The sequence below is a fragment of the Sorex araneus genome, chromosome 7, assembly GCF_027595985.1.
Source record: "Sorex araneus isolate mSorAra2 chromosome 7, mSorAra2.pri, whole genome shotgun sequence".
In the NCBI taxonomy this organism is placed as follows: domain Eukaryota; kingdom Metazoa; phylum Chordata; class Mammalia; order Eulipotyphla; family Soricidae; genus Sorex; species Sorex araneus.
In genome coordinates this window covers 66,507,576-66,650,454 of record NC_073308.1, presented here as the reverse complement: position 1 = coordinate 66,650,454, position 142,879 = coordinate 66,507,576, and the positions used below count along the sequence as shown (strand labels likewise).

Sequence of the window (142,879 nt, the reverse complement as noted above, 5' to 3'; positions counted from 1 at the left end):
TGCTGCCCCCTTTAAAAAAAAAAAAAAGCAAGAAGTGCCTTCTCCTTTATCCTTTCTACACCCGTGTAGGATGCTGTTGTAAATAAAGCTTCCCAGCACGCGTTTCTAAAAGTGAATGTTTCCCATAATACACGGTAGCGCTCCTGCCTATGCCATTAACAGCAGCATGTTAAATATTTGATAATAATGCAATATTCCATCTTGTCTTTTTTCATTATTATTTTAACCATGCAGAATTGCTTGTGAGTTCCTGTTGTCTCCTGTATTTATGTATAATGTATGTGTTCTGTTCCCAGACAGAGGGGAGGGTCATGTTCGTGGATTAATTGTTTTATCCTGTTATGTAGAATTTGGCAACTAACTGCTCTTAGGCTTTGGGGTCGAGAAAGGCCAAAGAGTTCAAGAACTACTTGGTCAGCAGAATATTCTGCGGCAGGTCCATTCTTAAGTGTATAGTTGGGCAGAAGTGTTTTCACTGGAACTAAAATAAATCAATATAGTCTTTAAAAAATCAGGTTTTTAAAAATCAGAGCCGGCAAAAATAGTTACAAGCCTCAGTGCATATACTTAGTCCTTTTAAATGACCACCTTTTTTATAGTTTGCAGGTAATTTTGTTCTAGTTGGTTACAATTAATGTACATGTGGACATTGAACAGAAAAACTTGGGAAGTTGAATATTTTTTTAGAGTAAATGAAATAGAATTGAAATATGTATCTACTATGTTTCTTTAGTCTTAAATATAATTAATATTAACTAATGTTATTATTGTTTTACTTTATTTGCTCATTTTATGAATTTCTGGGGGGCGCAGAGGGAGTTTGTTTTGACTTTTAAGAAAAGAACTGAGAATTCTGATATGTATCAGCACACTGCAAACCCATAAAAGATCACTTGAGGCTAAAAAAAAGCAAACCTTAACTACTTATATTTTATTTATGTTTGTGATGCTGGGGATCTAACCTAGAGCCTCATACATGAAAGATAAGTGCTATGCCCCGGAGTCATGCCCCCTGCCTGAAAAAGCATTTTAATACTTAACTTTAATTTGGTAAAGGATATTTTTGGTCGAATCAAGCCAAACAGTTAAATATTTGTATTAATTGTGGCCTTTCTCAAAGCAAAGTTTGAGTCTTAAGATAAAATTATAGTTTGGCTTTGTACTGTGCATGAGTTAATTTAAAATATTTTTTCTTTTTGCTTTGGGTTTTAGCAAACTTATGTATTTGAAACTTTTATGCATCATTTTTCATGTGCCATTATTTAAGTGATTTAGTGTTGAAGAATAATATATTTTCCCACAGATTAAATCTCCCTATTTAAGGACAAAATTAGTGAAACTGTAATAGTGAAAAGTAGACATCAATTCTATGGGAATTGGCTGGCATTATTTACTTAGGTACACCATAAAATATCTGCTTCAATTAAGTTGCATGTTGTAATAGGAGCTTTTTAGACTTGGACTCCATGATCTTGAAATGTCTGATGTAACTTTTGCCACTAATTATTTTAGTTGCGTAATTTTGGGCAGATCCCATAAGAGCCACGAAGCTGATTTTATGTGTGAAACTAGATGCTCTTAGGTGCAGTCTGGTCGTGAGAGGAGAGAGGAGGGGAGGGGAGGGCATGAATCTTGTTGTTTTTCAAATTTCTTTACACTAAATTATCCTTTTCTCTCTTTTTCAGCCAAGCCAGCACCCTTAGAAATAAAACCTTTTTCAGAGTGGGAGGAATTACAAGCTCCAGTCCGATCTCCCATCACGAGGAGTTTTGCTCGAGAGTAAGTTTGAGATTAGTGTATGTCTTTATTACTCATTATGACGGAAAAGACCTAGAACAGTGGCTGCACGCGGGGATGCCTGGGGGTTCACGTGATGCCAGGGAGTGAACCCATTCAAGTGCATGCGTGTGACCCTGTATTAGCTCCCCGGATCCTCCAGCCATTTCTTTTTTTTTTTTTTAATTTTTGTCTGTCTTTGTGTGATTGGGCCATACTTGGGGTTACTCCTGGATCTGCTTTTGGGGATCACTCCTAGCAGTGTTCTGGGGACCTTAAGGGATCAAGCCTGGGTCAGCTATTGCTCTGGCCCTCTTGATTTCTTTCCTAAATACAGGATTTCTCAACAAGCAGCCGGCCGGCCTGCCTGCCTGCCTGCCTGCCTGCCTGCCTGCCTGCCTGCCTGCCTGCCTGCCTCCCTCCCTCCCTCCCTCCCTCCCTCCCTTTTTTCCTTCCTTTTGGGGTCACACCTGGCGATGCGCAGGGGTTACGCCTGGCTCAGCACTCAGGAATTACTCCTGGTGGTGCTCGGGGCGGCCATATGGGATGCTGGGAAAGGAACCCGGGTCGGCCTCACGTAAGGCCAACGCCCTCCCCGCTGTCCTATGGCTCCGACCCAGTCTTTCGTTCTAAGTCAGTCTTTGCTCTTAATCCACTCCGTCCCCGGCAGCATTTTCTCGTTCTTTTCCACAAGATGATTCGTTCGCCCCACCTGACCTTGCCCAGACGGCTGGCTGGCCCCGGCCGGCCCCGGCACGTGCTCCCGGATGGCAGCTGTCACCCCAACCCCGCGTGCCGGAGCGTGTCAGCCCCAGGGGTCGTGCCGGTGGCCGTCCGTGACGCCGCTCCCTCTGCTCAGCTCCTCCAGGTTCCCCCTGTCCCCCCGGCCGGACTCCGTGCACAGCACCACCTCCAGCAGCGACTCGCACGACAGCGAGGAGAACTACGTCCCCATGAACCCGAACCTGTCCGGCGAGGACTCGGTAGGTGAAGCCTTGTGTCTCCGCCCCGCTGCCCTCGGTCGGCACCCGGCCCCACCCGTTACCCCCGGCCAGCCCCTCTCTGTGTGCTTAAGGGACAAGGGCAGAAAATACTCTCGCAGTTCTTTTATTCATTTAGTTTAGTGTATTTTATTTAATTTTGGTGGGGTGGGGGGGGACATACCAGGTGGTGCGCAGGGCTCGTTCCTGGCTCTGTGCTCAGGAATCACTCCTGGCAGTGCTCAGAGACCACATGGGATGCTGGGGCACAAACTCCGATGGGCTGCGTGCCAGGCACGCGCCCTCCCCACTGTACTGTCTGTTGCTCCGGCCCTCAGTCGCTCTTTAGAAGTAAGATCCTGGGCTGGAGCGATAGCACAGCGGGTAGGGCGTTTGCCTTGCACGCGGCCGACCCGGGTTCGATTCCCAGCATCCCATGTAGTCCCCTGAGCACCGCCAGGAGTAATTCCTGAGTGCAGAGCCAGGCGTAACCCCTGTGCAATGTCAGGTGTGACCCCAAAAAAGAAAAAAAAAAGCGAAAAAAAAAAAGAAGATCCTAAGGCCTAAGGTCGATAGAACGTCACAGTGTTCTATCAAGGTCTGTAAAATGCACATAATGTCGTTGGTTCCAAATAGGAGCGTTTTCCCACGGACAGCACGATTCTCTTGTTTGGACAGACCCCGAGTCAGGCCTTCAGTGCTCAGGGGCTGCTCCTGGCTCTCTGCTCAGGGGTGACCCCTGGCGGTTCCCAGGGACCATACCCAGTGTCCGAGATGGAACCAGGGCTGGCTTCCCTCCGAGTAAGCGCCCTGCCCCCCACCTGCTAACCCCCACTTAGACACACACCCTATCTCTCAGACCCCACGTGACATTGTTTCTTAATTGACACTTATTTTTAAGGTCTTTACCTTTGGTTTTTGAAACTCTTCAAGAAAATTCCGTCTACTGAGAGTGTTTTGTTTGTTGGTGATTCTGCAGGGGGTTTTGGGGGGATCTAGGACTTCCTGCGTGCAAGGCCCTTGCTGGGGCCACACTTTTAGCCAACAGGGAACATTCACTGTGCAGTTCCCCCGACCACGCTCTTCCGTCTTTGGGGCGGACGGATCTGGAGGGAAGGTGACAGACACACCGTTCAGTAACACGCCCTTGGACACGGCTTCCAGGCCAACCTGTTTATTTATTTTTTTCAAATTAGCGAGATCACCACATGGCACAAAAAGCTTCAAAAAAAAAAAAAACAAAAAACATTTCCGATGTTGAAGAATGCAAAGCAATTTAAGTTAATTTGCCCTCTCTCCGGTCTGCTTTCATTCTTACACAGTGATGGGTTGTTGGTTGTGTCCTAGAGAAAAGTATCGGTCAGGATTCGGCCCACCTTGGAGTACCAGAGATCACTGGCAGTGCTTGGAGACAGGCGTTTCTTTCTCACGGGAAAGCACAGAGCTGATCCAGAGTCACTCGGGGACTCCCCACCCCCCACCCCCCCGGCTCCCCCTTCGGCCCTCTCCTGGGCAGCTGACTCCACCAACAGGCCACATTCCGCTCTACAGTACTGCCCTGGAGAAGGTTCCAGAAGCTGAACCTTCACCAGAACTTAGAATGTGGCCAGTTCTAACTTAGCACTTAGAACACAGACCCCCCCAGGCCTAGCGAGCGTGTCTGTGTTCTGAGGGACAGGAGGGTGGGCCGAGTGCCCCACCGGTGTGGAGAGGCCAGCGGGGAGCGGGGGACACCATACAGAGTCGTGCAGGAGAGACACGTGTCAAACCCCAGCCCAGACTTTGACCTTCTCATCTGGGGGCCTCCCACCATCTCTCTCCCCCTGTCCCTGGTCAGTGTGTCCCACCATCACCTCCTCCAGTGATTTTCGTTCCCTCCCCAGTTGTTCACGGCTTTGTCTTACCTGCTTCTATATCTTCCTTCATCTTTGTCTTAACTCTTATTTTGTTCACCAATATTTTTTTTTGATTCACCATGAGATACAGTTACAAGCTTTCACGTTTGAGTTTCTGTCGTACAATGATCAAATCCCATCCCTCCACCAGTGCACATTCCCCACCACCAATGTCCGCAGTATACCCCCCCCCCATTCCAACCCTCACCCAGCCTCCATGGCAGACAATCTCCCCCATACTCTCTCTCTACTTTTGGGCATTATGGTTTGCAATACAGATACTGAGAGGCTATCACGTTTGGTCCTTTATCTACTTTCAGCACAGATCTCCCATCCCGAGGGATCCCTCCAGTGATCACTGACTTAGTGATCCCCTCTCTATCCCAGCTGCCTTCTTTCTCCCCCAGCTCATGAGACAGGCTTCCAACTATGGGGCAGTATTCCTGGCCCTGTGTCTACTGCCCTTGGGTATTAGTTTCATATGATTTTATATTCCACAAATGTGTTCACTGATTTCTATCCTTCTGTTGGATGCCTGAGTTGGGGGCCCTGGGCAGTGACGGGGATGGAACCTGGGTCTGGGTCGGCCTCATGCAAGGCAAGGATGTTCCTTCTGCATTATCTCTCCAGCCTGATTTTCATTAACTTAAAATTTCCCCACCTGGGGGCGGGGCTGGAGCTATAGCACAGCGGGTAGGGCGTTTGCCTTGCATGCGGCCGACCCGGGTTCAATTCCCAGCATCCCATGTGGTCCCCTGAGCACTGCCAGGGGTAATTCCTGAGTGCAGAGCCAGGAGTAAACCCTGTGCATTGCCAGGTGTAACCCAAGAAGCAAAAAAAAAAAAAAAAAAGTTTCCACACCTGGGATGCTTAGATCATCCTTGACCTCAGTGTTTAGAGAGGAGATGGGGAAGGAAAGAAATCAAGTAGGGAAGAAGAGAACAAGAAGTAATGGGTGAACAGGGAGTCTGGGAACACGGGTGGAGGGATTGCTATTGAATTATTGTGTCAAAAACCCAGCTATCAGTAACTCTGTAGATCATGGCTCTTTAAAAAAGTTTCAAGAATTTCCGCTCATTATAGTAGGCCGACTCACGGGAGAGCCTTTAGGGGATGCTTCGCGGCGCACAGGGTCTGTGAGGTCATCAGTAGGTGTCCACCTCTGGGTACCGGAAGGCTCTTTGGAAAGCGTTAGCCTGTCTTCCCCCATCTCGAACGGCCGCCCTGGCCCCCTCAGTGTGGACATCAGCCTTTTGGGTGACGCAGGAGTGTGTGACGGCCACTTCTCTCCTCCTCCTCCCTCCAGAATCTCTTCGGCAGCAATGGCCTTGACGGAGGCAGCAGCCCGATGATCAAGCCCAAAGGAGACAAGCAAGTGGAGTACCTGGACCTTGACCTGGACTCGGGGAAGTCCACACCGCCACGAAAGGTGGGTGAAACTGCCGCCACCAGCAGCGGAGTCGCGCGTGCTCCAGGTCCGAATCGTCACGTCTCCTTCTGGGGGCGTCGGGGAGGGGCGGGTTATTAATGTGTCCAGTTTCAAGGAGGTCGAGTCTGATCCTTAGTTGCCCGCTGCTGAATCACAAAGTTCACGGAGACTCAGAAGTCTCCATTCTCCTTGCTGATGACTTGGAAGTTGACGCGCCCCGTGAGCTACTCGCAAGCTGTTCTCTCTCTCTCTCTCCCCTTCTGATTTATGTGCTATTGGGCGGGGGGTGAGGAAGACTCTCCCAACAGTGCTCGTGGAGCCAGGGGTCACTTTGGCAGCACTTGGCTAAGCACTGGTTGGTGGTTCTGGGGGACGATGCAGTGCCGGTGGTCCAAGGGGGTACTGGGATGGGCGTGCAATGCTGGGCGACAGACTTGGGAACTAGGCGTGACCTTCTACTCATGCAGTCACCTCAGCCCTTTGGTACCATTTCTGTCCCAAATTCCTGATTTTCCTTTTGTTGAACTCCAAAATCAAGTCACTATGATTTTGAGCAGAGACCAGGTCAGTTTCACTGACCTTTTGTTTTCATTCCTTCATGAACTCACTACTTTTCTTATGTCATTGTTTTTCCCTTCCTCCTGAAATGCATTTTGCCCTTCTCCTTGGGGGGAAAAAAAAAGTTCCTGGTGCATTTTTGTGTGTCTCATGTGGCAGTGCTCAGGGGTTACTCTCAGCTCTGTGGATGTGCGTCCAGCCCTGTGAGCTGCCGCCCCAGCTCACAGCTGATGGTGCTTTTCTCTCAACACAGAAAATACTGTCTTGCTCTCTGCTGGCTCTGTGGCTCCCGTGCGGAAGTCTGCTCTCAGCCGGGCATCACTCCCCTTGTAGGGGATCTGGCTTTTCTCTCTTGAATAACCTCCCTTGTATCTTTGTAGTTTATTTGCAAGTTCGCTACAATATGTGCCTAGACCTCTGGGCAGTTTTCTCCTTATTTGTCCTGTTTAGTGAAAGTGGTACTGCCTTTATTTCTGGATGTGGGGCGGTCCTGGGATGGGCATGCACTTTAAGGGAAGTGGGTCACACCCGGCGATACTCGGGGGTTACTCCTGGCTCTGCTACTCAGGAGTCACTCCTGGGGATGCTCGGAGGACCATGTGGGATTCTGGGAATGGTACCCGGGTCAGCCCCGTGCAAGGCGGTATTGCTCTGGCCCTTCTGTTTTTTTTTGTTTTTTTTTTTGCTTTTTGGGTCACACCTGGCGATGCTGGTAACCTGGGGTTACTCCTGGCTCTTCACTCAGGAATTGCTCCTGGCAGTGCTTGGGGACCATATGGGATGCTGGGATTTGAACCTGGGTCAGCCTCGTGCAAGGCAAACGCCCTACCTGCTGTGCTATCGCTCCAGCCCCTGCTCTGGCCCTTCTGGATGCATATTTTTAAAATCAGTTCTGGAGAGGCGTCTATCCTACTCTCCCTGCATCTTCTAGGCCTTGTATTCTCTCCTGTAAGGTTTCTGATGAGCAGCTGTTAGAACTTCTCACCCTGCCTTTCTGTGTCTTAGCACTCTCCCATTTTCCCTCCTCTTTGGGCTGCTCTCTTGAATGAAATTCAGGAGGGTTTCGCATGTCCTTGAATGACCTTCAGAGCCCGCACCCAGGTCACTGCTTCCCAGACCTTCCAAGCCCGTTTGTCTTACTTTCTGTTGCTGTTGCCTTTTGTTTTTATTTAGTCTTTTATTTTATTATTTTAATTTTTTTTATTTTATAAAGTAGTTCACAATATTATTTAGTCTTTTAAAACTCTGGAATCTTCATCATCATTATCCTGTTGAACGTCAGAATTTTCGTCTTAGTAACGTTCCCATTTGTCCAAGCCCTGAGATTTTAGAAGCCCCTCTCTACTCGTCCTTCCCAACAATGCCGTATTGGAGGCTCTTTCAGAGTCAGGGGAATGAGACCCAGCTTGTTACTGGTTTTGGCATATTAATACACCATGGGGACCTTTCGAGGCTCTCCCATGTGGGCAGGAAACTCCCCATAGTTTGCCAAGTTCTCCCAGAGGGTGAAGTAGGCTCTAAGATATCATCAAGCTTCCGGGAGCTTGCTTTTAAGTCTCTGGATGCTGGCCATTGACGGGATTACACAGCGCCAGGGTCAGTCCCTGGGTGTGACTGCCTAGCTACTGGGAAATGGGAAATCTGGGCGGAGGAGGAAATCTGGAATAATTGACAAAATGTCTTTACACCAAATTCAGGATCAGACGTCCTTGCAGGCCTGGTGTCGCTCATTTCTGCCAGCGCCCCACTCTGTGGCTTGCTTCCTCGTGTGCTTCTTACCTTTTTAGGGCACAGTTTTTTTTTTTTGGTACTGAATCCAGCAGAACCTCGGCCGTGCCTGTACCTTGTCCCGGCTTCTGTCGCAGCTCCTCAGGGAAAGGCGGGTCCCGAGTCTCCCGACTCGAAAGGGCTGGAGAGGGGGTCCAGCAGTGGGACTTGAGGTGCAGAGGCGCCTTCTCTTCTGATTTGAGGCACGTCTCCTCCACAGCTGAAGCCTCCACTTGCATGCTCATCATGTTTTAAGTTACAGGGAAAGGCAGTGGAAAGTTACGCCAAGACCTCGCTCCTCGAAAGGGGTTGTCTTGTGACCCCCGTTAGATTCCAGGATGTGTGTGTGTGTGTGTGTCTGTGTCTCAGACCTATTTTTCTAGGCTGAATGTTACCAGGCAGCACGACTTACTGTGCATTTACCACCCCCCTCCCCCCCTCCTTTGCTTTTTTAGCAAAAGAGCAGCGGCTCCGGCAGCAGCGTGGCCGATGAGAGGGTGGATTATGTCGTGGTGGATCAGCAGAAGACGCTGGCCCTGAAGAACACCCGGGAAGCCTGGACTGATGGACGGCAGTCCACGGAATCAGAAACGCCCACCAAAAGCGTGAAGTGAGAAGGACCCGGTTCCGTCTGAGCGTGAGCGAGCCCCGGGGTAGGAGACCACCTGGTGTGACGGCAGATAGGTCCGAGGGGGGCCACCGCCAACTGCAGCCGACCCCCCGCGGGACCTGTCCGGCATCCTCCAACAACTGAGACTATCCATGGTGCTTGGTGGTATCTGAACAGTTCGTCGCGTGTAAATAACGGGGGGGTGGGGGGGGGTGGGCCGCATCGTGGTGCGCCCAGAGCAGCCTTTGTTCCATAGCTAACACACTTTGTAGTATTACTGTATTCATGCACTTTTTGTTTGTTTCCACTTAAAACTTCGGTGTATTCCCAAGTGTCCCTTAACAGCATTCCTGGGGGGAGTTCTCTCTCCTCACTCTACTCTCTGTAACAACACAAGGTAACTAAGCTACTTTCAGACCGAGAATGTGTTCCTTAAACTACAGTCTAACAGCATGGGGAAGGAGAAGGGCGGACGCCCTGGGCGGCAGGCCGGCCGTCATCCTTAGCTGGACGGAAGGACTGCACCAGAGCCCCGGGGCTCGACCGTCTGTCTGTCCTGGTGTCAGGACCGCCTTCCCTGGTTCCCGTGCGTTTACTTTTACATGGTAGATCTTTGTTAGAGTTTTTATAAGTGACAGTGTTTTTCATTCATCAATGAGTCTGCCAGGTGGGATTTTTTTTTCTTTTTTTGCATTTTGAAAAAAAAAAAAACCAGAATCATCACACTTACCAGGTAGGACTCCAAATCACTGGTGGCACGTGGCGATGTGCTTTTGTAATTAACATGTTTTAAACTTTTGCAAAATGTAGATTAGAGAACTAATCAGGTACGTTCCGGGCACGGGGCGGGGGGAGGGGGGGTGTGGACACACTGAGAGAGAAGGCGCTTGAGTTTGTTCCTATTAGTCCTAACATTGCTGTCCAGTTTGGAATTAATGCAGCAGTGGACACTCACTGTGTGTTAGAGCATCATACTGTGATTTTTGATGAGACAGTAACTCGGATGTTTTTTTTTTCCTAAGAATGAGATTCTATCTCGACACCATAGAGTGCCCTCTCTGATTTTTTTCAACTTGACTTGATACTCTTCTTGGCCTTCTATTTAAATCCCTATGCAATTAATATTTTATACCTGCATTTAAAAGAAAATAGTTGTTATATAAGTGATTCTCGTGTAGCATCTGTTGCTTTTCCAGTAAAAAAAAAAAAAAAAAAAATTAAGGATTTTGTACTGTGATTTGGACACACTGCCCCAATCTGAGAATTCTCGGAGCCTTGCTAATAATGTGAAACCTCAGAGTCACAGATTTCTTCCTACCAGATTTCTGAAACCATCAGAAGAATCATTTAACTGGGTCTGTCCTATAACATGACCCTATGACACGGATATCAGGACCACAAATTATATTTAGTGAGGCTACAGTTCTCTGCCTTGGCTTTGCAGCATCATTTAGAAAGCAGGTCTGATTTTTTTTTTTTTAACTCGGTGAAAAACAATCTCTTATGTATTGATTTGAGACTTACAGGCTTTGGAAGGGAGGAATGCCTGCAACGAGAAGTGGACCTTTCCTGTCAGAGCCATAAGTGGTCTGAGTGGCTGATGTGTCCGGACACATGGCCCGTGGCCATAATTCTGTGCCTAATCAATGTCCAGGGTTTATTTCCCCAAACCGTGAACAACAGCAAAAGATATTCCTAATAAGACAAATTGTAGATTAGACCTATTTGATGCTTTCAGATGTTTGGTTCTTTTTAAACAAAAACTAAAATCTCAAAATTGGATATCGAGGTGGATTTTTAAATAAAAATAAAAAGACTGTTTCAATTTGGTGTACTCATGCTGTTTCATCCTGAAACCACAAAGTGAATCTAAAATCATTCAGATGTGCCTAGACTGTCAAAACAGATTTGATGTGTAGATACTAAATTGTATTACCTGGAGGACGAACCTATTCTAGGATTTAGAACACAGCAATAAACACTATTAATTCAAAAATAGAAATCTTGCTTTAGAAGTTACTTGTCAGAAAGTCTCAGGCAGTTATGAATTATCTAGTATAATTTCTCTTTCAACTTTTACAAAGTTAGTCACCGTTTTCAAAGAATATTACCTGTAGAAATTTTCCCATAATTTAGAAAGCCATTGAATGTTGTGTTAACAAGTCAAATTAAAAGACAGTTTCTTACAGAACTTTATTTTCCAAATACTTTTAGCACTGGAATCTTTTAAAATACAATTTTGTGAGCCAGAACAACAGTACAGCAAATCAGGTGTTTGCCTTACATGCATCTTACCTGGGTTCAATCCCCAGCATCCCAAAAGGTTCCCGAGCCCGCCAGGAGTAACCCTGTGCACAGCCAGAAGTCAGTATGAGCACCACTGAATGTGGTCCCAACACATTGAGCCTAAAAGTCCATTTTATTATTCTACGCATATTTTGACTTCACATTTGTGCTAGTTTTTTTCTTTATCCTGTGTTACTCATATGTGATCAGGGAAATTTCAATTTACAACACTTGGAGGAAGTGCAAATAATAACAGGTCTAAATGCACATCTTAGGGGATTCTGGAATCTGAGATAGACAAAGGACATTTCCACGGTGTACACAAAATCAGGTTATCCTAGTAAAAAAAGGATATAAGCAGTTTCCAGTAGAGATCTGTAACACATTAGAAAGTGCAGTTTTTGAAGTTTGCGAAATAAGCACTAATGAAAACACAATTTGAATCAATCTTTGTTATACCCCAGTTCCCTGCAAGAAACTGGCCAGGTATGAATTGAAACTCAACAGGTTAGCCAGGTAACAGGGAAGAAATTACAAATCTCTTCTTCCCACATTTGATATCACTTATTCCAGGCAACTGTAACATTGTATCGAGATTTAAATATCCAACATCATTTTACTTTCAAAAATTCGAGGGTGAGTCATTCAAGCTACTTAACCCACAGGTGTCAATTAGTGAACTATAAAAGATGGTTTTTGTCTCCACCCTAGACATTTTCTGCTTTATTTTTATCAGTATAAGCTACTGTGGGCATTTTCGAGAATTCCATGAAGGTACTATGAGTGTATGTGTCTGTTTATATATATACTGCGCTATATTTAATCACAGACTACATTTGAAATACGAGAACCTGCTTCATACTTTTATGTTAAGGGCGGAAGTCATTATTTTGTCTGGACTCTTGTGTTTCCACCTGAAGGTCACCGCCTTTGTATTCAGAAATGCATTTTAACTGGAAATGGAACACTCATGTTTGTCTTTTTTTGTTCTTCCTATGAGTGGGAAGTTGCCAGCTTTCCTTTAGCAAAAGCAGTCATTTTTAAATATTAAAAAAAAATTGTCATAGCCATTAATTGTAATTCTTAGATGAGCACTTGCAGTGCCTCTTTATTTGTTCCATTCAAAGCATCGGCATTAGTGTTTTGAATGAACAGCAAGCCTGTAAGTGTTAGAAGCTATGAGGTGTTGTTTCCTGGACTCACTTACAGGTTTGTCCCATTTTCTCAATTATTCAAGCCCCTGTCAGGAACCGAGCATTTGACCCAGTCAAGTGGGAAGAGACCTATGTCAAAGCAGTAACAACTGCTGTCACTAACATCTATTTGTAAATCTGTATATACTTTAAAATCCAACTTGAACCTGACAGTCCTTATGTCATTGACTGTTGTTGACATCAGGGACTTGGAAGCTTCTGGTTTTAGTTTTCCGTCCAGTTCAATAAGGGTCTCTATTCCTTCAGCTCGAAATAACTTGCTCTTTGCTTCCAGAGACTTCTGTTTCCTTAGGTTCAAGAGAGTTTCAACAACTATGCAAGTTCAGGGATGAACAGAACTTCTGCTTCTTTTACAGAAAAAAAAAATGGCTTTAGGACCCAGGCAAAACATAACCATTTCATATGGTTTCACCTTCCTCTCCGCCCCCCCAGCACTGCCAGGAGTAATTTCTAGGTGCAGATCCAGGAACAACCCCTGAGTGTCGCAGGGTGTACCCCAAACCCAAGACCAAAACAAAACAAAACAAACACCCGTGGCCTTTGAGTTCTTGTAACCTGAATCCGTCGTTGATAATCATCTCAAACTTCAGTAGGGAAGCCTTATGTATGTGTTTATTTCTCTCCTCCTGCACTTCTTTTGTAAAGGTCCAGTTGTAGATATTGTCTGCTACCTAATAAAACTTCTCAAACCATTTGGTTTCAACCGTTGGTTGGTTTGGGTCCTGGGATTGTGATGCCATTAAGAACGTAGGACTCTTGAGTTGCCCAAGAGGCTTCTGAACCACAAAACCAGTTCCTGTCATGGACTACACTTCCTGGCCTTCCTCCTGGTAGAGTCGCCCGCATCTCACAGGTTCTTGCTTTGTCGGACTCAGCTGGAAGAATCGGTCTCTAACCTGGAAAATCTGGCCGTGTGCGTTTGCCTGTTACTCCTTCAGGGGTCAGTGCTGGTGGGTTTTGGTGGAGCCAAGGGTCAGTTACTGAGGCTTGCAAGCAGCCTTCACCGTCACTGCTTAGAAAACGAGAGCTGGCCTTTTCTTATCTACGAGTCTCCAACTTCTCCAGTTCCTCTTGAAAACCCAAGAATGACTCTGGAGGCAATCCTTCAACCACCTCCATTTGGCATTTTGTAACCCCTGCTCACTTTCCTGAGCATGTTTGGGGAGCGTGGGGTTATCTCTCTGGGCATGCTGTTCATCATCTATCACCTTGTAAGTAGTAAATCCTTGGGTGATCTGCATGCAGTTCTTTGGGGAGTCTTTCTCTCTGATAGACACGCTGTTTTCTTAGGAGGTTTTATGGAGTGAGTTGGCCGTTCTGTTAACTGCATATTTAACAGAATATGCAGCGGGGCCCATAGTGGGAGCTGTTTTGTGTATTGATTGTGATGGAGAATTCTCCTTAGATTTCCTGCACTAGTAGGACCCCAAAGCAGAATTTTGTTTGGAGTTGCTACCTCGTGGTTAGCTATCCTGGGTGCTAGGGGAGGCACAGAAGTGTGTTATCTTTACAAATTAGTATTTGTAAAATGATACCACGATACGGGAGAGGAAACAGCCTGAGATGCCTTTGATGAGCTCACAGAGGAAAAGCAGAGTGTCATAGCAAAGTTTCACAGAGAAGGACATTGAGCTGGATATGGGAGAAAAGCAGGGGGGAAGGTGGAAGGGCATCTGGAAAGAAAGCGGGATAAACTTACCTACTTTGGGGACCGGAGCGATAGTATAGTGCGTAGGGCACTTACCATGCGTGTAACTGACCAGGGTTTGATCCATCAGCATCCCAATTGGTCCTCCGAGCATTCCTGGGATGATCCCTGAGCACAGAGCCAGGAAAATCCTGAGCATCGACGGGGTATGGCCCAAACCCAACCCAACCCCAAACCTTGCTGCACTTGCTACTCTTTTTTTGGGTAGAGAAACAGAGTCCTAGAGCCCAAGAAAAAGGTGGATGGTGAAGAAGCAAGTGTTGGGTAGTGGATAATCACATTGTGCAAGTTCTGTAACACTAACAAACCTGTGTGGCGACTTTGAAAAAGTCTCTCTGGCAGAGAGAGATAGAGCACCAGGCTGGAGCACGCCCTTCGGAGGATGGAGGATGAGGCTGACTACATCCCCCTCCTGCATCATCCCCTGAGCACAGCTAGGAGTAGCCTTTAGCTCTGCTGGGTGTGACCCCAAAACAACCAAAGTGTGTCCTCTATCCTCATGGCGCTGGTGAGAGCTCAGAAGACGGTCCCCACTCACGGTGTCGGGAGCTTCCGTCTGTCCTCTCCCCCTCTCCCTCTCCCTCCTTCCTGGGAACTTTCAAATAAAACCTATTTTTAACTTCCAAAAAATAAAAGCAGCCCATCGTTGCCAGGGCAAAGTGGTGTCTTCGAGAGCTGCAGCCCAAGGCAGAATTCCCTGGAACTCGAGTTCATTGGGAACGAAGAATTCTCAAGTGTCAGAAGCCGGAGTCAGCCACCAGGAAATGAGCTCCCAGCCTCACCTACGAGCTTAGCGGTGTGATTTATTAATGGGCACGTGCCCACCACCAAGAGTCACCTCTGAACACAGAACCAGGCATAGCCTTTAGCACTAGCAGGTGGCCCCCCCCCCCGAACCAAAAATACAAAAAGAGTAGAATGGAGCCCAGGACAAGAGCATGGGGGGCTTCAAGTCCCTTCCTTGTGAACCTCTGGTCATGAGTTGAAATCCTGGTGCCCCACGTATGAGCCTGGCAGCCCTCTGGTCTGTGATTCCCAACCACCCAGTGCCAAGAGAGGAGGGGAGGCCGTGGCGAGCAAGGCGACGAGAGGAGGTGTGGGAGCTGCAAGCCTGAAGTGTTGGGCCCGGTGAGCACGTGAGCACTGTGGCTCCCCGGAAAGTAACGCAGCTGCAGCTGTGAGCTCGGCCGAGACCGTGTCCCGGGGATCATGTGTGCTAGCATTGCAACCCCGGGAACCCCTCGGCCCAGGGTGTGAACCAACAGCCTGTGTGTGGCCGCACGTCAGGGCAACCAGTAAATGTCTGGACCAGGGCCCGGAGAGGTAGTACAGTGGAGAAGCACCCCAGATGGTCCTCCGAGCACTGTCAGGACTGATCCCTGAGCACAGAACCAGGAGTAACCCCTGAGCATTGCCCAGTGTGACCCCCAGTCCCCCCAAAATGTTTGTTTAAGTAATTCGATCACATAACTCAGAACATCAAAAGTGTTAAGTTGTACAACAAAAACGATCCCTTCCGTGTTGTTTGCATGTTGTGCATTATTAGAAGATTCTTCTATGCTACTGGTCATATGTACTAACGGGACTTGTGCGGTTCGGTTGGCTTGGAAAATCCTTGGTCAACAGCGCCCCCTTGTGCACACAGTCCAACCTGCTGCCCGGTCCGGACAAAACTGGTTGAATGTTCTTTCATGAAATCACAAGCGTGAGCAAGTTTCTAGGGCCCATATGCACCATTGAAACCATTCAGTTAATCAGCGGAGTCCACAAATATCATTCCTTCTTTATTTAAGCTGTCAAAGCAGATGTCCAGGAGCAGAGAGAGTATGGGTGAGGGACTTGACGTTGCATGCAACCCATCCTGGCTTGGTTTGCGTTACCACAGAAGGTTGTCTGAGCGACCTCTGAATGTAGCGCCGGGAGCAGCCTTGAGCACTGCCGTGCACGCACACAAAGACGTTCTCCACTTTTGCCTTGGTTATTCCATGCAGATCTGCTGCGTCCTGTCTTCAGGCAGTTCTCTCATCATATTTTGTCTGACTGAAACTGTTTGTAGCAAGAAATACATGCTATCTGAAGGTCTAGATGATCTGGCTTCTCTTCCTCACTTCCTGCCTTCTGAAACTTATCTCTCTAGCTATACAAATCACCAAAAAGCAAGAAGATGGTGTTTATGAGTTATTTACCTGAAAACTTAGCATCTTTTTTTTTTTTTTTTTTGGTGGTGGTAGGGGTTCAGGATCTACATCCAGAAGTGTTTGGGATGGATGCATACAAGGCAAGACTCAATCCCTTGTACTATCTCTACTGCCCTAAATTTTGAGAGGCACCATCCCCGCAGGGCCGTTCCTGGTAATGTGCAGGGGATTAAAGCGGGGTTGACAAAAACGTATTTTAACAATTTTCTCTTGGAATATGGAATGTAAAGATTCGCCCTCTCTGATGGTGCGTCTCTGACCTACAGCCCCCGGAGCAACTACCTAGCCTGAGAAGTTAAACCACAATCTCTGTGGCCATCAGCCCAGAACGAGCAGATCTTGGTCAATAACGGCCAACTTCCGTTTCCTTCTACCTCAGACACAGGACCAACCAGAGACAGCTAAGTCTGCTCCTTGAACCAGTCACAGCAGATACCTTGCTTCTGGCGGGGCCACCGCTGGCTTTTCCATGACCTCCATTCCTCATCAGAGCATCAGGCACGCCATGGGAAAGAAAGCTCCTCCACTTCCGTCTCTGCTGTGTTCCCACTCGGAGCCTGACTCGCAGAGGAAGCAGCGGACTCCTCCGGGGCGCTAAGCCCTGAATAAGTAGCCTCTGTTCCTTGCATTTTTATCCACCGCCAGTGTCCCGCTGGGGAGTTCCTGTCTAATGCAACTTGGTCTCACTGAGCCGCCCTCCGCCAGCTGTACAGAGCAGTGCAGGCAGCTCTACCTGTTGTGTCTCTTTCTGTGCACAGGGACAGACAGACACTACTCACCTCACAAGGGCCCAGGGACAGGAAAATTAGTCAGCGCTTAGTAGAGACCTGGCCAGAATATGCGACTAACAGACCAATGCGATCATCTCCCTCAAGACTTTTTATTTTACTTTTACTTTCTACTTTACACTCGGAACCCGGGATCCGGGTGAGTCCAAATAAAAGGTTCCAAGACCACTTCGTGTCCCACTGCCACCCCGGCAAAGACTGTGTAGCATGAGAGTACACTATGGAAAAGGGGGGAAATTAGCAAATTCAAGCTAGAAAACATTTCCTTCAAGTACATTTCCATGGAGATTGCAGGAAGGAAGGAAGGACGCTGCCTTTTCCTCCTTTCTTCCAGTCGTCCTGGAAGGGAGGGATTCTGCAGAAATGGATGGATGGCGCAGAGTCAGGAGAGGAAACAGCTGGTGAGTTATGCAGTGCTGCATGGCGGGAAACTCCCAGGCGGGTTGGAACCTGGCTCTACGCAGCATCCTAACCTGAGGACCAGACGCATGGCCAGAACTGACCAGCCAAAGGAATAAAGTGTTAGGCTTTCGAGGGGCGAATGGGGGTGGGGAGCTGTGGGGAGAAAACATATGGGGGCACCAGCTGAGCAAAGTTTAGGCATGTCCACAGAGGCCAGTTTTCCCTCTTCATGGCCATGAAGCCTCCCTGGGAGAGCTGGAGAAATAGGGCAGGGGTTAAGATGCTTACCCAGGGGCTGGAGTGATAGCATAGCGGGTAGGGCGTTTGCCTTGCACGCGGCCGACCCGGGTTCGGATCCCAGCATCCCAAATGGTCCCCTGAGCACCGCCAGGAGTAATTCCTGAGTGCAGAGCCAGGAGTAACCCCTGTGCATCACCGGGTGTGACCCAAAAACAAAACAAACAAACAAAAAGATGCTTACCCATAATTGACCCAGTTCAGTGCCAGAACCCCATGTAATTCCCTGAGACTACCGGGAGAAAGCTCTGAGCATCATGGGGTGTGATACCTCCCTCCCGCAAAGGGCGAAACCCCAAAACCCTTCTGGGGAAGAGAGGCTTAATGCAGGTCCCCATTTTCATAAGATTTTGCTCTTGGTTCAGGCGGAAGTGCCTCTGGAAGCTTCTTTCTCCATCTGTTCATTTCCTTTTGCTTCCAGCTTGAAACAGTGTAGCTTGTAGTTTTCACACAGGTGATCTATTTCTTTATTTTGGCCATACCTAGACATATATGGAGGACCAGCCTTACAGAGCCTGCGCCCTGCCTCCTGCATGCAAAGCATGCATTTAGCAATCAGATTGACCTTGCTTTCTGTTTCATTGATGTTGCCAGATTTCTGTTTGTAGTATCACACTGTTGTGTTCAGGATCTATCCCTGTAGCTTCTATTTCACTCTTAAGTTTGGTGTTTTGCATCGGGTCAGTTTTCCTAAAAGTCTGCCAATCTTATTTGTTCAAAGAACTAGTTCTCATTTTATTTTGATTTTTTTTATTCTATTGATCTCTGCTCTGTGTTTCTCCTTCTGCTTACTTTGGTCGGTTCTTCTTTTGTCCAATTCTGAGAGCAGCTTAGATTTGAGGCAGTTCCCTAGTATTTTGGGAGGCAAAGATGCCCTTTGGTATCTTTTATCCTGAGGCAACATCTCTTTGTTCTGCTCTGGTTAGTATAGTACATCCCCTTTCTAGTGCACTGCATCAGGGACACTTTTTGGTGCAGACAAGAAGCATCTGCTGGTTGGGGGTTGGGGTGGGGGAGGAGGAGAGATAGTACAGAGGGTAGGTGCTTGCCTTGCATGAGACTGATGGGGATTTGATCCCTGGCACGCCATAGGGTCCCAGGAGCCCCTGCACCCACCTTCCACTCCCCTCCAAGGAGTGATCCCTGAGTGCAGAACCAGGAATAAGCCCTGAGCACAGTGAGACGTGACCCCTCCAAAACAAATGGAAAAAATCTGTAAGTATCCTCTTCCTGCAAGTTGACTCTACCTGCAGGCTATGGTTTATTCTTAGAACCAGGGAAGTCGGAATTCACTGCATGGCAGGTGTCTTGCTACATAGCCCACACACACAGTTGCAGTTAATTCTCATGGCATCATAACCAGAGCAGTGTTCCAATGTTGAATTGGGTAAATACGAGAAAATTCTCTTCAAAACAGCTAGGTCATTTGCCTGCACCCGCAGGGGGCTCCTCAGACCTGGGTTAGTGGCATCCCCCCCTTATTCTCACCTTGCCACACGAGCCCTTCCAGGCTGCTGGGTCAGCACTGGCTGTTCCTTTCAGCCTTCGAGTCCTGGGGGAGGCAGGGGAGATTCTGTGAGGTGATGCCCAGGCATGAACAGACTCAATGTCTGTCTGCCTAACAGCCCTTCCCTGCAGCTTTACTGAGGCATCCCTCTCGTCCCTCTTTGCTGCTAAACCCTTCCCCAAATCTGGTTTTGTCCTCATGGTAGGTTACAGGAACCAATCCTTATGTCTCCTCTTTCAAGTATCTTCTAAGTATCTTTCCTCGATCACGTCTCCTATGGTTCTTATACAGCTCTCAGATGCTCATGTACAAACTCAGTATAAATGTACTGGCTGTCTTCACCGGGGCCCCTCGGAGCAGTGTGGGTTGAGTTTCCCTCTCCGCCCCGAGCAGAGCCCCAGCAGCCGAAGAGCTTCGGAACTCAGCCACAGCCATGATCAAGGCCCCTCTCCACACGTTCAGACGAGCCTCACACATGAAGGAACCAGCAGAGGAACCCAGATGTGCGGGACCCCGGGGTGAGGTCTCCAAGCCTGCTCGGATCGGGACTGGGCGTCCTCTACCCAGACCCCCCCGTTTTCCAGACCTCTTATATAAGACCTCTTATAGCCTAGTTCACCCTCTCAGAGGACCTGGCAAGGTACTGAGAGCATGCTGCCCGAAAGCTCGCCGTGGCGCATTCGATATGCCCAAAACAGTAACGATGGGTCTCATTCCCCCTATCCTGAAAGAGCCTTCAATGAAGCACCACTGGGAAGAACGAGTAAAGAGAGGCTGCTAAGATCTAAGGGCTAGGATAAATGGGGACATTACTGGCACCTGCTCGAGCAAATTGATGATCAATGGGATGACAGTGATACAGTGAAGACAATTGCCATTTTTTTAAAAAAAAAAGACATTTGCCATATTGGAAGTAATCGTATTGTTTTTCTACTTATCTTAAGTAGTCATTTGAGTTAAGCCTTCTGTTCTTATCTGTAAATGTAATTTTAAGGCTTGCGAATCAGGATCCAAGAAATGATCATCATTATTACTATTTTTGAGTCACACTCAGCAATTCTCAGGGCACTTTTCTGGCTCTGTGATCAGGGATCACTCCTGGTGGGGCTCAGGGGACCATATGGGGATTGAACTCTGGTCAGCCCTGTGCAACCCTAACCACTCTACTCTCTCTCCAGTCTGAGCTATCTCTCTAAAGAACTACAAACTAAATAAATGCTATATTCTTTTAGCCTAGTGATGTAAATGATATTTGAGAGGCATATCACAGACATTTCTTCCCACTGCAAAATTTTTCTTCTTCCATTCCCTTTGTTGATGTTTGTTGTCAGAGATGGTCAAAGGGGGCTTGGATGCTTGGTTTGTACACTGCTATCCCCAATATACTAGTATATATATGTATATATACATTTGCTTTTTGGGTCACACCTGGTGATGCACAGGGGTTACTTCTGGCTTTGCACTCAGGAATTACTCTGGCGGTGCTCAGGGGACCATATGTGGTGCTGGGAATCGAACCTGGGTTGGCTGCGTGCAAGGCAAACGCCCTGCCCACTGTGCTATTGCTCCAGCCCCTAAATTATATTCATTTTAGAATAAAAAAAATACAAGTAAAAACTTAGGAAGCACTTTCTAAAAAGAAATATCCTCACAAACTTTTTTTGGGGGGAGGGTACTTGGGCCATACACCTGCGGTGCTCTTAGTTTGGTCCTGCCTGTGGGTTCGGGGATCACTTCTAGAGGGCCTCAGGGGACCATCTGGGGTGCTGAGGATCAAACCCCGGCAGACTGCATGTAAGGCCAGTGCCCTAGCTGCTCTTCTGCCCCTACTCCAAGAATCTGTTACCACTACAAGAATTTGTCTACAGTAACAATCGTTGAAGGTTACTAATTTTGTGGTTGTACATGGTTTTACATGTTTTCAAGGCTGGAGTTAGTCTAGTTCCAGCTTTCTTTGCAGTTACATGTGAAGACTGTGTTACTCCAGTAATCATTTTAGATATTTATGCTTCACATGTTCTTAAGAGGATCCTTAGTTTCAGAAATTGCATTTTAATTTGAATTTTTATATTTGTACATGCCTATATCATCATCCAATTAAGTTATAAATATCTCTATACCTCCAGAAGTTTCCTTTACTATTGTTTTCTTTTCCTTCTGTCCCACACCTCAAAGGCAACCACAAATCTGCTTTATACTTATATTTCATTTCATTAAAATTAAATGAGTGAATCAAAGTGGGTACTTTTTGGCTTCACTTAAATAGTGTAACTGAGATTCATCAATGCTGAACTATAAGTCACGAATTCATTTTTACTGGTAATACAGTATCCCTGCTGTTGTTTATTCATTATTATTTGAAAATTATTTCCATTTTTTCCTTTCATAAGAAAGCTGCTAATACTATAAATATACAAAATTTTGTAGGGATATGTGTTTTCATTTCATTAACTCTTAGGAGTAGCCGTAGTAGCCTCTGGTACAATGTGGGGGGCTTTTATTAAATAGCTTTAAGAACATAGATTTTTCAGGTAGTTCTGAGTCAATTTTCAGAAATTGCATTTTTAACGGGCTGGGGGCGTGTGGGTTCAGAATTCAAGAGGAGAAATGTCAATTAGTTAAAAAGTTGCAAGCTCTCCAGTCAAAGGAGACCCCTTCTGTTTGAAGTTCCACATCACTTAGCTCAAAGCTTAGCTCTCAAAACGTTCAAAACTATTTTATTTTACATCAGTGGTGACAGAACTCCGGGACATGGAAACTCAAGAAACAATATCCAGACCCTGAGCTAAGCTTAACACTTCGGTGCAATCTGCAAGTCTACTATCAAAAAGAACAGGTAGCGGGGAGTAGCAAGGAGCAATAACCCCTGGAGCCGTGAAGTCCAGGTGCTGTTCAAAGTATTAGAGTATTACCACGGATTAGTACTTACGTTCCTTAAACTGCTTTATGACCATTTTTTCTTTTAGTTTTTAGAAAATCCCTTCTTTTGAGATTTTTTTTTTTTTTTGCAGTGCCAGGGATTGAAGGTACGTCTTAAGCATCCAAGGCAAGCACTTGATTGTTGAGCCACATCCCCGGTCCCGTGAACACTTCTGGGGACGTTTGTAAACGTGTATTATTATTACGAGGCTGGGGGGGGGGGGAAGAGAGAGAGAGCGAGAATCCAGAGTTTCTCTTCCTGTGCTTTGATTGATCCCTCGTCTTCACTAGGATGGCAGAGCGCACAAACCCAATTCCGTGAAGCTGAGACACCAAGCGCAAACGCCCCCTACCTGTGCCCCGGGGGAGTGCAGGGCACTTGGACTTGAAGGCCGCAGCCAACGTGCGCAAGCCCACAACACCCCCCCACCCAGCGACGCTTCTGCTCAGCAACAACCGCCACCGCCACCACCCAAACACGAAGCAGCACCGCGGGCGCCGCGCAAACGGAGACGTGGCCGGAGCCCCGGCCGCGCGGGGACGCCACGCTCGGGGATGCGGCGCCGCGGGACCCGGAAGCGCTCTCCGGAAGTGCTAGAGGCGCAGCGGGCCCCGGGGCAGGCGCGTGAGCGCGCGCTCGCACGTCACGCCTGGGAGCCGACGCACGGGTGACGTCACCAGTCAGGCCCCGCCCGCCCGCGGGGCGCCGGAGCGCGCCCGGGGGAAAGGGGAGGGGGGGCGCGCGGTGGAGGGGGCGTGGCCAGGGCGGCGCACGCGCACCGGGCGCCCAGGGCCATTGGCCGGCCCCCAGTCTCGCGAGGGTTGGGCGTCGGTGGCGTACGGAGTTGTCCTGGATGCTGGCGAGGGAGCCGCTGCGTCCCGGAGAGCCGAGGGCCGGCCGCGGCGCCCCTTCCCCGCCTCGCTGCCCGCCGCGCTCCCGGCGCCCCTCGAGCCCCCGCCCGCGGACTCGGGCCGCCCGCCCGGACCCGCGCCGCCCCCGCAGGCCCCGCCCCCGCGCGGCGCCGCGCTTCCCGCCGTGAGCTCGGCGCCGCTCGGCCCCGGGAGGCGCTCGGCGGCGAGGGCGGCCGGGCCCGGCTCCGGCGCGGCGCGGACCGAGCCCCCTCCCCCCGCGGCCCCGGCCGCCGCGCGCGCGCCGCGGCCCGAGCAGCATGTCGAGCGCGGTGGAGCCGCCGCCGCCGCCCGCGCCCGCCGAGAGCGCGCCGCCCGGCAGCAACAAAGGCGGCCCCGAGGGCGGCGCGGCCGCGGCGGACCCGGAGCTGGAGGTGAGGCGCGGCGGGGGGCGCGGGGCGCGCGGCCGGGCCGGCGGGCGGGCGGGCGCGGGGGCCGTTTGGAACGCCCGGCCCCGCGAGTCCTGCCAGGCCCTCCGGGGCGCTCTTACGAAACACATGGCCCTGATTACCGGGGCCCGGCCGGCCGCGGGGGGAAAGCGGAACGGGGCGGAGAGGGGCCCGTCCGCCGCCGGGCGCCTCCCGGAGCCCTCGTGCGTGTCGGCAGGGAGGTCTCCCCGCCGGCCCGGGCCTGGGGGCCGGGGAGGGCTGGAGGCAGGTGGTTGCCCTTTAAGAGGGGAGGGGGAGGCATTTGAGAGCGCGCCTCGGGGGTCGCGGCCGCCCCTGCCCGGCTCTCCGGGCCCGCGCGGGCGCTATCTGGGCCCGGCAGAGACAATGGCGAGAGCTGGAGGCCCGAGTGCGCAGTGGGGATAAGCGGGGCGCAGCTGCTCCCGGGAACCGAGCCGCGGCTCCTCCCAGGCGCTGCTCCACCGGGAGGGAAGCTGCAGCTGTCTGGGTCCCCCCCCTTTCCCTGTAGCATTGTTTGGGGGCGGGGTGGGTGCATGCATGCATGCGTGCATGCGTGAATGCATGCATGCACGGGCGAGCGCAGGACCGAGCGGATGAGTCGGCCCCGGCTGGTTGGTTCGGCCCAGCGGATCCTCTCTTGCAGGGTCTGGGTTTTCTCTTGGGAAATGCCCCCCTCCCGCGTGCTCTCCGCTGAACCTGCCCTTTCCTGGACAGGGCTGGCTGGGCCAGGGGGCTGGTGACAGGCCGGCGCGGGTGGAGAGACTGGGGGACCTGCCAGGCGGGTCTCCTGGGTGGGCTCCAGGGCTAGGCAGTGTCTGGGAACAGAGTGATGGTTTGCTCCTTCCAGATTTTATTCTTGGCTTGCGGTCTCTTTGGAGATAATGGCCCGAAAGTCGCTGGGATTTTTTTTTTCCCCCGTGCCCAGCTGCAAGGCGCGGAGAGGTAGCACGGAGGCGCCCCGAACTCGCCTTGGGAACTAGCAGTGCAGTTCTAAGCACCCGGCAAGTAGTTGATTGGAGCTCGGGCCGCGGAGGCTCTGTCTGAGTGGTGGGGGGCGCTAGGAGTTGCTGCCAGTCTTGGAAAGAACGTGTAGTGATGGGCGAGCAGGGCTCAGGAACACGGGGCGGCTGAAGTTTTCTGCGGGTTGCGGTAGGCTGGTCCAGGGTGAGCTGTTGCCCGTGAGGCTTGGGGAGGTTCTTTTGCATTTAAACTTGGATTTAAACTGAGAGCAGTTCCCTCCCCTGGAAGGGGAGAGCTGCTTCCGGCACTGCAGACGGGCCTGTCATTCTCAGGAACAACCCAAGTGGTGCAGAGTAGTGACTCGAGGTCCAAACGAAATGGTTTTCAGTTGCTGTTTGCAAGTTAAAGTGGAGGCGTTAATATTGGTGAGATAACGAGAGCTTTACCAGATGACGAATCTTAGTCTGGTAGTTATCTAAGTAGAATTAGTATTAGAACTGGACCATGACGTGAACTTTTCTCCCATACGTCTTGCCTGGGAATATTCTTCACCAAAAAAAGGTGTCTGGAAGTTTTATTTTTTTAAGGAGTGACTTCATTATTTTTTACTTCTAGGTGTGTGGGGATAGCACTTATTTTTACCAGTTATCAGTCACCTTTTCGATGGCTAGTTTTACTTTATTTTTTACTCTCTACAGTTATATTGTGTTTGGGGAGGAGGGCGGGTGTAGTGGGGGAGTAGTATTTTAAAATAAACCATCAAACTTTCTTTTCTTAACTGAATTCAGAAGTCATTAAAGTTTATCATGAGTTGAAGCTAATGTTTTAAAGTAACTTGAGTTTCTTGTTTGAAAATATAATTTAAAATAAGATTTTGCAAAATCAGAAAATAATGCACTATACGACATTTTTTTTCTCTGACAAAGCTGACCTTCCAGAAATTAAAGCCTTCTATAATCTAACCCCTCAAATACTAATAAAGGAACTATCTTGTTTGTTATATTTTGGGCCTGTCTCCCTTGATCTCCATTTCACTAGGCACTAAGCACACTGTATGCTGGTAACTTAGTTTGCTGGGCATTATTGTGTGTCAGTAGTATATGACTGTTTCTGAGCCCCGTGAAGTACGCTAGATGATTTTGTTTTTACTTATGAAGACACTTGTTTCTACAGGGTTACACATTTCTTAAAGTTTAGCAGTGGAATTAAACTCGAGTTTATTTCATTCAGACGCCTTTTATTCCCACTCCCTGGGTTTTAATCAGTTATCACTGTATTGCTTTCTTTCCTCCTCTCCTCCCTTCTCCCCATCTCGAGCTCCTACCCTTCCCCTGCCCCAGCCCAGGGCTTCTCTGGGCTCAGTACTCGGGTCGCCCTGGTGGTGAGCAAGGATCAAACCTGGGCCTCCTGCGGTCACTCCAGCTGTTTCTCTGGCCCGATTGCTTTATTACATGGACTGCCAAGCATAGATTGTACATTAACGGAAAGTACAATTTTACTAAATGTTCCTGTATTCCACCCCATCACACCTGGAAGTGCTGTGGGGCTGCTGGAGCTCTGTGAAGCGTGTACCGGAGCCCTTTGCTCCGGCTCCCTCCTCCCTGGCTCCTGTGTCTCTAAGGCATGACTGGGGCTTCACAGTACAGCAGCTACTGCTGATTTTTGTTGTTTTGGGGTTACACTTGGTGGTGCTGGCGGCAGTGGGGTGCTGCGGTCCCTTCTAGCTCGGTGGTCCGTGTGCCCTAGGCTCCGTGCTCTGTCCAATCCTGTTCTGGTGCATTTTTAATTCTGGATGAATACATTTTGAAGAATGGCGCATCTGTTATCGAGTTAGGGATCAGATTATCGTTAGAAATCACTTGTTTTATTTGCATGACAAATTTTGGGGAATTTTCCAGAAGGTGAAGTTCATGTATGACTGAAATGCTGCTCTAGGTGTCCTTTGTATGGTAGCCTAGCAGGTACTGTGATCTGGTGATGAAAAGAAAACTTGTCCCCCCATTTTCTGTTTTGACAGGAAAGGAAACCAAAATCGAATATAATTTTGTCCTACCTGCTGTAGACATAATCCTGTGTTAAAGTTTTAAATGAAGTCGGCTTGCCGCTGGTGTTTGGTCTTTGGTTATTTTTGTTGTTGTGCCATGCTGTAGACATCATCCTGTGTGAAAATCCTGGAATTCAGCTTGCAGCTTGTGTTTAGGTTTTTTGGCTTTTTTTCCCCCCCTCACTGGGTAGTACTCAGGCCTTTCTTCTGGCTCTGCTCAGTGATCATGTGGGGTGCTGGGAATTGAGCCCCGGTCTGCCGCATGCAAGGCATGTGCCCTAGAAGACGATCTGTTGCTCCTAGGCATCTTTGGTGTTTGGACATGATAGATCTGAGTTTTGCATCAGGTTAGATAATACCTCTGAGGAGGCTCGGGACAGTGGTATGTTATTTAGAATGTGCTTTGAGGAGAAATCTGCCTAATCGTGGTATATTGATGATTTCTGAAAAGTAATCCCATGATTTCCCCCTCTCTTACTAGGATGCATTTGATGATGCATCTCCCGGAAAACAAAAAGAGATCCAAGAACCTGATCCTACCTATGAAGAAAAAATGGTACGTTCTGTGGATATGAAGAGTCTTTAACTTTTTTAAGTTTATCTGCAGCACTGAGGGTTGTACCCAGGAGCACACAAGGGATATGGTAATGCTGAGCCATCCCGAGCCCTTTGACTTACTGAGTGTGCCAGACCTTGGTGGTTACGTTTTATTTTTATTTTTTTTATTTTTTTTTTGATCACACCCGGCGATGCACAGGGGTTACTCCTGGCTCTGCACTCAGGAATTACCCCTGGCGGTGCTCAGGGGACCATATGGGATGCTGGGAATCGAACCCAGGTCGGCTGCATGCAAGGCAAACGCCCTACCCACTGTGCTATTGCTCCAGCCCCGGTGTTTACGTTTTATAATGGGGCGCAGATGCCCGACTGACCCGGGTTATTATAAAAGGTCATCCTGTAGTACAGAATGTGTAATGTGTGTCATGTTCAATATTTCCAGCGGTCTGTAATCGTAAGGACTGAGCAGCTGCGGCTTCTCATCGATAGCGGCTTGCAACCGCTGGTCCCTGGACCCTTGCTGTTGGGCGGGGGGGGGGGGGGGGTGGAGGGGGGAGGCAGTGAGCTCGGGTCTCTGCCTGGGCTGCTGTTGCCGAGACCCGCTGGCATGTGGAGTGTGCAGCGTGGGGGCGGCTGGGCAGCCTCTGGCGGGCACTGGGTCTTCAGCGTTGATGTTGATGCCCTTCACAGAGACTCTTGGACACCTCTGGTGTTGGCTGGTGCAACTGTCTTTTGCAATTCATTCTACATGTAACCTTAGCCAAAAGCCTGAGAAGTGATTCATTCTAAAACTGACATTTTAAACATTTCTAGGCAGAGATTCTGAGTAACCGGTTTTTCTATTTATAGAGTTCTTCGTGTTCTCTTAGTTTTCTTCTTTGTAATCAAACTACTGCTGTGTCTAAAAGACAGTATCTAAAAGCTTTAGGGTTGTGGAGTTTTTTTTTTGAAGGTTTTCCCGTCATTTTGGTGTGATTGGAAATGGGAACCATCAAAGAAGTAGCTGTTAGGTGTGGAAAGTTGTGTTAAGGATGGCGTCATATTCATGACTATTTCATGAATTTCATTGGTAATTTTTAAAGACTGAGAACTTTTTAAGGTAGGCACAGCTTGGTGGACAGTCGTTGCAGCCCCCTACTGCCCCCTCAGTTCACTTACATCACACAGTGTCTTTCATTTTTTATTTGATTGGCGGGAGGATCGACTCAACGTTGAGTATCATAATTTCCACAGAGCAGGGGTTATTTGTGGGGGCGCAGGGGGGCTCCGTACCCTGTGGTGCTCAGGGCTTACTCCTAACTCTGTGCTCGGGATCATTCCTGGCAGGTTCAGTGGGGACTGTGTACAGTACCAGGGATCATTGGAGCAGCCTCCTTAGGCTGCCTGCAGGGCCTGCCCCCTGACCTGCTGTACTTTGGCTGACCCCGTCCTTACCTGCTGTGCTGGTGGCTGGACCCCACGGATAGCAGTTCTAAGTTTGTCGTTCAGTGAGATTGGCATGTGCATGCGGTCATTTCGCCGCCAGTTCCATGTGTTCTCTTGTCCCTTCGCCTCTGTTCCCTGTGATTGGTCAAAATTCATTTCGGGCTGGAGCCTTAGTACAGTAGGGAGGGCACTTACCTTGCAGTTGGCCACCCTGGCATCCCCTATAGTCCTTTGAGCCCTGTCAGAAGTAAACCCTAGTAAGTGCTGCTGGGTGTGGCCAGGAAGCAGAACAGACAAGCGTCTCCCTTACATACACGTCTTTGCCTCTGGCTGCTCGCGCTTGACCTCGTTCTTGCCGAGCCCATTCTCTCCTTGCGTGTGTCAGTTTTATTGCAGAGTTACCGTGTAGGGGGAGGGCATGTTGAACTAAAGATGTGTTAGTTTAAACACCCAAGAACTGTAGAAATAAGTACCAGGAGGTTGACTCCATGGCTTCGAGGCTGGCCTCACGTTCCGGGGAAAGGTCAACTCAGAGAAGCGATCACCAACTACATTGTAGTTGAAGGCCATGTGGGGGAAGGGAGTTGCGGGCTGAATGAGGACTAGAGACTGAGCACAGCGGCCACTCAACACCTTTATTGCAAACCACAACAGCTAATTAGAGAGAGAAAACAGAAGGGAATGCCTTGCCACAGTGGCAGGGTGGGGTGGGGGGGAGATGGGATTGGGGAGGGTGGGAGGGACACTGGGTTTACGGGTGGTGGAGAATGGGCACTGGTGAAGGGATGGGTTCCCAAACTTTGTATGAGGGAAGTATAAGCACAAAAGTGTATAAATCTGTAACTGTACCCTCACGGTGATTCTCTAATTAAAAAAAAAAAAAAAAAAGATGTGTTAGTTTACTAATAATGGTTTTTATTTTTTTGCAGCAAACTGACCGAGCAAATAGATTTGAATATTTATTAAAGCAGACAGAACTGTTTGCACATTTTATCCAGCCTGCTGCTCAGAAGACTCCAACCTCCCCTTTGAAGATGAAGCCAGGGCGTCCACGGGTCAAAAAGGACGAGAAGCAGAACTTGTTATCAGTGGGCGAGTGCGTGATAGTTTATCCTTCATAATCAAACTTGTTCGCATATTTTGGGTCTCGAAGGCAGGACTCTGGAGTCCCCGGGGCCATGCCTCGTGATTCTGGGTGGACAGTGGGCCAGTGCTAGGGCCTGGCCACACTGATGATTCTTAGGAGACCATGCTCGATGCTGGGGAAAAAGAACATTTATTTTTTGAGGTTTTTTTTTCTGGGGGGGGGTGGGGGTTCCACACCTGGCCGCATTCAGGGCTTACTCTTGGCTTGGCTTTCCGTGATCCATCTCTTGGCAGTCCTTAGAGGCCATATGTGGCACCAGGATCGAGTCCAAATTTATTTTTGACAGTTTTGACTAGAAGCATCAGATTTCTTCATTAAAAATTATTTAATGCTGTTTGTTTAGCACTGGTTGGCAGGATGTAGCCAGTGTAAATGAAGATCTGCATATTCCTTTCTTCATAGTTGGATATATAGTTTATATCATAACTACTTTTTGTTGTGTTATATTTAACATAGTTACATAGTTTAGTTGCAAAAACCATTTGAGGGTGAGTTGATATTAGTTCCAGGGGAAATGTGCTAGTAATCTCACAAACCACATAGTCATGCATAGACTTGTCTGAAGTTTCAGCTGTTGCATGGAATGATACAGTAATTCATGCTGTAGCACTTTACTAATACTGTTACTATATATGTAGTTCTTTTCTTGTAAAATGAAGTGGTAAGTTGCTTACCACTTTTATATGTTCAGAATATGTAAAACAGCAGATCTTACATGTTATTTGCAAGTTATATTTTAGAAATATTGTTGGTTAGAATAAGATGTTTATTTAGAGTAGATTTACTGCAGTCTAGACTCCCTGAAAGTTACATGTAAATCCTTAAAATGAAAAGTGAAATGTGATGAGTAATAAAAATAAAGTGGCAAACTTTAGAATGTTAGACTTTTTCCAGTTTTTGTTTGGTTACTATGAGTGACAGCACGGTTAGTAGTGGTGTTTTAGGCATCAGAATGGAAATTTTTACCACATAGTTTCCTAAACTAGGATTATGAGCTTAGTCTCAAAGGGATCGATTGTCCTACGGGAGCTGGAGAGATAGGACAAGTGGGTCAGGCGTTTTCCTTGCATGGGCCCACCCAGGTTCTATCCTCAGCACCCTGTATGGTCCCCCCGAGCCAGGAGTGATTCACGAGTGCAGAACCAGGAGTAATCTGGCATTGCTGGGTGAGGGCTATGCCCCTCTCCTCCCCCAAAACGGATTATCATATGAAAGCAAATACATACTTATATGGTATTTTACTTACTCTTTATCTCCATTGCTTGTGCCGAAGTGCTATTGTTTTAATACTTATAATGCTACATCAGAGATAGCTTGGCTTTCAGATTAATTTAAATTGTTTCAATCTCGAGGTTATTAATTTTGGCTTTTGAGGGCCAAAACCAGGGGTGCTCAGGACTCACTCCTGGCTCTGTGCCCATAGATCACTCCCTGTGGGGCTTGGAGGGTCTTCTGTGGTGCCGGGGATCAGGACTGCCTTGTACGCTCGCACCTGGGCACTTGAATTCTAAGAACCTGATTCATGCTGCTGAGTTTCTGGAGAAGAGTCTTTGCTTGCCCGTTTCAGTGTCTTCTGTCTATTTTGCAGCCTTCGGTGAAACCTGTAGTTGTACAAAGACGCTTTCCCGGGCCAGGAAGTTAGCTCAGCGGGCTGGAGGATGTGCATGTGGGAGCCCCAGTTGCAGAGTCAGCCCTTGGTGCTACATAGTTGACTGGGCATTTCGGGGTGTGCCCGCAGAACCCAGAACCACACTCAGATTTTTCAGACTTTCCTGGCAGAATCCGTTCTGCGTGTGGAGGTGTGGGGGAAGGAGTGCTGCACTTGCTGGTTCCCGGCTGCTGGGGCTCCAGTCCGGCTTCCTGTGTGCAAAGCCTGCGCTTGCCCATTAACCATCTCCCAGTCCTGGCAGAAGTAAAGTAACTGTCAGATACAAATTGTGAGATTTTTCTGGCTATTTTCCTTGAGATGATCAAAGTCACGCTAGGTTCTGGTTAACCTAAGATGCAACATTATGCAACATTGTTTGTAATACTTCTTCATAGTTGGAAACAAAACCTGTCAGTTTCAACTGTTCCTTTTTCTTTTCTTTTTGGGTCACATGCTCAGGGGTTACTCCTGGCTCTGCACTCAGGAATTACTCTTGGCGGTGCTCGAGGGACCATATGGGATGCTATATGGGAAACAGCCCCTCAACTGTTCTGTTTTTTAAGTTTAATTTAGTTGTGAAAAGATTATTGTGGAGGGGCTGGAGCGATAGCACAGCGGGTAGGGCATTTGCCTTGCACGCGGCTGACCCGGGTTCGATTCCCAGCATCCCATATGGTCCTCTGAGCACCTCCAGGAGTTACTCCTGAGTGCGTGAGCCAGGAGTAACCCCTGTGCATCGCCAGGTGTGACCCAAAAAGCAAAAAGGAGAAAAAAAAGATTATTGTGGAGTCTAGCTTGGCGACTGTTAGGTTAAATAAGCGCCGGTGGCTAAAGCCCAGACTAATCAGTGGTTTTCACCTTAAACCTTAAAGCTACCGACACCGTCGAACAGAGCAGGAGGAGGACGAAGAGCTGCTGACAGAGAGCTCCAAAGCAACCAACGTCTGCACTCGGTTCGAAGATTCCCCGTCATGTATGCCATACATGTTTGATTACTTAGTCTTTGCCCTTTTGAGACATCCTTCTTTGATTTGTATAAGACCAGCATTTCTCTTGGAGGGGAGGGAATCACAGTTGGCGGTGCTCAGGACTTACTCCTGGCTCTGTGCTCAGAGCCCACTCCGAGGTCACTCCTGGTGGAGCTCAGGGGACCCTGTGCCATGTGAGAAATGCTGAGAGACTGGGCCTTGGTTTATTGAGGGGCTGCGGGTGAAAGTCGCATAAACGGGGATCCTACCTGTAGGACGGGGCCTGGCTGGAGACAGGCTTGGAAGGAGGCCTTGGTTGAAACACGCACTGGCACAGACGCTCATCAGCAACGGGAATTCTTCGTCCCCTTTGGGAACTCCAGGGGCCACATTTTTATTAATAGGAATGGCCTTGTGAGCACGGTGCTCCATAATCATTGCTTGATGCCCACTGTGTAAATGGTAAACGGGGGATGATTTTCGCCTTGTCTCAGAAAACTAGTGCTTTTTTGGTGTTACTTTGGGCGACACTCAGCAATGCTCTGGGTTATTCCTGTCTCTACACTCAGGAAATGCGGTGCTCGGGGGGCTGGGGGAGGCGGGACATCCCTCAGGCAGATGCCCTCCCCACTGTACTACCGCTGCCTGCCCAGGAAACTGATGTTACTCAGCACCTGCACTTCTGTTCGTTGAATCGTTTGCCTTGCTTAATTTTAGCGTTTTCCAGAAGAAAACAGTCCAGATTATATTTCACCTAAATGTAAACGAGATTGCTTGGTGGCATTAGAAAAACTTGATTGAAGCCTAGAGTTTTTTCCAAAACCTCTTTCTCTTTACTGTTTTCAGGACCTCTTTCTCTTACCTCATTTGATACTAGTGTGACTGTATTAGTGGCGATCAAAAGAAAAAAAAATGATGCAGGACATACTATTCAGATTTGTTAATTACTGTAACCTTGAAATTTCAACAAACTGAGCTTCAGGCAAGACTTGTCAGCAATATATTTAAAAGTATAGACCTTCAGAAATGTTTGAGAGGGCTATAGGATATCTAGTTATTTAATGAAGCTTGAAGCCACAACTAGATGTATTTATTGCACAAGGACTAAGAAAACTTGGTTAGCTTTTCATCCTTTAGAAGTGATTGGCAGGACATACCCATGTTTCTACAAACTGCAGCAAAATACTGGTTGTGAATTCTGGCTCTGAAATCTGTAGTAAGCCCGAGAGAGAGTTATCTTTCTTTGTAAAAAGTACTCACAGAGTAACTTGGGAAGGGTAAAAGGAAGCTCCTCAATCCCCACTTCCCTTTGCTTAGGAGGAAATCAGAGTCTCCAGAAAAGGTGGCTCATTTCGGACCGGGAAGTACCTGGTTAGATATACTACAGTCCCGTTTGAGGAAGGCGTGGAATGCCCCGCTAGAGCTTTTGGGGGGTGAGACAGAGCTGAGTGAGGATGAGGGCGTGCTGGGTGCGCACCGGGGGGCTCCTCTGTGTCGGCGTTCCCACTCGTAGCTTGGGTGGTGCGTGAGTGAGCGGAGCCCGTGGGTTTCCTGTGGTGGGGGGCAAGAGACTGACCTTCCGACTCCTGCGTGACCGGGTGGCAGGGTCTGGCTGATGGTATTTCTTGTCTTTAAAGTGTGTGTTTCTTCTTGTGTTTAGATGTAAAGTGGGGCAAATTGAGAGATTACCAGGTCCGAGGACTGAACTGGCTCATTTCTTTGTATGAGAACGGCATCAATGGCATCCTTGCAGATGAAATGGTACGTTGTTTGTAGGTTTTTAGAAGGCCTTTTTTTTTTTCCTTAAGAGTGCAAAATATATCATTTAATTTGTACAAGTTTAGGCAACATAACAGTTTCTGTTGATCACAATTTCGAAGTGTTTGCAAATGAGTCATCTGTCAGACTGGCACGAGCAGCTCTGCGATCTTGAGCTGGCTTCAGTTTTGCAGTGTTATTATCTAAGAAGTGTTGTAAACTTAAAAATATAGCACATTTTGAGAAGCGTGCTTTTGATTGTTGATTTCTGTGGTTAACAATGATTTGGCCTGATCTCCCCGCTTCTCTGGAGCACAAGTTGGGGGTCATTGTTTGTCTTCAGATATTCTAGGTTTAATTTGAATCGTTTTCTCTCAGTTTGGAATGTCTCCTTGTAGTTATCGTGCTTGGAAGGTCTGGAATCAGAACATGCAGGTTGCGTTGCGAGGGTGCTGGGGGGTTGGGGTGCTCCCGCTCACACAGGGGCGCACTCGGGGCTGCTAATGATGGTGCTCTGAAGACTGGGGTGATGCAGAACAGGGCCGGCACATGCAACATGCAACATTCCTTTTGATGTTTTTGTATCTGTTGGGGATATAAGTAAGTCTGCCATTGTTACTACTTTGTGATTTCTCTGAAAACTTGCAGGGCCTGGGAAAGACTCTCCAAACAATCTCTCTCCTTGGGTACATGAAACACTATAGAAACATTCCCGGGCCTCACATGGTCTTGGTTCCCAAGTCCACCTTACACAACTGGATGAGTGAGTTCAAGAGATGGGTGCCCACTCTGAGATCGGTCTGCTTGATCGGCGATAAGGAGCAGCGGGTAAGTTCCCTGTACTCCACTTCCGTTTGTTCTACCTAAAGATGTCCGTAGACTGTGGGAGCTGGACGCCTTGAAGAGAAGGGATAAGAGAGGAAGGGGAGCTTGTGGATTTGTAATATCGCGGTGGTTTAGAATCATAAAGGAGGTGATCGTTTCATAGCTTGCTTTTTCCAGCTCTGGGGTCTGGTCGTAAAAATCAGAGTGTGTCCTCATCCTGGAGTTGTTTTCTCGTTCCGAGTTTGGAGTGGGTCTGGGATATAGCCCAGAGGTGGAGCGTTTGCCCTGCATGCGTGAGACCCTGTCACTGCAAGGAAAAATATACAGGTTTCGAGTGTGTGAGGTGGGGGCTTTGGGGAGGCAGATTGGGAGACTGATGGATGTTGTGGTAGGAGGGCGCAGGTTTCTAAAGATGGACTTGAGTCAGAGGAATTTCGGGAGTGTGTGGGAGTTATTGGAATAAAATGTCGATCAACTGACATCCTTTATGAGGGAAAAAATAATGATACTAAGATACAAAATAGATGAGAAAAATTGATGCCATCTTGAAATATTACACATTGTGTTGTTTTTCCTCATTTGGCTGATGATTCTGGGTGATCTTCATAGAAAGTTTGGGTGTTTTTACTTGCCTTTTATATTTTGGGTGTATAAGGTTTTAGTTTCCTTATCTAAAATGAGAAGAATAATAGCACTCACTGTCTTCCTACATCTATATACATGGAGAAGAAAGAAAAAAAGTTTTATTGTGGAACTATCCTTCATGTTTTTATCTTTGTATTAGTAACTGCTCTCCATAACCCTGTCTCTTAAGAATGTTAGGACCTAGTGGAAATGAAGAAATCGACATTTAAGAGTTAAGATTTGCTGAATTTTGTATGTAATTTTTTTCTAAATGATTCTGATACTTCACCTATCAATGAAGTGAATTACTTTAGTGGTAGGAAAGCTGGTTCTAGATATGTGCATAATATAGCGATTTCTAATCTCATTTTCTCATATGTCTATAAATTAATGTATAGTTGATTACTATGTGATATCTTTTTTTCTACTGTCTTACAGGCAGCTTTTGTCAGAGATGTTTTATTACCAGGAGAATGGGATGTGTGTGTGACGTCATATGAAATGCTTATTAAAGAGAAGTCTGTGTTCAAAAAATTTAATTGGAGGTACTTGGTTATAGATGAAGCTCACAGGATCAAAAATGAAAAATCTAAGGTAATGTGATGCTTGGCTGTGAACACCACCGTGCCTTTATTTAGGATTTGATGCCTTTGCAGAATACACTAATGATAAGTTTGTTCTTTCAGTTGTCAGAAATAGTGAGGGAATTCAAGACTACAAACCGATTGTTACTAACTGGAACTCCTCTACAGAACAACTTGCATGAGCTCTGGTCCCTTCTTAATTTTTTGTTGCCAGATGTCTTTAATTCAGCTGATGTAAGTATTTCCAGTTGAATTCTGGTTGGACCAGAAGTAACTTTTTGTTAAACAACGTAACTGTTAGTAATAAAAATAATGCAGTAATGTAATAGTAGATCACTGTACTAATTACAAAAAATGTACATGATATGATCGTTTTTCATCCTTTTATCGTATTAGCCCGGTGTGACCTATGAAGTGTGTCCTGAGAAATGACTTTTGTACCTCTACTTCAGAATTAGAATTCTTCAGTTTCTGGATTATCATAGATTTGTATTTTGTAGTTGTGGTCGCTTTTGCTGGACTGCTTTTGTTTCTGAGTGCTGTGCAGGATTTTTGTGGGGTTGTGTCCTTCATTCTGCCTGTTTCACCCCAGAGATGGCTCTCCCCTGCCTGGCTGATGCTACAGCAGGTAGTATGGCATTGGCCTAGCACCAGGCCGAAATCACATACGGTCTCCCGAGCACTGAGCCAGGAGTAAGTGCTGGGCTCTGCTGGATGTGGCCCCAGACAGAGACAGCCTCTCCTGAGGACGGCCTTGAGTTGGTTTCTCTGCTTGGGGAGGGGCGTGGGCGACTTCCCCGGCGGCTCTCAGGCTGCCGTGGCTGCAGAGGGTGCCTGGCCCTGTGGTCCTGAGGGCGACCAGGCCACGCCCGTGGGGCTTGGGGGCCTCTGGGGCTGCAGCCATCCTTGCTGGGGGCGGGGCGTGTAGTGCTGGGAATCAGAGGGGGGGAGGGGAGGGGTGGGAGCAGCGAGCACCAAGCAGGTGCCTTCATTGTTCTGCAGTGCGGGAGTCACACCCAGGGCCTGGCAAGGGACAGGCTCTGGGCCCACCCCCAGGCCTGGTTGCTCTCTCTGCGCCTCATTCTCGTTGGTCCTCCAGCTGATAACAGGCCGCAGATCTCTGACTCTGGTTTACTCGCAGTGGCTAAATTTCTGAGTTAGTAACTTCCAGTGTGTCCCGCCAGCGACTCGGAGTGTTGTCCTGCGGGTGCCCTGAGCCTGCCTGGGCTGGCAGCAGCCGCTCCTCTGCCGGGCCCGTCTGTTTCTCGCCCTCGCGGGCGTGGCAGGAATGTGTGTCTGAGCAACTGGGATATACCTGGGGTCACTACGGTTGTGCAAATAAAAAAGTTCTGAGATAGGCTGGTTTTAAAGGATCAGCTTACAGGAAAATGTCTTTCCTTTTTCAAAAGACAGTTACAGAACGCTGATTTAGTTCTGCTTTTTTTTAAATTTCACTTTTTGTTTGAAAAAAACTTAGTTAAGAATTGTAGGAATATACTTTCACATATTAACAACAATGGTAGTAAGAGCAAGTATCCAACAGTAACCCCTGAGACGTGGGGATGGAGCTTGCCTTTGTTCAGCTCCTCTCCTCGGGTGCTCTGAGATGCAGGGGAGACGACTCACTGAGTTGGGTCAGACTGACTGCTGGCACCTTTGTGCCTGAGTAATCCAGTGCTCTTAGAGGGTAAACTAAGGTGATTAGAATTTCTCAATGTTTATGAAATGGAAGAAGAGGGTTTTTTTTTTTTCTTCTTTTTGGGTCACACCTGGCGATGCACAGGGCTCACTCCTGGCTCTGCACTCAGGAATTAACTCCTGGCAGTGCTCAGGGGACCATATGGGATGCTGGGAATTGAACCCGGGTCTGCCATGTGCAAGGCAAACGCCCTACCCGCTGTGCTCCAGCCCCAAAAAGGGTGTTTTTAAGACTTAAGTTTCTAAATATTTCTGTAATGTTTACTGTCCACCTATTTGCACCCTGAAGCATCGTCTTTATAATTTTGAGAAAAATCCTTAGAAAGTACAGTGATTCTCAAACTGCTTGTTATCAAATTAATTGCTGACAGTGTAATTATGGAAAAGGGGGGTTTGAACAAAATGATTTTTTTTTTTGTGATTTGTTCATACTAAAATGAAACAAACTAAAAAATTTTGTTACACTTGACTTAATAGGGATTTTGATAATAGGTTGTATCTGATCTTAACATGTTATTTTGTTTGTGACTCTAGGACTTTGATTCCTGGTTTGATACAAATAATTGCCTTGGGGATCAAAAGCTGGTTGAGAGACTTCATATGGTGAGTATTGGGGTAGAGTTAAAAGCGTATTTGTAATGGGAAGGTGAGAGAGATTTAAATTATCGGATTATTTTTCTCGAAAAAGCATAGGGGGGTTAAAAACTACGATGTTTGATTGGGGCCCGAGCACTCGTACAGCGAGCCATTAGGATGTCTGCTTGCAGCCTACCCTTGTTTGATACCTGGCACCCCATATGGTCCCCAGAGCCCGCCAGGAGTCAGGCCTGAGCACCGCCAGGTGTGGCCCCAGAACAAAGGAAGGTTTAAACAAAAAACTTTTTTTTTAAAAGGCATTTTGAAATTTATAAACATAAACTCTATCTTATAGAACATGAATTATGTCTCCAAAAGTGTTGAAAGAAACCAAATTTTAATAGTACATACTGAATGATTCCATATATGTAAAGTTAAAAATAGCATGTCAAAAGGAACAGACAAAACCATTGTTTACTCTTGGGGAGGAAGTAATAGTGGGTTTTTTTTTTTTTGGAAGTAATAGTTTTTATTTATTTTGGTTTTGGGGCTACACCTACCTTTGGTCAGGCTGATTCTGGGCTCTGCACTCAGGGATCAGGAAACCATCTGGGTTGCCAGCAATCAAACCCAGGCCAGTTACGTGCAGCGCAGATGCCCAGAAGCATTGCTCCAGCCCAGCAGTGATCCAGTAGTCTTTGTGCCTGAAAGGGTACAAGGATTTCTGGGGTATTGGTTTATCTCTGGCTCCATGGGTGTGTCTGCTGTGTTAGAATGTATTGTGTGGTGGGTCTGGGGTGTAGCTCGGGGTACGGTGGGCACTTTGCCACGTGAGGCCCTGCGTCCGATTCCTTCAGTACACACAGAAATTGCCAACTGTATAGTCATGACTTGTGCATTACAGCGGGGTCTACTTTTGACGAGAAGAGGTGTCAGATTCATCCGGGCATTTCTTGAGTAGTGTTAGACAATCTTCCTGGAAGTAACAGGTTTCAAACCTGCAATTTTATGCCAAAAAGTTAAAGCTTGCTGTTAGCTTTTTCGTATTTTATGAGGTGACAGGCCAAATACGCGTTTCGTATAATGAGGTCAGGAATCTTCTGTTACTACGCTCAGGAACTCTGACTAACAATAAGCACTATATTCGGGGAAAGTTTCAAAGAAAGGTCCCTGGCACTGTAGCAGATCCACTACTTTTTTTATTTTTTTAAAAAATTTTATTGAATTACTGTGAGATAGTTACAGACTTTCATGTTTGGGTTACAATCTCACAATGATCAAACACCCATCCCTCCACCAGTGCATATTCCCCACCAACAATATCCCAGGTATACCCCCCTTCCCCCCCCCCCGCCTCTAAGGCAGACAATATTCCCCATACTCTCTCTCTACTTTTGGGCATTATGGCTTACAACACAGACACTGAGAGGTCATCAAGTTTGGTCCATTGTCTACTTTCGGCATGCAGCAGATCCACTACTGAGTATCCGGTAGTCCTGGTGTCCTGGTGTCCTGAGAACCAGACTTCATTGCACACCAGGTCACCTCCTTTTCGTTTTGCTCTTTGAAAGGTTTTGCGTCCATTCCTCCTCCGTCGAATCAAGGCTGATGTGGAGAAGAGTCTGCCTCCCAAGAAGGAGGTGAAGATCTACGTGGGCCTCAGTAAGATGCAGAGGGAATGGTACGTGTGCGGAAATGTCTGTCTGTCTTTCTTTTGGGTTTTTGTAACTTGTGTCTCTAACCAAATTCCACTCTGTCCGCGCGGGTTTCTGGTCACTGAGCACAGGACTTGCTCATAACAGATTTGATTCGAAGTCTTGAAATTGTTTGGTAACCCAGCCAGGATAACGGAATCCAGACTTTAAGCCTGGGGTCTAAACATAGGGCTCTGTCCAAGCCCTCTCCTGAGGAGATGTTTCTCTGATGGGTTGGGCTGAGGGTGGGTTGAATCCAGGTGTCCTCTTGGGGCATTCTGAGGTCTCATTGGCCAGCTGGGCTAGAAGGTCCGTGCTGGGCCTGGGGCACGGCGAAGCCCTGAGCCCTGGTCAACTGCGCTGTTCATAGTAAATACGGGCCAGGCATTAGTGCTAGTCTGTCCCGAACCTGGCGGGTCCTAGAGTCAGGAGAGATCTTCATTTTCTATTCTGAGTCAATATTTTACTTTACAGGGGAGGGATAAAATTTTGATTTGTGAAATTATGGTGATTATACATGGTAGATAATTGTCAGCACCTGAGTAGGGCAAACTGAAGATGAAAATCTTTTAAAGGTTTGTTTCCGGTTTCAGTAGGCTTGTTTCTGTGCTTTGCTTTTCATTGGGCCGAGCTCCGCTGTGCTGCAGGACCGTTCCTGACTGCTGGGGGCAGGCACCCTCGGGCAGCGGTGTGGGGTGGCTGTGGAAAGGCAGTGCCTTGCCCAGCAGGGTCAGTGCTGGCCTTCCACGTGGTAACAGTGTTTTGTAGATCAGAAGCTTGACATGAATTAGTAAAGAGACTTTAGGAAAAAACTTAGTATAGAAATAGTGTTTGAAGGAGGGAAATGGTCATCTTGTTCTATTCTTTTTGGGCCAGATCCCAGTGCATCCAGTGCTGTACTTAGTCCTGATAAGTCTGTGTCAGAGGTCGGGAAGCAGGGGCTGTGCTCTGGGATATAGCCGCTGTGAAGGAACACAGACACTCTTAGTTGTACTGACGAACTTGAGATCTGTTTGGGCTTGTGATGTAAAACTCTGCCTGCATCTCAGCCGACCCGGGTTCAAATCCCAGCATCCCATATGGTCCCCTGTGCATCGCCAGGTGTGACCCAAAAACAAAACAAACAAACAAAAAAACTCTGCCTGCATAATATTTCGTGTCCTACAGTTGGCTTGGGAAGCATACACTGCTAGTGCGTTTTAAGTTCTTTTGTTTTGAGGGTCCAGGTGTCATGTCTAATTCAAGGCCTTTTACCACCCGCCCTAAGCCTGATCGTTGCTTGCTAATCTCCTCCCTCTCTTACGTGCATTTCAGTCTTAACAGATTTCGTTTTATTCTCTTCATCATGCTTTGTGTTACCTCGATTTTTCCCCCTTAGATCTTAGTATCCTTAACCACAGGCGTCCTGCCTACAGTGGAAAGGGACACCCTCCTTTGGGGAAGGCTGCTGATTCAAGTTTTATTTTAGAACCTTATGTGTTCAGGTTTCGCTTATTTACGTTAAAATGTAGCATCTTGCTTTGTTTTAATTGATCCCAATGAGACAAATTTATACTCTCTGGGCCTGGAAATCTGGGGCCTACGTGTGGCCATTTGAACGCGGGTGGGGCTAAGGCCGAAAAGCACGAGCGCAGAGAGCAGTCCCGCCTGGCGAGCCCCGCATACACAGGGCGGGGATGGGGACAGAGGTCTGTCCAGTCCCCTCAGCCGCGTCCTCCTCCGTAGGTACACGCGGATACTGATGAAGGATATAGATATACTGAACTCCGCAGGGAAGATGGACAAGATGAGGCTGCTCAACATCCTCATGCAGCTGCGCAAGTGCTGTAACCATCCGTACCTCTTCGATGGCGCCGAGCCGGGGCCGCCGTACACGACGGACATGCACCTGGTCACCAACAGCGGCAAGATGGTGGTGTTGGACAAGCTGCTCCCGAAGCTGAAAGAGCAAGGTACCTGCTCCCGCCGCCACCTGACCCGTGTCGGGCCCGGGGGCAGCTGCGCTGGCTCAGCGACACGCTGCCTTGACGTCACTCTCCAGTTTGAGTCGTGGGTCGCTGAGCATCAGTGGGTCAGGCAGCTGCACCCCCGCGCCGCCCGGGTCGGGGAGACACGTTCGTGCAGCCGGCTTTCCCCGCCTCCACTTTGGGTGCTGTCCGTGGCATTGCGTTTCAGTTACTCCAGTATCTCATGTAGGGTGAAAACCGTTTCGTTGGAGACAGGCTGATGTTTCATAGGCAGGTGTGTCTGTGGTGTATTCAGGGTACATTCAGGGTACATTCATGAAGAGCGAGTTTACCAGGGAGACGTATCAGCGATGGCAGATTTACTGCAGAACTTTGATCCACTCTCAGCCTGCTGCCCTACTTAGTTTGAAACAGACCCCGGGCACAGGGTTATTCTGTAACTTGTGTGAAGACCTCCAGTGTCTCTGTCTGCGTAGTCTGAGAACGGGCGTCTTCATACCAGTAGGTGAATCTCCTTTCGGGGTCACCGGAGACATTGTAAGTTATCAGTGAACTGATCCACACACCGCCCCATCACCCCTTTTATTACCTTCGCATAGAAATCTGGTTTCTAAGATGCTCTCCCCGGCAGTTTAATAATCAAGGGAATCGAGTAGCCACGGAGACACGGCAAGAAGTTGGCAGGAGTGCTCGGGTATCAGGAAGCTTTTACTCAGCGTGGAGGGAAAGTGGTCTCGGCTGACCAGACACATCTGAGGGGCAGCGGGGTGCTAGCAGACCAGTCACAGCTCCCAGGACACAATGATCTTAGCACCATTTTTCAGCATCGCCCTTGGTTTTCATGCTTGCCGGAGGGCATTGTACAGCGAGTTGGAGCAGGGAGGTCCTGGCTGTCGGGATGGGGTGTGGTGCACACGTTGGGGCGGCGGGCGAGCAGGGGGCCGAGAGGGCGTGTGCTGCTGCTCAGAGGACCTGGGGTGGGGGTGCTGGAGAGAGGCGGGCGCTCGCGCTTCACAGAACGTTCTGAGTCGTGACGGGCCATTATTTAACTTTTAAGTACAGCTAATCACTTTTTCCCTTTTTCTTTTTTTGTAATCAGCTCAGCCATTTGAAATTCCGTGATAATCGGTTCATTTTTGTTGTGGCCAGACTTACGTTATAAAATTGACTTTTGCCGCTTCTCATGGTTGTTCGCCAACAGGCTCCCGAGTGCTGATCTTCAGTCAGATGACACGGGTGTTGGACATCCTGGAGGACTACTGCATGTGGAGGAATTACGAGTACTGCAGGTTGGACGGGCAGACCCCGCACGACGAGCGGCAGGTGCGTCAGAGCACGGCGGGGAGGTGCGGGCGGCAGACAGGATGGCGTCCTGACGGCCGTTTCCCTTTCCTCCAGGACTCGATCAACGCCTACAACGAGCCGAACAGCTCCAAGTTTGTTTTCATGCTGAGCACGCGTGCCGGCGGTCTCGGCATCAACCTGGCTACTGCAGACGTGGTCATCCTGTACGATTCGGACTGGAATCCCCAAGTTGACCTCCAGGCGATGGTAAGCGGGAGCAGTATCTCCTGTCCCCATCGAGGTCTGAGCTAGGGCGGGCGAGAAGCAAGCCAGAGTGTCACCCCGGCCCGTGGAGTTCCCTTGTTGCTGACTGCGTGGCTGCAGGTGGTCTCCAGCCCACCTGGTGTCTGTGTGGTCATCGTGGGGCCGCTGACCGCAGAAGGGCAGAGAGTGCCGAGCCGGGGGCAGCCCAGGGGACTTCTGCAGGCGGACCTGGAAGGGCCTCCTCTCCTGCTGCCCAGGGACACTGCGTGTGACGGCTGCAGGGCTCTGGAGAGTGTCCTCGTGCTGCCCAGGGGCACTGTGGGCGAGAGGACTGCGGGGCTCTCAGAGTAGGTCAGCAGCTGTGCACACGCCTGTGAACTGCCCACCTGCTGGCCACTGTCGATACTTAGGACGGTGGTACCTTGGCCATATCGGGAAGCTCTCCCGTTTAAAAATACGTATATGATCTGTAGATTAGTAGAACACTTGTCGTTTTGGGACCGTACCTGCAGACCCGCTGGTGCTCGGGGCTCACTCCTGCCGGGTGCACAGGGGACCAGTCCAGGCCTGCAGCATGCAAGGCAAGCGCCCACCCACTGTCTCCAGCCCCCGAATTTACAAAGACTTCTCTAAGTTGATTTGGCTAATAACTTGATTGACTGTGAACATAAACCGAATGAACCCTGCTGTTCGTCACTTACATGGGAATATTAAAAATAGGGATGTTTGTAGGAATGCGCTGTGTGAATTAATAGACGTTGAAACAAAGCGGAATTTAGAATAACTGCTTTTATATAGTTATTAAGTAATTTTAAAAGCCAGGATATTTGTATCATTTGCAGCGTTTACTCATGCTACTTCTTCCCTAATAACAGTGAATATTTAAAGTTTGGTTTAGTTAGGTTAAGAAACCTTTTGAATTAAAATCTCAGAAAAAATTATGAAAAACCATGAAAACTTTTACCTGGGCCTAGACAGTTCAACAGACTGAATCCCTGCTTTGCATGTGGGACTCTGGGTTTGTGCCCAGCGTCACTTGGTCCCCATACTTTGCTCGCCATGGCCCAAGATCAAAAAAAGGAAAGTCTGCCCACACCCCCCCCCAACTAAAGTACTTGAAGAATTTGTGTAATACTGTTTGAGGAGATTTTTTTCCTGTTATAATCTAGTGAGATCTGTTCATTTGCCACAGATTCAGCAGCTCTGGGGTATATGTCCCATGCCTCCTGAAATACTGTCCTCTGGTCGGTTACTTACTAAACTGAGACTGGGCCTCCCTGTGGTGGACCCGGCTTCGATCCCTGGCACCCCTTGTGGTCCCTGGAGCCTCGCTACAAAACCAGTTCCAGCCGAGGTGCTTGGAGAGCTGAAGGCTTAGTGCAGTTCCCGTAGCGTGTTCACTGTCTTAAGCTGTCCCCGCTGGCTTCTCAGCGCGCGCACTCAGCTACCGTTGATGTGGCCGCTGAGTACTCAAAGGAAAGTTGTCCTTCCCTAGGACCGGGCGCACAGGATCGGGCAGACCAAGACCGTGCGAGTGTTCCGCTTCATCACCGACAACACCGTAGAGGAGAGGATCGTGGAGCGCGCCGAGATGAAGCTCCGGCTGGATTCCATAGTCATCCAGCAGGGTGAGTCCCAGGCCGCCGTGCTCAGCCCGCAGCTTGGAGGGGGCTCCTGTCGGGCGGCTGTTGAGTGAAGCCGGCAGCCAACAGCGCGCGCTGGTTTCCAGAGAGAAGCTTTAGATTCGCTAAGGGGACGGTCTGTGAAGATGATGACATGTCATTTGATTGTTGCTAACTAGTGACTGGCTGTGTGAGCCAGTTTCTGCATCAGTTCAGTGAGGAGACTGACTGGCCATGTAAAGGTGGGGGGGTGAGCAGGGCAGTAACATGTATATGTAGTGCCCGGCGTTTGACGCAGAGAGCTCAGGGGGTTTTACTTTGGTGTGAAGAGAAATTCAGGTACTCAAGTCCCGTTAGCCTTTTAAGGGAGGCATTTTTGTTCTCTTGATCCCTCTGTTGGTGATGGGTGGGGCGTGCAAAAATGGAAGAAAACCTAGCTTGACTCATTTTGGCCTCTTCTCGGTTTGCGTTATGAGTAGGTAAGTTTTATGAGAGGTATAATGTTGCAGTGTTGACTTTCTGTATATGGACGTGTCTTGGTTTTTGAGCAGCAGCTTGAGATTTCCGTGTAAGGTGACTCTTCTTTGGGGGTTTCCTGTGGTGCCACCTGTCGTGTTCGAGTTACATGTCTGGATCCCTGAAGACAGCGTTTGCTTATTAGTACTTGTGTTTGCAGTGCTAGTTTACTGTTGAGTGCGTCCTTACCGTTGAGTGCTGATAACGTGCGTGTGCTTTAATGATCTCCCTGGATCTCCCTCCGAGGGCTAAGGTTGGCAGCACAGGTAGAGGCAGGTCACTTGCTCACGTTTCTACGGCTTGAAAGTACTTGGACCCGGGGGGTCATGACCAGAGTGAAGTCTTGCATTGTGTTCTCAGGGGCATCCGGACAGTTTCTGCCAAATGTTGAGGTTTCTTCTGGATGATATGCTGTATAGTTTAATTTCTTTCCCCTACTATTCATCCATAATTTGGAAAATTGCCCACTGCTTTGTGGTTCTTCTCAGTTATTTTCATAGACAAAACGGGTTTTCCTTCTAAGTTTTCTTTTGTTGTTTGTGTTTGAGACACACCCTGTGGCTCTCGGGGCTTGCCCCTGGCCTGCGCTCGGGAGTCCCACCTGGCAGGGCGAGGCAGGACCCTCCCCGCCATAGTCTCTCCAGCCCCCTCTTGAGAGCTTTGGGGATGATGTGCTTCCCAGTAACGTTAGTGCTCACCCCTCCCTGCCCTCCTCTCGCCCCCTCCTAGTACTGGTTTTGTTTTCAGATCCCAAGGGTTTGTTCTCATTGGCCATTAGTTGTCCCCTTTCCTTGCTTATTTATGTTCTACCTGTGAATGAGACCAACCGGCATTTGTCCACATCCCTGACTTTTTTTATTAACACAAAACCCTGTAGTTCCATCCAAATTGAAACACCCTTTTGGGTTCTGGGCCACATGTGATTGGTCACTGGCTTATGCCCGATGCAGAGAGGCGCTTTACCCACTGTACTGTTATTGTTCCAGCCCGAAACACTTAAGGATTAAAAAATACTCATTTAGAAAGTTGCTAAATCACGTTCTGCATGGTATTTTTTGTTGGGGTTCAGCCTGCATTTGGGACTGATGGCACTGGCCAAATCCCTGCCAGTTAAAAGTCTTCCTTTTCTTTGGGGAGCTGTGGTGCTTGTCGGTGCTGCTGGGGTCACCAGGAGGCTAGACGCTCAGTGGTGCCAGGGAGGCCACGGGCCCGAATGTGCCCGGCAGCCCTTGGAGCTGGGCTCCACGCCGGCCTCTCCCCCACCCTTGCCTTGGTGAATTTCTTTTGTCTGTGATAAAGGTGAACACGTTGAAGAGTTTCAGTTCTTAGAGCAGCTTTTTAGAATTGATATTTTATTCTTATCTAATAAGTTTGGCAGCTTGCCATCTTTAGAACTCTGGAGAGTAGGGAAGCTCATTTGGGAGTATATTCTTAGCACATCTTTTTGCTTACCAGAGGCTTCTTATTATGTGCGCATCTGCTCATACCTTAGAAAATAGTGTTAATAATTCTCAGCACCAAATTAACAGAATTAACCTCACTTAAGAATATATCTTAATAGAGATAGTACCTAATGGACTTTATTATTCAGGGTATTAGCTTTGAAATTTTTGCCTTAAATTTTTGTGTAAAAGTTAAAATAATTGGATATTTAAAAATGATTCATTTTTGAGGCAAAATGAGGCATGGCACTTCATCTGACACTTAAAATCCAGTTTTCCAGCAAAGAATATTGATCTGATTTATGTTACACAACACAATTTATTTTTTTTTTTAGGGAGACTTGTGGATCAGAATCTGAACAAAATCGGAAAAGATGAGATGCTTCAAATGATTAGACATGGGGCAACACATGTGTTTGCTTCAAAGGAAAGTGAGATTACTGATGAAGATATTGATGGTATTTTGGAAAGAGGTGCAAAGAAGGTAAGGTGTAAATTAGCACTGTAGCACTGTTGTCCCATTGTTCATAGATTTGCTTGAGCGGGCACCAGTAACGTCTCATTGTGAGACTTGTTGTTACTATTTTTGGCATATTGAATACACCACAGGTAGCTTGCCAGGCTCTGCCATGTGGGCGGGATACTCTCGGTAGCTTGCCGGGCTCTCTCGGAGAATTTGAACCTGGGTCGGCTGTGTGCAAGGCAAACATCTTACCCACTATTATTACTCCAGCCCGATAAATTAATATGATAAAATTTTTTAAATGTTCAGCCAGAATGAAGTATTTGTTGAGCTTTATGAGATACAGATAACTTACTCCCTTATGAAAAGCCTTTATGGACTATAATATTGATGGTAGTTTTTCTGGTTTTAAAATTTTCACTTTTGAAATAAGGCATCTCTTTGGTTCCTCAGACAGCAGAGATGAATGAGAAGCTCTCCAAGATGGGTGAAAGCTCGCTGAGAAACTTCACCATGGATACGGAGTCCAGTGTTTATAACTTTGAAGGTGAAGATTACAGAGAAAAACAAAAGGTAATTTGCAAGATGTTCTGGTTACGTGGAGCCTTTAGGTGCTTTATAAACTTGTCTTAAAAGTCATTCCTACTAAGGCCTTATAAACTTGTCTAAAACAGTCATTTCTGCTTACTTCTAAATTGTTGGTGTTTTGTGTTACACGTGATGCCAAGTTTCCGGCAGGCTGAAATGTTTTGAAAGTTCCTACAGTGAAGCTTGCTGTCTATCCTAACAGCCAACTGCATCGTGTGATGTGAGCATGTCCACATTGGGGTACTTGAGACTAACGTTAATGGCAGAAGTAATTGTCACACTCCTTTGTTAAGATCTGACGGCAGAGTTACCTGATTGTAACTGAAGGGGGGGAAGAGTCGTCATTTTCGTCCTTCTCTGAATTGCTGCATTCGTCCGTGGTTCTTCCCACGGCACCCTGGGCGTGGTTATTCGGCTCCAGAAGCCAGAGCCTGCGCCGAGCCAGGGGTGTCTCCCTGCGGGGCCGCTCTTGGCCCGGGCGTCGAGGACGTGCTGAATTCCCCCACTTGCTGGCACCGGGTGGCTTCGTCCATGCAGCTGTCAGAGATCAGGGCGGCTGATCTGAGTTCTGTGTTGCAGATCGCATTCACAGAGTGGATCGAACCGCCTAAACGAGAGAGGAAAGCCAATTACGCTGTGGACGCGTATTTCCGGGAAGCCCTCCGAGTCAGCGAGCCCAAAGCGCCCAAGGTAGGAAGGAGGGAGACACCAGGAAGGGGTTTCTGCGGCATTTTGAATGAAATGAGGGATTACATTTTCTATGAGATCTTTCGGTTTTGTTAATGAATTTTGAGTTACCTGCATTTATAAGTCATTTTAATTGTAGTGAAAAATGCGTTTAGTTGCTGGGACTTAAAGTAGAGATTAAAAAGACTTAAAATTGTTTTGTCTACTGGATAATACTCTGTTTTTCTTTAGGCCCCTCGACCTCCCAAACAACCCAACGTCCAGGATTTCCAGTTCTTTCCTCCACGTTTATTTGAATTACTGGAAAAAGAAATTCTGTATTACAGAAAAACTATTGGGTATAAGGTAATGAAAATTTTTTATGTTTATGTCTAGTCCTTATTCAGAAACTAAAGTTTAATTATTCTTAATAATAGCTTATTTAAGCCAATAACAGGGAATGCTGACTTAACTTTTTGTTGTGTTTGTTTTTTGTGTGTGTCACATCTCATGGGGTGCTCGGGGATCACTCTTGGGCTTGAGGGACCACAGGATACAACGTGGGTTGGCCACATACAAGGCAAACGAACACCCTACCTGCAGAACTCTCTCTGTCCCATTAACTTTTATTTATTGATATGCCTGTTACTCTTTGTAAATTTCTTCTTAATTAGTCTGACTAGGTCTTAACTTAAACATTTGGCTGCATGTTGCTATATTTCATAGTTGAAGTAAAACTTGTAATGAAATGTCATCTGGGTGATTTGAGTTTAAATGGAAAAATGAACGATTGATGAAACCAGTAAAAACATTTTCAGGTTCCTCGTAACCCTGACCTCCCAAATGCAGCACAGGCACAGAAGGAAGAGCAGCTGAAAATTGATGAGGCGGAGCCCCTGAATGATGAGGAGTTGGAGGAGAAGGAGAAGCTTCTGACGCAGGTATGGCCTTGCCCACTCATGCAGACGCTTGGCTAGTCTGATGGTCACGGGGAAGTTGGAAAGGCAGCAGTGGACGCTGTCAACTGTCAGTCGCTGTCAGCGCCGTGAGATAAGGGCCGGGGGAGTGTCTTTCTTGTCATTCTTGTCATAGTGTTCCTGTGTCATTTCTGGTGACTTCCACATTGGCCGCCAGCTCCTGTCTTCAATGGCAGGTCTCTGTAGGTCCCCCTTTGTCTGCCTCCCCAGCTCCGAGTCCCGTTGAGTTTATTGGGCGCCTTGTTTCAGGGTAGCCACGTATGGGTGGGCGGCCCCCTGACCTGCGAGAGCAGGACCCCAAGCGCCTTTCTAGGAAGAGGCCACGCTGCCCTCGCTGCTGGGTACTGCAGTCGGGCTGGGGACCGCACGGCCGCCCCGGCAGTGCTTGGGCCTTCCTCCCGGCTCTGCTTTCCGGGATCCCTGCTGGCGGGCTCAGCTGACCATAGGGGCAACCAAGGATGGAGCCTGGGTCAGGCCCCACGCAAGGTGAACTCCCCTCCCTTGTCCCCATTGCTGCCACCTACTGTGAGGTACTTTTTATTTAACACATTTTAGGGTTCAGTCAGCGCGTTCGCAGGCCGGGCTTTCACCAGCCTCCCGAGCTTTATTTCCCCTGCATTCCTCACTTACTCTTCTCCGTGAACTCTGATAATTATAAGCTCAAACACTTGTCACATTCCCATAGGACATTCCTCACTTCCACCTGGACTTCACTGAGGTGGCCACTCTGCAGTGGGAGGTGCAGGGCGTTTCATGAAAGACGATTCCTTTCGGCAGTGCGCCGGGGCTGCTCTCAGCTTGGTGTTTGGCGGTTGCTCTTGGGGACTGGGGGGCTGAATCCAGGGCTCTGCAGGTGAAGTGTGAGCCCAGCCCTTGAGCCCGCTCTCTAGCCCCTCCAGAAACGTCAGCAGGAACAACCACAGAAAGATAAATTTGGAGGATCCAAGAGTTAATTTGTGTAATATTTGAAAGCAGGGGTAAAATATAATAGCATGTTTTTCAGGGCTGGTGTGCTGAGTAAATTTTTTTTTTTTCTTTTAAGGGATTTACCAATTGGAATAAGAGAGATTTTAACCAGTTTATCAAAGCAAATGAGAAGTGGGGTCGTGATGATATTGAAAATATAGCAAGAGAAGTAGAGGGGAAAACTCCAGAAGAAGTAATAGAGTATTCAGGTAAATGCTGTCTCGGGCTGTAATTGGACTGTTGGACTAGTTGCATCTAGTTTCGTTAAGCTTAACAAGACACAGATGCTCCCTTTAAAGTGGCCTCCCGGTCAGGAGCAGTTGCCAAGAGAACAGGAATAGTTACTAAATAATTGTCTGTCTTTTGATTTCATCCCTTAACTCCTCAAATGCCCATGTTTACTGAAGTTAGATTGCCAGGTGGATTTGTGTAGTGATACGATGACATGGTTAAAATAAACCTGGTTGATACTTTGAACTACCAAATTCACTCTTTGGAGGGGGTGAGGGGGGGAGGTGTTTAAGGAAGTGTGACTTTCTAGTATTACGTGTGAGCATTCCCATGAATGTTACATTATCTTCCACTTCCTTTTTATCCCCCATTTAATTCTCTCCGTCCAATTTTTACTCTCCTCATAGCCGTGTTCTGGGAGCGATGCAATGAACTTCAGGACATAGAGAAGATTATGGCTCAGATTGAAAGGGGAGAGGCAAGAATTCAAAGGAGAATCAGTATCAAAAAAGCACTTGACACTAAGGTACCTTCTTTTCCTTTTCCTGTTTTGGGGATTGAACCGACGGGCTCCTGTGAGAGCTCGGCAAATGCCCGAGAGCGCTTTCCTGCTCGGTATCAAGTCCGAGTGTATTTCTTCTTAGGGAAGTGTGCGCTGTTTCAGATCAGAGATCGCATGATGCCTCTAAGACATATTGGACAGAAAATTCTGATTTGAGATTCTTTGTGGCTAATTTTACCCACCGTTTTAAGTTTGAAACCCAGCGTATATAGTATGTTTTACATAACAGAAGATCTTTTTCTTAGATTGGACGGTACAAAGCCCCCTTTCACCAGTTGAGAATATCCTACGGCACTAACAAGGGGAAGAACTACACGGAGGAAGAGGACCGCTTCCTGATCTGCATGCTGCACAAGCTCGGCTTCGACAAGGAGAACGTGTACGACGAGCTGCGGCAGTGTATCCGGAACTCTCCCCAGTTCCGGTTCGACTGGTTCCTCAAGTCCAGGACAGCCATGGTGGGTGCAGGGAGAGATCCTGGGCTTCCACCAGTACCTTGGATACCATATTGTTAGGGTCAGAGCTCAAGTAAACTTGTTTTTTTAAAGTTCATCGCTTCATGAGAGCTAACCATGTTGCTTGCTGGTTGGTTCTTGATTATCGTGTATCTTAGTTCCTAACTCCCATCGGTGCTCAGGGACCCTGTGGTGCCTGGCCTGAACCGCCTGCGTCCCACATGCGAAACCTGTGCTCCTGTTCTCCCTACGGGGTCTGTCAGTACCTCGGTGACAGGACAGGCTATTCTTCATTCATTCATTCATTTTTAATTGAATCACCGTGAGATACACAGTTACAAAGTTGTTCATGATCGGGTTTGAGTCATACAATGCTCCCACACCCGTCCCTCCACCCTAGTGTACATTTCCCGCCACCCGTGTCCCCAGTTTCTTCTGCCACTCCCCAGTGTTGAGTGTGTTGTAAAGAAACTATTGTTTCACCACGTTTTGTTTTTATTCTCAGTATCTGACTGTTCCTGATCAGAAAGTTACGTTCTGACAACATAAAATTAGAATTCAGTAGAATCTGATTTTGGTTTCTTTTTATGGTTTGATCTTTGGACTTTTAACTTCATCTTATCTTCACAATGAAGATAATGCTGATGGGCAAGTTTGGTAGCCTTAAGTTTGGGGTATACTGGGATAAGTAAAATTTTCGATATCTTTTTGGTGGTGGGGGGAGTGGTTGGAGTTCGGGCTTCACCAGCTCTGCACTTGGCCCACTCCGGGCAGGGCCTGGAGGCCTTCCTGCGGGGCTGGGTCGGTCCCTGCACTGTGTGTCTGTCCTACGTGTTTGTTTGTCCCATATGCTGCGACCCCGGGCTTATAGCAGTCTTTGCGGGAAGGGTGGTGACCGTTCCAGCAAATGACCAAACCAGAAGGGGAGTCGGGCAGGAAGGAGGGATTCAGGAATAATACATGCACAGCAGCAGGAGTTTCAGTAGCAAAGGGAAAACATTTGGTGATGTCTTTTTTTTTTTTTAAGCTTCTATGGCCTGGATTTAGATTTTGTATGAATATAAGTTGCTGTGCTTTTAAATTTTATACTTGCTGAGTGTATACATTGTTATTCTGTTATACTATTCTCCCCAGTTATAACCATGAAGATTTAGAGATAGAAAATAGTTTTTTACCTTGTAATTTCTGTTGCCAATTCAGGAGCTTCAGCGGAGGTGTAACACTTTAATTACCTTGATTGAAAGAGAAAACATGGAACTAGAAGAAAAAGAGAAGGCCGAGAAAAAGAAGAGAGGACCAAAGCCTTCCGTAAGTGTCCACAAATAGGGCAATATTTCCCTTGAGTTTTCATCTCATCTCCCCTCCCCCCTTGTTTTTTAGTCATACCAGGCAATGGTCACAGTTACTCCTGGTCCTGCACTCCGGAATTATTCCTGATGGGCTCAGGGGACCATATGGGGTGCTGGGGACTGGGTCTGGGCCGGCCACCTACAAGGCTGGTGCTTTGGCTGCATAGAATTTGCTGCTTTTTAGGAATGTGGCATTGCTTGGCTCTCGGTGACATGTTGGGTAGCCTTTGGTTATAGTGAACTCTGTGATCTGGAGTATATTTAAAAGTGGAAATTAATTAAACTGGGTCGCCTTGACTGAGGAAGATGTCATGAGTGGCCCACAGTATTGGGGAGGGAGTGGCTTGTGGAAGCTCGCAGGGTAGCCTCATAGTGCCACGCCCCGGCTCCACCCACCCTTGCCAGGGAAGAGTGTGATTTTACAGCGAAGCACTCAGGAACACTGGCTTTCACGGCCTTTGCTGTGCACTTCTCGAGGACTTGATTGTTGTACTGATTCTTGTGGAAAGCGAGTTTTAATTAAAAGATTCATTTATGAAGTCATGAATTAAATCAGTGTCTGGATAGTATCTGGTATTTCTGTGACCTCACAAGATATCTTTAGAAATGCTTTTAGGTAAGAGGGCATGCTATATATTTCGTGTATTTATTGTTACTAATTGAATCATTTCAGCATTGTTATATGTTATATGTTAGTATCTATAACAGTATATATAGGTAGTATATGTAACAGTGCTACATTGTTATATGTTAGCAAAGTGAGTGGTGAGATACTTTTCTGAGAAGGCTGCTTCCGGGTAAGAGACTGATACTTGCTCTGTGAATCGGGTGGTCAGGTGCTGTTGCCCACCCGCCAGTCCTTAATGTTATTGTCGTGATGGAAAGCTGGTTCCTTCTGTTCCTTTGCAGACACAGAAACGTAAGATGGATGGAGCACCAGATGGTCGAGGAAGGAAAAAGAAGATGAAACTGTGAACGCACGTCAGTGTCGTCATCACTAACTTTAAACCAGTAGTTCTTTAATTTACGGGTCTTCATAAGATGTACTGTACAATGCTCTGTGGTTGTCGTTCAGAGACATCAGGTTCATCTGTTACTGAGCTAGAGACATAGTATGTAGTTTCACTTTTTTTAATGCAACAGCTATGCTGAAAATTTTTTTTATCATTAACATTTGAAGTAATAAAATAGGCTTCATTTATTAATAAATGTTTCATTTGATTTATTTTTCTATTATAGTTTCATTTGTGAAGATAGTGACTGTTTATCAGCTATAATTTCCACACTCACAGCTTTAGAAAAAAAGCAAACGACTAAAAAAATTTTGCAAATAACATTTATCCTTCTCGTCTTAGTTGTGTGACTGTTTTAACTCACTTTGCCTTTGCAGAAATTTGGGTATATTCTTTGTAGTGCTGTTGAGTCTCATCTGGGAAGATTATGTAAATTGCGTTCTCCTTATTACATGGCTTGAGTGGAGGGGAGAGGCAAGACAATTTATCGTTAAATTCATCCATATTTCTGTTAACGCTGTTTCTTAAAGTCCTGAGCTGACCATGCCCTGTTCTGTTGGAAGAATGGCCTTTTAGTTGTATAGCCAAAGACATTTAGTATTTTCTGGTTTCGTACAGCGTTGTACCATTTTGTAAAAGGAATATTATTATTTTTTAGTGTTTGGTAAATATTTTGGCAAATTAGCTTTCTGAAGCAGCCACAACTTAGATAATGTTTAAAACTAAGGTGATTCTTGTTTTGTTTTGTTTTTTAAAGACCCAGGCAAAATACGGTGTGAATTTTTACTGTTTGAAATTCATAACGAAGTGTTTCTCCTTTCACTGTAGCTTATTTTGAGTTAGAGTAATTGAAGATTTTATTTTATTTTAAGGTAATTTCTAAGTGTGAGCAACAAGACTGTAATTCCAAATTTTGTTTCCTTTGGACGGACAGACTTGATCAGACTAGAGACCCTGATGCAGGAATACCCAAATTGTAGTGCCAGAATTTTAGCTGTACCAGAGGCCTTTATGTGCGACACATAATTTGTATAAAGTTTTATATGTGCAAATTGGGTACATAAATAGTTCTCCATTTTTCTAAGGGAATGCAATAAATGTAGCATCGTGAATAAATATAACTTTTATAATCCTTAAGTGGTCTTTCCATTTCTTTAATATTCTTTATTTAATTTTATTTTCGCTTTTTCTTCTAGACATGAATCTTTTTACCTTAATTATCTTTCTTGCAATAAAATTCCTGTTTTCATTTGTCCACGCACAGGATTCCTGTTCGGCCAAGTTTTCTAAGATGTATACAGGCTTGCTACCTTCAGTGCCATGGGGGAAATGATATTAATGTCAGGTTTTGTAGTAATTTGAATTTTGGGGCTACCACCAAATTGACCTTTGACTTAGTTGTGGGTATAATGTGTGCAAAATTTGGGCAAAGATTGGTTACTTATTTTTTTTCATTTTTAAAAAAAAGGCCTTCATGTGTTTAGCTTATTGGAGAAATAAGTGAGAAACTAAGGCTGAAGGATCACAAACAGGAGGAACCGTTACAGAGCTGAGGTGGGGCAGGGGGTGCTAGGGATGACGGGGCCCCAGGGAGGAAACCTTTGCAGACGAGCAGTGCAGTCATGTCCCACTGTTACTTGTTCTGTCTACAGCTGGGCTGAGGTTGTGTTACGGGAAGGAAATAAAGTTCCAGTCACCAGTTTGAACAGAGAACTTTGAGACCAGCGAGATGGCTTGGGAAATGAGGGTCCAGTCACCGACCCTCCAGAAACAAAGGAAGGGGGCACTCGGCACTGGAGTCCAGTTTCTTTCTCTTCTGCGCCACCCTTGCCAGTCTGGGCTCCTCCTGACTCTGCACTTGGGAGTGACTCCTGGAGCTGCCCCGGCGAGCACTGCTTCAGCCCCAGTTTATGTGCAGGGTTTTCGGTAATTTCCGCAAGTAGAAATATTGGATGTGTTGGCTGTTGTTTTATAAAAGGACCTGCATGTCACAGTGAGTTAGATTCAACTGTAGCAACTTTTTTTTACATAATTGGTATACCCAATTATGCCTGTACCTAGTATAGGAACCCAGGTATGCGGGACCCGTGGCTGAGATCTCCAAGCCTGCTTGGATTGGGACTGGGCCTCCTCCACCCAGATCCCCCGTTTTCCAGTAGCTTGCTTGGCAGTCACACCCACAAACTCCTCCCTCCCCCACCACGTAATCTCATCAACGGCCAAGATCCAGAGACTAAAACCTCCCGGAAGAGAGCAATGCAGAATCTCCTGCCTCCATGCCAGGCTGTCTTCACCGGGGGCCCCCTTGGAGGGGGGGCAGGTTGAGTCCCTCCCCACCCCAAGCAGAGCCCTGGCAGCCAAAACCCTCCAGAACCCAGCCACAGCCATGCTCAAGGCAACTCTCCACATGCTTGAATGAGCCTCGCCCATGAAGGAACTGACAGAAGAACCCCGGTATGCGGGACCCGTGGCTGAGATCTCCAAGCCTGCTCGGGTCTGGACCAGGTCTCCTCCAACCCAGATCCTCAGTTTTCCAGTAGCTTGGCAGTCACTCCCACAAACTGCCCCTGGCGCCATGTAATCTCATCAATGGCCAAGACCCAGAGACTGTAAAACAAAGCTCCCAGAAGAGAGCGATGCAATTTTCCCTGGAGCCCATGGGCGCAAATGTGACCACATGACCTCTTTATTTTATGTATATATATTTATTTTATTTATTTTTTCCCGCACGGCAGAGCCTGGCAAGCTACCCGTGACATATTTGATGTGCCAAGAACAGTAACAACAACGTGCTCTTTGTGTTCCTGGAGCAAGCAGATGCTATTGGGCTACACTAGCATATGACAGGGACAAATGAAGACGTTACTGGCGCCTGCTTGAGCAAATTGATGAACAAGGCATGACAGTGATACAGTGAATTGGTATAAAGTGTTAATTTCAGGTGTAACACATTACTCAAGAATTTTTGCAGTATGAAATGACCACCGATGCACTCGTACAGTTTCCCCTTGTGAGGAACACAAGAGACTTCCTCTTCACCTTCAAGTGTATGAAACAGTGTTAGCTACAATTACATACTCAGCTTAATTTTGTTGTTGTTGTTGTTTCTTTGAGCTTATTCTTTGGGCTCAGTGATAATGGTCTGTGTACAAGACACCCCAATTCACACACTCAGAGACTCCCTCCGTCACACTGACCAAACAATGCACAGGAGGAAGCAGCTGGAAGGAATCGGCTTCTCCCTCCCTCCGGGTTCAAAATCTAGGCAGTGCCCTCCTGGTTCATGTGTTAATCATCAGCCCTGTGACCAGGGTCAATTTCCCTGGGGAGTAAAATGGGTATGGGGGAGGGGTACCAGCGGACCACATGTGGAGCTCAGTGCCAGCCTGGGTTCTGTCTGGCTTCTGCCCTCTGGAAGCTCGTGTGGGTCTCCCATCCGTCAGTTTCAGAGAGACAGATAGTGACAGACACACTGAGCCAGAGAGAAGTGATTCTGGAGTATCACGGATCCACTCAAGGGCAGGGGGAGGTGATAAGGGGTCCTCCTCCCTACGCCTCTGATAAATCAGGACTTGCAGAAGGAATGTGAACAAGGGGTAAAATGGAGCGAGTAGAGGCGCCTGTAGCCCCGACACTGAAAGGATGTCAAGTTTTTGCACTCCTAGCCAGGACTTCCTGGGCCGGAGCGATAGTACAGCGGGGAGGGCGTTTGCCTTGCAAGTGGCCGACCCAGGTTCAACCCCCAGCATCTGATATGGTCCCCAAGCACCACCAGGAGTAATTCCTGAGTGCAGAGCCAAGAGTGACCCCTGAGGATCTCTGGGTGTGACCCAAAAAGCAAAGTAAAAAAGGACTTCCTGCCCAGTATCAAATCTGCAAGCTGAGGTCAATCCTGTTCTTCACTGTTGATTTAATTAGTAATAATTCTACTGACCTTAGAAGCAGCTAAGAGAAAACAGGAGAGAAAGCAAGAGCACAGCCCATTCACCATGTGTTCAGGCGTTCCCCGACTAGCTCTGTCTCGGTCACACACCACCAGAATCCACAGCCTGCCCATGACTGCAGTGTTGCTGGGGTCCCGCTCGCTCAGGTCTGGAAGCGCTAGTTTCATGCTGCGAGGAAGATGAGTCCTGGCCGTTCCTGGCCCCTGGAAGGTCTTTTCCCTCTAAGGGGCCAGGCGCCCCGCTCACAGTCAGATGGTGTCATCGATGAAAACGGTGGTTTTGTGTGGTTCTGTCAGCACCGCACCCACTGGCGTCTGGAGCAGCAGTTCAAACCTCTCGGGGCCCTCCGGGGTGGGCTGCCCCAGGGCATCTGCAAGGATGGTCACTTGGAATGTTTGCATGCGCACTCCGGGGGTGAAGTCCAGCTTCCGGCGGAGGCCCACATAGTCTGTTCCAGCTAGCGGGAAGGGGAGAGACGAGGGCAGTGAGGGGTCTGGGACATAACTGCAGAGCCCCGGGCCACGTGCAGTGCGAGCGTTTCCCTTGGTGACATTCCAGCCTGTCACTATCAGCAGTGGAGCCTTTAACTATCTCCCGCTTTATTTTGATGTGACTGACCACACTCATTCTCCTTCGCCAGACGTCCCCACTGGGCAAATGCAAAAATCGGTCATTCCTGTACATGTCATTTGGCTGTGGGCTTTTGACGGTATGTGTGGTATGTGTGTGCATGTGGTGACACCATTCTGTGCAGTCATGAGTTCAAGTTAGGCTTGAAGTGCCTGTCATTTGCTAGATTATGAATTATTTTGCAAACTGCCTTCTCTGACTCACGTGCACATGTGTGTGCACACACATTATTTACGGCTATTCGATGCAATGCCAGCCACACATTAGAGCTGGTGAAAAATAATAAGCTCCAGGGTGTCACTCCATAAAATGCTTGCTTATTACAAAGGAGGAAAAGTAATTTGAGCACAAGTCCAAGTGATCCCAGACAACACATTTGGGAAATGCCAAATCCTGTGCCCTTGGATGGATCCGGGGATCCTGTCTCCGATATTCGTGCCAAAGACAGGACGGCCCGAGTCTACTCACAGAGGAACACTGGACAGCCTCATACTGGGAGGCATTTTATAGGCCTCAGGTTATGGGCGTCAAAGCCAGGCCAGGATCCAGATGGAAGGGGACGAGATTGACAGGGAAACACTAACCGAATTCCTTGACCAGACAGAGCCAGTTGGGGGATGACTGGGGAAGAGTTGGACGAGGCCTGAGATTTCGACTGTGGTAACAGGTGAACGTCCTGAGCTGCACGCTGTGTTGACAGAGTGTGTTGATGTCATCTGGGCGTTGCACTCAAAGGTTTGGGAGGGTGGCTCCACATTTACTTGGCAACTTGGTCTCAGTGGTTCAGGGGAACACAGTGCTTTACTATTTTGTTTTCCTTTTGGTTTGGGGGCCACGCCCGGTGGAGCTCAGGGCTTACTCCTTGGGTGTAAGGCTGCCACTGCACCGTGCCAAGGGCCTGCATCCCAGGAAGTTAGAAGGTCCCCTCTGGGCAAGTGCAAAAATGGGTCATCCCTGTACTTATCATTGTCCCTTTCCTTCGCTGCGGACTTTTAATGGTATGTGTGGTGTGTGTGCAGGTGGTGTGTGTATGCTGTGTGTGCACATGTGACGTGTGTGCATGTGCTAAGTGCACGTGTGTAGTGTGTGTGTGTGGGGGGGGGCAGCTGATGAGCTGATGGGCTCAGGAGAGCAAGTGGGCTTCAGAGCCTGGCCTTGGGCCTTGGTCGTCCATATTGCATAAGGTGAAGAGGCCAGTGGGTTGGGGCCTGTGCCACTTGGGGCTAGGAAAATGCTGGGTCAGAGGTGAAAAGGTCAGAGGTGAAAAATCTCACCTTCCAAGATGAACCACTTTCTGGGTTCTCCCGGACTGTTGGTGTCACCGTCCCAGACACGCGGGGTCTGGGGTCCTGCTCAGCTGTGCTGACAGTGAGCTCGGGGACCCCAGGGCCCGTCAGGACCAAGCGTGTGCCCAGGAAGGAGAAATGAGAAGCCCGAGCCGGCCCCCAGAGACCACCCAGGCCCCACCCCGCCCACCCTCCCCTGCTGCCCACTGGGCAGCCTTGGGCCTGGCCATCTCACCTTCTGCCGACGCCGGCTCTGTCCTCCGGGAGAGCACTGTGACGGAGGCCGCGCGGGAAAGGTCCGGGCCAGTCCGCAGGACACAGACCTCCAGGACGCCAGCCCCTTCGTCCACGTGATACTCGGCGTCCTCGAAGTGCAGGGCGGGCACTGGGGGGCAGGAGAGACAGAAACTCAGGCGGCCCCGGGGCCGGGCAACTGTCACCCTCACTTCCTGTGGCAGGAAGTGGAGCCCAGAGGCCTGTGCAAGCCGCCCGCAGTGACTCTGCCCCGGCCCGTGCTGAGTGACACCAGTGGAATGCCCGAGGCAATCCGAGCACTGTCCCTCATGGGGAATGGTGCTTGGAGTTCAGCCACTGTCCCCCTGGGTTGGGGCTGGGGGCTGCGTCTGGGCCCTGCCTCCTGGCACTTGCTGAGCAGGGAGAAGGCAGAAGGCCTGGGTGCAGGGGCCTCTGTCTGCACGGGCGTGGTCGTCTGCGGGTGTCACAGCCTTGGTCTCCACACTCTTTCCGCGTCCCCTTATGCAGAGAAGCACCCGACCTTGGAGACAGTCAGCGAGTGGACAGGGCCCCTGCAGGCAGGCCAAGGATCTGTCTGCTCAGCCAGGTTGGAACTTCCTCGTCCTCAACACACTTTCTTTCCTGCTCTGGATGCAAGTCCCCCCGCCTCGCGCCCCACAGGGGATCCCCGTGGAGGCCTTTCCTGTGGCCCCAGGCCCCTCTCACGGCCTCTGGAGTTCCCAGTCCCGCCCTCTCAGCAAACGAATCCTCCCTTCCCTGGGCTCTCTGCCTGTCCCGAGTGGCCTGGGGTCCCTCGAGTCCCGGCAGGAGTGAGCCCTGAGCACAGAGCCAGGAGTCAGCCCTGAGCACAGCCGGGTGTGGCCCCGGGAACAAGAACAAGAAGAAGAAAGAGAAAGCTGCGGCCAGGGTCCAGCCACTGCTCCGAGCACTGCTGGGCTCCTGCGCCCCGCTGGTCCCTTCTGCTGGGGAAGACGCTGATCTCGCCCTGGTCTCGGGGTGGGAGTGAACAGATTCTATTTCCCTGCAGCCGTGTGTGTGTGTGTGTGTGTGTGTGTGTGTGTGTGTGTGTGTGTGTGTGTGTGTGTGTGAGTGTTTGGAAGCCACCGCACGCTCGTGAATGGGGAGAGGTTTCTCGGTCCTTAGCATGAGACCAGGTGCGTGCTGGGAGCTGTTTTCCCCTCTAGATGGCGCCCTGGGACCAGCCCTAAGACAGGACCGTGGGAATGCGGCACAAGCCTTCCTAATCCCTTCTCTTTTGCTGATCTATTAAAGCAGCCCACCATCCTTCCCAGCTTCCCTTACCCAGGCAAGACCCTCCCCAGCACCCCAAGAAAACGCTTCCTACTGCAGGTCACAATATGACCTCTCCTGAAGGCCCTCTTGACCTGGCACGTCTTTAGGAAATGAAGATGTTTCAGCTGCCAAACTATCACACTCTTCTGTATTCAAAACATTTTTTCCTTTTTTTGCTTTTTGGGCCACACCCAGCGATGCTCAGGGCCTACTCCTGGTTCTGCACTCAGGAATTACCCCTGGTGGTGCTTGGGGGACCATAGCGGATGCCAGGGATCGAACACAGGCTGGCTATGTGCAAGGCAAATGCCCTATACACTGTACTATCTCTCCGGTCCCATTGAAAACTTTTTTTAAGTTTGTTTTGGGGCCATGCCTGGCTGTGCTCAGGACTTACTCCTGGCTCTGTGCTCAGGGATCCCTCCTGGTGATGCTCAAGGGATCATATGGGGTGCCAGGGTGTAAGGCAAGCACCCTGCTCACTGGACTATCTCCCCAGCCCCTTTTTATTTTTAAGTTCGATCTCCTGAGTATTTCCTCTATGCTCCAGCGTATTGCTGGTTGCTGGGGGATGTGGGAGCAAGCATGCATTCGTGCATTTGAGGTACTTTTTGTATAACAGGGCAGTCACATGACTTAATCGGCTAAACCCTGAGTGCTATGGGCAAAACAGGAGTCATTTTCTAGTCTCAGAAGGGGCATTTCTGGGACAAATAAGGCGGGGCTCTGGTCTTCAAGAACAAAGGAGAACTGGTCACGGCTGGTGGGAAACTAGAGTGGTTAGGAAGAGAGTTCGGGGAAGGGCTGAACTTGCAGGCGGCGGACCCGAGTTTGATTCCTGGCATCCCATATCATCCCCTGAGCATCACCAGGAATGGTCCGTGAGCACAGAGACAGGAGTAAGCCTTGAACATGGCCAGATGTGGCTCAGTTTTCCCTCCCCAAACAAACAAATTCATCTACCTCTGAAACCGCCCAGGGTTATAACACTGTGTGACTTCAATTTAAGAATGAAGACAGGCAGGAGGGAGAGGGGAAGGAAGGGAGGAAGGAAGGAAGAAGGAGGGAAAGGAGGAAGGGTCTCTAGGGTGATCTGTCCTTTGGGGGTCTCCTCTGCTCAGTGCTCATTTATCTCCTTCTTCCCACCCAGGGAAGGCTTGATAGATGAGGACACGAACCTTCTGAAGCGCCAGAACCACCTTTTAGGCCATAAATGTAAAGGTCGACATTTGTAAAGATGACATTTCTAGGAGATTGTTCTGGTCGATACGAAATCATTCTAATAGATACTTAAGTGGATAACAATAAGAACAAGTAACGGGTATCTTTGAGAATAAGTGAGTTTGGGGGTTGCAGTTGGGACTGAGAGGAGATACACCAGGCACAGCCTTGACCACTGCACCATCTCTCTGGCCCCAAGAAGTTCCCTGTAAGACACTGGTTTAACAATGGAGTAAGTCAGCCAAGAGAAAAGATAAATCACAGTTTTCTGCAACATGGGTGGAGTTGGTGGCTGGAGCGATTGCACAGCGGCTGGGCGTTCGCCTTTTATGAGGCCGACCCGGGTTCAATTCCTCCACCCCTCTTGGAGAGCCCGGCAAGCTATTGAGAGTATCACGCCCACATGGCAGAGCCTGGCAAGCTACCTGTGGTGTATTGGATATGCCAAAAGCAGTAACAATAAGTGTCACAATGAGAGACATTACTGGTGCCCGCTTGAACAAATCGATGAGCAACAGGTGGAGTTGGAGGGTTGTCATGCTAAGTGAAGTGAGTCAGAAAGAAAGAAAAAAGATGAATATCAGAGGATCATGTTCCTAGGTGGACTGTAAAGAAATAAAGCAAGGGGTTTAGGACAGCACCCAGTGGACTCGAACACTGAGAGAATGCCAATAGTGTGGTGAGCTGAGGCTGCGAGGGGAAGGGGAGGGGAAGGAGAGGGGTTCTTGGGCAGAGCTGGGGGTACCGACACTAAGGGATGAGACCGGTTATGTACATTGCAAGCATAAAATAATAATGGAAACTGCTGTAAGCCAGTATCAGAAAAGTATCAGAAAAAAATCGTTTCATGGTTGATTGGGCTGGAGTGATAGCACAGTGGTAGGGCATTCACTTTTCATGCGGCCGACCCGTGTTCGATTCCTCTGCCCCTCTCGGAGAGTCCAGCAAGCTACCGAGAGTATCACACCTGCACAGCAGAGCCTGGCAAGCTACCTGTGGCATACTGGATATGCCAAAAACAGTAACAATAAGTCTCTCAATGAGAGACGCAACTGGTGCCCGCTCGAACAAATCGATGAGCAACGGGATGACAGTGACAGGGACAGTGACATGGTTGATTAAAAATATTTCACTTTGGGACTGGAGTGACAGCGCAGCAGGTAGGGCATTTGCCTCACATGTGGCCTACTTGGTTTCGATCTCCAGCATCCCATATGGTCCCCTGAGCACCGTCAGGAATAATTCCTGAGCGCAGAGCCAGGAGTAACGCTGAGCATTGTCGAAAAACAAACAAAAATTTCATCTTGGATGGGAGGGAACCTGGGGCTGGGGGGGGGCGGTTGACTCCAGTGGTGACTGGTGTTGGGACATTGTACGTCTGAAACGCAACCATGACTATGTAAACCAAACCATGGTGCCTTAATGTTTAATCCAAGTATTTATTTCTGTCACAGTCGTTATATGGCTGTTTTATAATTCAGAGCGAGAACTTTCCCGACCTTTTGGATGAATGACAAATCCAGGTGCCTCTGCCAACAATGAGTTGTCGCAAATGCCTGCCTTGTGTGGAGGACGGAGCCCCGGCCTGCGCTTGGTGTTACATGTGAGCATGGAATGTGGGGCCGGCGGCGGTACCAATGCAGGTGAAAAAGCTCGTGGGTGAAAGAGGAGCCCTCCCGAGGCAGCTTGGGCTGGGTCTGTCTCTCCACGGGGAGTGGGACAGAGACAGGGACGCTCCTAGCCAGCCCTGAAGGGGGGAGAAGACTCACCGTCTCTGGGGTCCGCCAGGATGACGACCTTGGCGGCGGGGAAGCGCGCTCCCAGCTGCCCTCCCTGCGGCAGGCTCAGGGCGACCCTGAAGGATTCCTCCTCTTCGTCAAGGGAGTCCTGGACGATCAGGACTCTGCAGCTCTTCTCCACCTCGTGCTTGTCAAAGCGGAGAATGCTCATGCGGTCTCGGGGCCGGGAGATGTAGTCGGAGGAGGAGAGCACGCCGGAAGGAATGGAGCCCGTGGCCGACCCTGGGGGAAGAGGCACGGGGCCAGAGAAGGGCAGAAGAGGGGACGCGCCATCAGGAAATCTGCATGCTGCTGCTTCTTTTGCACAGGGAAGGGGGTGGGAGGGATGCTCAGGGACTAGTCCTGGCTCTGTGCTCAGGAGTAACCCCTGGTGGTGCTCAGGGGACCACAGGCTGTGCCAGGAATAGAAGCAGGATCGACTGCATGCATGGCAAGTCCCTGACTGGACGAACCTCTGAAACATCTTTTCAACCTGCTGCTTCTTCAAAAAAAATTTTTTTTCTGTTTTTTTTGAGTCATACCCACCCTGGATTTGCACTCAGGAATTACTCCTGGCGATGCTCGGGGGACCACATGGGATGCTGGGAACAGAACCTGGGTCGGCTACTTGCAAGGCAAACACCTACCCGCTGTGCTATTGCTCCAGCCCCCTTCAGATAATTCTTTAGACAACAGTTCTGAGTCATATGGCACACCTGAATATGAAAATCTGCAACTATGGAAACCGTCATTGATTTTCAAAGCAGACTCTGGTGTGCCCAAGTGATCCAAAACAGTGGCCTTTAATGAGGGTATGTGCAAACAGAATAAGGTCTGTTTGGATTCAGGGGAAGCAAACAGAAAGTCAGAGGGTTCTGGGGCTGCTTTAACCCAACACCTTCATTCACACATTTGGATCAGAACCGAGAGTGCAGAGGACATAGGGAGAGAGGATCCTTAGGGTGAGGGACACCACGGGGCCCTTCCCAGGCAAGGACCTGACCCAGAGCGTCTGGATCTTGGAGAAGCAAAGCCCCCAGCTCCATCCCTGCGTGCGTCAGGTAAATGTGGGGTCTCAAAGTCCCCAAGAAAGACAGACGGCAGCATAGAGGCCGCTCCACAGGACAGAGCTTCTCTCCTCATAGCAATGGAAGCAGAAACAATAACTTTGAAAATGTAGCACTGTTGTATCTCTGTCGTCCCGTTGCTCATCGATGTGCTGGAGCGGGCACCAGTAATGTCTCCATTGTGAGAGTTGTTACTGTTTTGGGCATATCGAATACGCCACGGGGAGCTTGCCAGGTTCTGCCGTGCAGGCGGGATACTCTCGATAGCTTGCCAGGCTATCTGAGAGGGGCGGAGGAATCGAACCCGGGTGAGCCGCGTGCCATGCCCTACCCGCTATGCTATCGCTCCAGTCCAGTCCTCTGCTGTTGGACCTGCCAATCAAGAACTTGTAAGAATCCAAGACAATCAGTGTGAGATTCGAAGGTTAATGTCCGTAACTGCTAACACACCTGTCACCGAATAAGGGGACATTTTGGGGGCACACCTGGCTGGACTCAGCTTCCTCCTGACTCTGCACTCAGGGATCACTCCTGGTGGGGCTCAGGGGACCAGATGGGGTGCCAGGGATCAGACCCAGGCTGGCTGCGTGCAAGGCAAGCACCCTACACTGTACTGTATCACTGGCCCAGGATATTCTTCAGGAAGAAAGAAAGGAGGAAATTTTTTTCAGAAGGCAAGCTAGTATAGTGGGTAGGGCGCCTGTCTTGCACACAGCTGACCTGGGTTCAATCCCAGGTACCCTGGACGGTTTCCCGAGCACAGAAGTGACCCCTGAGCACAGGAATAAACTGTGCAATATGGGTGTGACTTAAAACTGCTCCTCCAATAAAAAAGAACAAAAAGAGAAAAAAGGAGATAGTCTTTCTCCCAGATTTGCTTGGAGTTTGCACAGAACAAACTGCTTCCTGGTTTCTCCTTATTAGACCCAGGAAACAGTCCCACCAGCGGAGTGGGGCCCATCCGTGGTTAAACAGCTGATCCTTGAAGGATCTCAACGTATTGGCTTGGAGGCTGAGAAGAACCGAGGGTGCTCCGAGGTTGTTCCTGCTTGGTGGGTGTTTAGTTCTTGTTGGTTGTTTCTCCCAGTGAAAGCAGGTTCCCGCGGAAAAAATGACTGATGAGAAGCAAAGACGGATGGCATCTGGGCTAAGACCCGGCCAGCCGACAACGCCTTCAGTGTGCAAATCCTTACCCAACACAGCCCCGAGTGGAGACGGTGGGGACAGAGCAGCCGCTCCCCAGAAGGGGGCGTTGTCTCCTTGAGCTCTTCTGCTCCCAAACACTGCACTGAGGAGGCCATGGCCCCCAGCCAGCGGGGAGGGCATTGATGGGGGGCGTTTGGGACAGGCAATACCACTGCGGTCGGAAACTAATGAACTTGGGGCTCCCCTGCCCCTCAAAGTGCAGCATCAGCCTAGTTCCTCACTCCCCTCCTGGTGATGTGAAAGGGAACTCCGGACCACTTCTAGTTCTCTAGAACTATCCCCTCGCCACCAGGATAACGCTGGATTAAAAATGGAAGCTCAGGGGCTAGGAGAGATACTGCTGTGGGTATGGTCCTTGCGTTGCATGTGGCTGACTTGGGTTTGATCCTGGCACTCTAAGCTCTGATCACTTCTGGTAGGGGGACACGCCAGAGAGTTCAAGTCATCGCAAGTATTTCTTCCATCCAGCCCCACTCCCCACCAGTCATTCTTTTAGCAGAATCCTGTACTCAAGAAACTTCACCTTCTCAGGGCTGGAGCGATAGCACAGTAGGCAGGGCGTTTGCCTTGCACGCGGTCGACCCAGGTTTGATTCCCAGCATCCCATATGGTCCCCTGAGCACCGCCAGGAGTAATTCCTGAGAGCAGAGCCAGGAGTAACCCCTGTGCATTGCCAGGTGTGACCCAAAAAGCAAAAAAAAGAAAAAGAAAAAGAAAAAAAGAAACTTCACCTTCTCTTACGATGTTCTAGAAAAGCCTTAAGCCTCCAAGTCCTCATAGGACCCACTGCCTGGATGATCAGCCTCCAAACCTGGACTTGCAACAGGTGAGCAGCCCTGCCAGGCTCTCCCCCGGGGGTCGAGGGAGCCCAAAGTGAGGGGATGTGGGGCACACACAGGGCATCTGCCAAGAGCTGGAGATGTGGCTGCTGCGGGGAACCAGAATGACTTGGCAGTCTCAGAGGTGAAATTCGGGGGCCAGTGGAGAAAGACAGAGGGGATGTCCTCAGCCCACTCTTTTTCCCCATTTACTTCGTTTTCCTGTAGTTCTATATATCACTGTATCACTGCTACTGTCATCCCGTTGCTCATTGATTTGCTCGAGCGGGCACCAGTAACGTCTCCATTGTGAGACTTGTTGCTACTGTTTTTGGCATATCAAATACGCCACGGATAGCTTGCCAGGTTCTGTCCTGTGGGCGGGATACTCTCGGTAGCTTGCCAGGCTCTCCGAGAGGGACAGAGGAATCGAACCCAGGTCGGCCATGTGCAAGGCAAACGCCCTACCCGCTGTCCTATCGCTCCAGTTCTATATATAAGTATATAATTTCCCTCCAATCAGTGGTGGATTTATTTACCCCCTATTTAAATTTTTTTTATTAATTTTTAAATTTTTTATTGAATCACCATGAGAAAAGTTACAAAGCTTTCAGGTTTAAGTCTCAGTCCTACAATGATCAAACACCCTTCACCCTTCACCAGTGCACATGTTCCACCACCAAGAACCCCAGTATACCTCCCCTCCCACCGCACCCACTGCCTGTGTGGCTGGTGATTTTCACTTGACTCTCTCTTTACTTTGATTACATTCGCCCTACCCACTGTGCTATCAGTCTGGCCCATTGACTACATTCAATATTTCAACAGAAAACTCACTATTATTATTTGGAATTTCCCCCAAAAAAATCAGACCTGCCGAAAAGGCATCACTTGATCATTTGTCTTCCATTGCTGAGAATGACGAGCATATAAGCTATTGCGGCCACGCCGTTTTGGATTTCTGGTTTTTTAGTAATTAAGTCCAGAGAAATTTATGTCACTGCAAGCTCATACATCCGGTTAGTGGGCTCTGTAAGATGGCGGTCGCCACGCCGCCGAGAAAGGGAAGGCCGAGAGAGAAAAACCTTCCCCCTCCCGGGACGGCATGGGGCCATAGCTTAGTTCACAGTCCAGAGGCATTTCTGCAGGAAGCCGCTGGGTGCCGGGAGTAGTTGGTGGGCCTCCGGGGTCATGGCCTTTTAGGAGCGGAGGAGCTGTTCATGTGTGGCCACTCGGGGTCTCGTCTCTCCCCCTTCTTTTTAACGTGGCAGCTGGAGCATTCCATGATTGGCACCAGTGCTTGTCACATCACGCTGTGTGATTGAAGCCCCTCCTCTCTAGAACCCTCAGCTCTGGCTTCATTCTAGAACGTCATTCAGCCTAGAAAGCTCAGGATCCATCTCCTCTGCTCCCTGCTGCTCCTCCTTTGCATCCCTCTGTGCGTGCGATCAGCCAGTGTCTGTCCTTCTGTCTGGCTGCACTGCACTGGGACTAAATCCCCCCCATTCTATCCAAGCCGTTGAGAATGTCACAAGTTCCGGACTTTGATCAATTACCCACTACGGCCTTGAGCGGGGGGCTTCCACTGTACAGATGGGTGAGCACAGGAGAGCGGGCACCTTGGGCTCTCGGCTGGCGTAGAGGGGGTGGGGGGGAGACCGAGTCTTACAGACGCACAATGTGGACCATGTTTCCTAGACTCGGGGCTCACTAGTAAAATGATGAATCCCTTATTTACATTTTTCATTAGCTCAAATAAATTCTTTACACCTGGGTCGCCTCACTGGACCCTCACAAGAAGAGTCGAAAAAGAGGTTTTTATGCCACTCGTGAGTAGAATGCAGCTCGTGGCAGAGAGACGGGGCGCTGGAGGTCAGCATCAGCACAGGGCAGCGGAGTGAGTGGCCTTCCCGCCCGCCCCCAGCACCGCCCGCCGGCCTCATACCGTGATGTGTAGAGCACAGCACGCTCAGCTCCTGGCTGACATCTCCCGAGCGTCTGACGGGAACCAAAAGTTCCCCCACCGCTTCCTCCACGACGTATTCTGCCTCCGGAATAGAGACCGTTGGTTCTAGGAGAGATGGCAGAGACTCATGAGCAAGAACTCGCCTGGATGCATGATACTGGTGTGATTTTAACCCGAGTAGAAACACACACTCTTTGACCCATATATTTTCCAATCTGATTAACTGTATACAGTTATAACATTGAAAATGGATATCTATCTATCTATCTATCTATCTATCTATCTATCTATCTATCTATCTATCTATCTATCTATCTAATCTATCTATCTAATCTATCTTATCTATCTATCTTATCGATCTATCTTATCTATCTATCTATCTATCTATCTATCTATCTATCTATCTATCTATCTATCTAGATTATATATAGTCACACCCTGCAATGCTAAGGTGTTACTCCTGCATCTGCACTCAGGAATCCTCTTGGTGGTGCTCAGGGGACCATATGGGATGCTGGCGATAAAACCCAGGTTGGCCATGTGCAAGGCAAACACCCTATCCATTGTACTTTTGCTCCGGCCTAGAAAATATTCTTTTTCTTTTTTGACTCTTTGGGTCACACCTAGTGATGCTCAGGGGTTACTCCTGGCTCTGCATTCATGAATCACCCCTGGCAATGCTTGGGGGACCCTATGGGGTGCCGGGATTGAACCCAGGACTGCCACATGCAAGGCCTTACCTGCTGTACTATCCCTCCAACTCCTGGAGAATATTTTATTTTATCTTATTTTATTTTATTTATTTTATTTTTTTGCTTTTTAGGTCACACCAGCAATGCACAGGGGTTACTCCTGGCTCTGAACTCTGGAATTACTCCTGGTGGTGCTGGGGATCAAATATGGGATGCCTGGAATCGAACCCGGGTCAGCCGCATGCAAGGCAAACGCCCTAGCCGCTGTGTTATTGCTCCAGTCCCTCCTGGAGAATATTCTCAATACAGTTGAAGAGGCTGTGGAATTTGGTTTAGGAAACCCCTTTTGAAAGGATAAATAGAATATCTAGATTAAAACAGAAAGTGCATCTTGGTAGCAATTCTGTGTCTCTTGCTTTTTTGGGGGAGGGGTGGGGTGTTGAGCTTTACAAATTTTAGGTCTTAGTTGGAGCAGTAGTGCAGCAGATAGGGTGCTTGCCTACATGCAGCCAACCTGGGTTCAAGCCCTGGCATTCCATACAGTTCCCCCAGCCCCACTAGGTGTGATCCCTGAGTACAGAGTCAAAAGTAAGCTCTGAGCATCACCACGTGTGGCTCAAAAAACAATAATAGGGAGCTGGAGCGATAGCACAGCAGGTAGGGCGTTTGCCTTGCACGTGGCTGACCCGGGTTCGATTCCCAGCATCCCATATGGTCCCCTGAGCACCACCAGGAGTAATTCCTGAGTGCATTGCCGGTGCAACCCAAAAAGCAGAAACAAACAAACAAACTAACAAAATAAAACAATAACAAAAGTTTTAGGTCTGCTAAAGAGGAGTGATTTAAAAAAAAATTTTTTTTTAATGGGCTTGGGGGACCATATGGGGTGCTGGGGATGGGATCTGAATTGACGAGTGCGAGGCAAATGCCCTGCTGGCGTGAGCCCAAAATGATTTATTTTTTGCTCCACCTTTCTTTTAACTGTTTCTTTTAAATTTCTTTTAAACAATCAAATAATCAAATTCATTAATGCAGGTTGTCAGTGTGCAGATCATTACAACATGCCAGTCGACCCAAAGCTTACATTCGGTAGACTGGGAACACCTGTAAAGGTGATTAGAGGCTGCCCCAAAGCCTCTCTCCCTCTTGGAGAGCCCGGCAAGCTACTGAGAGTATCCCGCCCGCACGGCAGAGCCTGGCAAGCTACCCATGGCATTACTTGATACGCCAAAAACAGTAACAACGACGGTCCTCATTCCCCTGATCCTGAAAGAGCCCCCAGTACACCATCGGGCTACACTAGCACACAACAGGGATGAATGGAGATGTAACTGGTGCCTGCTCGAGCAAATCGATGAACAATGGGATGACAGTGATACAGTGATTAATGCAGGAAATTAATAGTTTTATTCAATTAACATTTTAATTCACTATTTATTGTGCAGATACCATGTATACAACACCTTGATTTATGGAGAAACATTAGCAACTGGTCCTGTCCTTCGTTTTTACAATAATGGTTGCCACAGAGACGTACTGAGCTATGTCCGGGTACGTGCCGGAGCACACGCAAAACATGTGTGTATGTTTACACAAACAATCATCAGAACACTCACTGAATATGAAAATGAGGGCTGGCCACCCATTGATGGAATTATGTGCACTATTTTTCTTGGGGCCTTTTTGTGTTTTCCAAGTCTTTTCTGTTAAGCATGCTTTGTGGTTAAAACATATGCATTTGTTTTAAAAAGCTTTTTGTTTTGTATGGATCATTTCCTCTTACAGAATAAAGTAAGAGCGCACGAATCCTCTTGGGGATGGAACAGCATCAGACTTAGCTTTATCTTTAGGAACTATTAGACCTTCCTAGAGATGAAGTTGGTGTTAACCTAATTGTCATGTATTATTTTTTTCCCTTCTTCCTCTTCCCACCTCAATTTGTGCAAGTGAAACTGTTATTGACCTCTAGGAAAACAATGGTCATGGGTAACAGGAAAAGGGCTGGTGACAGTTTTCTTTTTGCCATTTTATATTCTTTAGGTAATCTACAATCTTGGCGTTTCTCTTAATTCAAAATGTTGATATCTTGGAAGAAGCTAAAAGTAAATTAAAGTTATTTAATGACATGTTTTAAAAAAATCCAGCTACATTAAGATTGTGTTTCTTGGCACATTCTGTATTTTCCCATTCTGGAAAAGCTTCCTTCTATGCATCTACAAATCCAAAGTCCTTTCACTGTTCAAGACTCAGCTCAAACTCTGCATTTGCCAAAAAACCTTTGGAGCTTGAAATGGTGCTGAGCTCTCTCCACTATCTTATTACAGGACTTTTTTTTTTTGGCCATTGTCAAAAAAATTTTTGACATTCAGTTTTTCTCATGGATTATTGTGGCTGAACGGCTGAATGTTATCAGCAGCCCTGACCAGATACCTCGCAGTGGGACTGTGTATTTTCTGTTTTGTCAGCACACAGTGCACCCACAACAGCATTTCCTAAATTGTGTCTCAGGAAAACTAGACCCACTGTCTATAAACTTGAACTAGTTTCTGCAGAGAAAATGGAGTTTTTACAGGAGCTTGTCAGAATCGATTAACATGCTAAGAATGTGAATGAAAATGCTTCAGAGCTGCAAAGATACTTGAAATGGATCGGAGGCTTCCTGATCTGTGCACAGCTTCCCGAACTTCACTTACACTAAAATTCTGTTTTGCAGTTTGGAACATGCTACTCACAGGACATTCATCACAGAGCCCTGTGGAACGAAACCCGGAAATAAATCATGCATTTTAGAGGCTAGCTGAATCCTGTTGATGATTGGGATAAGCAACAAGCATTATTAAATTAAAAGATGAATACTAAAACTGTTAAACTGTTGGTTTTTCCCCCTAGTCACTCTAGGTGGTGCTCAAGGTTCACTCCTGGCTCTGGGCTCAAACCAAACAAGCCTTCTCCGGGCGGGTAGGGCATTTGCCTTGCATGCGGCTGACCCGGGTTCGATTCCCAGCATCCCATATGGTCCCCTGAGCACCGCCAGGAGTAATTCCTGAGTGCAGAGCCAGGAGTAACCCCTGTGCATCGCCAGGTGTGACCCAAAAAGAAAAACAAACAAACAAACAAACAAACAAACAAACAAACAAGCCTTCTCACGGCAATACATATCTCTAAGTCTGTTTTTTTTTTTTTTTTTTTAAGGAAATATTCTTCTACATTCACAAAAAAGAAGCAGAAAAGAGTACCGTTGCTGATAGCGTTCTTTCTTGTTAATTTTTTTTTGGGGGGGGGGTCGGGGATATTTATCAAATGCATGATCAGATGAACCAAATGAACAGTAGAAAATTCAAGGTCTTACAGCATAACTGTAACTGGACTTTGTAGAACAAGGCTGAAATAGATAGCAGAGCTGCCACATCTAGGACAGACCTCTCTCCCGTCTGGGGAAACCTGTACGCTCAAACCCTGAGGCACGAGCCCTGCGGGGTCCCCATCTGTGAGAGAAGCTGCCTGGTGCCACGTGGAAGCCAACCAGAACGTGCCCAGAGGCCAAAGGAAAGCTCTGTTTTATTTCAAACTTCTATGTTCCATTATAAAAACCTAAAGAACAATGAAATCAGGAGCAGTTTCTTTCTTTTTTTTTTTTTTTTTTGCTTTTTTTGGGTCACACACAGGAGTCACTCCTGGCTCATGCACTCAGGAATCACCTCTGGCGGTGCTCAGGGGACCATATGGGATGCTGGGATTTGAACCCGGGTCGGCCGCGTGCAAGGCAAACGCCCTCCTGGTTGTGCTATCACTCCAGCCCCAGGAGCAGTTTCTTACTGGTGGAACTTCTCCGCGGCTCTGGAGGAAGACTTACAGGGAAGTACACGTCTGCTACCCTCAAGATGGTCTTGGCAGAGGTTAACTTCCCGGAGCTCCCCAGGCTCCCCAAACGGAACCTTGCCTTTGAAAAAGAGAATTTGCATATAAATCTCTTCCTCGGGGACGTCTCCCAGAAAGAAATAATCCCTTTATCTCTTTTCGGAGAGGCAGAATCGAAATCTGCAGGCCTTTCCTTTCCTGAGCCTCCTGATAATCCCGAGACAGGTTTAACTTTTCTCCCCGAGTTCCCTGCCTAGCTAGCTCATTTTATTTTAGAGATGGCCTCCGGAACTGTGTGGGGAGTGACTCAGCTATGCTGGGCTTTTCTCATGGAGACCTGAGCTGGACATGTTATTAATAAATTCTCTTTACTTTTCTCTTAAAAAACAAAAACAAAAACAAAAACTGGGGCTGGAGCGATAGCACAGTGGGTAGGGCGTTTGCCTTACATGCGGCCGACCGGGGTTCAATTCCCAGCATCCCACATGGTCCCCGAGCACAGCCAGGAGTGTGACCCAAAAAGCAAAAAACAAACAAACAAAAAACTAACAACAGGGAAAAAATTCTCCCATGAAATGCTTTACTTATCTTCGAGGCCCAGCTGGGATGTGTGCATCTAGACGGGGTGTAGTGAAGTCAGGAATGCAAAGCCCTGCTGGAGACACATACCGTCCTCGGGGTCTACAATTTCAACAGTTGCCGTTTCTGGAAACTCCAGAACAGCCATCACGGGGTCCGACAGAAGAATCTGGAAGGTCTCTGAAGCTTCGTATCCACGGTCAGGTATGAGTCCCACTCTCCATGTGGCTGTCGTCTGTCCAGGGCTGAACCGAACCCTTTTCTGGGTCTTTCCTTGAAAATCCTGATCTTTCTGTGCAGTTTCGTCTTTGGTGACAATGCCTAGACAGCAAACAGGACACTGGCAATGGAAGCCCAGGCACGGAAGGAACCAGCTCCTTTGGTTACAGTCCCCAGGCTCTCTGGCTCTTGGAAAAGAGGAATTTATAAGAAACCCACATGCTTTTTCCAGCCAAGATTTTTCTTGAGAGGTGGGAGAGGGGATGGAGGCTTTACACTCTAATACACATCTTCCAGGGCACACTCACACCTGGGCACACCTGCAGGGGCACACTCTCACTGGGCACACTTGCAGGCACACTTACCTGGGTACACCTGCAGGGGCATACTTGCATCTGGGCACACCTGCAAGGGCATGCTCTTACTGGGCACACCTGCAGGGGCACACTCTCAGCTGGGCACACCTGCAGGGGCACACTCTCAGCTGGGCACACCTGCAGAGGCACACTCTCAGCTGGGCACACCTGCAGAGGCACACTCTCAGCTGGGCACACCTGCAGGGGCACACTCTCAGCTGGGCACACCTGCAGAGGCACACTCACACATGGGTACACCTGCAAGGGCACACTCTCACCTGGGTACACCTGCAGGGGCACACTCTCAGCTGGGCACACCTGCAGGGGCACACTCGCACATGGGCACACCTGCAGGGGCATATTCACACCTTGGCACACCTGTGGGCTCACTCTCACCTGGGCACACCTGAAAGGCACACTCGCACCTGGGCACACCTGAGAGGCACACTCGCACCTGGGCACACCTGCAGAGGCACACTCTCAGCTGGGCACACCTGAAGGGGCACACTCACCTGGGCACACCTGCAGGGGCACACTCTCAGCTGGGCACACCTGCAGGGGCACACTCACCTGGGCACACCTGCAGAGGCACACTCTCAGCTGGGCACACCTGCAGGGGCACACTCACACCTGGGTACACCTGAAGAGGCATATTCACACCTTGGCACACCTATGGGCTCACTCTCACCTGGGCACACCTGCAGAGGCACACTCGCACATGGGCACACCTGCAGGGGCACACTTGCACCTGGGCACATCTGCCGAGGCACATTCACACCTAGGCACACCTGCAGAGGCATATTCACACCTTGGCACACCTGCGGGCTCACTCTCACCTGGGTACACCTGAGAGGCACACTCACACCTGGGCACACCTGCAGGGGCACAGCAGCCTGCTCTGGGGCTTCAAGGCTGTGTGCCTGGACTCTGCACATCCTTCCAATCTAGGACATTTGCCTTGCAGGACGCCAACCCAGGCTCTTTCCCGGCTTCCCGTGTGGTCCCCCCCAGCACCTCCAGGAGTAATTCCTGAGTGCAGAGCCAGGAGTAACCCCTGAGCATCGCCAGGTGTGGCCCTAAACTAAAAACAAACAGAAAGAAGCAAGTTCTGTGCGGTTGGCTTTTCATCGATAGAATTTGCTTTGAAAGCAAGGTGAAATAAGGACTAGACTGTCCCTCTCACCATTCAGACTCCCTGTTTACTGCCAGAAGAGGCTGCACCCAGTTCCGGGAACTGCACACAGCCCACTAATCTACCTGTGGTAACTGGGCACCGCTGCACACGGTCCAAATGTTGGCACATGGCACTACGGACTACCCATGCCTCCCGCCTTCCATGCTTCTGGCACCACTAAGGTGGCTACCATTACTCCTGGCAGGTCTGTAGAGACGGGCTGCATGCAATCCCATTACTCCCATGGTTTGGGGGTTCCCCTCTGCCTCGGAGGGGCCGGGGTGGGGTGGCATGGTGAGGTGGAGTCACGGAGTCAGAGAGCTTACCTGCTTTGCCCTGAATTTGCAGACAGGGTGTGACCGGCCTTGTGGTGCCATGTCAGGAGAGGTATTGATCTGGTTGTGGAAATTTATAGGGTGGGTGTTCTGAATGGTGAGAGGGACAGTCTAGTCCTTATTTCACCTTGCTTTCAAAGCAAATTCTATCGATGAAAAGCCAACCGCACATAACTTGCTTCTTTCTGTTTGTTTTTAGTTTAGGGTCACACCTGGCGATGCTCAGGGGTTACTCCTGGCTCTGCACTCAGGAATTACTCCTGGCGGTGCTGGGGGGACCATATGGGAAGCCGGGACAGAGCCTGGTTGGCCTCTTGCAAGGCAAATGCCCTGGCTCCAGTCCCGATTTACTGCTCTGTATTGTTCACCAAACACGTGTGTATACTATACTTATTGGCTAAGAGAAGGTAACTAAGTAGCATTGTTCAGAAATGAGAGAGAGGAAAGCAGGAAGGAGATGCAACAAATGAAAGAAAAAAATCACTGGATTATTTTAGCAACTAAGTCGTCAAGAACATCAGACACATGAAAAGTTGCCATGGACCCAGGTTTCAGAGTTTTAAAACCAGTCCCAGAAAGCCCAGAAGCTAACAGAGAGATTCTCGGATGTGACCACGGGGGGCAGCACAGAGCTCTGGCCGCATACCCCCGGCGTGGAGGAGGCATTCTGGCCACATTCTTCAAGTAAATATTTATTCTCGGATCTTTTCCATTTCCGCAGTACTTGGGAGAATAACTCTCGGCTATTTCCCCATAAAGATCTTTACTCACAGTGGCTTGATTCCTTAGGTGTTCAGTGATTTTTTGATCAGGAGAGAATTATCAGCAATTTTCCAGCTAGGTAGGGTAGGGTTGGTAGAATGAAGAAGGGGAGATGGACTTGGGTGCTCGTAGGAAACACGTGTGAGTGACTCGATGAAACAGAACAACCACAGGAGAGAGCGAAAAATACCCTTGCACACTTTCGGCTGCCTGCATAACAACGTTACTCTCCTTATGTTCACTAAATAAAACTGCTTTACTGGGGCCAGAGGTTAGTACAGTGGGAAGCGAGCTTGCTTTGCACACATCGACTGGATTTGATCCTTGGCAGCCCATGAGGTCCCCTGGGCCCACCACGAGTGATCCCTGAACACAGAGCCAAAAATAAGCCCTGAGCACTGCTGGGTGTGGCCCAAAAGACAAACAAAACCCCCCAAACGCAAAAAACTAGTGTGTATAAATTTTAAAATGCCCATTGCGGTGTTCGAAAGTGGAAGGTATTTCCATTCACTGCAAAACTTGCAGGCAGAATTCGGGATTGTTTCCTTTTTGACTTGATGGGCCAGTGAAGGCCTAATGTATCCCTCTGCCTCATGACTTTAGGTTCATCAAAAAGTTTATGGTCTACAGTTGTTTAAACGTATAAAATCAAACGTGGCCTGACAGCAGCTAATATGGAAACTTTCGCCACCATGAGGTTCAGTGGCCACACGAGCCATTTCCCAGTCTCTGTCTCAGATAGTCTGGTATCACGTAAAAGGAGGACCGCAAAGCGCTAAGGTCTGGGAATAATTTCCAACACCCAAGCTCTGATACTCTGATGTTCGCTTTTCCAGATGGCTGAAGAAAGTCTGCCCTCATTCTGGTTTGGTCATGGAGAAGGAATGACAAAGTTTGCAGAATTTCCTCTGGTTTAGTGTTGGAAGAAGGGAAGGAAGAGATGTGATCCCAGCACAGCAAAGTAGAGCTGAAGGCACTGGACTATAAAGCAAGTGTGTTGAGAGAGGGGGAGAGAGGGGGGGGGGAGAGAGAGGGAGAGGGAGAGAGAGAGAGAGAGAGGGAGGGAGAGAGAGACAGAGAGGGGGAGAGAGAGACAGACAGAGAGAGAGACAGAGAGACAGAGAGAGAGACAGAGACAGAGAGAGACAGAGACAGAGACAGAGACAGAGAGAGAGAGAGAGAGAGAGAGAGAGAGAGAGAGAGAGAGAGACTGCTCTTCTGTTCATTGTGGGGCACTGGTCAGGGGTTACTCCTGGCCATGTGTTTAGAAATTACTCCTGGTGGTGCTTGGGTGACCATATGGGATACAGGGGATTGAAGCCTGGTCAGATATGTGCAAGGCAAACGCCCTACCTGGTTGTGTTGGAGGTACTGAAGACAAAATGTTGAATTAAGGACAAGCTATTGCAACCGTTAATGGCTTCACAAATCCCTGGGGGTTGGGGGGAGGCATAAACAGGTCACTTCAGTTGTGCCAATGTTTCATACTGGCTGTTAACATTTATTGACTATTAAGTGTGTTCCCGGGACTCTGCTAGACTGGCTTACACTCTTCATCATATTTGACTTGCAAACAAGTCCTGAGATGGACACTTCAGTGACAAGGAAACTGAAGGACGTGAGAGAGAATCACAAAGAAGAATGAGAATGAGTGTCAGAGCAGGACCCCACGGCCACTTGATTTATCTCGTGTTCTTCTGGATGCTATGCTCTGACTGAGTATTGGCCCCAGCACAGACTGTACTGAGGGAATCAGAAGGGTTTCCTGCAGTGCTGAGTAAGGCGGGCTGTCTTCTGCAGGGATGCTGTAGTCTTTAGTAGTGTTTTGTAGTACAGAAGAGCTGATTGTGGTTCACTTACCAATAAATAGTGGGTGTCAGGCAACTATGTGCCTCCTCCAAGTGGGGAGCTGGGCACAACTTAAGATGTAGTTCCTGACCTAATGAGTCTGAAAACTTACTCAGGAAGGCAGTAACGGCCAAAGGATGCGCGTCAGAATGGTCAGGGCCAGAAGGCCAGAGGCCGTCTCCCTGAGCAGGTCACTACACATATTCAACGGCTCTGGGTAGATAGACTTGAGTTACTATTTTTTGAGCCAGGTAGAATGTGAAACTATTTCTTGCCATAATAGCTTACATCTTGTGCCCAGAAGTTCCTGGGTAGAGGGTTGTGGGTATAGGAGAGAACCCTCTAGGAGGAAGGAAGCCTTATTCAGCCAGTATCTGGCAGTGAGTCACAGTACATGGATAAAGTGACTTGCAGTAAGAATGGAGGCTGAGGGACACCCAGAAACTCTCTTCCGCTGACCATCCCCTAGGAGAGACTCCTGCCTCAGAACTTGAAGCCTGGAAAGGTGATCAGGGAAAAACTTGCTTTCTCTAGGGAGCCTGTTCTCAGCCATTTCCTTCCTGGTTTCTCTCCAACAGTTTCAATACGTTGGCAGGGCTCTCATTGGATCCTGAATATCTGGGAAACTCAGAATGCTCATTTCATTTTATTTATTTATTTTTTTTGGGTCACAGCCAGCGATGTTCAGGGTTATTCTTGGCTCTGCGCTCAGAAATTACTCCTGGTGGTGCTTGGGGGACCATATGGCATAGTAGGTATCAAACCCTGGTTAGCCGTGTGCAAGGCAAATGTCCTACCCAGTGTACTATCTTTCCGGCCCCGAGAGTGCTCATTTTAAAAGACAATACATCCCAATCTATCTTCCCAGCTGTTTATGAAAATCAAGGCTGATGTCCTCCAAAAGTTGATAGCCAAAGATTTCACAAGGTATAATGTATTATTAGAGCAATAATTAATTATTAACAATGACAATGATATGTTTGGTATAGGCATTAAATATTCACTCTCCTCAAGGAGGCATAAGTGTTTGAAGAAAACAGAGAAATTTGACACTACCCATGTCTTGGAGAAATTGACAAGTAGCAGGGTAAAAGAGTGAAAACAATTACACATAATCAAAAGTTATAATTCAATAGAGTAATGGATCCTGTATTATAAATAATTTTTGAGACAAATAGCTAGAATTAAGCTGTGTAAGCTAATAATATATCATGTACTTAAAAACAATTTTAAAAGAGACCGAGCAGGGCTGGAGCTATAGTATAGCATGTAGGGCGCTTTCCTTGCACATGGCCAACCCTGCTTTGATCCCTGGAGTCCCCTATAGTCCCTGGAGCACCTCCAGGAGTAATTCCTGAGTGCAGAGCCAGGAGTGACCCCTGAGCATTGCTGGGTGTGACCCAAAAGCAAAAGAAAGGAAGAAAGAAAGAAAGAAAGAAAGAAAGAAAGAAAGAAAGAAAGAAAGAAAGAAAGAAAGAAAGAAAGAAAGAAAGAAAGCAGGAAGGAAAGAAAGAAAAAAGAAAGAATGAAAGAATAAAAGAGAAAGAAAGAAAGAATGAAAAAATGAAAGAAAAAGGAAGAAAGAAAGAAAGAAAGAAAGAAAGAAAAGAAAGAAAGAAAGAAAGAAAGAGAGAGAGAAAGAAAGAAAGAAAGAAAGAAAGAAAGAGAGAGAGAGAAAGAAAGAAAACTGAAAAAGCTGACGATGATTGTGGAATATGACCCTGAAGGTCTTTAATTTTCCTAGAACCCTTTCAGGTGAAAAAGAAAGCCATATTCCAGAAGGGAGAAAGGAGGATGATAAGAAATCTGTGTGGGATGCAAAAAAATGGGTTTAGACCTTGACCTGACACCATGCACAAAAGTCAGATCAAAATGGATTAAAGACCTCAACATTAGACCACAAACCATAAGGTACATTGAAGACAAGGTCGGCGAAACCCTCCACGATATTGAAGATAAAGGTATCTTCAAAGGTGACACGGAACTAAGCAATCTAGTAAAAACAGAGATCAACAAATGGGACTACATTAAACTAAAAAGCTTCTGCACCGCAAGAGATACAGTGACCAGAATACAAAGACTATCCACAGAATGGGAAAGGATATTTACACAATACCCATCAGATAAGGGGTTGATATCAATGGTATATAAAGCACTGGTTGAACTCTACAAGAAGAAAACATCCAACCCCATCAAAAAATGGGGCGAAGAAATGAACAGAAACTTTACCAAGGAAGAAATACGAATGGCCAAAAGGCACATGAAAAAGTGCTCTGCATCACTAATCATCAGAGAGATGCAGATCAAAACAACTTTGAGATACCACCTCACACCACAGAGACTAGCACACATCCAAAAGAACAAAAGCAACCGCTGTTGGAGAGGATGTGGGGAGAAAGGGACCCTTCTTCACTGCTGGTGGGAATGCCGACTGGTTCAGCCCTTCTGGAAAACAATTTGGACGATTCTCAGAAAACTAGAGGTTGAGCTCCCATTTGACCCAGCAATACCACTGCTGGGAATATATCCCAGAGAATCAAAAAAGTACAATCGAAACAACATCTGCACATGTATGTTCATCGCAGCACTGTTTACAATAGCCAGAATCTGGAAAAAACCCGAATGCCCCAGAACGGATGACTGGTTGAGGAAACTTTGGTACATCTATACAATGGAATACTATGCAGCTGTTAGAAAAAAGGAGGTCAAGAATTTTGTAGTCAAGTGGATGGGCATGAAAAGTTTCATGCTGAGTGAAATGAGTCAGAAAGAGAGAGACAGACATAGAAAGATTGCACTCATCTATGGTATATAGAATAACAGAGTGGGAGACTAACACCCAAGAACTGTAGAAATAAGTACCAGGAGGTTGACTCCATGGCTTCGAGGCTGGCCTCACGTTCCGGGGAAAGGTCAACTCAGAGAAGCGATCACCAACTACATTGTAGTCGAAGGCCATGTGGGGGAAGGGAGTTGCGGGCTGAATGAGGGCTAGAGACTGAGCACAGCGGCCACTCAACACCTTTATTGCAAACCACAACAGCTAATTAGAGAGAGAAAACAGAAGGGAATGCCTTGCCACAGTGGCAGGGTGGGGTGGGGGGGAGATGGGTTTGGGGAGGGTGGGAGGGACACTGGGTTTACGGGTGGTGGAGAATGGGCACTGGTGAAGGGATGGGTTCCCAAACTTTGTATGAGGGAAGTATAAGCACAAAAGTGTATAAATCTGTAACTGTACCCTCACGGTGATTCTCTAATTAAAAATAAATAAATTAAAAAAAAAAAAGAAATCTGTGTGGGGGCTAGAGCGATAGCACAGCGGGTAGGGTGTTTGCCTTGCACGCGGCCGACCCGGGTTAAATTCCCAGCATCCCATATGGTCCCCTGAGCACCGCCAGGAATGATTCCTGACTGCATGAGCCAGGAGTAACCCCTGTGCATTGCCGGGTGTGACCCAAAGAAAGAAAAGAAAAAAAAAGAAATCTGTGTGTGTGTGTGTGTGTGTGTATGTGTGTGTGTGTGTATGTGTGTGTGTGTGTGAGAGAGAGAGAGAGAGAGAGAGTGACAGCTGTGACTTACATGCAGCAAACACCATGGCATAATGCCACATAATTTTGGAGGTTCCCCGCAATTTGTTATTAAATTTCTTCCCACCTCTTCTTGGGACCCATTTGTAAGCCTGGATCCCGGGTTTCCCCACCCACTGCCCACATCACCCAGAGGCACTCACTGACGAAGGCCGTCTCGGCCAGGCTTCCCCTGCGTGTCAGCGTCACCTCCAGGAACGCGGCGCCCTCCTCCACGATGTAGTACTCTCTCTCCAGAGAAACCCAGGCCCAGCGCAGGTGGAAGGGCTGACTTGGTAGCTTATTTCCTCCTGCAGGTGACAGGGTAAAGGTAAAGGATGGAGTCATTTAGGGAAAGACCAGTGACTCTGTTCGCATTTTGCTCTTGAAGTCCCTAAACAAAAGTCATCTTTAGTTTTACAGGGGGAAGAAAAGTGCTTTGCCTTCCAGAGAGTCCTGAGTTCCACCTGAAAGTTCTTCCTGGTGCAGGGGGACCTGTGTGGGGGACCAGGAGCCCAGCCTCAGTTTCCAAAGAGCCCAAGCTTGACTGCTTTAGATTCGGCTCACAGTCAACACCGCCAGCCTTTCCTTGGTCCTTCTCTTGCATCCTCCTCTCTCCCAGCCTCCTCCCTCCCTTCCTTTCTTTGTCCTCTGGCCTACACTTTTGTGTTGATTTTTCTTCCTTTGCCCCATGTGACTCCAGAAGTTTCATAAAAATAGGCCAGTGAGAACCCAGCAGGGTAATAAAAGAATAAAAGAAAAGCAGTGGGCGGGGCAAGCAAGCATGTGGGCAGAGATCCCATCTGCCCAATCTGACCACTTCAGAAGGCCAGTGAAGGGGGCCAGGAGGCTGGAGCTGGAAACTGACCGACCCACGCCCATGGGCTGCAGAAGCAGGAGGAGACGAGCAACTGAAGCTTAGGAAGGCCGAGATTCAGAAATCCCCAAGGCACTCGAGAAAACACCCAGTAGGAAAGAGCCACCTCTCCATCACTGCCCTCTGAGCCTAGGATGCAACGGCGGCCTTCCAGAGCAGGCTGTACACTGCATGCCTCGCTCCCTGGGGAAGGAGCAGAGAAGGTGGCCTCTGTCTTCCCCACACGTCACCCACAATGGAGAGAAGATTGAAGACAATACAGATTGGAGCTTTCATTAATGACTCGGGACTCTCGGGACTCTGTGCAAATGATCAGACGGATGCTGTTTTTATTTAAACTTTCTATGCTTGATCTGATCTGAGAGTGGTCAGAAATGTACCAAGGCCAGCCCACATCTCAATGTCCAGGAAAGCGAAGAACTCTTTTCACCAACCACCATCACTGAATGTGGTCGAAATGACAATTGATGGTTCTGGAGAGGCGCATGTGTCTGAGACTGGTTCAATCCTGGGCACAGTATATGGTCCCCTGAGCACCACTAGGAGTGATCCATTCCTGGTCACCTGAGCACCACTAGGAGTGATTCATTCCTGGTCACCTGAGCACCACTAGGACTGATTCATTCCTGGCCACCTGAGCGCCACTAAGCGTGATTCCTGAGCACAGTCAGGAGGAAACCATGGACACGGCAAAGTGTAATCCCCAAACCAAACAAAAAAGAGGAATGGGGAGGACCGAAGGGGAAAAATATAATCATGTGGGACATCTAGTTCTTGGCTGCATTTTCAGGGCTCATGAGCATTGCCAGGTGTGACCCCCAAACAATAACTAAAATGATAGCAACATTGCAGAATACGCTTGTTTGTATGCTAGAAAACTCACTCAAAGGCATAAAAAGCTGCATGCAATTTGCTTCTCTGTAATATCTCTAGGTAGTGTATGTTACATTAGATTAATTAAAATTTGTAATTTATTGGAAAATTGTCAAGGAGGGAACAGTAATCTGGTACATTTTAAATCAAATTACAAGTATTAGAGTTATAATCTGCAAATAATAACTTGATGACAGATTTCTCAAAATTTATTTGGCTGCTTTCAGAAGTTACTTTAAGTGTTTGAACTGTTTTCAACTAAAAAGATGAAGTAAGTTTTTAATTCAAAGCCCACCGTGATTATGGTGGCATTAATATGAATTTTTTTTAAAGACCCCTGCTTATGACAATTTTCCCCCTAAAATTCCCATGGAATGTTCCTGTTTTCTATCACTGAATAATTCACCACTGTTTAATCGGCAAAGGACTTTAAGATCTCAAAGGCCAATCAGATCTGTAGGTTGGTGCAATGGAACTTTCTTACTGGCACTTGACTCCTAACAGTTTACCTTCTGCTCAGTTCACTCTGGTCATTTCTGTGTTAGATTGATCTGCAACATTTTAGGGTCAAAGATTTTTCTGGGTTTCCTGAATGGCCATGATCCCAGAGGCACACAAACCAATCTTGGATCCCAGCGGCTTTTGGCAGAAATGCATCTGGACTGAGCACTAAACTACGGCACTGTGCCACCCCGGGTAGGGAAAGGTGTTTGTCCCTTCCGCCCTTTCTCCCTGGCAGCACGGTGGCTGCCACCTTTTCAGAGCCTATGGGACAGCCAGGCACGAGATAGCAGTGAGGAGACTGGGGCCTCATGGGGTGGGGGGTGGAACCAGCCCCTCGCCCCGCCCCGACAAGGCCCGAGTCACAGCCCACGAACGGCTCCTCTGACTCCTGAACGGCCATGATCCCAGAGACACATAAACCAATCTCGGAACCCAGCGGCTTTTGGCAGAAATCCCTCCAGACTTATTACTAAAATACCAGAAATCTAAAATCACGAAGCAGCAGTGCGACATCCTATGCTCTTCATAACCAGCAACATAAAACAAATTATCAAATTATCTAAGACTTCTCTGCTAGGAAATCTTACCTAAGGATTTCTGTACCCTTTATTTAAGAAGTTTTTGGTTGTTTAGTTGGTTTTTGCCTTTGTGGGGAATGGGGAAGGAAGTACGGGTGTTAGGAGTGTTTAGTGAAATAGTCTTTTTGTGATGCTTTGAAAGTATATTTAATAATGAGTCAGTATATTATGAAGTCTAATTTAGTGATATAATCTAGAAAGAGTCCTAAATATACGTAAGAGACTTTAAATATAATAATGCATTAATGTTTTGTCTTCAGAGCTTCTTTGCTTCTCTTATTTTTCTGCTTTTTAATGTTTTTGTTGTATTTCCTGTTTGATGATGCCAGGAGATAAACCGAGGGCCTTGTACATGGAAAGCCTGATTAATACTGCTCATCTGCCCTTGAACTGCACCTTGGTCCCAGAGCTCCTCTGCTTTCAGAGGAAAATATTATTGGATTGTGTGTCTGAGAATTTTGCTATAAAACCAAATCTCATCAAGCAGAAATCTCCAGTTATAGTATGGTTTTAGGATGAAAGCAGGTTACATTAAAGGAAAAACTGCCATATATTGGTATATGTACACATACACACACACACACACACATGCCTCTCAGAGAGCCCGCCAAGCTACCGAGAGTATCCTGCCTACACGGCAGAGCCTGGCAAGCTCCCCGTGGCGTATTCCATATGCCCAAAACAGTAACAATTACAGTCCCATCCCCCTGACCCTGAAAAGAGCCTCCAGTCGTTGGGAAAGACGAGTAAGGAGAGGCTGCTAAAATCTCAGGGCTGGGACGAATGGAGACATTACTGGCACCACTCAGGTAAATCGATGAACAATGGGATGACAGTGATATAGTGATCTAATGATGCCTTTTCGGCAGGTCTGATTGTTGGGGAAAATTCCGAATAATAATGGTGGGTTTTTCTCAAAATATCCAATGTGATCAAAGTGGAGAGTAGAGTGGAAATCATCTGCTGCACAGTTAGGGGGAGAAGTGAGAGGAGGGGTATACTGGGATTCTTGGTGGTGGAAAATGTGCACTGTTGAAGGGATGGATGTTTGATCATTGTATGACCAAGACTTAAACTGAAAAGCTTTGTAACTGTTTTCACAGTGATTCAATAAAAAAATATATATTTTTCTGGGCATGTAATGGTAAATGTCTCCCCTCCAATTATGTACATTCTGTGGATTATATATATGTGTGTGTGTCTGTGTGTGTGTGTGTGTGTGTCTGTGTGTGTGTAGTGTGTTTTAAATTCCTGGAATTCGTGGCAATTCTTTTGTTTCATTTACTTATGGTTTCCTTAAAGACTCTAAGGACAAGGCACTGATTGCATACATCAATTGGCAATAGGTTTCCAGAGTAATGAATAAGTACAATATTTCCAGAGTAAGCAAAATTACTTAGTTAATATAATTATCACATATTGAAAGGAAATTCTTTATTTGCTTTTTTATGGGGGGGGTCATACCCAGTGATGCACAGGAGTCACTCCTGGCTCTGCACTCAGGAATTACCCCTGGTGGTGCTCAGGGGACCATATGGGATGCTGGGAATGGAACCCAGGTCGGCTGAGTGCAAGGCAAATGCCCTACCTGTTGTGCTATTGCTTCAGCCCCTGAAAGGAAATTCTTAATGCCAATCTCTGGTGCTGAAGAGTGGAGGGTTACGAGGCAATTACCATTTACATTTCATATCTCTAAATCTTCAAGGCATACACAGAAAAGATATTTCTCTGAACATGGATGATCTGATCACCAAGATATTTCAATACATATACCACAGGAAGAGTATCGTGGTGATCTTAAATGTTCTGAGTGACACCTTAGCTTCTTGAATTTGATAATTCTAGTAAGAAAACATGTCAAGTGTCTGAACAAATGAGTCAGGGGTGAAGGAACAAACACAGAGCACTTTTGTTTGGAGACATCACTTTGGTTTTCTCAGTCTATTTCTTTGGCTGGTCTCATTCTCCTGACCCTGAAAGAGCCTCCAATCATGAGGAAAGATGAGTAAGGAGAGGCTGCTTAAATCTCAGGGCTGGGAGGAAGAGAGAGGTTACTGGTATCTGCTTGCGTAAACAATGGGATGACAGTGATACAGTGATTTCTTTGGCTGCTCCTTAGTTTTCAATTGTATTCATTTTTCCCCTCAGTATTGTCAACTGTGGTATTAACTTCCTTCAGCAAAAAAGAAAAAGCTATTAGTCTGAGGTGGCATTAATACTATGATAGCCTAAAATCTGAGCCTGTAAGTGCCTCAAGGTTATGAAGTCAAACCCCAAGGGCAACCAATCAGAATGCTTCAATGAGGCGTTAAGCTAAAGCTTAGCAATAATTTTCTTTCTTAGCTTCTGGTCCTTCTCTAATGGTGCAGTCCTTCACCCTTCTGGCTTGGTGCTTCTCCATCTGAATCATATTTTTCTCAAATAAACTATAATGATTATTTTTCGCCTTTTGGGTCATACCCGGTGATTTTCAGAGGTTACTCATGGCTCTGCACTCAGGAATCACTCTTGACAGTGCTGGGGGGGGCCATAGGGTGCCAGGGATTGAACCGAGGTCGATTGCATGCAAGGCAAATGTCCTACCCATTGTACTATTGCTCCGGCCCAACTATAATGATTTTTATTGTGGGAAAAAAAAACCCAACAAAAACATGTCAAGGTGCTCTAAAATTCTCTTTTAGATCTAAGTTATGGGCTAGGCTTCTGAAGAATCAAGGATGAAAGTTACAACAAATTATGTAAATCATAATTATTCCACAAAATATTTATTAGTACCTATTGTGTGTCAATCACTCTTTGAAGCATTGAGAACAGAGCTATGAGGACAATAGAATAGCTGTTCTCCTGGGCATCTTTCCAGCGGGGCTGATAAATTATGTAGCATACACTGGTGGACATAAATGCTATGAAGAAAAATCAGTAGAGGTGGATAGAGAGACTGAGAGAATCAGAAGAGTCTGTTTTATATATAGTATCGTTAGGTTGGGCTTTTCTTTTCTTTTACTTTTTTTGGGGGTTTGGGGCCACACCTGGTGGTACTCAGGACTTATTCATGGACTATCACTCAGGCTCTAGGCTAATGTTTAGTTCTAAAGAGGTGAAACTAGATCAGAGATTAAGGGGGGAAGTATTCTTTACTGGAGGAAGAACGAATAGAAAACCATTATGTTCACCTTTGGAAAGAAATCAATATTCTGTCCAGATCAATTGTTTGTTTGGACTCTAGTCTTTTCTGATGCTCATCTGGCCCTGGCCTGTCGGTCTGGATTTAAGGGATATTAGATTTTAGATTTATCAGATTTTAGATTTATCAGAGCTCATCAGAGTCATTTGTTAATCCAGTAGCATTGGACTCTTATGTTTGTAGAATTAAACATTTGATGATTCTGGAGAACTGGAAATTTGATAATTATGACTGAATATTGGGGTATGCAAGTACCATCACTAAAAAGGGGTGGTACCCAGACAAATACCGCAACTCAGAAAGATGTGGGTGCACCATTGTCAGGAAGAGTAATTCCTGGCATGCATGTGGGTGTGGGCACCTTACAGTGCCTGGTGAGCAACGCAAGCAAAACACACACAAACACCACAACTAAAAGGACTTCGACATTTGGCGAGTACCACACACAGCCTGTGTGTTGTCCATGATAAGCACCGCCACTAAATGTACAAGCACCTGCTCTCTTCTTCTTAGAATTAAATTATTTTCAATTCATAAATAATTCTAGGAATGAAAGACTTAGATGTTAGACGGAAACCCTAGATATATTGAAGACAACAATGGGAAAACATTGCACATTAAGGCTTCTGGGGTATATCCAGGAATTTGACTGCAATGGTAATGGAAACAAAAGCTAAATGAGAAACTAAATGAGATTATGCAAGACACAAAGCTCCTGCATATCAAAGAGCTGTCAGTGGTATGAAAAGACATGCTGCTGAATGGGAGAAAGTGTTTGCACACAACCTATCACAGGGCTAATATTCCAGATACATAAGATTCTTAGAAAACTGTCAACAAGAGAAAAAACTTTCTAAGAAAGAAAGTTACATGCTTCACCAACAGGTTCATGAAAAAATGCACAGTATGACTGATTATAAGGGGGAAATGCAAATCAAAATGACAATTTGACACCCACCTCACCCACTTGTGAGAATGACCTACATTTAAAAGGCCGGAAGCAAGAGTTCATTGTCTCATACACTCTTTTTTTTTTATTAGTTTATTTTTAATTAGAGAGTCATCGTGAGGGTACAGTTACAGATCCATACATCTTTGTTCTCATGTTTCCCCCATACAAAGTTCGATAACCCATCCCTTCACCAGTGCCCATTCTCCACCACCAGTAAACCCAACATCCCTCCCCCCCTCCCCAGTCCCATCTCCCCCCACCTCACCCTGCCACTATGGCAGGGAATTCCCTTTTGTTCTCTCTCTCTGATTAGGTGTTGTCATACACTCTTTTTTTGAAATGTGAATTGGTCCAGCTTCTCTGAAAAATTTCTCAAAATTTCTTTTCAGAAAAAAGAACTCTCGAAGTATGAAAAATGGATGTATGATGTGATTCAACAATTCCACTCCTAAGTGTTTATCCAAAGAACACAAAATACCGATTTGAAAAGAGAGGAGCTCACCTACATTCACTGCAGCACTATTTTCTATGGCCAAGATCTGGAAACAACCCAACTGTCCAAGGACAGAGGAGAGGGTAAAGAAAATACGATCTCTGAACCCAGTGACATACTACTCAGTCCTAGGGAAAATGGGATCTTGCCTTCTGTGACAACATGAGTGGAACTGAAGGGATCCAACTCACTTAGTCTGATGTTGTATTGCACTTAACTAAGGCTGGAGGAAGATCCAGATGATTTCATTCATGTGTGAGATATTGAGATGCAAAGCAAGGGAACAGACAAAGCAATGGCGCGCAGCCCCCACTGTGGGTTGGGAACTCAGAGCTGAGTCTGTCCGAGGGGCGGGCCAGGGGCACTGTCCCGGAGGGGGCTGTGTGGCAGCATATACTTGGCTGCTGTAGTTCATAAGGATGTAATGACTCTTACTCATAGACCGATGGATGTTTCATTAGAGCATCTTTGCAGATTCAATGAGCATTCTCTCCAGAGAAAAATCTGCAGATAAGAAGGATTCCTTCGGGCTGTTGCTGAGATGAAACCATACAAGTCTGAGATAAATCTGATATGACTTTTGAAGGAATTAAAGTAGGAGAATCACTTTGTGACTATCAAGTAAAGATTATTGGATAAGATGAACAGACTGTACTCTTCTCTCTGGGTGGTATTCTGTTTGTTTAGTCTTTTTAATTTTATTTTTCTTCCATTTTTATTGAGGTGTTCTGATTTATAATATTGTTAATGAGACTTTTATGCATACATTGTCCCAACACCACACCCACTATCAGAGGGACCCCTTCCCTCCACCAATGTCTCAAAGACCCTCCCGCCCCCCATACTTACCCCAAGGTAAGCTCAATTCTATAGATCAACTCTCCAGGTCTCCTGCCTTTGGCCATTTGCAACATATATTTTGAAGAAGTGTGAAATCATACCCCACTACATGTGAAGACTCAAAAACTGACACTTAATAGACTATACAAATAGAATAAAATAATTAAAAAATAATTTATGTTGAAACTAAAAGCATAAAAGAAGAGATTTTTAGTGGGTAGCACTAAGGAAAAATGTGAAAGCCTATCTATTCAGTGCTGATTCCAAAATAGGTTAAAAGAAATGTAATTAAAATTACCTTGAATTTAAAAAAAATTCATCAGAATAGGATAGTCAATCTGACATGTTTATCTCTACCCCAAGAAATCTACTACTCTATCTACTTATGCTTTCAGTGATTGTAATTTTCCTGTAGCTTCACAGTTGTAAGCACTTAATTTGCACAGGTATCAGCATAAGAGAATATTTTTTTTTCGTTTTGGGTCACACCCGGCGATGCTCAGGGGTTAAGTCCTGTTTCTGCACTCAGGAATTACTCCTGTCAGTGTCTGGGGGACCATATGGGATGCCGGGAATCGAACCCAGATTGACCGCATGCAAGGCAAATATCTACCCACTGTATTATCACTCTTGCCCCAGCATAAGACAATTTAACAATGAATTTTAGGGGCTGGGGAAATAGCTCAAGTGAGAACACATATGTCTAGGGGCAGGAAAAGAGTCCTTGGCAGCACATTGTCCCCCCAACATCTCCAGGTGTGTCCCCTATATAAGCAAAATGAATTTGTGATCCGTGAGCACCTACTCATCAGCCATTTGGATGACACTGTAAGTGACAACTGTCCCATGATGCCAGTTCTTATAGTTTTCTTTTTTCTTTTCTTTTTTTTTTTTTTGCTTTTTGGGTCACACCCAGCGATGCTCAGGGGTTACTATGCTGAGGTCCACGTCATGTGTCACTTCTGACTCCTGGCAAATGATTTGCTGATGGGGTGGTGACATCGTAATACATTTTACCGGACACTCTTCTCTTCTGTGCGTGATGGAGATAAGGGTCAAGTGTGAGAAACGCATGTGGAAGTCTGGGTAAAGTCTAAATACCACTCATCTGCAGGGATGCAGGTGGGGAGAGTCTGTCCTGGCCGCAGAGGTCAGAGAGACAGACGGGATTCGGCAGGAGGACTTGACAGTCCGCCGGCCAGTGGGGTGAGGCCTCACTTGAGATCGAGACGAGAAGGAGTGTTTGGCTGAGAGACCACAGGAAATGGCTGTCACTATTTCCTGTGGTTCAACTTGCCATCTAGGGAGGTGACAGGAGGTGGGGGAAGAGAACGGACTCCAGAGAGAGTCTGCACTGCCGGGGATACTCCCCTAGCTGGGGACGCCAAGTCAACCGCTTACTTCTCAGCTCTTGGATCTGTTCTCCGGAGGAACTAGACGTTTCCAGAGCTCCTTTGCATTCTATGCCTCCCTGGGCAGCACTGAGGCGGTGACAGAGAAAACAGTGACTTATCAGTCCAAGTTTGCCTGAAAGACAGTATTGCTCAAGCCAAGTGGGCGCTGATGTCACTCGATGAATGATGAGTCCTCTCTCTGGAGGCGGGGCATACACAGGAGAAGGGCTTGGGGCAGGCACAGACCATCTGGACACAGAAGGCCCTGGGTTTCCAGAGGCACATATCTTTTTTTTTTTTTTTTTTTTTTTTTTACTTTTTGGGTCACACCCGGTAATGCACAGGGATTACTCCTGGCTCTGCACTCAGGAATTATCCCTGGCGGTGCTCAGGGGACCATATGGGATGCTGGGAATCGAACCCGGGTCGACTGCGTGCATGGCAAACGCCCTACCCGCTGTGCTATTGCTCCAGCCCCTGAGAGGCACATATCTTATTTCACTGCATAAACACTCCACCCTGTTTCTTTCTTTCAGACTGGCACAATCATCATCATCATCATCATCATCATCATCATCATCATCATGTTAATCGTCGATTTTCTCGAGTGGTCTCAGAAATGTCTCCATTCGTACTAGCCCTGAGATTTTTTTTTTGGCTTTTCGGGTCACACCCAGTGATGCACAGGCGTTACTCCTGGCTCTGTGCTCAGGAATTACTCCTGGTGGTGCTCAAAGGACCATATGCGATGCTGGGAACTTGGGTCGGGCCACTTGTAAGGCAAACGTCCTACCCACTGTACTATCACTCCAGCCCCCGCACCCCTCCCCCACCGCCCCCGAGATTTTAGAAAGCCTCTCTTTACTCGTCCTTCCCAACAGTGCCGCATTGGAGGCTCTTTCAGGGTCAGGGAAATGAGACCCATCATTGTTACTGGTTTTAGCATATGAATACGCTATGGGGAGCTTGCCAGGCTCTCCATGCAGGCAGGAAACTTGGTAGCTTGCCAGGTTCTCTGAGAGGGAGAACTAGGCTATAAGATGTTGCATGGCCGCAGAGCACAAATAAGCAAAACAGCTCCACATAAGGGTGAAGCCCACAATTTTTGTTTGTTTGTTTTTTGGTATCCTACATGTGGTGCTCAGGCTTTACTCGTGGTTCTGCATTTCGGGGTCACTCCTAGCAGGCTTGGGGGACCGTATGGGAGAACCTGGGTAGGCTCCATGCAAGGCAAGCTCTGGCACTTAGCCCATATTTTGGGAGAAAAAAAACCCAAAAACAAATCTGGCACAAAAAATCTGTGAGGATTATGGGATGAAAACTGGCAGAATCAGTCCTTTTCATGATCTCATGTGGAAATGCAACCTTCACTGCAGCCCTGGAGGGGGAGCTGAGCACAGGCTCCTGGGAAGGACAGCAGCCGATGCAGTAACTGTGCTCTGGGCGAGGTCAAAGGGCCAATCATTGAATGAAAAACGGACACAGCCTCCTCAGCCAGATCTGTCGCACCTCTCTGGTTGCGGCTGTAATTTATGAGCCTAAGGCTGTGCGGTGTACTAAGCTCTTGGTATGTTCCACAGCTGGGGAAACTCGTATTCACCCATCCAGGCCCCGTTTGAGCACTCTGAGGAGTTTTTCCGGGAATGGTGATGGGCAGCGGATGATCCAGACCACCCAAGCAGGTGCCTCCGTGGAAATGCCTCCCCAGGGCTGCACCTTACTGTCCCCCTGGTCTGCTCTCATACTGGATCCAGTGCCGGTCACTGGTTCTTCCTCTCTGAGTCCCCAGCACTGAGCTCCATCCTTGGCAAGTGACAGGGGCACAGACAATACCCGTGGATGCCTACGGTAGGGAAGCAGGGCAGAGTGAGCGCGACTGTTGGTTTAAAATCATGCAATACGTCGATTACTTGGCTTGGTCCGATGAACGACAGCCTCGTACTATCTTAGTTGTAAAGCTATAGTTTGAGAATCTGAGCCAGATCTGCAAGTCAGGCTTTTTGATTCTTAGCATAGAGCTTTTGTTTCGCTAAATCCTGTGTGTTTGTGACAGAGTTGCATTTCCACATGAGATCTCTAGAACCCAAGACCTTTATTCCAGGAACACTTCAGTTTCCTCCTTTCCTGCAGATGCCCACACTTGGTTGCAGTACTGGCATGTGCTTGGTTGTGCTCTCCTGCTCTTGATGGGTGTGGACTAGGGATTCTTGGCACTTGAGGTATCCGTGATCCCAAGGGCAGTACCCCCAGGATTGTATTCAGCAGGGGGGTGTGGCTGGGAGAAGGCGCAGTCTCCTGCCTGCAAGGCAAGTGCTCTTTCTCTGAGTAATCCCCTGGGAGTTCCCCTAAATTTTGTTTTTATTTATTTTATTATTTTATTTTTTTGCTTTTTGGGTCACACCTGGTGATGCACAGGGGTTACTCCTGGCTCTGCACTCAGGAATTACTCCTAGTGGTGCTCAGGGGACCATATAGGATGCTGGGAATTGAACCTGGGTCGGCTGCGTGCAAGGCAAATGCCCTACCGGCTGTGCTATCGATCCAGCCCCCTAAACTTTGTTTTTAAATGATGAAAGTAATGCGTTACGTTGAATAGTACATATCATTTAACACTTTTTTTAAAAAAGTCCAAGCATTACAGTCAAGCAATAGAAAATGAAAGTATTCCCTGTATAGCTTAAGAAGAAAAAAAATGATCCTTACCAAACCAAACTCCTACACTTCCCTATGGCCATTAGAGGACATAGCCCCCTGTGTGTCCCATGTTATTGACTAGCAGATCTGAAATGAACACCCCGAATCACTAAAAAGAAAGAACAAAATATTGCATCCCGTTCCAGCGGATGAATTTCGTATTCTCAAAAGAGATATAAGGCAGTTCTGGCAATTTGATTAGTACACAGCCACATAAAGGTCCACATTAAGCTGAAGATCAAAAGGAAGGGTGCTGAAGGCATCCCAGTGAAATGTCACTGATCCCAGGCCAGGTTTTGCAGTCAAAGGACCCTGGGGCAGTATTGAAGTGGGCACGGTGGAAACTTGGGCCCAGCCACAAGAGTCCTGATGTCCAAGTGCTTGGTGCATGCTTGGCACATGGCCTCTGGGTGACACATCTTGTTAGCTTTCCTGAAGGCAAGCAAGGCCCTCACGAGGGAGGAGAGGTTGGAATCAACGTTATCCACAGCCATGCTCCGTTGTAATCACCTCCACTGCGAGGCCATGCATTTCTTTCTTTATTTTTGGGGGCAGTGGGGAAGGTTTGGGCTCAGGGCTTACTCCTGGCTCGTAGCCCAGGGATGACTTCCAGCCAGCTCAGGAAGACATAGGGGATGCCAGGGATCGAACCCTGGCCAGTCGCATGCAAGGCAAGTGCCTACCTACCCGTGGATTTGTTACTCCGGCCCAACAATTTCACGCATTTTTAACATGGTGGAACCAGAGAGTGAGCAGATATGCAAGCCTGGTTCTTGGCAAGCTCTAATCAGGCTGAGAATAAAACTGGAGTTTTTCCTTGCAGGGGAAGCATTCCATTTGCCAGAATTCCTTTCTGCCAAACCACAAATCAACAGTTGCTAGATAAATGAAGGACTTTCACTAAGCTTACAAACTCTTGGGTAAAATATTAATTTTCTTGAAATATAAAAAAAACCCCTTAAAACGTAGCACAGGCTATAAATGTTCCACTGGGTTCCACTTAAGCAATCAAATGCTCAATCAATAAATCTTACAGACCCTTAAGGAAAATGGAAGTGAGTGGTCAGCGTCCTTTTGAATGATACCACAAACTGGCAAGAATGAAAAATGGCAGCAGAGGTGACAGCTGACAGACTGAATCCGACAGAGTGCCTGTGGAAAGGGTACAGGGATGTTTAGTAACAAAGTGACCTGATATCTTTGATGAAAATGAAAGCTGCTTTGGAGAGGTAGCTCAGTAGTAGAGCACTTGGCGTATATGATCCCTGACACCAGAAACAAAAAAATTGTTATATATTATTTTGTGAACTATTAGCTGCTACACAATTTAACAAAGGCGACTATTAGAAAATGGCCAGGGGATACTCAAGCATCGCAGAAGACGTGATTAAGATCCAGTACAGAGAGGCTGGTCTAGGCTTTCTGTCCGGTGTCTTTGGTTGTCTTCTGTTCTGTGCATGTGTGTGTGTGTGTGTGTGTGTGTGTGTGTGTGTGTGTGTGTGTGTGTGTGTGCGTGCATTTGTGTTTCCATTGCTGAAACTCTTTTTTCTTCTTCTTCTTTTTTTTTTTTTTTTGCTTTTTGGGTCACACCTGGCAATGCACAGGGGTTAATCCTGGCTCTGCACTCAGGAATTACCCCTGGCGGTGCTCAGGGGACCATATGGGATGCTGGGAATCGAACCCGGGTCGGCCACGTGCAAGGCAAACGCCCTCACTGCTGTGCTATCGCTCCAGCCCCTGAAACTCATTTTTCTTCTGCTTCTTTTCTCTTGCTCTCCTATCTGTCTGCATGTGCTGAATTTCTACATCATTGTGCAAATTTGTACTCTGGAGGTCTTTTTCGACCAGTTAGAATTTGCGTGCCTGTGAAGTCATGCTCTCAGGAGGGGACGGGGCTGGAACGGTTGTATAGTGTGGGGAGTGTGCTTGCCTTGAACGCAGCTGACCTGGGCTTAATCCCCAGCACCACACATGGTCCCCTCCAGCCCTGCCAGAAGTGATTCCTGAGCACAGACCTAGGAATAAGCCTTGAGCATTGCTCGCTTGGCCCCATAACTAAACAAACAAACAGAAAAAGTAGAAGACCCTCTTTTCTATTAAAAAATAATTATCGAAATCACTGATTCTTCTCTCAACTAAACCCCTGACTCCTATACCTTATTGGAAATTCATCTTTTCCAACTTCATACTGGCTGTGTTTCACTTCATTCTAAATTTTTCTGTATTTTGTATTTTATATGTTATTTGTTAATCTCTATAAAGTTTTTTTGAGTTTGGAAATGCTAACTTTTCCAAATACATTGATGGTAATAAACTAATAGCTACCTTAAAAAAAAGTAAAAAAGTTATGCAAGACTGAGTTTCAGGCATACGATGTTTGGCGCTGAGTCCTTCAGCAGTGCCCACCTCCTTCCCTCAGTGTCCCCAGTTCCCCCCCAACCCACTTCATGGCAGGATTCTTATCTTTTCTCTTTCAGGCACTGTGGTTTGCAATACTGTTCCTGAGGGGGGTATAATATGTATCACTATACCTCTTTTCAGTCCCCAGTTTTTTTTTTAATTAGTGAATCACCGTGGGGGTGCTGTTACAGACTTACAAACTTTCGTGCTTGCGTTTCAGTCATACAATGATCGAGTACACATCCCTCCACCAGTGCTCACTTTCCACCACCAATGGTCCCTGCATCCCTCCCACCACTCCCCACACCGTTCCCCCCCACCCTACCCCACCTCTGTGGCAGGGCATTCCTTTTTGCTCTCTCCTTTTGGGTGTTGTGGTTTGCAGAAGAGGTATTAAGTGGCCATCATGTTTGGTCTATACTCTACTTTCAGCCCGCCTCTCCCATCCTAGCACCCTTTACTTGCTGTTCTCTTCTCTATCTGAGCTGCCTTTCCCCACAGCATTCAAGGCTGGCTTCTAAGCTATAGAGTAATCCTCCTGGTACTTATCTCTGCTGTTCCTGGGTGTTAGTCTCCCATTCTGTTACTTTGCATTCCACAAACAAGTGAAATATTTCTGTCTGTCCCTCTCTTTCTGACTCATTTCACTTAACATGATATTTTCCATGTTCCTCCACCTATATGCAAATTTCATGACTTCATCTTTTCTAACAGCTGCATAGTATTCCACTGTGTAGATGTACCAAATTTTCTTTAACTAGTCATCTGTACTCGGGCACTCTTTTCTCCCCCCAGATTCTGTCTATTGTAAACAGTGCTGCAATGAACATGTAAGTGCAGATGTTATTTCTACTATTTTTTTTTGCATCTCTGGGATATATTGCCAGAAGTGGTATTGCTGGGTCCAATGGGAGCTCGATTTCTAATTTTTTGAGAAGTACCCATACTATTTTCCAAAAGGGTTGAGCCATTCAGCATTCCCACCAGAAGTCTGTCTTCTATCATCAGTGTATCATGGTCTGCAAAGGTAGTTGATACAATTTCTATCTTTCTGATTCTACTGAGGTATGTTTTGTGACCCAGCATATGGTCTATTTTGGAAAGTGTTCTGTGTGCACTGGGAAAAAATGTATATTCTTTCTTTTTGGGATGCAAAGCCCTGTATAGATCTGTTAGCCCTCTCTCTTCTATCTCTTCCTTCAAAGCCAGTGTTTCCTTGCTGACTTTTAATCTTGTAGATCTATCCAGAGGTGATAGGGCAGTGTTGAAGCCTCCAACTTCTATTGTGTTGTTAGCAATGTCTTTGTTAAAATCTGTTGGCAGTTGTTTTAAGTATTTAGCTGATCCTTCAGTAGGTACGTACACGTTTAGGAATGTGATTTCTTCTTGCTGTACATATCCCTTGACTAGTAAAAATTGGCCTTTGCTGTCCCTTCTAATCTTTTCAACCTGAAATCTATGTTGTTGGATATTAGTATGGCCACCCTGGCTTTTTTGAGGGAGTTGTTTGTTTGCAGAATTGTTTTCCATCCTTTGACTTTGAATCTGTGTTTGCTCTGACTGTTCAGATGTGTTTCTTGTAGGCAGCAGAATGTTGGGTTTAGTTTCTGAATCCATTTCACCACTCTATTTCTCTTAATTAGTGCATTTAGACCATTGACATTGAGGGAGATTATTGTCATGGGTTTTGTGCCATCTTTCTGTAGGGGTTTGTTGTGCTTGTAGGGTTTTTTCTTGTCTTACAGTAGCCCCTTCAGTCCTTCTTTTAAGTTTGGTTTTGAGTCTATGAAGTTCCTGAGCTGTTGTTTATCCATGAATCAGTGTATTGTTCCTTCAAGATTGAGTGAGAGTTTAGCCGGATAAAGTATTCTTGGTGAGGCGTTCATTTCATTGAGTTTTTTCACTATGTCCCCCCATTGTCTTCAGGCTTGGAGGGTTTCCTCTGATAGGTCTGCTGTAAATCTAAGGGATGTTCCTTTGTAATGATTTTCTTCTTTCACCTTGCTGCTTGCAGTATTGTGTCTCTATCTGTGGCATCCACCATTCTGACTATGATATGTCTTGGAGTCTTTTTACTAGGGCCTCTTTTAGCTGGCACGCTTCGGGCTCGTTGGATCTGGATGCCTGAATTCTCCAGCACTGGGAACTTTTCAGCAGTAATATTTTTAACTGTGGCTATTTCATTGGGGTTGCCTCCCTGTCCTTCTGGTACTCTGATGATGATTCTAATGTTGTTCCTCTTGAAATCACCCCCTAGGTCTCTGATTCGCCTAAGAGCTATTTTGAGGTCTTTTCCCATTGCTTGTTGTTGTCTGTAAGCTTCCTGCAGCTCATCTTCAAGCTCACTGATTCTGTCTTCTGTTGTGGCCATTCTACTATTGAGGGCACCCACTGAGTTTTTAATTTCATCTACAGAATCCTTAATTCGTGACACTTCATTCTGTAGTTTTTATAATTTCTGCTCTCATTTCTTCCTGTATTTTCTTGGCTGTCTGTTCTATTGTTTCTTTCATGTCCTCCTTTAATTTCCTGGATGTCTGTTGAGCCATTTCTTTGAGTTTCTTGAACATCTTCAATATTTCATCTCTGAATTCTTTATCGGAGAGATCATATATGTGGGTAATGCTTGTTGAGGCCCCTGGGTCCTTTTCATCATCTTCTCCTTGTGGTGGGGATTTTCATTGTTTCTTCATGTTTTTGTAGTAGTGTGGTGGTGGAACCTTCCAGTTCACTATCAGTATTGCCCTCTTCCTCTCAGGTGCTCCTCAGCGGCTTAGGTGAGGTCTCTAGTGAAGCTTCTGAGGATGTGTTCTTTTATATTGGACTTGTAGAGCTTCTAGTGATGTCGATATTATGGTGCAATTGGAATCCGCTACTGGACTATTGTCCTCGTGTGTCTGAGATGGCCAGGATAATCTCTATAGAACTAGGTGATGGAAATGAAGATGTGATTTCTGAGTGCCAGGAAAAGGGAAAATAACACCGGGTTACGCACAATTAGGCCACGCCCACTTCTGCAGAGGCCACGCCCATGATGTGGGTGGGGTGCCAGGTGCTGGGGCAGAAACCAGAGAGAGGGAGAAAACCGGGAGCAGCACTGGAGCGGATGGGAGCAACTCTGGGGCGGATGGGATGGTGCTCAGGGAGGTGGGGTGACTCATGGTCGGAGGAGACGCCTGAGGCTCGGGCGTGGGGGAAGTGGTGTCCCGGGTTCGATTACTGACCTGGGAGAGGGAGAAAACCAGGAGCCTCAGTCCCCAGTTCTTAACCCGAGTGACCACTTGGGGACCTTCTTTCATTACCAGACCGATTTACACACACACACACACACACACACACACACACACACACACACACACACACACACACATCTTCCAGTAGGTGATACAGAAAGCAAAAATTTTGAACAAGTCAAACAAGCAAAAATATGAGTAAAGGCAGAACAAATGAACAGACGGTCAGAGTCATGGGGCTGAAGATTTTGTCTACAGAACTGAGCTTCCACGAGTATGGGGGGTGGGACACTGGGGAGGCCAGGGGCTCTCTGGTGGTGGTGTCGGTGTGACAAGCATGATTATCAATATTGTAAATCCTGGTACCTTAATAAGAATGGTTAAAAAAATATGTGTCTAAAACTAAAATGTAAAACTCATTATATGTCTAAAGTCATTATATGCCTAAAAATCATGGTTCTTTGAGTTAATTTTTAAAAAATGGTTTAAAAAGGGGGATATATAGCAGCAGTGCTAAAATCTTTGGAGTACTACACTAAAAACAGATTTTTTTTTTTAACTCAAAAGGAGCCTTCCTTCATTTTATTCTTAAAAAATAATTTTTTGTTTGCTAGCCATACTATGGATTTTAGGGGTGCAGCTTTATCCCTCTTAGTACATCTATAACTCATGACTCAGCACTCCCACCGCCAGTGTTCGGGCACCATCCTATCGCCAAAGAGCCTCTACCCACTACCCACTACCCACTACCCACTCCTAACTCCCCCAAACCCCCGTCCCTCTGGTCAGCACCAGTGTTTATTGAGTCTAGCAGTTTTACTGTTTCAGACAAATGGATGGTATTGCTCGATCATGTGAAATTCTCATGCTTACATGCTGGCATTTAACAAACTATAGAATTTGTTTCTTTGCTTGTTTGATTTTAGGCTATGCCGGCAGTGCTCAGGACTTAACTCCTGGCTTTTTTTCAGGGATCATCCTGGCAAGGCTCAGGGGACCTGTGGTGCCAAGGGCTGAACTCTGGTTGGCTACATGCAAGGCAAATGCCTACCTGCTGTTCTATATTGTTCTAGCCATCAAGCTAGACAATCCTTTCTCACAAATCAACATGGTAATTTTTTCCCCATTGCATTCTTTTCCTTCCTTCCTTCCTTCCTTCCTTCCTTCCTTCCTTCCTTCCTTCCTTCCTTCCTTCCTTCCTTCCTTCCTTCCTTCCTTCCTTCCTTCCTCCCTCCCTCCCTCCCTCCCTCCCTCCCTCCCTCTTTCTTTCTTTCTTTCTTTCTTTCTTTCTTTCTTTCTTTCTTTCTTTCTTTCTTTCTTTCTTTCTTTCTTTCTTTCTTTCTTTCTTTCTTTCTTTCTTTCTTTCTTTCTTTCTTTCTTTCTTTCTTTCTGCATACCCAGCAATGCTCAAGACTTATTCCTGGCTCTGGACTCAGAAATCATACCTGGCAGAGCTTGGTGACCCCATGGTATGGCAGGAATAGAACCCAGGTTGGCCATAGGCAAGGTAAACGCCCTACCCTCTGTACCATGGCTCTGGCCTCGAACATGGGTAATTTGGAGAATAACTCAGCAAGGAATAGACTGATTTTTTTTGATGCTGTGACCTAAGTTTGTTTGTTTTTTAATTTATTTTTATATGCTTATGAACTTTCATGTTTGCATTTCAGTCATACAGTGATCGTTTACCCATCCCTCCACCAGTGCCCATTCTCCTCCACCAATGTTCCCAGTATCCCTCCCACCACCCCCACCCTGTGATGGTTGTTAAGAGTTTTTAAAAAGATATAAATGAGGGGGATGGAGTGATACTACAGTGGGTAAGGCAAATGCCTTGCATGCTGCTGACCCTGGTTTGATCCCCGGCATCCCATACAGTTCCCCAAGCACCACCAAGAGTAATTCCTGAGTGTAAAGCCAGGATGCATCACTGGATGTGACCCAAAAAAGCCAAAAAAAATAGAGATATAAATGAGGATGAATATGATTTCCTCTACTCTTCAAGCTCTGCTTGCTTTCTGTTTCAAGTTCTTTATACCTTTTGGCCCCAGGACATACAGACCAGATCCCACAATCACCATGAGTAAGCAGTGACCCCCAGTCATCTGAGTGTCTCTTTCCCATGGCCTTTGGAAATCCTGCCCCCCAAATAGGAGCACTTAGCTTTCCAGAGCACTCCACACCCTGACTCTTGAACCCTGTGTTCTTTTGATCACATGATGCTAATTTGCTGTGAACTATGAGGGCAGAGCCTTGGGACTCAGTGGGAAACAGATCTGAACTGAAGACAGGGTAAGGTGAGGAATCCGCAGACCTGGGGGACACAGACCCGGGGGACTATAAAGGGCTGCAGCCTCCACTTCCCCAAAGGTGGTCTGGACCTCCTTTGGTGAGTGAGGTGAGTGAGGTCTGGCAGGGGTAGGTCAGACTCTGGGCCCTCTCAAATGCCCTCCACCCCCTGCCAGCAGCCTCCTAATCAGAACACTTTTTTTTTTTCTCCCTCCCTCACCAGTGAAATCATGGGAGAGAAAAATTGGAACTGCAAAGGAAAATCAATTTAAGGCCTCTATGGTGAAATTATGTGGAAAAATATCACCCTTTCATGCTTAATTAATCCCAGAAAATGTGTCTGCCTGCACAAACTCATTTCATCAGAAAACAGCCCAGGAGCCAACAGTTCAGGGAAGGGCATTGCCAAGCCCAGCCTGACAGGACCGGCGACAGGAGAGAAGCATCCTGGTGAGCGAGCCCATACTCAGGGGCTCGTGAAACGCGAGTCTGTTCCATGCTTTGTTTTGGCTGCAGCTCTGCCCATGCTCTAACGTCCCCAGGCGGGAGGACTATGGGGGAACTGCTTTGGTCAGCCTCATCTGGAGCTAAAATGCAGTCAGTGACCTGTACTCTGCAGGCTGAAAGGCCCAGACAGGTCACAGTTTGAAGGTCATAGCAGGGGCTTCCAGATCTTTCCTTTTTTTTTTTTTTTTTTGCTTTTTGGGTCACACCCAGTGATGCACAGGGGTTACTCCTGGCTCTGCACTGAGGAACTACCCCTGGCGGTGCTCAGGGGACCATATGGGATGCTGGGAATTGTAGGATAACGTAGCCTCAGGTAATTTAGGTTTATTGGTTTACTCCCGTTACAGTGCTCCTATTCCTCTTTGTTTATTTGTAGCTTCTTTCTTAGTGTTCTGTTGACTTGTAAATAATGTTTTTCTCTTCTCCTTTGCATAGTTTATTCAGAGCTATGTCCTTTTTGTATGGACACAGGAAGACTTAGCAAATGCTATACTTTTATAACCCGGGAGTCATTTGACTCTACATGATATTTTCCTCCTGGGCATCTGTTCTCTCGACCTAAGCCTCAGCTGCCCTTACTTCCTAGCACCCCCAAAAGCAGGGTCCCAATGAGGGACGAGACGGACCCAGGGCAAGCGGTGAGTTGTGTGCTACCCTGGCATCGAGATGGGCCTGGCCAAAGTGCCTAATGCTTAACTATAAGTTAAGAGCTTGATCATGGACAAATGTTGTCATGATCCAAACAGTGATAACTAGATTTGGACCCTGCTAGGGTTAGGAGTGATTAATCTGGCCTGAGTGCTGTGGTCTGAGCCTGTGGCAAGATGTTGTCAGGAGAGCTGCCTTGCAAACCTCAATGTATCTCTTGCTATGTCCATGCAAAAATAACTAGTATTAAAATGTTAATGAGTGTTTGGAATGGGGAGAGGAGAAAAAAACCCTTAAGAGGTATTTTGCCTATTGGCAGTCAGAAAGGGCTTTGGAACGCCCCTAGGCTGTGTTCCCTTTAAACCTGACAGCCCTCAGGAAGGGCTTTATTATGTTGATTTTGCTACCTGGCGGTGTAGGGGCAAGGGCTAGAGAGGAAAAAGGGAGAGGAGAGAGAAGCCAGAGAAGGACTGCAGTTGATTCAGAGAGAGGCGGAGCTGGGAGTGCGGGAGATGAGAAAGATGGAAGATTGAATAAACGGTAACTAATCAGCAACCAGCTTGGTCCTCGTTCTTCCTTTGCCTGTCCTTGGCCAACGGCTGTCCCGATCCAGCCCATACACAGTGGTTCCAGAGCACCGAACGAGGGCGGTGAGACACAGCCGCCCGGAGAGCCCGTGAGTGCACACGCCCCTCTGCGAACTTTAGTTTTTTACAGGGAATCAAACCCGGGTTGGCCACATGCAAGGCAAATGCCCTACCTGCTGTGCTATCACTCCAGCCCTGCATATTTTTCCTCTTGAGCAAGAGATAAGACTGCTCTCTGACATCTGAGCAGTTCACCATCAATTTATTACTCCTATTATCTTTCAGACTCATTGAGATAGAGGATTTACATTTCTTGGAATGCAACACCTTTCAACAGTCCGTTCCTCTGGATTCCATTGAGGAGAAACATTGAAGCTACTTGAAATTGGGGCAATAGCTTGAAGTGCCTGCGTTTCTAGTTTGCATGCACTCAGACCCGGGTTCTAGCCCTAGCACTACATTACCCCCTGAGCACTGCCAGGGTGGAGACTGGATTCTCTGACGATTGCTTAGGGAGTAAGCAGTCTTTCCCCTGCCAACTACTGTGAAGTCATGCTCAAACTACAAGAAAAATAACTTTCAGGGGCTGGAGCGATAGCACAGCGGGTAGGGCGTTTGCCTTGCACACGGCCGACCCGGGTTCAAATCCCAGCATCCCATATGGTCCCCTGAGCACCGCCAGGAGTAACTCCTGAGTGCAGAGCCAGGAGTAACCCCTGTGCATCGCCAGGTGTGTCCCAAAAAGCAAAAAAAAAAAAAAAAAAAAAAAAGAAAAGAAAAATAACTTTCATCAGCACATCTCAAACCTTAAACCCAAGCTCCCAAAAGGCATTTGAGAGAGAATTTTTCCTGAAAAGGGCCACACCGTCTATCTCAGAGATGCTTAGAAATTCCCCGGGAATTTTGTAGTCTGCCTCGTAAGAGAAATACTTGTATTAATGCAAGAATAAAGCTCTGCTCAGGGGGATGTGCCAAGCCTACATACGTCTCCCCACCCAGCTCCACCCCCAGCTCATGGTCAGTCTTTATATTAATGATCAATATCATCTACCATGAGTGTTACTCATTGTAAGTCTCAAGTTCAGGAGTCTCGGGAAAGCAGACGTCAGGCTCTCGCCGTCTCTTATTCACGATACTGGCAGCTTCTCACCCCATTGTGGTTATAGAAAGGAAACCATGTGATAACTACAGCGCCCAGCTCTAAAACGTGGTTTCAAACAGATTCAATAGTCTTCCACTCATTTCTCATATTTCTCCTGAAATAAAGGGCTCCCCAGGCTTCGGTGGGTGGGAACAATAAGAAGTCATAGATTCTCAAAACGAAGAGTAAAGTTTCTGCTCCTGAGAATATGTACCCAAGAAAGAAAAAACATACATCCCCACAAAAATGGCTCATAAGTATTCCAAGCAGCAAGCTCAACGCAAAAATAACCCAAACGTCCCTCCACAAATAAATGAATAAATTTTCAGAGAGCTACACATTGCATCTTATTTGGCCATAAAAAGGGATAAAAGTACCTGCATATGTTTCACGTGGATGAATCTTAAAACCTTTAGCTAGAGTGACAGATGCCAGATTAAAGACTACATATTACACGATTCTGTTTACAGGAAAGTCCAGGATAGGCAAATCTATTGACTGCCATGACCTGGAGAAGGAACGCAGAGTGGGGGGACGGGTGGGACTTCCTTTGGGGGCAAGGGGGATGAAAATGTTCTAAAACTGGGTTGTGATGCTGGCTGCCTAATCCTTTGAGTACACTATAAGTCATTACATAGAATATGAGTTCTAGATATGTTTTATAGTGTGCATTTCATGAAAAGAAATAAACTAAACAAACCCCTAGCTCCCTAAACTGCAAGGAAGGTGATGCCTCAGGCAAGGCTGACTATATTCAACAAGACAGAAGGTAAAATGATCCAGAAGGGAATTATTTAGGGCTTTACACATTTTCTGCAATTTGCAATTTAAGGCTCAAGGAACATTTAAGTTTCTGGCATAAGGCTGGAAGGATAGCACAATGGTTAGGGCATTTGCCTTGCTCCCGACCGATCCTGGTTCGATTCCCAGCATCCCATATGGTCCCCCTAGCACCATCAGGAGTGATTCCTGAGTGCAGAGCCAGGAGTAACCCCTGAGCATCGCCGGGTGTGACCCAAAAAGCAAAAAAAAAGTTTCTCGCATGCACCTCCACAAAATGAAATTTAAGAGGAGTCGTTAGAATTATTTTCTGCCTTTTTTGATCGTTCAACACAGCAAGCGACTCATATCTCGCCTTCCCCTAGTCATGCCCAATGATGCTTTTCTGTAACAATTCACACTTATTAAGTATCATTTTAATCACATATGTCCTTGTTTGTACAACAATGGCTTCACAGAGAAACCTAAGCCTTCTTTTCTCCAGAAAGGAGGCTCGCGGGAACGGCAAAGTTCCTCTTGAAATGCTTTCGATAAGAAGAATCCATTGAGACCTACAGGGGTCATGCTGAAGAGTCAACAGAAATTCATTAAGAGTCAACAGCATTCTTAGAACGGCCTTCGGAGAATTCTTTGATAACATTTTCCAGTGGGTCCTTCCTAGATTACACATGGCAGGCCCCAGAGCTGGACTGACTTGATTCCTGGAGTCAGGAAAGATATGCTGGTCTCCATGCTTCCCGATTCAGTCTCCCACAGACCCATCATGAGAGCAGAGACGAAGGTGGGCATGGGCCCGGGCAGTGGTGGGAGTGCTCCATCACGGAGCTGTTCAGGTGTGCAAAGACTGGGAGTTCACAAGTGCTGACCACATAGGTAATTTCCTAAGTCCCACCACATACTTGAAGGAAGCAGGAATCAACATCTCTGTTTTGGAAGAGATTCAAAAAAGCTGCAGGTTTTTTTTCTTCTAAAGCCACAGGACTGGTTAGTACTGATTCTGTAAAAAGAACTTCGCCCTCAACATCTTCCAGCCCAAACTCATCATTCTTTGGGGCTGGAGTGATAGCACAGCGAGTAGGGCATTTGCCTTGCCCTCGGCCAACCCAGGTTCGATCCCCAGCATCCCGTATGGTCCTCTGAGCACTGCCAGTAGTGATTCCTGAGTGTGTGAGCCAGGAGTAACCCCTGTGCATCGCCGGGTGTGACCCAAAACGCAAAAAAAAAAAAATCCAAACTCATCATTCTTTGCCATTATTGCATCAGGCACCCATGGAGTCAGGAATGAATTTTATCTCCAGACCTTTTGGAATAAGCTCTGTGGATTTAGGGAATGGAGGGATAAATCAAAGGGCTGGAATGTAGACTTTGCACGTGAGAGGCCTGGGTTCCATCCCCAGCACCAAATGATTCCCAGAACATCACTATAAATGACCTGAGAGCACTGAGCCAGAATAAATAGCTCCTGAGAACTACCAGGTGTGGCCAAACCCACACCCTTTTTGCCCACTCCCCCTCAGATATACAGATTTAGTTTATTGAAAATACACTCACTTAAGGCCAAAGTGATAGTAGTACACCTGGGTAGGGCACTTGCCTTGCATGAGGTCAACCTGATTCAAACCCTGGCATCCGATCTGTATCCCTGAGCCCGGCCAAGAGTGATCCCTGAGTTTAGGGTCAGGAGTAAGCCCCGAGCACAGCTAGGTGTTTTCCAAATTTTTTTTTTAAAAAAAGAACACAGGTGGGGGAAATCAATTTGTCGTTTCTTTCTTTAAGTCACTTACATATGTAATTGGTCAGCATGTAATATAGATTAAACTGAACCACTAGTGCCAGGCAGCATTTATTAGTTTAGCACTGCACATGATGTCAAATGACTTGTAAAGAAGGAAATCTATCAGAAGATTCCCCAAACAATCCTGTGATTCCAGCAGTTATGTCTAGTCACTGAATGTCTCAAGAACACCATTTTATTCTCAACCAATTCCTTCCCAGTGGGTGCAGATTCTATTTTTCCTCTCCTCACAGGAAGCAGAGAACACAGGCCCCTTTTCACACCATCCTAACTTTTTTTTTTTTTTCTTTTTGGGTCACACCCGGCAATGCACAGGGGTTACTCCTGGCTCTGCACTCAGGAGTTACTCCTGGCTGCGCTCAGGGAATCGAACCCAGGTCGGCTGCGTGCAAGGCAAACACCCTACCCGATGTGCTATCGCTCCAGCTCCATCCTAACTTTTTCAATCGAGTAACTCCTTGGCTCTTTGGGAACTGTCTTCAGGTGTCAGTCTGCCGGGGCTGTCAAGTCCCAGCTCGAGACCAGGCACTGCGTCTTCTCTGGGGGCTCAGCACAGCCCGGCCAGCTCCTGGAAGCTCCTTGTACAAGCGAAGCTTCTGTGGCCTGTCTCAAAGGGAAACCAGTTCCCGCACTTCTTTTAGCAGAATTATAAAAATCATGTCACAGCAAATTGTCCTGTTAGTCTGCTTCAGAGGATTCTTGCTTCAAAAAGCCAAGGACACATCTTCCTCAGTCCATGGATACTTGCTAGGACTTAAGGTAGGTACAAAGAACATTGTTTATTACAAGAGGCCGGGATTACTTGAATAACTGAATGGGTACTGTTATACAGATGCTTGTAAAGAAAGACACAAAAGAGTCATTTTTCTAAAAGCTATTTTGCAGAACAGAAAAGAAGGTGTAAGGAGGATTAAGTACTAAAGTCACAGGTGGGGGCATTTTGCTGGCTGGAAAGAGAAGAGACGGAGTCAGGGTGGACAGGGTGAGCCTTCAGAGCTATTTCTACAAGCTGCACCCAGCACATTAAGAGCAAAGGAGGAAAGAAATGAGATAGAGGGTGGAAGTTGCCATAGAAAGATAAGTAAAAACCAAAACCAAAACCTGGTGGCATCACTGGAAATGAGACAAGACTCAGGGAATCCCCTGCTTAATGCTGCCTTGACTAATGATAACATCCCTGGGTTCAATTCTCAAATAGCCGTCAACAGAAGGAGACAATTTTATTTGTATGTTGTTTCTGCTTTTTTTTCCCTAATGGGCTGGAGTGATAGCACAGTGTGTAGGGAGTTTGCCTTGCATACGGATGACCCAGGTTTGATTCCTTCGTCCCTCCTGGAGAGCCCAGCAGTTACCGAGAGTACCCCGCCCACACGGCAGAGCCTGGCAAGCTACCCATGGTGTATTCGATATGCCAAAAACAAAAACAACAAGTCTCACAATGGAGATGTTACTGGCGCCCACTCAAGCAAATTGATGAACAATGGGACGACAGTGCTACAGTGTTGTTTCTAATAATGTACCAATCTAACAAGACACTGTCATCCTTCATCACCTAATCAGTTGTTCCTACTCTGAATGTGGACTTAAGGTTTCATTAAGGAACTGAAATCACTCTGCTATGGACTTTCCAGGCTCGGGCGAGGAGCTCTGGGCCCCTGACCAGCTTAAGCACCAGGTCTGTTCTGCGTGTGGTATTGGATGGTTTCCCGCTAATGAGGCTGTGCCTGATATTCACGCTGTGTTTCTTATCTGTATTTTATTTCTCTTCCAGTGTCTCATAAATTCTTAGGCTGACAGAAAGTGTGCAGATGGGTATATGCATATTCATCCCTACTTTTTGTAAGTGGCTTTAAAAAAGAATCATTATCATACAGAGAGACAACATGTTGGGTTGTGTTTTATGTTTGAAAGGAGAAAGAGAAGTACAATTTCTAGTGACCCAACTTAATGGAGCTTCCTCAGGAGCTGGGCAGATGGCTCAAAGGGCGAGTGTGCATGTTTCACATGCTGGAAGCCGATGTTTAAGGCAAGTGCCGTACCCGATGAACTCTCTCCAGTCCCTGGAGGCCGAGGGTCAATCCCTGGCACCATACTGTCCTCTGAGCACTACCAGAAGTCACCTCCTAGCACCGGTGGGATGGCCCTAAAACAAACAAAGCAGCTAGCCCAGACTGCACTTTGCAATTTTTGTTTTCTGTTAAAAATACTGTCAATAAAATGAGGGCAAGGAGGACTGGACTGTGGTAGGAAACTTGCCACAGGAAGAGGGGGAGCGGAGTAAGGCTCAAGAAGGGGCTGTAGGACAATGAGATAGGAACGGTCACTCTGGACAAGAACTGGATGATGAAAGGAGGTAGAGTGATATTCAAGACAGCCTCTCAGCCACAGGATTGCAAACCACGGTGCCTAAAAGGATAAAGGGGCATGGATGGGGATAAGTTGGGGGGAGGGGAAGGAAGAAGAGAAAAATATCTGCCGTAGAGTCAGGCTTAGGGGGCAGGTGTCGGGGGAACTGGAGACACTGGTGGCAGGAAATGTGCATTGGTGAAGGGATGGATGTTGGAAAAATGTATGAGGAAATTCAGTCATGAACAACTTTGTAACTGTGTATCTTGTGATTAAAAAAAGGGGGGGGATTTTCTTTAGGGACTAGGAATGACTCAGTGATAGAGTCTGTCTTGTGGACCTGAGGCTGTGAGTTTGATCCCTGGCAATGCCTCTCATGCCATGTATGAGACTAGCAGCACTGCCATTTTTTTTCTTTTTGGGTCCCACCCGGAGATGCACAGATGCACAGGGGTTACTCCTGGCTCTGCACTCAGGAATTACTCCTGGCGGTGCTCAGGGGACCATATGGGATGCTGGGAATTGAACCTAGGTCCACCATGTGCAAGGCAAATGCCCTACCCGCTGTGCTATCACTCCAGCCCCCAGCACTGCCATTTTGACCCCTGGCTTCACAGCAGGTGTGCACTCTGGGGCACTGCAACCCACTGTGTGTGAGCACGCAACTAAGTGTGCAACTTTCAGCAAGCAAGATTGTAGAACTAGTATAGTCATACAACAGATTCATACAATCCATCGAAGGGGAAACTAGTGCCTTCAATCAAGCCAAGCACGACTACAGATGAGTCAGCCAACCCACGTTTTAGGTACGAGGATTTCTGGTCTGAGAAAGTAGCAACCAGTTCCTTCAGTTTTCAGAGTCCCTGGACTTCCTCTCATGGAAGGGCCTCTCCTTACATCCTGTGTGCCCACAGCAACTTCCTGGTGTGTGCCGATAATGTTTGCTCTTAGTGAAGTATCTTCTGCAAAACAGGAAAGCACGCAGTTTTGAACTAAATGTAGACCAAAATGTTAAAGGGAAACCTTAAGACTGGCCACATTTCAGAAGGATATGGGATTTTCTTGTCCTTCTACAAGACTCTTTGGACTCAGAACGTTCAAGTGCTAATAGCATAAGCAATAAGAATAACTATTTCACTCAATGTGATCAAGATTTAACCTCTCTCTCTGAAGTATTTAATAGCCATCTCGTGATGCTGGTATGGACATAACACGAATCTAAGTGTTAGGAATGTCTAGCCCAGTACCTGGATCAGGGAAGATGTTCAATAAAAGTTGACCTTGAACTTAGAAGTGGACTACCTGACAGTCAGCAGCCAGACAGACAGACATCTTATAGGACAAAAGCCATCTCTTACAGGACAAAATACTTTCCCTTTCTAGACAGCCACTAATATTCCTCAAATTGTAATACACAGTTGCATATGGGTATAGATACATATCTGTTTGTTTACAATTTTCTATTTATTCAGCAAATGTGTATGTACCTGGAGCTTGGGACAGAATCCTGAGGTTTTAACATTTTCTTTGAAATCTATCCCTATAGTGATTATTTAAGAGCCTGTATACATAATGCAAGACAAAACCAGTTTTCACTTTTTTTCACAAGCTATAAATTCTCCCTTCTACCAATAAAATGATTCTTAAATTGATGTATGGGGTAATCAAGGTAGTTAGAAACTGGAAAAGAAAACCAAGAGAGGCACAACAATGGAAGTTAAATGACATGCTCCCCAAGAATACCCGTATTGATTTACTAGTTAAGAATATTGAAAAAACATCATTCATAATATTTCTTTTCTTTTAGAATGCTTTTTTATTTTCATTAATCATCTTTTGAAAGTGTGACTATTTTCTTGACCCAGAACCTTTCTAGGTTGTTCCATGCTCAAGCTGGATTTCTATTTTTACATATTGAATTGCATGGTCTTGGAAAAAATAAATGGAAAGTAGGGTGAGAAAAATATGCTCATGTTTCATTTTATGAGCAGAAAAAAATGAACAAAAGTGCTTCATGCAAACATCCAAGTATGAAGAAAACAAACCATTTTTTCTTTGAAGCTATTTGTTGTGGATCATAAACCCCACCATATATTCATTTATATTTTATTTCAAAAGGTTGCCTTTTGATGTATCCATAGTTAGATTTAATCACATCTATAACTAAATATTCAGTCTGTGCTACAAATCACAGAAAGAATTTGAGATTTTTCATAAATGTGTGTTTAGCCAATACTACTTTATGTCAACTATTTTCAGGGAGACACTTCAGTTCCAACACAGATTAGGAACAGGATTAGATGTCTTAATCTCCACATCAGTTTAATTAGCCAGAATACCTGCTCTTTCCCTTTCCCTTGTGTATAGCTCAGTCACCATTTCTAATCTGCTTTCTCTGATATAAAGATGAAAAAATTGGGCAAAAATTAAACAAAAAACTGTTTGCTATCTTGACATGTTCTATAGCTTTGAAAATGAACAGAAGATATAATAATATGTGTGTGTAAAAAACATATGTTTGGTATATATATATGTGTGTATACACACACACACATATGACTGGAACGATAGCACAGTGGGTAGGGAGTTTGCCTTGGACGCGGCCGACACAGGTTAAATTTTTCCGTCCCTCTCGGAGAGCCCGGCAAGCTACCGAGAGTATTCCACCCCCATGGCAGAGCCTGGCAAACTACTCGTGGCGTGTTGGATATGCCAAAAACAGTAACAACAAGTCTCACAATGGAGACGTTACTGGTGTCCGCTCGAGCAAATAGATGAGCAATGGGATGACAGTGATACAGTGATACAGTGATACTGAAAGGGTGTCATGTGTACCACTTTCCCTCCCTCACAGTGACAGTGATATAGGGCTGGATCAATAGAACAGTGGGTAGGGCATTTGCCTTGCACGCGGCCGACCCAGGTTTGATTCCTCCATCTCTCTCAGAGAGCCCCACAAGCTACTGAGAGTATCCCGCCCACACGGCAGAGCCTGGCAAACTAGCCATGACGTATTCAACACTCCAAAAAAACAGTAACAATAAGTCTCACAATGGAGATGGAGATGTTACTGGTTCCTGCTCAAGCAAATTGATGAACAGGAAGACAGTGCTGCAGTGCTATATATATTCTTTTAATTTTTTTAGAGCAGGGCAAACCTAGTGGTCTCAGGACCGACTCTTTTTTTTGGGGGGGTCACATCCGGCGTTGCACAGGGGTTGCTCCTGGCTCTGCACTCAGGGGACCATATGAGATGCTAGGAATTGAACCTGGGTCAGCCGCGTGCCAGGCAAACGTCCTACCCATTGTACTATCACTCCAGCCCCTCAGGAACGACTCTTGGCTCAGCACTCAGGGGTCAGTCCTGGGAGGTTCAGGGGACAGCATAGAGTATGAAGCTTGAATCTGGTCAGCCACTTGCAAGAAAAGCCCCTTACCCACGGAACTATCTCTTCCGGGCCCTGTTTGGCATACATCGTTTCTTTTTAAATAGGATCAAACATGCAAAAAAAAATCTTTCACCTTTTATATCTCCTATATTTGAGGTTGTTCAATTTGAGCTCATATTTTGATTTAAAACTAGGGCCTCCAGCCCCCATTAGAACTGTTTCAGTACTAACAAATAGAACTGAGACTAACAAATCATCGGGAAGTCGTCTTAAGTTTTAGTTCAATATCTGAAGGATATTTCTGTCGAATTCCCACTCTCGATTTATGGAAATGAGATAGAAAGAAGACTAACTGTTACAAATAATTGAGAGAGCAGCGATGACTTTCAAACCCAGGCAATCCTGCCTCACATCAGTCAAGCACGAGAAGACAGAGCTAGAGCTAGTGAGAGGCAGTTTGTTTGAGTTGAGTTCAGCTGAGGGGGTCTCTGGGGGGAGTTCGCTGGACCAAGGACTTGATTCTAACCTGCAGATGCAAATCCCCAGGGCCTCGGCAGTCGCAATCTCTCATACAACAAAGGCAGAGACGTCTGCAGAATCAGCCCTGGCACAGCTGAGGGAGTGAGAACCAACCAACTGGACAGACAATTTAAGAAGTTTCTGGAAGCACGTGCCCAGAAAAAAAGACCTTCGAGTTTTACTTTACAAGGAAGTGATCATTGACGTAAAGAGAGGGGTTCAGCAGGGCGATACCATTTCACCGAAACTCTTCAGTGCCACCCTCCAGAACATCATGTGACGACTGGAATGGGAAGGAATGGGAGTGAAGATAGACGGTCGGCAACTACACCACCTCCGCTTCACTGATGACACCGTTCTCATAACGCCAAACATTAGCCAAGTGGCACAAATGCTGGCCGACTCTGACCACGAGTGTGGAAAGGTCGGACTGCAGCTGAACCTCAATAAGACGATGCTCATGAAAAACAAACTAGTCCCTGATGCTCTAACTGCTCTCAGTGGAACAAACATGCAGCAGCTCTGTGTACCTGGGTCGAGCACTCAACATGAGGAAAGACTTGGCGCCAGAACTGCGCAGGAGGAAGAGAGCAGCATGGAAAGCCTTCAAGAGCGTCGAAGAAGTGGTTAAGAGGACAAAGGATCTCCAGCTCCAGGCACATCTTTTCAATTCCACTGTTCTTCCTGCACTAACGTATACCTCAGAGACCTGGGCCCTACGCAAACAGGATGAGAACGCCATTCGGGTTTCCCAAAGAGGAATCGAAAGAGCTATGCTTGGAGTATCACGTCTCACTCAAGTGAGAGAAGGAATCCAGAGTTCTGACCTCTGTTGATGGCCAAGAATCAGGGATGCTGTCTCGTTTGCCAAGACATCAAAAATCAGATGGGTCAGACATGTAACGCAATTCAGAGACTGTAAAAAACTAAAGCTCGCCGAGGGGCGTGTGTACTCTCGGGCTCTCCGGGCGGTTCTGTCTCACCACCCGGGTTCGGTGCTCTGGAATCGCAGTGTGTGGACTGGATCAGGACGGCTGGTGGTCAAGGACAGGCGAAGGAAGAACGAGGACCAAGCTGGTTGCTGATTAGTTAACGTTTATTCAATCTTCCATCTTTCTCATCTCCCGCACTCCCAGCTCCAGCCTCTCTGGATCAGCTCCAGCCTCTCTACCTTCTCTAGTCTCTCCTCCTACTTGTCTCTCCCACCTTGCCCTCTAGGCTACACCCAGCCAGGTAGCAAAATCAACATAAGAAAGCCCTTTCTGACTCTTAAGGTTTTTTTTCCTTTCCTTAGTCCAAACACTTATTAACATCTTAATGCTAGTTATTTTTGTATGGACATAGCAAGAGATACATTGAGGCTTGCAAGGCAGCACTCCTGGCAACATCTTGCCACAAACTCAGACCACAGCACTCAGGCTAGATTAATCATTCCTCACCCTAGCAGGTCCAAATCTAGTTATCACTGTTTGGATCATGACAACATTTGTCCATGATCAAGCTCTTAACTTATAGTTAAGCATTAGGCACTTTGGCCAGGCCCATCTCAATGCCAGGGTAGCACACAACTCACCGCTTGCCCTGGGTCCGTCTCGTCCCTCGTCTGGACCCTGATTTTAGGGGTACTAGGAAGTAAGGGCAGCTGAGGCTTAGGTCGAGAGAACAGATGCCCAGGAGGAAAATATCATGTAGAGTCAAATGACTCCCAGGTTATAAAAGCATAGCATTTGCTAAGTCTTCCTGTGTCCATACAAAAAGGACATGGCTCTGAATAAACTATGCAAAGGACTCAAGGAGAAGAGAAAAATAGTATTTACAAGTCAACAGAACACTAAGAAAGAAGCTACAAATAAAAAAAAGAGGAATGGGAGCACTGTGATGGGAGTAACCCAATAAACCTAAACAACCTGAGGCTATGTTATCCTACAAGAGACGACCGCAGTACTAGAGCTATTACTGACTGGATTCCATGGGACATTAAAAGACCAAGTGACCGCCCATCAACGAGATGGTCAGACTTCTTCATTAAAACCCTGAATGAATGATTTGAGGCACTTCCTGTCCCTGGAGTGAGCAGATATCATTGGGCTACACTAGCACGTGACAGGGAAAAATGGAGACGCCTCCTCGAGCAAATTGAAAATCAATGGGAAGACAAGTGATACAAGTCACAAATGAGTTTTACTTTCTTTGCTTACACTTTTTCACCATGTAAGGATTAATTATTCATTTGGGAATAAATTGCTTTCTCATTTTCTGTATCAGCTATAGATTTGTCTTTGTATCTTTACGTAAAAAGCCTTCTCTGTTTGAAACAACTATATGACATCTAGGAAATGCTAGGATGTTTTAGAATTCAAAGATCCAGATTAAATATTCTGGAGAGTTTAAAAAGTATGCATTTTTTGTGGCTGGAGTGATAGCATAGTGGGTAGGGCATTTGCCTTGCACGCGACTGACCCAGGTTCGATTCCCGGCATCCCATATGGTCCCCCAAGCACCGTCAGGAGTAATTCCTGAATGTATGAGCCAGGAGTAACCCCTGTGCATCACCGGGTATGACCCAAAAAGGAAAAAAAGGTATTCATTCTTATTCAAAAGAAAACGAGAGAGGTAAAATGTCTTTATTAGATAGCCAGTTAATTAAAGCATAATAAAGCCATACAATGAGATAGTATATAGCTTTTTTTGAAAGACAGGTAAGATAGATCCGTTTGTATTAAACATATTTTAGTTCAAAATACTATATTGATAGGGCGTATTATATATACATGCATTTAAAGCAAAAGCAGGTAAGGCTCAGAGTCATGCATAATACATAACTTTTATGTAAATAAAAATGATATTCGTGTGTTTCTGTTATGAGAATAATTTTTTGTGTGTAAGGAAATGAGATAAGTTCCTCTTTGGGGAAAAGGATTAGGTGTCAAAGCAAAAACTATTATTTTTTTAAACCATGTGCATACATTTATTTGAAAAAATGTTTATAGACATATGAGAGTTTTAGGTCACTTAACGTTTCAGGCTATTTATGTTTAAAATGTCTGTACATTGAGACTAGAAGTGTTCAGATGGAAATAATTAGGAAAACTAAAAAGAAGGCTTTAGTAAGTGTGCCATTAAGGTAATTTTCAATTTTGTTCCATACCATTCTCCCATTTACTGAATTCATCCTAAAAATGTCTCAGTCCTGGATATTGTTTTCCAACTGAGTTTTCTGAAAGAATTAATTCATAGTAAGAAATTGTTGGTAGCCACCTCTGAGCCTCAGGTCTGGTCTCCAAAAACACCATTTCCAAAATAGGAGAGAGGTGACTTAGGCTATCTTGTAAGGTGACAGAAGGTAAACAGTATCCTTTCAATCGTTTTAGAATCAAAACTTTTCACGTAAATAAAAAATGAGGGAAAAGTCAAGTGAGGTGACAGGGACACAGAGCATATCTCAGAGGGAGAGGGGATGATGGAAAATTGATTTGACACAGGATTAGCAGGTCCGAGTTGCCTATCTCTTGCATTTCCTGGTTCTGAACGAACCCTTCCACTTTTTAAAAAAAGTGACTTATGAGTCAAAATAACATGGCTAGCCGATTTAATCAATATTATTGAACCAAGAAAATAATATTCAAGTCCTCCTGCTTAAATGGAAATGGCTTGTTTCAGGTAGCACTTATCATCAAAAGTCACTTACATAAGAAAACGCAGAGAAGCCAAAAGAAATAAAAATAAACCATGTTCACCATCTTGCTATATATTCTTTTTTTCCTGATGAGGTAAAATAATTTTACTGTTAAAAATGCAAGGTTATCCAGAGCGAGTGAGAGCAATAGGGCCAGAGAGAAGAGAGAGAGAGAGAGAGAGAGAGAGAGAGAGAGAGAGAGAGAGAGAGAGAGAGAGAGAGAGAGAGAGAGAGAGAGAGAGAGAGAGAGAGAGAGGGAGGGAGGGAGGGAGGGAGGGAGGGAGAGAGGGTGAGAGAGAGGGAAGGAGGGAGGGTGAGAGAGAGAGGGACCAAGCAAGATAACGTGTAAAGACCGATGCAGGCATCAGAGAATGCATGTTGCACCCTCAGACCTCGCTCTAAGGCACAGAACTAACTCAAAATCATCCTTTACACAGATTTCTAATTGACTTTCTCCACCTAACATACACTGTGGTTCTCTCTTTTTTTTTTTTTTTGCTTTTTTGGGTCACATCCAGCGATGCTCAGGGGTTACTCCCGGCTTTGCACTCAGGAATTACTCCTGGCAGTGCTTGGGGGACCATATGGGGTGCCGGGGATCGAACCCGGGTCGGCCGAGTGCAAGGCAAATGCCCTACCCGCTGTGCTATTGCTCCAGCCCCCACTGTGGGTCTCTTTTCAGATAAACAAATGTAGATGTATTATGACATCATCCTAAAGATAGCAAATTGTGGGGCCGGAGAGATAGTACAGCGAGCAGGGAATATGCCCTGCACTCGACCAACCCAGGTTCGATCCTGAGTATCCCATATGGTCCCCCAACCACCACCAGCAGTAACTCCTGAGTGCAGAGCCAGGAGTGACCCCTGAGCATCATCGGGTGTGACTCGAAAAGCAAAATAACAAATGGCAAGTTGTTTTACAATCTCACTACAGGTATGCTTCTGCTAATACTACAGTTATAGAAACGTGCAACATTTTTTTTCTATCACCGCACCTCCCCTTGAGTGCTCATGAATTTGAATTTGATATCTTTTCCTGTTCATATCTCTTTTCCATTGTACAACTCTCTTTACTTTTCACGCCTGCTCTCATTTTACCACTGCTGTATTTTAAATAAAACTGGAATTGTTTGGGGAATACGACTAGAGAGTCAAGGGAAGGTTTCCATGAGTCAGGCATGGAAGGATCTGGGAGGCCGTGGCTGGGACACAGTGGAGGAGGAAGGTCACAATCTTCTTAGTGCTTAGTTCTACCACTAACAATAACAGCAAGGATAACAACAAACTCTAGTTCAGCCAATTGGTAAAAATGTATCCGCGGGGGGCTGCAGAGACAGCTCAAAGGGCTGGAACTAATGGGCTTTGCATGTATTTGGGTTTGGTCCCCTGGCAGGCTTCCGGAAGCACAGAGCCGGGAGGAGCGCCTGAGCTCTACCCCTGGAGTCCCAAACCAACTGCCTCCTGCCCAAATGAGACCCCGAGCGGTCGCCCATGAACAGCTCCTCCGCTCCTGAACAGCCATGATCCCAGCGCCACAGAAACCAATCTTGGAATGCAGTGGCTGCTGGCAGAAATACCTCTGGACTTAATACCAGAATTCCAAATCTGGGCGGCCACTTTCGTGACTGTGCAACATCTTATGCTCTTTGTTACCAACAATAGAAAACACACAATCTAATGATGCCATTCCGACAGGTCTGACTGTTGGGGGAAAAACTCCAAATAATGATAGTGAGTTTCCTGTCAAAAATTGAATGTAATCAAAGTAAGAAAAGAGTAAAGTGAAAATCATCTGCCACACAGGCAGAGGGGGAGTGGGAGGAGGGGTAGGCTGGGGTTATTGGTGGTGGAACATGTGCACTGGTGAAGGGATGGGTGTTTGAGCATAGTATGACTGAGACTCGATCCTGAAAGCCCTGTAACTGTTCTCATGGTGACTCAATTAAAAAATAAATAAAATAAAATAAAAAGTATCTGCAGACTCGTATTCACTTCAAATAGCTTAAATGACTCAAAGGAATACCTTTTGGAGAGTGCTGTATTTTAGATCAGAAAGATCGTTATTATTAGATCAAACTATAAATTACATTCAACATTTAATTTAGGAAATATTTTTAAAGTGGGGAGATTTTAAAAGGAGGTAAGTTGGCCACTAGACAGTCATAGATACTTTTCCAAAAAAGGTAATTTAGACAGCCCACAGACACATGATACAAGATTCAGCATCACTTGTCATCAGGGAAAGGGAAGTCAAAGTCACAATGAGTTATCAAGACACCAGAGAACGGTCTGTGTCAAAAAGACTGGAAATGCTAAGTGTGGTGGAGGCTGTGGAGAAAAAGGAACTCTGGCACACCAGTGGTGAGAATATAAACTGGCATAGCCCCTATGGAAAACAATAGGAAAATTTCCTAAAAGATAAGAAAAGAAACAACGTGATTCAGTGATGCCACTTTTAGGCATTTAACCGAAGAACATAAAACACTAATTTGAAAGGATATTTGCACCCCAGTGCTCCGAGCAACATTATTCTCAATCACCAAGATATGGAATCAATCTAAATGCCTGTCAACAGATGCTGAATAAAGGAACTGTGATGTATTAGATTGCTGTTCTGCCATTAAAAAGGATGAAATCATGCCTCTGGGACAAAATGCAAAGAACTCATATTATGGGATGGTTCCTCCCACATGTAGAATGCAAACAACTAAAGCAAGTGAAATGCACTCCCCCCCCCACACACACACAATTAAACTAACTTCTAGACTTGGTGAAAACTCGGGTGGTGCTGAAGGGAGTAGGGAGGCAGAGATCTCCATTCAATACACAACAATCATGGAGTAAAGCTACAAATAATTGTTTGGCAATTCAGTAAGAATAAATGTGACTTCACGTGCCACAGAATTCATGTCCACATATTCTGAGTGCTGGTGGGATGGGTAGAGGATCTTTTTGGCGATTGGACAGTGCTGGAACTTGGGTGCTAGGTGCATTGATTCTTATATACACAGCTATCACTGTAACTATCACTGTAACTGTCACTGTCATCCTGTTGTTCACCGATTTGCTCGAGCGGGCACCAGTAACATCTCCATTGTGAGACTTGTTGTTACTGTTTTTGGTATATTGAATACGCCACGTGTAGCTTGCCAGGCTCTGCCGTATGGGTGGGATACTCTCGGTAGCTTGCCGGGCTCCCCAAGAGGGATGGAGGAATTGAACCTGGGTCAGCCTCATGCAAGGCAAATGCCCTACCCACTGTGCCTGAAATTCTATATTATTTTTAAATTAGTTTTTGATTAAAATATTTTGGTGAGGTGTGCCAAGACAGTGCTCTGGGGGCCCTGGAACCACTCCAAGCAATACTTGACCAAAGGGCCATGCTTTGTCCTGCTGGCGTGAGACTGCTTAGGTCCAGCAAGGTTGTGTGCTGCCTGGGTTACACCTCGTGTGCTCAGCCGTAGCCACGTAGTGCTGGGTTCTGAACTCAGGGATGCACCTCTGAGCCCGAGACAGCTGCCTCAATTTATATTTTCAACCAATGGAAAATTAACTAGAGTCACAAAATGAGAACCTATAAAATACAAAAAAATTGACATTGAGTCCTTCATCAGTCGTCATCAACTATTCCAAGAATGCTCATCACTGCAGGCATAGATCTTGGTCTAATGCCTGATATCCAGGCATTAAGAAAACCCACTGAATAAATGAAGGCATACATACTTATTCAGCTTATAGATATGAGTCGTTGTTTTAAGATTCAATGAGAACAAATGTGGTCTCATGTGTCATGGAAACTGTGTCTCACTGTTCTTATCACACTTTATTTTTTTAAAATTTTTAAATTTTTTTTTGCTTTTTGGGTCACACACGGCAATGCACAGGGGTCACTCCTGGCTCTACACTCAGGAATTACTCCTGGCGGTGCTCAGGGGACCATATGGGATGCTGGGATTCGAACCCGGGTCGGCCGCGTGCAAGGCAAATGCCCTACCCGCTGTGCTATCACTCCAGCCCCTCTTATCACACTTTAAAGTATAGGGCGTGACTAACCCTGTACTTACTGGGTTAGGAATGGCAGTTTGTGACAGTCCTCTGGCTTCTTTTCAGAATTCTGGCTCTTCAAAGCAGAGGGAGTGTAGCATCAGCGGTTATGAGAACAGACTGTGCAAGATCTGGATTTGATTTCAAACTCAATTATGATTACCTGTATGACCTCAGTGTCTTCATTTTAAAATTACAGCATTTAGCCCTTGGGTTGCAGCAATGATTTAAGCCATAGTGTGGATAATCATGGCCTGGCACATAGGAAGCAGTCGAAAATGGAATCTAAACCAGTTCCCAGTATCACTAAGGACTCACTCTTCTTTCTGATGTTGTCCAGAAAGCTCATTATCTGGGTCACATATACACCTTTTTAGTGTACTGACCGTCTCAGCAACAGAAAGGAAAATAATCATTATACACTTTTGGAGTATGCTTTAGCTTCATGAATCAGTTTATCAGGCTTAAATTCATCTTCATATTTGGTGGTCAGGGCTTAATCCTGGCAGAGCAAAAGCTACTCCTGGCTCTGTGCTCAGGGATCACTCCTGGAGATGCTAAGATCCTGTGTGGTATCAGGGATCAAATCCACATCTGCTGACTGTGATTTAACCTCTATACTATCTCTGTAGCCCACGCATCTTCATCATCTTTTTAGTAACTTTAACTCCTGAGAATTTGGGGAGGGGAAAATGTTTTTCTTTTTTTTCAATGTTGGGGATTGAATCCAGGACCTTATATAGAGGAGGCATCTAGTCAATTACTGAGCCACATGCCCAGCCACAAAACCTGTTTTTAAACTTTTAAGAAGTTTAAAACTGGAGGAGGGCTCAGTGGTACCCACCATAGTTAGTCTCATCAGAAAGGGAGAAGTTATTGATGAGCACCTACTTTGTGCCAAATGCTTTATATTTGATATCTCACTAAATCCTCTTACAAAGCTTTTGAAAAAGTGATGAAGACCAGCATTTTATAGATGAGGGAAATGAATTACAAAGAGGAAAAGGCAGGTGGTTCAAGGTCACAAGGGACAAGTCTGGAGTCAAACTTAGTATACCATAGGACGTCTCTTCTAGCACGGCTTTGCAATAAATTCAATCCTGACTGATGACACTTGATTTAAGCAGAAGCGCGACTCACTGGGAGTGAACAATGATTTATACTGCAGAGGTTACTGAGTGGCAAGCAGCCCATGAACATAATTTCTGCAATTATCCTGACATTCTGCAAAATGATTTTTCTTTGACCACATAATCAGCATATTCCCAGCTGTGTAAAGAAAGTGGCTTCTATTAACCAGTTGCTTCCCATCACGCTGCAGCAAACAGGCGTTTGCGTTAGTTTTAAAGCGAGGGCTCCTCTATGCCCTGTACTGGCTCTGCCACCCCGTCCAGAAAGGTCCCAATTTTGAGATCAAAGAAGATTTAGTTCTGGAGCTCGAAACCCTGATAACATCACCGAGTGGATTTTGTCATTTGTTCCAGAATGATAACCACTTCCAGGGAGGAGTTGGACTCCTAAAGAGAAGATTTGCTTGTCTATAAGAGAACACTATTTTTTTTGGGGGGGGTCACACCCGGCGATGCACAGGGGTTACTCCTGGCTCATGCACTCAGGAATTACCCCTGGCGGTGCTCAGGGGACCATATGGGATGCTGGGAATCGAACCCGGGTCGGTCTCGTGCAAGGCACACGCCCTACCCGTTGTGCTATGGCTCCAGCCCCAATAAGAGAACACTCTTAATCCAGGTCAGGGAACATATTTCATGCCTTGTGACAGTAATCCCTGATTACTTTCTCTTCCTTGAAAGAGATCTGTCAAGAATCACTGGGCACAGGCCCGCACGTGAAAACAAGAACAATTTACTATTTGCTGGTATTTTGACAAGACTGAGTGTGATGGGTGTGTAAATGATACAGGACACTGTCGCCAACTTCATGTTCACTGGCATGAGCCGAGTCTCCCCTGAATGTTTTCATCTGCACTTACCGTTGTCTTCAACAGAGAAGTAGAAGACGTCCTGAGTGGCACTGCTGCCCTCCTTCAAGACGTAGAGGATCCTTCCCGCATCAATGTCAGCTGGCAAAAGACAGTGGCACATATGTCATCTTAGTGTAACAGACAACCAAGGATGCACAGAACATGGCAAGGGCACCCGCATGCTCCCATAAATGCATTTTAAAATATTAAGTGAGCACAATCCCCATTTCCCCTTCCAACCTACAATGGAAAAAATAGAACTTCAGCTAAAAATCCTAGTTATTGTAGCACATCTCTGACTGGACAGAGGCCGTGCCTAGCGATGTGGGGACTGGCAGCAGACAGACCCTCCCCCAAGCACTGAATCCCCTTAACTTGAAGTTTTCAACATAAGCAGTGCATTTGCTTAATGCTTTGAAATCATCTATTGCTTGATAAAATGAATTTAAATAAGAATTGCTGCCATACATTAAGAGAGAAATAAAGAGAATGACATCATGATTTTTTTCTGCCTCTTTTCCTGGATTTTGTTTGATTTTTGGGTCACAACCAGCAAAATTCAGGGGTTACTCCTGACTCTGAGCTCAGGAATCACTCCTGGTGGTGCTCAGGGGACCATATGAGATGTCAGGGATGGAACCCAGGTCACTGCGTGAAAGGCAAGCGCCCTACATACTGTACTTGGATTTTTTTTTTTAAGTAGTGGTACCTTGGGTTGATAGTGATATTTTTGTCAAGACAATTTGCTTTTGGGGAGGTTATTGATCAGAATTGTTCTTAAAGACTCACATGTAGTTTCATTTGTTTTAGAAGCAACTCTGATACGTAACAAAAAGCAAATAAAACTCCATAGGTTTTAGTCAGAGTGGCTGCAAGGTGTCTGTGTGTCACATGTGGAAAATTTCACGCATCACTTCCCATCTCATGCATAAGTGGACTACACAGGTCAGGGTTGAACTGTGAGCTACAGCAGGTGCCACCACACCCAGGGGAGCAGAGAGCTCCACCTCCTCCTGTGCTAGCTCAGTTAGGTCAAATTCACCCTTAATAGTAAGCGCAAAAAAAAACAAAATCTTTAATACGCATCCCTCTGCTCACAGTAGTCAACTTAGCTCCGTCCTTTCTTTTTTTAGATGTAGAAGTGGCATTTGAATACATCCAGCTGTATAGCTCCAGCCCAAATCTTCACGTCTTACGGGAATTTAAACTCACTGATGCAAATGATTCTTAGATAAGTTTTACTTAAAATTCAAAATTAAGCAGAGAACATCAGAATTGACGTAACTTTCTCTGACTAGATTTCGGAAGCAGAATTCATCCACCTTAAATCCATCCATGGTACCACTACCTTACTATCTTAAAGTACAGTAGGTAGGGTGCTTGCCTTTCACACAGTGACCCAGGTTCAATCCCTGACATCCCATATGGCCCCCTGAGTACCACCAGGAATGTTTCCTGGGCTCAGAGCCAGGATTAACCCCTGAATTTTGCTGGTTGTGGCCCAAAATCAAATGGATGGATTTGAGGGCTTAACTACAAGCATTGTGGAGGGAAGTTTCTGCTAACGGGACATTCTGATTTTTTATTTTCTTTTTGGTTTTTGGACCACACCTCAAGGCTTACTCATGGCGCTGTACCCAGAAATCACTCCTGGTGGGTTCCCAAAACTATAAGGGGTTTTGGAACCTGAACATGGGTCCACTACATGCAAGGCAAGGGCCCTATCTACTGTCGTATCTCTCCACTCCCAATGGAGAATTCTAATAAAGTAGCCATCAAGGGACTTGCTGCCTTTCTTGCTATTGGATCATCTCTCATTTCACTGCCTTTCTTTCAAATCAGACTTTTTCAGCAAGACAACTGAGGCTAATTTGGCTTTACAGATCTGAGCCATCTGATTGGTTCAGGGGGAGAGCGAGAGGCATTGGGAGACCGTGGCTACTAACCTTGTGTAAACGCTCGAGTGGTCTCATTTCCCAGGCCCGTGTGGATAATGAAGCCATGCCGTGGTCTTCCGGTCACTTTGTACTTCAGGAGCTCTTGGGGACTGTCCCGGTCCTCTGTTTTCAGAGACTTGTTAGTCACAAGAAAGCCCACATGTCCACTGGGAAGGCGCTCTAAGGTCGGAGCACCCTTGTTAGTGGCAACCTGGGGCATCTCGCTGTCTGGAGGGTGCACGGAGATCCTCATCACCTGTGGCTTGTCCGTCTCCTGGACGGTGTCTGGGAAGACATAGAAATCGGGGTGAGCGCCGTCTGTCACGGTCAAGGCCAAACGATCTTCGGTCTCGTCGCTGCCATCATGCCAGTAGCTGATGAGGTTCTCTTTTAGGTCCTGCTTGGTGAAGGCGGTCACGGGCCTGCTGCCGTTGTACAAGACGCTGCCGCAGTTGGGGAGCTGGGTGATGGCAAAGAGGAGAAGGTCATCCGGGCTCTCGTCGTCGTCTGCTGTCAACTCTAAGGGAGTGATGGCTTGGTGGCCCCCTTTCTGCAGAGCTAGTGCATGAACAGTCAAGACAGGTCTCTTATCTTCCACACCCGTGATGAAGACCTTGAAGTGTCTCACCCCAGGCTTGCTTCCATTGGTCACTTGAAACTCCACGTGGTCCATCTTTAGTTTATCGTTTGAAGTGTGGACATAGGCTATCTGGTGGTCAGTCAACTGAGGTTGAGTGAAGGAGGCAATGGGCTCCCCAGGCTGTTCCGAGCTCTCCAGATGGCCTCGGCCAGGAGCCCGGATGATGCTTGCGTGCAGCTGTGCATCAGGATGCTCCACGTCACAGGTGCTAAACAGATCAGCAGGGAGGGTCACTCTGTCGCCTTCTGCCCAGGACAGTCCTTTGGTGACCACATCAGAGAAGACTTGATTGGAGCTGCCCACAAAGATATAGAAATAACAGCGGGGCAAGGTGTTCACGCCATCAGTCACCCCCAACTCCATAAGGTCAGAAGCTCCCTGTGGGCCGGTATGGGTGTAAGAGACCAGCCCCCTGTCAATGTCATCCTGGGTGAAGTTCATTCCCAAGGTGAGGTTGTTCCTCGAGTCCCCTCTGCCTTTTTGCAATAGTTGCAGAAACCCTTGTTGAGGCGTGGAACGGAGGACAAAACTGAGACTCTTGTCATCCGAGTCCACATCCGTGGCCCTGAGAACGCTGTTGGTAATGACTGTGGTGTGTCCAGTCTCGGCCTGCAGCCCACGGTTAGTGACCAGCCGAGGGGGCTCATCGTCCACCAGGATCACCACGATGCGGACCTTAGCCTGGCTCGTGTGCCTGCCATCACTCAGCCAGACCTCGAAACTGTCCTCAGTGCTCTCGGAGTCATCGTGCTCGTACACGATGGTGGAGGCTGCCTGGATCTCCTGCAGGGTGAACCTGTGGACGGGCTGGCTGCCCGTGGCCAGCTGCCGGAGGATGCGTCCGTGCCGAGGGGGGGCCGTGAGCTGGAAGCGAAGCGCAGAGGGGGGCGAGTCTGCGTCGGTGGCACTGAGTAGCGCGCTGTCGATGACCAGGCTCATCCCCTCTAGCACCACCAACTCCCGGGCGGAAAGCTGAGGCGGCTCGTCGTTGGTGGGTAGGATGATCACCGGGAAGAAGGTGGCTGGGGAGAAGTGAACGCCATCAGAGCAATAAAAGGTGAAATGATCTTCTTGGGGCTCTTCCCCCTTGTGGATACTCTGGACGTAATTGATCTGCCTTGCCTGGACATCCCTGATGGAGAAAGCACTGATGGGGTGACCAGCCTGGGACACCCCAGACCCAGGGGCCGCTGCTACATTTTCCAGGTAGCCCGATGCTGGCTGAGAGGTCACCGTGCATATGATTCTGTCTCGGGGGGTGTCTACGTCCTCCACGCTGAGATGTTGTGAAGTCAAGGGGCTCTTTCCACCTTCGTGGACCACGAAGGATTCTCCCATCGAGACTCTGGGAGCCTCACTGTCCACGGGCAGCACAGCCACTCTCACCCGCACCCTCTCCACGATAGCGTCCCCCACCACCCACTGGTAAGAGTTCTTGGAGAGGGCGAGGCTGAAGGTGTCCTGCTGCATCTGGAAACCCACGTCTCCCCCAGTGTGGAAGTAGACCACGGCCCCACCGATGAGGTCCTCTTGGGTGAATCGATCTGTGGGTAAACCATTCACCAGAATGACACCCAGTTCGGGGAGGTCCTCTACAACGAAAGAGAGCATCAAGTCCCCAGTGCCCTTCTTTTGGTCATGGATCGTGCCCATGGTGATTTCAGTGGCTCCATGCTCCAGGACATCGATAGAAACCTCTAATAACGGACTCCCTGTAAGCAAGATCCTGGGACTTTTCTCAGCCACTGCGGGGTGCCCGGAAACCTGGACGGTGATGGGTACTCGGTGCACCCTGTCACTTACCTCCAGATGGAAAGTGTCACTGGTAGTCTGGTTTCGGCTGTGCTGGTAAGAAACACTCCCATTAGTAATATCAGCTTGACGGAATGCTTGTCCCGGGGTCAGACGATTCTGCAAATATTGCAAATATCCGTGCTGGGGACCCTGAACTAAGACAAAAACAATCCAGTCGAGGTCTGTGTCAGGGTCTGTAACATCCAGCTCGTTTCTGCTCAGAACAAAGGTTTCTCCCTCAGAGACAGCAAAGCCTCTGTTAGTGACCTGTGGGGGCTGGCCGGCCACGGGCTCCAGGCGGATGGTGAATATACCTGCCACATGGTTGCCGGCGGCATCGGCCACCCGGAAGGTGAACTGGACCAGCTGCGGCACAATCCCCAGCCTGGAAGGGGGCTGGTAGGCGACTTGCTGGGCATTGACCTGCGCCTGGGTGAAGTGGCAGATGGGGGTGTCGGGAGAGCCAGTGAGCACGATTTCTCCTACCTGCACCGGGTGGTTGCTGTCTGTGTCAGTCGGGGGTGTCAGGAGGGTGTACCCCAAGTTCTGGTCATCGGACTCCGGGTCAGTGTACTGAAGGCATTTCTTCTGGAAGGGAGTGAGCTGGTACTGCCGCACCCTCATTTCTAGGGTGGCTCCGGGAGCCAGCTCCGGACTCTGCCGATCCACACGCTGGACCTCGATGGTTAACGAGTGATGGCCGGACAGATTTGGGGGGTCATGGTCATCCTGCACTCGGAAGGCCAGCTGGGTCGTCACCAAAGGAGGATGCTGGGGTCCAAGATGGCGGTAGAAGAGTCTCCCCTCCGTGATGTCGTGCTGAAGCCACTCGGCCACCACTCTCTCATAAAGTCCTTCTGCTTCCACATAGCGCCAGCCTTCACCTTCAGGGGACAGAGGACGCCGGGCCTGACGCAGCAGCATCTCCCCCGGGGGCTGGTCCTCCAGCACAAAGCGAATGGTTGAGTCCTCAGAGTCGGGGTCAGTGGCCCGCAGGACCCAGGGAGCGATCGGGGCTAGCTGGCCGGCGTGGAGCCGGAGCCCCTTGTTGGCCGTGATCTGCGGCGGCTCATCATCCACAGGCATGATGGTGACGGGGAAGAGGAATTCCACCCGGTGCCGCCCGTCCTCCAGGCGGAAGATGACGTTGTCGCTGGAGGAGTCACTACCGTCGTGCTGATAGGTCACTCTCCCCGCCTCCAGGTCCCGGGGGCTAAAACACCTGGCCGGCCCCACCTGGCCCCCGAGCACCACCAGCTGCCCGTGCCTCAAGCCCCCGACTGCGCTCACGGTCACCTCTTCCAGATTGTCCTGGTCACGGATCCGGAGGCTGTGGGCGCTGGACAGGGCCCTTGCCTGACCTTCCCACAGCAGCAATCCTCCGTGGTAGCTGGCCACGGGGGCCAGGGTGTCGACGGCCCTCAGGACCACGGTAAAGGTGAAGGGGGCCGAGGCGGCGCCGTCTGGGTCCACAGCTTCCAGCTCCAGCTGCAAGAGGCGCTCTGGGTCGGAGGGCACCGCGGGGGGCTGGTAGGCGATTTTCAGCTCCCGCAGATCCCGCTGGGTGAAGGAGGAAAGAGGAAGGCCCAGGGGGTCATCGGTGCTCATCAGGTGGCCGCGGAGGCCCGGAGGCCCCGGAGGGCCGAGGGGGCCCCTGAGGATGTTGAAGACCAGATCATCCGGCTCAGATTCCACGTCCTCGGCAGCCAGGGCATCGGAGGTCAGGGCTGCCAGCATGCCAGGGCTGACTTCCAGCACCATCGAGGCCCCCGCGCTGGGCCGAGGCGCCTGGTTCTGGGCGTCCGGGCGGAGCCTCACCAGCAGCTGGAAGTGCTCCCGAAGCCGCACCTCCAGGGCGCCGGAGCGGCCGTGCCGCGGGCCCAGCAGCTCCACCAGCATGGGCACCGAGTCCCGGCCCGGCGTGGTGCCGGGGGCCGTGTGCTGGTAGCGCACCCCAGCCCGGAGAAAAGCCGCACAGTCTACGCCGCGGCCTCTGGGCAGCGGGGTCCCGGCGGCGTCCACCAGGCGCCCATACAGGGGCAGCGGGCCGGCGTCGGGCGGGAGGGGAGTGAGCCGGCAGCTGTGCGGAGACGCGAAGTCCAGCACCCGCCTGTCGATGGGCGCGCTGCGGCCCCGCAGCCTCTCCAGCGCCAAGGGCCTGTTGCGCGCCAGCAGCGCGGGCGGCGGGAAGTCCACGGCCACGGCCAGCGTGAAGGGCAGCGCCAGCGTGCAAGTCGGGGCGTCGTAGCGCAGCTGCAGCCGCACCCGGGCGCTGGGCGGGCTCGGGGCGCCCCAGTGCGTGTAGGCGACCTGGCGCGGCCCGAAGGCGCAGGGGAAGCGGCGCGGGGCGAGCGCGCCCGGGCGGCGGCGCGGCGGGGCGTCGTCCAGCACCGTCACCTCGCACCGCGGCCCCGGCGGCGGCGCTCGGATCACCAGGTCCCGGAGCGGGTCGAGCCACCGCGAGCGGCCCGCGAGCACCCGGAGCGCCGCCCGGACGATCAGGACGCGGGAACCGTCGGGGCAGTCCGCGGCGCCGCCAGGGGCGCCCGGGGCGGGCAGGTGGAGCGCGCGGTCGAGCCGGGTCCCCGGCGCGGGTCCCTGTCCCCGCAGCCCCGGGCAGCTCAGGAGCAGACAGGCGAGCGCCGCCACCAGTCGCCGGGGCACAGCCGCCCTCTCCATGGGAGCGTCCGGGTGCGCGGCGGCCGCCGGGTCCGAAGCGGGGCGCGCCGGCTGCGGGCGAGGCGAGCGCAGAGTCCGCGGGCGCCTGTGGATGCGCTTCGGCTGCGGCAGGTACAGCGGCGCGGGCGGGGGGCTGAGCCTCTGCTCTGCTCCGCCCCCGGCTCGGCTCCCCCACGCGGGCGCCAGAGTCCGCCCAGCTAGGTCCCAGCACCCCGAGATCGCGCGAGGGTGCAGGGGTCCCCCACGCTGCGCCCCCGAGTACCTCCTCGCACCTCCTTTCTGACCTTCGCTGCGGGGAGAGGCGGGCGACCCCGGAGCGGCCCCCCAGCCGCGGATACGAGACGAGCAGATCTGGAAACTGATCCCGAAGCGCTTCAGACGCGCCTTCCCTAGGGATGGGAGCCAGCGAGGGTGCCCGGGCAGGAGCGGGGTACTGATCCCCTGAGCCCCAGCCCCCCCGCGGCTTCTTCCTGCTGACCCGAGCGCTTTCCCCCTCCCGGTTACAAAACTGACTTCAAAGAAGCCGGTGGGAGAGATTTTGCAAACAGCATCTTCTAGCTCTGTGGGATGAAGCGGCTTATTCCGGGCGCGTCCAAAATAACCCGGGCGTTTTTCTGCGGCTCAGCTTTGGCGGAGCAGGGAGAGCGTCCAGGCTGGGGAAGTTGAGCAGCTTTTAATGGGATTTTAGGGAGCGGGTCTCACACACCGCCGCTGGGTATAGAGGTTGGCTTCCTGCCATTGTCTTGCGTGGGATCAACAGTGACCCCCCTGTGAATTTATTAGACGCGCTGTTGCGCTGTTTGCTCATTGCTTTTTGCTTTCTTCTGGTAGAAAAATTGTGTGTGTGTGTGTGTGTGTGTCTGCGTGTTTGTATGAGGTGGTGGTGGGGTGCGCGGGTGGAGAGTGGGCAAGATGTCAAGACAAAGAGTAGCAGAGAAAACACCTCAGAGGTCAGAGGCAGTGAGTGGATCAATGTCTGTGAATTACTCTTTGTAACACCTGGACTCTGGCTCCTCGAGGATTTCTAAGAATGAAATGCCCTCCTTGAGTGCACGGGCAGGTACTCTGTTTTTAAACCCATGGCTGGATTTTGAGAATTAGAGGGGTCCTTTTAGTCAGAGCGCAGAGCAAGCTTTCCTCAGGATAAACAGAAACTGCCTTCTGAACGCAATCAGCGGGAGTGTGGAGATGCTCGGTTTTGATGGAAGCAGATGCATCCCAAGACTCGATATTCAAAGGCTTCAAAGGGGGAACAGAAACGTGTAGAATGGCAGCGGCCAATTACTCTTTTGATCTTCTCCAGTGTGGCAAATGCCGCTTTGATCAAGTATTTGTTCATAGCCGCAGCAACACCCTCTGGAACAAGGATCTTCTGCTGGTGGCTTGAAAGGGTTAATTTTCTCTTCAAATATTTAATCTAAGCAGCCAATGGAAGGTGATGGATTTTTATAATCCATTAGGGGAGACTCTGTGTACACCTCATTAGCACGTAGATTTGTTCTTATAACAGTATTAAGAGATAGTGAATGAACGCATGTTTCCCCCTAATACGAATACCAGGAGACAGTAAATTGGAGGCAGTGCCTATTTGTTCATATTCTGTTTTACCTTATTTATGCAATGCTAGTCTATTGCCTGGGAAATGTTATTCAAAAATGCTATTTTGGGGGACTGGAATGATAGTACAGCAGGTAGCATGCTTGCCTAGCATACAGCCCACCCAGATTTGATCCCTGACACCCAAGCACTGTGAGGACAGACCTGGGAGTAAGCCCTGAAAAGGGGTGAGCTGCTCACATAGCTCCCAAAACAGATAAATTAAAATAAATAAATGAATAAAATGACATTTTTACCATTTATCACCAGAAGGTATGCTGAGAGCACAAACCCAGTCAGCTCTGAACCCCCTGCCCCCAGAAGATATTTTAAGTTAAAACACAGATAAGATTATATTGAAGTGAGAGACTTTCTACTTCGTAAATTCACGGCCTTGTACAAGACATGATTATTTACAAAATAATAGAATTTGTGTTCATCTACTTATATTATATTGTCATAAGTGACTCTGGCCTTTGGTTCCTCTCTAGGTACCTCTCTGGCACCCCTCTTGTCCATATTAACTATTTGCACGGTTCCCAGAGATGGCACTGGGCAGGTGAGAAGACAGAATTCATGCTTCTGTCCTCTGACCCTTGCTTCCCGTGGACATTTCCCTCCTCTCCACCAATGTCCCTGAAAGTGACCCTTTCCTCCCACTTCAGATCTTCATTTCTGAGCCTCTCTGTCCTCCCTCAGAATAATCTAGGCTCAGCTCCTTTCTAGACCCATCAACTTGTTAAGACCCGTCCTCTTGTTAAGGTCAGTGTAATCACTGCAAGTCATTCTTCTTTCTATGACTATTTTTTATATGATTCATTTGTCTCCATCTTCTGGCTCTTCCCCTTCCTCTAGTTTAAGTCCCTTTCTTTAAAATTTTTAAAAAATTTTATTGAATCACTGTGAGATAGTTACAAGCTTTCATGTTTGGGTTACAATCTCACAATGATCAAACACCCATCTCTCCACCAGTGCACATTCCCCACCACCAATATCCCAGGAAGTCCCGTTTCTTTAGGAGGCGTTTTCCAATGCTTCCCAAACCCTATCAGTCTCTGTAATGGTTACATCCATGCTCAACTAAATGACTCCCTCCCTCCCTCCCTTCCTTCCTTTCTCCCTCCCTTCCTTTCTTCCCCACACAGCACTCAGGGCTTAGTCCTGTTCTATACTCAGGGATCACTCCTGGTGGGACCATATGGGGTGCTGGGGTGGGCTGTGCAAGTGCCCTACCCACTGTACTATCCCTCTGCCTCCAACTAAATAAACATTTCTGCCTTCACCACTAGACTCGTGAGTTCCAGGGGAGCTGTTTCCCCATTCATCCCTAGTGCTTCTGCCCCAAACAGGTAAGGAGTAGGTACAGAATTACTATTTGTGGATTAGAGGAATGCATTTAATGGTGGAAGAATAAGAGAAGTTGCAACTGACAGCAGGTCCCTGATGAAAAAGAACAGCTTTCTTCCAAAGTCGTTTTGTTATATGAAACATTATTCAAGAACCCACTATTGTCACCTGTCCTTCTACCTGAAGTTGCAATTCCCAGGAAATGATGGTGGTGTTAAGTGAGGACTTAGTGTATTAGGAAGCACCAGGCTTGGGCAGAAGAAGTCAGTATAAGTGCAGCCTGTTTTTCTTCCTTTCTTAGACCATACGAACTCATGAGAGGCTGTGATGACTCTGGCTGGAGCAATGTTTCCAGAGTAGCACACCACCCCTGGGGGGGGGGCACTAGAAATATCCAGCAGTAGCCTCAGGTGGGAGGGGATGTGCTTTCTGTTTGCTTAAAACAGGTAGATTTCATTTTTGTGTGCAGTTTTTCTTTGTGAAAAAAGGGCAGGAGGCTACATACAGTTGAGGATCTCTAGAGTGCAAATTCATTCTTGGCCAAATATTCATCTCATCCAAGATGCTTTTTCCATAGGAAAAATTTACATCTCCCTCTTGCATTTCTTTTAGTGTGTCTTTTAAACCTGAACACCATCTCTGGGCTGTTTTCTAAGTCGGTGTGTGGGAGTTCCAGCTATATGCTGTGCTCCTGGTTCTCCCACGCCCCACATCATCTGAGCCCTGCAAAAAAAAAAAAAAGTCTTATTTCTAACTTTCATGTAATAAGAAATCCCATCTTGTACGGCCATTAAAGAATTAACTGAATTCCCACACATAAAAGACTGTGAACAGTGCCTAGCATGAAGTAAGAATTTAATAAACGTAAGTCATAATTATAGATGGGAAGCAGATTTATAGGAATTCAGTAGGAAATTTTTGCCTTGTAAATTTATTCTACTCTCCTTCTAAGTGTGTCCTTCAGGGACAACCCTTCTCATGCCCTTTCACTTCAGGGGCCTTTACCTCAAGCCCCGTTCCATTAGTAATTGGCTCAGCTCTGAAGTACATAAATGATGTTTGATAGGTCATAGAAGGAGGGCTGCGGGTCCAAATATCCTGGGTGTGCTTTTGCAGAGAGAAAAATTCATTTTTTTTAAGCAGTCATGTCCAGCTTTCACATGAGGAGGCTGAGGACAGGTGAAGGAAGTTCCTGACTCTTAATCTAAAAAGCGCTAGGAGAGCCTCTCAGCTTCCCCTCTCCACCTCAGGAGCATGGAAACACGGCCAGCTGGTCAACCTGAGTTTTGCTGAAGTTGGAGATTTTTTTTGCTTTACCAGTTTGAGAAATAAAAGACTCTGAACCGACACACAATGCCAGAGAATGCTCTGGACCCCAGACCAAGCCAATAACATCTGGGTGCCCCAGATGGAGCATTTGCAGTCTCCCCATCTTCTCCAGAGGGAATCCCGGTGACCATGAGCTACTACAAACATGGCTCCGATATGTGGGGACCAGGACTAATTTCTCTAAACCACGTGTGACCTTTCCTGATATACAAAAAACCCACTCAGGAGCAGCTCCTCCGCCCCTAAATGGCCATGATCCCAGAGGCACACAAACCAATCTCAGAACGCAGTGGCTGCTGGCAGAAATGCTCCTGGACTGTGAACTAAGATATGGCCCTGTGCAGCCCCAGGAGGGGAAGGGGTTTTGTCTCTCGGCCTTTTCCCCTTTGCGGCAGCATGGCAACCGCCACCTTTCAGAGCCAATTGGACAGAGAGGTAGGAGCTTGCAGTGATGGGGCGCACTGGAAATCTCACGATGCGGGGTGGGGGAGGAACTGGCCCTGCTCCCCGCCCAGACGAGACCCCAAGTGGCCGCCCATGAATGGCTCCTCCACCCCAAAAGGCCATGATCCCAGAGGCACACAAACCAATCTTGGAATGCAGTGGCAGCTAGCAGAAATACCTCTGGACTTAATTACTAAAATACCAGAATTTCAAAACCGTGTGGCCGCTGTTGAGGCCATGTGACATCATATGTTCTTCATTATCAGCAATCTGTCATTGTCAATGTCATCCTGTTGCTCATTGATTTGCTCGAGCAGGTACCAGTAATGTCTCTGTTGTGAGACTTGTTACTGTTTTTGGCATATTGAATACGCCATGGGTAGCTTGCCAGGCTCTGCCATACGGGCGAGATACTCTCGGTAGCTTAGAAAACAAATTTATCTAATGACGCCTTTTTAGCAGGTATGATTATTGGGGGATAATTCCAAATTATAATAGTGGGTTTTCTGTCAAACATTGAATGAAATCAAAGTAAAGAGAGAGTAAAGTGAAAATCATCTGCCACACAGGCAGGGTGGGGAGTGGGAGTGGGGGTATAGTGGGCTTCTTGGTGGTGGAACATGTGCACTGGTGAAGGGATGGGTGTTTGATTATTGTATGACTGAGACTTAAACCTGAAAGCTTTGTAACTGTTCTCACGGTGATTCAATTAAAAAAAAAGATTTTATAAATCGAGGTATATCTTGTAAGATCTCTGACTCTAGAGAAGTGAAAGTGGAGTAATGTACCAGATATCTATTCATCTTTATCTCTGTAAGGGAATAACTTAATTACACTAATAGATTTAGATTATTTAATATCTTCATAAGTATATACAGATAGTAATGTAACGGAGTGAAGACAAGTTTTTGAACCCAATTTTAAGCAAACTGAATAAAATTAAATAAACAAGGAAAAAAAGACTCTGAACCCCAAATCTCACAAGACAAATGCCTTGGATCAAGTTGTTAGCACACATTGGACACAGACACACTGCATTCAAGCCTGCCTGAAAATTTTATGTTAGTGACCACGGGCCAGCAATGGACATTTTTTTTGAGGGACTTGGGGTGGTGGTGGTGTTGGGCTACACACAGTGGTGCTCAGGGTTTACTCTTGCTTTTGCACTCAGGGATATTACTGCTGGGGCTCAGGGGATGATATGGGGTACCCCACTGTCTGTGTGCAAGGCAGATACCCTCCCTGCAGTACTGTGGGTCTGACCCCCAGCAATAGACTTGTAAAACATTAATCAACGTGATATAGGGAGGCTACAGGTTAAAAATAAAACTAATGCCCGTCCCTAGCAAAGCATTGAAGTGGCATTCATTTGTTGTGTAGGTTGTTTGTTATCTGTCAGACGACAGCTTCATCAGAAGTTAAATGCACGGACTGTCTTTGGCTGCTTCATCTTGGTACCCATTACACGTGGCGACATCAGTGTAGTACCCATACTTTTTTCTTTTATCAATTCATCTCAGCCAATATGCAGTGACTGCAATTCCATCTCAGTTTGTATTCTGCAGCCATGTCTTTCTTTGTGGAGGGCAGAATGGGGTTCTCCATGCTTCGGGGTGTTCTCTGTGCACCCGGCTCTACAGAGCGGTTACAGGTCAGCTCCTCCCGGAACTGCTCCCATCGTGCCCGCTAGGAGTAACCACACAGCATTGCACCGAAGGAATGAAGCTACATTCAGTAGCTAAACTTTCCCAACAAATACCTCTAGTCTCCTGTTTAATGTGAAGTCAGCGTAATGACCAGAGTCTGTGGAAGGGAGTCAGGAAGGGGGTGGAGGAGGAATGAAGACAGCGTTGCCTGCCCTTCTAAGATTCATCCAGCCCTGCGGGGAGGGCTGGGATCCAGCTCACTGGCCAGAGCTGGAGTGCTTCAGACTGGGTGGCTGGTGCATTCGATGTCAGAAATGTATTGTCTCACAGCTCTGCATTCTGGAAGGCAAGATGGCTGGTTCCTTGGGAGGCTGGCAACCAAATTCCCTCTTTTACTAAGGACTGGATTAGGACCCACTTTCATGATCTCATTGGAGCTTGATCATCTCTCTTAAGCACCAGACAATTGTAGAGAGATGGGATATGTGTGGTTAGAGTTTAATGCAAGAGCTTTCAGGGCTGTGATGAGTTGCTGGCGATCAAACCTGAGTTGACTGCGTGCAATGCAGGAACCCTATCCAACTACTATCTCTCCAGCCCTAAGAATATTTCTAAGTGATGAATGAATTACTTAATTTCTGATTTTCAAAGACATTTCCAGTACATTGACTAAACTTGAGCCAGGGTTATTAACAATTTCCTTTTAAGGATTGCAAAAGAAATCAGTTTAATCATTTGTTGAATCATTTATAATCATATAAGAATTATGATTTTAGAATTGGACTTTTGATGGGAAACAATGTAGCATACACACATGTTGATTTTAAATGATAATGCTGGAAACTTATGTTACAATGCAGTGTTGCTTCAAAAAATGGAAAAAGTTAAAAGGTATTTTAAATTTATTATTTTTATGGTTATAAAAGCAATTTATTAGAAAGTGGTATGTAAAATGGAGTGAATATATAATATGATGTGCTTTTACATTCTTAAAGAAGTAGCTAGAGAGACCTCGGAGATAACTGGTCAGTGACACGTTCCTTGCAAGGACCCAACTTCATTTTCAGACTCCTACCCCCTTTCTTCTATTGTTTATTTAGAGGGTTTTTTTTGCATCTCACAACTTCTTGATATTTTTCTCAGCTGCTGTTGTTTTGTGGCCCTGACCTTCTATTGGATTGTGGATTTCTCTTTTTGTTTTTTATACTTTTATGGGTGCTGACTATCTGTGCTACTGTTTCTTTGAGCTCATTTAACGTCCGCAAATATCATCTGTGAAGTCCTTCTCTGAGAGTTTACAGAGCTCACTGGTGCCGGTTGAGCCTTCTGTGTCCCTGCCTTCACTCACTGAACTGGGTGGGTGCGCCGTGTCTTCCCCAGTGGGTTTGCTGTGCTCCTGCTGTGCAAGAGTTGAATCGTTGCAGTTATCCCCCCTCCCCCCCCCCCCCCCCCCCCGCCCCGGGACTCTCTGTGGGATTTGGCTGGGAGTTTCTCTTTTCCCTTCCCTGACTGTCTTCACCCAGTGGCAGCAAGGATAACTTTGAGCAGTGAGCTCTGACGTGCAGGGCTGCTGCACAGGTCAGGGGATGTGGAATTGGGCCTGCTGATACGGTGGAGGTCGGGTGTGGAGGCTTCAAGAACTAGTCGGAAGGGAGTGTCAGTTTCAGAAATGTCACCCAGAAGATTAGTCTAACCTGGGAGGGTAGGGGCACAAGCAGAGGAAAAAGGGCATTTAAAAAAGGAAATTGGAAGACTCACAGAATCACCAGATGAGGTTAAATCCAAATTCCATTCGTAAATGTGTGTACGTGCTCTTCTCTTGCGCTAGGGAGAGATAAGCTAGACTTGCCGAAGGCAGCCCTTGACAGGGTTTTATGGAAGTCACAGACAGAAACACAACCGACTTCTCCATTCTTCCCCACCCCACTTGGAAGTCACTTTAACATTTTGGACTGGGGAAAATTCATTTTTGAATTGTTAAATCCAAAGGGCATTATTATTTGAAGCGTTGACAAAGGTTCACAGGTATGATCAGATAATGTTTGGAGAATTTTTAGCAGCTCTAAGCTCAAATACGTTTAAGATTAGACAGGTAGCATGAGTTAATTAAGCTCCAACAGTAGAACAAAATAAATAGATCACATCTGAGCATCTCCTAGTAAAACATTAACTGCATGCTTTAGATGCAAGCATGGCTTTCTTCCGTAGAGAACACAGTGTCATTTTAATATCTTTTGGTTGCTAGAATATAAGATTTTTGGAAGACAGGGTTTTGGTATCTTTTGGAAATTAAAGAGATTAACTAGGGTCTACTGTTTAGGATCCTAGGGAGAGAGAGAGACGATATGTTCACTTTCGTTTAAATAGGAATCATAATAAATGATCTTTGGTAGATACTGGTATCTGTTTACCCCATAGTAAGGGTGCCACCCAGCAACCAGTTACTGGCCTCAGTGGAGCAGAGATACTGAAGCCAAGTTCCAAACTGTTGGTGCTTCCATGGCAGTGGTGCGTTATGGACTGGCTCCCCTGGCAGTGATGGACTCTCTGTGGCCATGGTACACCATGCATGGTTCTTCATGGTGTTGAGGAGCTGTGGATGGCTCTCCATGGCTGTAGCACACCATGGATAGCTTTCCATGGTGGTGGTGAGCTGGGGGGTGATACTCCACAGCAACGGTGGTGACACACTGTGAATTGATTTTCAGGCTTGTATGTTGGCCCTCTTTGAGAATTAATATCCCCTCCGTCCTCATTGTTCTGTGCATAAAGATATTGGAAGGAAACTAGAAAATTAGAAAGAAAAGATGGTAGAAAAGAAAAATATATAGAAATGGTAGGCAAAGAGGAAAGAGAAGGCCTTTACGGATAGGCGGGAGGACAGAAGCACCCTGCCAAAGCACCCCGGGTGGGAATTAATTGAAATGGCATATGGAAAGGGCCTGGCGTCTAATCCCCCCGACACCTGTCATTTCTTTCCCACTCCTTCCACTTGGGAGAAAGCGCTGACTTTTCATTTATGTGTGTTTCCTTAGGACCCAGTACTTAATAGGTGTTTGATCAGATTTTTTTAGAAATCCTTTCAAAGTTTATGTTCAACCGACCTGTTCCACGTAATTGGTATTTGATATACAGATCTTGCTGGGCTTGGCCGCAGTCTCTAGGTGACACGCAGAGGAATAAACTCAGTATTTTGAGGATCATGTTTATTTTCTTTTCCAAGACTTCTAGAAAAACAAGTTTTGTAAACAGATGCAAACTGTAGTCCGTGAAGTTTGTGCAGCTTTTGACTATTTCATGTATCTGAATATGTAGTCATTGCAACAGGGATGTAATCCAGAGACGAAAATTTATGTTAAGTTTAGAAGTTATATTTCTGAGTTATGAGAGAAAATTTGAATGTGGTCTGAATCAATAGAGCATTAAAAAAGCCGAGATTGCATTTATGTCAATTGCAAAATGTAGAATTTTAATTATACAAAACAGCTGCAGTGGGAGAAGACCGTGTCATACCAGCTGCTAGCTTTCTTTTGTTATTGTTGTCAGTTGAGTTTATTTTTAGTAATGTAACATGTTTATTATTCATTTAAAGTGATTGTAAAAGCGCTTTTAAATAGATGCTTTAAGCATGCCCATAAATTCTCTACGAGTTTTCTTATTGCACACATTATCTTGAGTAATATGTTTATTGGTTTATTTGTTATCAAGACATTTATGGTGTTCAATACTATTACTTTTATTTGTATGCCTTATAACCTCAGATGCTCTAAATTAAAGATGTGGTTGGTAATTACATAGCTATTTGAGTTCATGAGCTAAGTTTGCAAACCATGGTCTTTATGAGGAAAAATTAGGTAGCTCTTTCAGACTCGCAGAAGAAATAGAGGATGTTCTTCTAGATGGAATGCCCCACAGAGGAATTAATAAAAATAGATAAATTGTAGTTTTTGGAGGATAATTCCAGCTCCGTATTGGAATAAAAATATTTTCTTCTGGTCTTAAAAATTGCTAAATCAATGAGTAGAGCACCTTGAGTAACAGTTGGGCTGCTTCCCTGTACCCGTGTTACTATTCATGGCACAGCAGATGGAATTTCCTGTTGGTCAGAGCTACAGATCCCTGAGGTCTGTAGAATCATTAGGTGTGCTAATGGGGAACAGGAGAGCAGAAATAGTCCAATTCAATGTCATGATTAAACTTAATTATCATTTTTAAAGTTAGTTAAAAAAAATTTTTTTTGAGAGCAAAGTTTAGCTCTCTTTAATCTGAACTTTACATCAGCTTCTTTAATCAGATGAGTGGGCTGCTTTTAAACATTGAAATTTTATCGATTTACCATTGGCTTCCAATGCTCTATACAACTT

The 142,879-nt window shown here is 47.2% G+C and overlaps 3 protein-coding genes across 4 annotated transcripts in view; 2 read left to right on the top strand and 1 right to left on the bottom strand.

Annotated features, from left to right (window-relative positions):
• The window catches only part of GAB1 (GRB2 associated binding protein 1), a 119,198-nt gene extending 105,991 nt beyond the window's left edge, over positions 1–13,207 (top strand). Inside the window, 4 exon segments of the mRNA XM_004606200.2 lie at positions 1,686–1,779; positions 2,636–2,759; positions 5,958–6,080; positions 8,861–13,207. Coding sequence (XP_004606257.2) covers positions 1,686–1,779; positions 2,636–2,759; positions 5,958–6,080; positions 8,861–9,019 — 500 coding nt within the window. The 3' untranslated portion in view covers positions 9,020–13,207.
• Positions 13,208–23,469: 10,262 nt separating this feature from the next.
• SMARCA5 (SWI/SNF related, matrix associated, actin dependent regulator of chromatin, subfamily a, member 5) lies at positions 23,470–55,661 on the top strand. Of its 2 annotated transcripts, XM_055144703.1 has the most exons (24): positions 23,470–23,617; positions 27,136–27,210; positions 29,567–29,733; positions 32,305–32,405; positions 34,061–34,161; positions 34,807–34,986; positions 36,046–36,201; positions 36,294–36,425; positions 38,424–38,492; positions 40,037–40,146; positions 41,885–42,111; positions 43,328–43,449; positions 43,525–43,677; positions 45,170–45,302; positions 47,590–47,738; positions 48,171–48,290; positions 48,885–48,995; positions 49,224–49,337; positions 49,790–49,912; positions 50,991–51,123; positions 51,553–51,671; positions 51,953–52,165; positions 53,363–53,470; positions 54,421–55,661. In XM_055144703.1, the coding sequence occupies exons 1-24, from the start codon at positions 23,504–23,506 to the stop codon at positions 54,484–54,486; spliced, it is 3,096 nt and encodes a 1,031-aa protein (XP_055000678.1). In that variant the 5' UTR covers positions 23,470–23,503; the 3' UTR covers positions 54,487–55,661. The 2 variants fall into 2 exon arrangements, with proteins under 2 accessions (XP_055000678.1, XP_055000677.1); XM_055144702.1 differs by having other exon boundaries at positions 43,328–43,677.
• A 1,575-nt stretch (positions 55,662–57,236) lies between these two features.
• FREM3 (FRAS1 related extracellular matrix 3) lies at positions 57,237–132,168 on the bottom strand. Its single transcript, XM_004606263.2, has 8 exons — positions 127,050–132,168; positions 125,113–125,202; positions 83,542–83,688; positions 75,208–75,438; positions 69,968–70,093; positions 64,923–65,174; positions 60,620–60,769; positions 57,237–58,925 (listed from the first exon to the last, which is right to left on the bottom strand). The coding sequence occupies exons 1-8, from the start codon at positions 132,151–132,153 to the stop codon at positions 58,717–58,719; spliced, it is 6,309 nt and encodes a 2,102-aa protein (XP_004606320.2). The 5' UTR covers positions 132,154–132,168; the 3' UTR covers positions 57,237–58,716.
• Between the last annotated feature and the right edge of the window lie 10,711 nt (positions 132,169–142,879).

Coding starts and splice junctions, on each gene's coding strand:
- FREM3 (XM_004606263.2), bottom strand. CDS start 132,153: ATGGAGAGGGCGGCTGTGCCCCGGCGACTGGTGGCGGCGCTCGCCTGT. Junction 83,689..125,112: donor CTTCTCTGTTGAAGACAACG/GTAAGTGCAGAT, acceptor TGTCACCTGCAG/GAGGAAATAAGCTACCAAGT. Junction 65,175..69,967: donor GCTGTGCTCTACACATCACG/GTATGAGGCCGG, acceptor CTCTTCCCCCAG/GGTCGGCCACGGGCTCCATT.
- SMARCA5 (XM_055144702.1), top strand. CDS start 23,504: ATGTCGAGCGCGGTGGAGCCGCCGCCGCCGCCCGCGCCCGCCGAGAGC. Junction 45,303..47,589: donor TTCCATAGTCATCCAGCAGG/GTGAGTCCCAGG, acceptor TTTTTTTTTTAG/GGAGACTTGTGGATCAGAAT. Junction 51,124..51,552: donor AGAAGTAATAGAGTATTCAG/GTAAATGCTGTC, acceptor CTCTCCTCATAG/CCGTGTTCTGGGAGCGATGC.